Source organism: Ovis aries, chromosome 8 (genome assembly GCF_016772045.2).
Source record: "Ovis aries strain OAR_USU_Benz2616 breed Rambouillet chromosome 8, ARS-UI_Ramb_v3.0, whole genome shotgun sequence".
Taxonomy (NCBI): Eukaryota; Metazoa; Chordata; class Mammalia; order Artiodactyla; family Bovidae; genus Ovis; species Ovis aries.
Genome location: NC_056061.1, coordinates 37,697,725 through 37,841,903, shown reverse-complemented (window position 1 = coordinate 37,841,903; position 144,179 = coordinate 37,697,725). Strand labels below are relative to the sequence as shown.

General features: G+C 43.3%; 1 protein-coding gene across 5 annotated transcripts; it reads right to left on the bottom strand.

The window, feature by feature from the left end:
- Window positions 1-55,517: 55,517 nt before the first annotated feature.
- FAXC (failed axon connections homolog, metaxin like GST domain containing) lies at window positions 55,518-137,990 on the bottom strand. Of its 5 annotated transcripts, none has more exons than XM_060419223.1 (7): window positions 137,701-137,990; window positions 136,810-136,931; window positions 131,235-131,370; window positions 119,777-119,973; window positions 109,449-109,672; window positions 85,845-85,961; window positions 55,518-64,354 (listed from the first exon to the last, which is right to left on the bottom strand). In XM_060419223.1, the coding sequence occupies exons 2-7, from the start codon at window positions 136,914-136,916 to the stop codon at window positions 64,065-64,067; spliced, it is 1,071 nt and encodes a 356-aa protein (XP_060275206.1). In that variant the 5' UTR covers window positions 136,917-136,931; window positions 137,701-137,990; the 3' UTR covers window positions 55,518-64,064. The 5 variants fall into 5 exon arrangements, with proteins under 5 accessions (XP_060275206.1, XP_042109316.1, XP_027828234.1 ...); XM_042253382.1 differs by lacking the exon at window positions 137,701-137,990 and adding an exon at window positions 137,410-137,601; XM_027972433.3 differs by lacking the exon at window positions 137,701-137,990 and adding an exon at window positions 134,835-134,978 and having other exon boundaries at window positions 136,810-136,924.
- Window positions 137,991-144,179: the final 6,189 nt, after the last annotated feature.

The window sequence follows — 144,179 nt, the reverse complement described above, 5'->3', positions numbered from 1 at the left end:
CGAAGCCGGGTGACTACAACAGCAGTGAGCAGCCGAGAGACAGAGGCACCGACCTTCAGGGAACCAGAGCACATCCTTCAAGCTTCACAGCTGAACCAGCCCTTTGGTTCTTTCACCAAAGACTAGACCCAGAGTTCCCTCCCACCCTATATACCACTGTCAGGGACCCTGCAAAAGAGTCACGTCTTAAACTTCTGACTGATACAGTCAGCTCTCAGATCCCATATCTGGCCAAGCCTGTCTGCTCTAATCTCCTAAGATGAAGCCCTTCTCCAGGTGGACTATGGGCCGGGAGAAGGTTTTCCCACTGTCCAGGTTCTTTCCTCCTCTCTCGTTAACACCTTGTTGCCCGCAGCCATACTCCTACCAGCTCAGAAGTCCCCAGCAGGTCTTCAGCCCAGAGCCCAAGCTTTACCTGGTCCCCAGACCACATGATAACCACACCTGCCCAATGAATCCATCTACTTCCCTATCTCTGCAACAGAAACACCATTTCAGACTTTCTCTCCTCACCTGGAGGATCTCTGCAATTCAAACTAGCCACTCTTCAAATTCTAAGGCAAGTCCCATTTTCTCTAGCAATATTTCCCTATCCTTTTAGTTCCCAAGGATCTCGCCTTTCTTTGATTTCTATGGCGCTTATTACCTAAAGCATTCCCTTAAATTCTTAACCACTTATGGACTCATATTTTTTTTTCATAACTGAAGCCTATGTTGTCTCTATGGCTCAACCACCCAACTTGGCAAAGTTCAGCAGCGGAGGAAGGGGTGTGGGAAGGGATATGTCTTTTGCACAAGTTGCCCAATGACAAGAGCGCAGGAAGTGCTCCTTAATGCATTCACTGCACATCCGTTCCTTTCCTACTCCTTCATTCCCAGCTGCAGGCAGAGCTAAAGAGAAATGGAGCAGGCTGCAGACAGGGGCAATGGGCAATGCAAGGACCCTGGAAAGGATTCCCAACAGATGGAAGAGTGCTTATTCCAGAACACAGCTTAGGCCTCCCCCGTGAAGAAATTGATTTAAACACTGCCCTTAAGATTACATTGGCAATAGAAAATAGACTTGTGGTTGACAGAGAGGGATGAGGAATGGTTGGATGGGGAGTTTTGGATTAGCAGATGCAAACTATTATATATAGGATGGATAAACAACAAGGTCCTACTGTACAGCATAGGAAATCTATATTCAATATCTTGTGATAAACCATAACGGAAAAGAATATGAAAGCACATGTATGTATATATGTGTGTGTGTATGTGTGTGCATAACTGAATCACTCTGCAGTACAGCAGAATTTAACACATGTAAATCAACTATATTTCAATAAAATAAATTTTAAAAATAAAATAAAAAATGAAAAGACTTCATTGGTGAGACTTAATTGCCTAGACAATGTTAGTAGCACCTATGTGCACTTCAGGTCTGGGATGGGGAGAAAAGCAAGGTTTTAAAGAAAAGAATATGAATCTAGGACTTCTTTGGTGAAGCAGCTTAAGTGCAATTTACCAAATGATGGCCCCCAGCAGAGGTCACAGAAGAGTGGGATGTGTGTGTGTGTGTGTGTGTGTGTGTGTACACACGTGTATTCACGGCCAAGAGAGCAAATAACTGGCCCATCACATTTTACCAGAAACTGTTTAAACAATATGTGTTGAAACCAAAAAAGAAAAGCCTACCCACCATATCAGAAAAGTAGATGAGGGATACAGAAAATTTACACACAGAGAAGTTCAACAAGCATAGGGAAAGCACCCACTTTAATAGTAATCAGTCAAAAATCTCTCTTTCTCTCCTCCTTCCCTAAGGCCTAACAGTATCGTAAATGGGACTCTCAACAAGCAAATTCAACTTGTGTTTTCTTCCTATCTATTGTGTGTCAGACACTGGGTAGCAAGCAATTCAAAACCATCAACAAGTTCAAGCAAGAGAGGACATGCTCACCTCTACAAGCCCATCACTGTGGAGGATGCACTGGGGCTGGGGAGACAGCATAAGCTAATCCAAGTGCCCACATTAGGACCACGCAGTGCAGTGACAATATTTGCTTCCAAACGAGTCATTCTTTTCTTCAGGTCAGCTATTTTCTTTTTTCTAATTTAACTTCATTTTGACTACCAATATTACAAAAGTCCTCCCAGAGGGATTTAAAAAAAAAAAAAAAAGGGCTAAAATGTTTTCACAAAAACTGTATCTGGCTTTTACTTTTCACCAAAGTATTAAATTCTAAGGCACAGAGGTTGTGTACAAAAGTGCTCAAGTTTAGGAGTGAAAATGAGCCATGTGTTTTGGCTGCTTGAGTTAAGTGAACCAGAGCTCAGTAGACACTTCCCAGATGAAAAGTCAATTCACTTCAAAGAATTATCCCCCCTTTAATAAATCATAAACATGAGAGTAAGTCCCTTTGCACGAATGTGATACATAATAATAATAATGATGGTGGTGGTGGTCATCTGGTCAACAGCAAGTTGCTATTCCTCACACAAAGGAGGAGAAAGACATCCAGAACAGGAGTCTGACCTCAGGTTTTCAACTACAGAGCTATTCTATTTTAAATGTATTCTGTTTTACCTGGTTTTGCTTTCTCTGTCTCTCCTCATCAAGTAAAAAAAAAAAAAAAATGCTAGGTGTTATTTTATCAGAAGCCCTAGGTCCTCTCATAAGGAAATAAGGGGCAGAAGTTCAGCTCCTCGGAGCTCCTCCTCACCTTGCGCACTCCCTTTGGCTGGTGAAGAATGCGACTGGAATCCAAAAGCCAGACGGCTCTCAGTAGAGACGGGCTCCAGCTCCCCATGACTTCGGAGCATCATCAACCTCCAAGGTGAGACTCGGCTCTGAGAGAGCGCAGTGCTCCGTGAAAGAAGTACGTGCTTGCGCTTGGCTGTGACTCTGGGTCTGCTGCTTCTGCCTGGAAAGGGTACCTCGTTACATGGATTAATGCCACAGCCAATTAGCTCAGCTGGGAAATCTTCTCGAAAGGGGCTCAGGCCTCTGTTTCTCTTGTTCCCAAAGGCCAAATCCTTGTGCCCGACGGCACAGTGAGGCCAAACAGTACCAAAATGTTGGTGTTTGGAACAGAGAAAGGCTTACTGCAGGCCATGCAAGGAAAATGGGTGGCTCCCTGGTGCCTCAGAGGTTAAAGCGTAGGCCTCCAATGCAGGAGACCCGGGTTCAATCCTTGGGTCTGGAAGATCCCCTGAAGAAGGAAATGGTAACCCACTCCAGTATTCTCACCTGGAAAATCCCATGGACGGAGAATCCTAGTCCACGGGGTTGCAAAGAGTCGGACACGACAGAGCAACTGGACATGACTGAGCGACTTCGCTTTCTTTCTTTCACTTTCTTTCTTTCCCTCAAACCCCCAAATCTCCAGAAGGTTTCAGCAAAGTATTTTGAAAGGCATGGTGAGGGAGGCAAGCTACAGGATAAGCAATCCACTCGTGCACAGTTCTCTGATTGGCTGAAGTAACGTGAGCAACCCTTAGGCGTACGAAGGCCTGAGGGCTAAACGCTCCTGATGATCAAGTAGTTAATTTCTTCCATTTGGTGGTGGTTGTTAGCATCTGAAAAAACTCTGGAAATAAACATAAGATACTATTGTCTAGTTACTTCACAGAGGAGCTAAGGCAGAGGATATCGGGGTGGGGTCTGCCCTTGGACAGCCCCAAAGGGCAGTGGCCCCCAATCATTTTGGCACCAGGGACTGGTATTTGGAAGACAATTTTTCCATAGACTTACTCGCCTGCCACTCATCTCCTGCTGTGTGGCCCTGTTCCTAACAGACCCCAGACTAGTACCAGCCTAGAACCTTGGAGTTAGGGACCCCTACCATAGGGCCCTGCTCAGTTTCAGGTTTCCATGACTCTCTCCAAGTGAACAACACGCAACCCACCAATTCAGGGAAAGCCCAAATTAATTGATCCAATTGCTCGGCATCAAGGAGGCATAACCATGGTGTTCAAAAGTAGATACAGTCCAGAATCCTGAGTGGACCAAGACCTTGCCACAGTTGACTCATTTTCAGCAGCCTAAGCTGTGGAAGCTCCGTTATACTTTTCAAAATTGCTTTTGGAAACTCGCGTTCCAGGGAGCATTCACTCTGATTCCATTTTTACACCAGCTGTTGACTGAGCCCTGACCAGGTGTCTGACATTGTTCTGGGTACACTGGAGACAGTGATGGGGCAGGAACCCTGCCTCTACAGAGCACGGAACCAAGACAGGGCAGTTTTTTCTATTGGGGGCCACCTTTCAGTCTAGACATTTATCAATCATTCTTCTATCAGAGAGGAAGGAAAAAATCCTCAATCTCCCCTAGATCCTTTCTTTGGATGATCAATGAAAATATTGTATAATTGAGAGCATCAGATGAAGACTCCTTTTTAAAAACCCTTCTACCTCTAATACAGTGAGGAGGTAAAAGATATGGATAAGATAAGATTACCCAGGGAAAAGTTATTAGAAAATATGTTGAAGGACCATATGTTGACTGTTGATGACTTTGTCTGGCTGCAGGTACACAGTCTGGGGGCGGGGTAAGGGGGAGCGGCTTCTAGAACCTGCTGTGAAGTCTCAGGGTAGATGTCCTCTGCTCAAATAAGTCCAAGTTTTGTGCCTTTCTGAGACTTCAGAAGTGCACTACCAAATCTTCCTTTCTTTGGACCTTCATTCATGAAAATAAAATCATGAGAAAGAAAACTACTCTGCCAAGAGAACCAGGAGAAGGAAACCACACACAAAGGTCATAAATGTTCCATGCACACCGTGATCCCTGCACATCCTTCTCTGGCCTCCCAGAGCAACTACTGCCCTGCTTCTAGCACTGGCCACATCAGTTGCTTGGGACTATATATAGTCTTCACCCTCTAAAATGCGAGCTTCCCCTGAAGAGTTGTTGTTTACTAAGTCATGCCTAACTCTTGGCAACCTCTTGGACTGTAGCCCACCAGGCAAGAATATTAGAGCGTGCTGCCATTTCCTTCTCTAAGAGCTCTTCCCAACCCAGGGATCAAACCCACATCTCCTGCACTGGCAAGTGTGTTCTTCACCACTAAGCCACCAGGGAAGCCCCCACCTGCAGAGAGGCAATGCCACATTCACCTTTATGAATACCCCAGAACAGGGCCAAACAAGCTGGTGGGTGAGGGGGTTTGCCTGGCACTGTACCAGAAATGTCCAGAACCCATAGGAAGAGATGCCTCAGTCCCTCCCCCAGCAAGGATCTCCAGAAGGTGTGTGACCCCAAAGTCCTTGAGCAAGAGGGGAGTATAGCACAGAAGGAACAGGCTGCCCTTGAGACAACCCTCCCTGTCAGGAAGACCAGCTACATAATTTGCAGCATCTAAAGCAAAATGAAAAATGCAGTTCCCCCTACTAAAAAATTGTTAAGAATTTCAAGACTGGACAGCAGAAACCAAGTATGGGCCCCTGTGAAGCTACATAGGTCCCACATTCATGAAGCCATCTCAGCTTGGCACCTTCTCTGCTTCCTCTACCCTTCATATTTACTCCTGATGTAACACTGGGCTTCCATGGCGACTCAGAGGTAAAGAATCCACCTGTCAATGCAGGAGACCCAAGTTCCATCCCTGGATCAGGAAGATCCCCTGGAGAAGGGAATAGCACCTCACTCCAGTATTTTTGCCTGGAGAATCCCATGGACAGAGGAGCCTGGCGAGCTATAGTCCATGGGATCGCAAAGAGTCAGACATGACTTAGAAACTAAACAACAATAGTTACAACACTAGCCTCTCAACTGAACATTTTTCTGCTGTTTTCCCACTTAACAGGGAGTCCTTTGAGGATAAACATTGTATTTTATTGATTTGTTTTCTCAACTTTTAATACAATACCTGACTGATAATAGGTGCTCAATAAACATGAATTTAATTTAGTAAAATGGAATAAAACAATGGAATGGTACGCCTTTGATATATCTTCTGGTCTAGAGGTTTCAGAAGGTTTTGAGGTAAAAAGAGGTCTAAGGAACCATGACTTGAAAAAAAATTGTGATTCAGTGACTGTGACCCTCTTGCTGTTGAAAAGTAGGAATTTAATTTGTTTTCCTCTTTGGAAAGTAGATGCTTCTACATCTCTGCACCTTCTCTTCCTTTCTGAGCTGCAAGACAGGGCAGAAAGAACACTCTGGGAAGGAAGAAGATAGACCCATTACCTTTTCAAAATCTTTCAGTATTTTGACTGTAAATGTTCATTTTAATCCTGAAAACCCATAATTTTATAAACAACAAGAATCTATGTATAGCACAGGGAACTATAGCCAATTGGCAAATAGACTTCGCTGGAAGCTCAGTTGGTAAAGAATCCACCTGCAATGCAGGAGACCCCAGTTCAATCCCTGGGTTGGGAAGATCCCCTGGAGAAGGGATAGGCTATCCACTCCAGTATTCTTGGACTTCCCTAGTGGCTCAGATGGTAAAGAATCTGCCCGTAATGGAGGAGACCTGGGTTCAATCCCTGGGTTGGGAAGATCCCCTGGAGGAGGGTATGGCAACCCACTCTAGTATTCTTGCCTGCTAAATTCCATGGAGAGAGGAGCCTGGTGGGCTATAGTCCATGGGGTCACAAAGAGTTGGACACAACTGAGCAACTAAGCACAGCATATACATATACATATACATATACATATATATATATATTTCTGAATCACTTTGCATACACCTGAAACTAATACATCATTGTAAATCAACCACACTTCAATTAAAAATTATTTTAGGATGTTTTGCCTAATGGCTGCTTTTTAAGGGAGATTCCTTCCTGGAGCAACCCTGCGGTGTCTGCAGCATAGTGAGACTGGGATCAATATGATGCCCTGCTCTGCAGTCCCTGAGTTCTTTCCTCTCCCTAACTGACTCTCAGAATCAGAGCCATCCTGAGCACTCTGCAGCCAGGACTGATTTGCTCTCAGTAGCACATTGGTACGTTTTCATTTAAGCTTTAGTTAAATCGTGTCTGTTAAGGTGTCAGTGACCCATCTTGGCATCTAAAAGGCTAAGTTAATGTGAAAGTTAATTTCCTAAGGTCCTAAAGGACAAAACCCAGGCAATATGTAGGGGATATGCATATGAACTCATTTCAGAAGAAGTATGTTTGGATGGGACTATTCTAAGTGTGCTTGGATGGGATTAGAGTTTCTTTGATGGCTCAATGGGTAAAGAATCCACCTCCAATGCAGGAGACTCAAGAGACACAGGTTTGACCCCTAGATCAGGAAGAGCCCCTGAAATAGAAAATGGCAACCCATTCCAGTATTCTTGCCTGGAAAATCCCATGGACAGAGGAGCCTGGTGGGCTATACTCCACAAGGTTGCAAAGGGTCAGACAAGACTGAATACTTAGCACGTTCTGAGTGAACAGAATTGGAAAAAAAAAGACTACATTTGGCCAAATGAGAAAATGTTTATAAAATCAAAATAAGCTAATTCATTAGGTCTATTTGACTTTATGTTATGCTGTCACATTGTCTAGAAATAGAGGAGGCTAATGAGGAAATTATTCATATAGAAGAGCTCTCTAATAATGGAGGAGTTTTGATTAAGGAATTCCAGAACTGTTCCCACTCTGAGAGGTGTGTACTTATTAGTTCTCTACTGGGTAGCTTAAAACAACACAAATTTATTATCTTGCAGTGCTATAGGTCAGAAGTCTGACACAAGTCTCACTGGGTTAAAACCAAGATGTCTGCAAGGCTGTATTCCTTTTAGAGACTCTAAAGGATGAATCCATTTCCTTGCCTTTTCCAGCTTCCAAAGGCCACCTGCATTCCTTAGCATGTGGCCCCTTCCTTCATTTTTCAAAATGAACACTGTTGCCTCTCTCTGAACATTCTTCTGTAGTCACATTATTCTCTGCCCATCAGTTCAGTTTAGTCAGTTCAGTCACTCAGTCGTGTCCGACTCTTTGTGACCGCAGCACGCCAGGCCTCCCTGTCCATCACCAACTCCCAGAGTTCACCCAGACCCACATCCACCGAGTCAGTTATGCCATCCAGCCATCTCATCCTCTGATGTCCCCTCCTCCTCCTGCCCCCAATCCCACCCAGCATCAGAGTTTTTTCCAATGAGTCAACTCTTCGCACGAGGTGGCCAAAGTACTGGAGTTTCAGCTTCAGCATCATTCCCTCCAAAGAAATCCCAAGGCTGATCTCCTTGCAGTCCAAGGGACTCTCAAGAGTCTTCTCCAACACCACAGTTCAAAAGCATCAATTCTTCGGCACTCAGCCTTCTTCACAGTCCAACTCTCACATCCATACATGACCAGCCTATAAAAGTTCTCCACTCTTAAGAACCCATATGATTAGACTGGACTAATCTCACATGCTAGTAAAGTAATGCTCAAAATTCTCCAAGCCAGGCTTCAGCAATACATGAACTGTGAACTTTCAGATGTCCAAGCTGGTTTTAGAAAAGGCAGAGGAACCAGAGATCAAATTGCCAACATCCACTGGATCATCAAAAAAGCAAGAGAGTTCCAGAAAACATCTATTTCTGCTTTATTGACTATGCCAAAGCATTTGACTGTGTGGATCACAATAAACTGTGGAAGATTCTGAGAGAGATGGGAATACCAGACTACCTGACCTGCCTCTTGAGAAACCTATATGCAGGTCAAGAAGCAACAGTTAGAACTGGACATGGAACAACAGACTGGTTCCAAATAGGAAAAGGAGTACATCAAGGCTGTATATTGTCATCCTGCTTATTTAACTTATATGCAGAGTACATTATGAGAAACTCTGGGCTGGAAGAACCACAAGCTGGAATCAAGATTGCCAGGAGAAATATCAATAACCTCAGATATCCAGATGACACCACCTTTATAGCAGAAAGTGAAGAGGAACTCAAAAGCCTCTTGATGAAAGTGAAAGAGGAGAGTGAAAAAGTTGGCTTAAAGCTCAACATTCAGAAAACGAAGATCATGGCATCTGGTCCCATCACTTCATTGCAAATAGATGGGGAAACAGTGGAAACAGTGTCAGATTTTATTTTGGGGGGCTCCAAAATCACTGCAGATGGTGACTGCAGCCATGAAATTAAAAGACTCTTACTCTTTGGAAGGAAAGTTATGACCAACCTACACAGCAGAGACATTACTTTGCCAACAAAGGTCTATCTAGTCAAGACTATGGTTTTTCCAGTAGTCATGTATGGATGTGAGAGTTGGACTGTGAAGAAAGCTGAGCACCAAAGAATTGATGCTTTTGAACTGTGGTGTTGGCGAAGACTCTTGAGAGTTCCTTGGGCTGCAAGGAGATCCAACCAGTCCATTCTGAAGGAGATCAGCCCTGGGATTTCTTTGGAAGGAATGATGCTGAAGCTGAAACTCCAGTACTTTGGCCACCTCATGTGAAGAGTTGACTCACTGGAAAAGACCCTGATGCTGGGAGGGATTGGGGGCAGGAGGAAGAGGGGACAACAGAGGATGAGATGGCTGGATGGCATCACTGACTCGATGGATGTGAGTCTGAGTGAACTCTGGGAATTGGTGATGGACAGGGAGGCCTGGTGTGCTGCAATTCATGGGGTCACAAAGAGTCAGACACGACTGAGTGACTGAACTGAACTGAACCTGTCCCCGCTACACCTCCTCCTTCATGAGGTTGCATTGATCTTTGGTTCTGTACAGCAATGGAGACGTAAGCTTCCCTCATCTTGGTCTTACCTTCTAATGACCTTCATGGAAACATTACCCCTGCCCCTGCCCATCTGCACACCCACCCCAACCCCTCATGCCCTCCCTCCAAGGACAGTTGGAGCCCCTTCAGCAACCACAGGTACAGACATCCATCTTCAGGCAATTAGCTGTAAGCAGCCACTAAGTTCACATGTGTTAGACTGGAGGAAATGGGACAATTTTTTTTCTGGACACCTCACTTTCCTTTACGTAAGCATCTTGAGGTCATTGTTGTTTAGTTGCTAAGTCATGCCCAACTCTTTGCAACCCTATGGACTACAGCATGCAAGGCTTCTCTGTCCTTCACTTGAGTTCATTCCACTGTCCAAAAGCCAGAGAGTATTTGAAATGTCAACATAACTATTCTCATTGGAACTTGATGACTATGAAATACACAAACCTGGACTTCCCTAATGGCCTAGTGGTAAAGAATCCATCTGCCAACGCAAGGGACACAGGTTCAATCCCTGGTCCGGGAAGATCCCACATGCCAGCAGGCAAATAAGCCCACATGCCACAACTACTAAAGCCCTTGCCCCAGAGCCAGCGGTGTGCAACAAGAGAAGCCACCACAATGAGAAGCTCATGCACTGCACTAGAGAGTAGCCCCAGCGCAGAGCAGCCAGAGAAAAGTCTACTTGCAGCAACAGAGATCCAGCACAGCCAAAAGTGAATAAATAAGTAAAATTTTTAAAAATACACAAATCTAGCCCATATTGGATTAATAGAAGTGTTCCAAGATAGAGAGCTGTAACACTGTCTTTTGGAGAAGGCAATGGCACCCCACTCCAGTACTCTTTCCTGGAAAATTCCATGGATGGAGGAGCCTGGTAGGCTAATCCATGGAGTCGCTAAGAGTTGGACACGACTGAGCTACTTCACTTTCACTTTTCACTTTCATGCATTGGAGAAGGAAATGGCAACCCACTCCAGTGTTCTTGCCTGGAGAATCCCAGGGACGGGGGAGCCTGGTGGGCTGCCATCTATGGGGTCACAGAGAGTTGGACATGACTGAAGCAACTTAGCAGCAGCAGCAGCAGCAACACTATCTTTATACCAAAATGTATTTTACTCGGCATAACTGACAGAGGTCTGTAGAAACATGAAAAGTCTTCTGTTGCTCTGTTGAAATATGAATGCTTTAAACAGGATCTAAAGAAATTAACTAATTAATTAATAGAAAGTATAGCTGCCAATGTTAAAAACAAAACTGTAAGAGAAGAGAGTTCTCACTGATCTATAAGAAGAAATATTGAAAAACTTGTTTTCTGTCTGTAACAAAGCAGATTTGGCTGACAAATGTTCCCTTTCCCCACATTGTTCTCCATCTCCCAACAAAAACAGAAGTGTTAAAGTTATCTATGCAACATTTCTGTTTCTCAGTCATCAAATAGATATTTAAATTATAAGCTTTTTTAATACTGAAAATTATGAAGTCTTTAAGGTCTTTTCTAAGTTGTGTGGGATGCTCCCAGGGGATTTTGTCTCTCTCTCTCTCTCTCTCTCTCTCTCTCTCTCTCTCTCTCTCTCTCTCTCTCTAACTAAGTATGTCTCTCTGCTTCCTTTCAGGAGGTGGGAATGTACAAGACCATTTCCATCAACCAGATTGCTTCCAAATTCTTCCACTCTCAGAAGCTTCCTGCCTCCGGTGACCCAGATGTACCTGAGAGCATCAGCTTCCTGGGACATCTCTCAGGCAGAAGCTTGGGGTCTCAGGTCAGAATCAGCCCAGCCAAGGCATGGGGGTGGGAGGAGAGGTAGCACCCAAAGTGCTGGGCCTTGACTGGCCGGGAGAAGATTTAAATAAGGGGCACCCTGCCTGGGGCTTCTCTTGACAAGTGACTGGAACATATGTGTTCCTGCATGTGTCTCTGAATCATTCAAAAACTACAGTGGTCAATTGACAATTTGTTAGTGATGAGGATAAAACACTAGATGCTTCAAGAATACTTTCCAGTTTATTACTCTTTCAAGGTGTAATGAAAATGAGGAAGAAATAGGGAAAGGGGAAGAGAAAAGAGGAGCGCTCAAAAAGAAAGGACATGCACTTTGCGTACCTACTGTGGACCAGATACTTTACATGCCTGTCCGTCACCATCCTCCCAATGGTCCTAGGTCATCGTTATTGTTCCCAGTAACAGGGAAGGCAGCTTGGTCTGAGTGTGTTTATGTGACTTGCACACAGCCCCCTCCTTAAGAGCATCAGAGCTGGGTCTATCTTTTTCCTACCATCCCTCAATGATTTCAGCTCCCAGCGTCCACTCCTGGCAAGGGGTTACGTTGGGTGGTCAGTTAGTCCCTTGGTGAGACCTTGTCCTGATACACTAAGCAATTCCCTTGACACAGGAAGCAGGTGTCACCTCTCCTACCACCCCGAACCCTGGGTATCACTGCAGTCCACTGGCATGAAAAACTTCACCAGCTGAGAGTCTGAGTCAGAGCCTCTCTGTCTCCTCAACACTCCCACAACCCAAAGAATCGTCTGGGCTCCCCACCCCATGCACCGCAGTGGAGTCCTGCCAAGCCCCAGCCCCTCCAGGGGTTTCTTGAGGCCAAGATCAGGCCCTGGGGCACTCTCTGAGGGTTTTAAGGTTTCCCCTCAGTGGTTCAGAGTCGTCTGAGTTTTATAGGCTGCCGCTTGAGTTGGTTTCCTACTGTCCAGGGGCAGCTGACAGCTGTCAGGGAGGCAAGCCTCCCTCTCGCTGACGGCCAGTCCTGAGGCTCATTCAGAGATGGGGACAGAGCCCAGACTGACAGAACATTCTGGCTGTTTCTGTGAGGCCCCAGAAAACTGCCTTTAAAGTCAGCAGAACATGAAGCCTCTTGAATACCACTGGATCCTGCTACCATGAACTGAACATGGGGCTGGTAAAAGAATCTGGCCCCTCCTGAGGATCACTTTGTTTCAGTCAAATATGCTTTCTTTCACACCACCAACATCTTTGAGTTCTTCCCATGTGCAAAGAATGAGGAGGCAGAGGCCCTGGGGTGTGTTTTTGCCTCCACCTGCACTGAGAAAGCCCAAGCTGAGAAAGAGCTTTGTCATTCACTCTTTCATCCATCCATCATCACTCACTGACTCACTGATTCAATAGACAGCTATTGAATATCTATTCTGTGATACTGTGTACTGTGGTAGGCAATGTGAAAGATACAAGAAGAGCTCTCCAGAGTATCCTGCCGTCAAAAAGGTTAGTAGGGGAGATAAGTCATGGATATAATTTCTCTAAGATACGACAATATATGATTTTTGCAGTGAGATAAGAAGAGCGGCATGTGTCCAAGGAATGGAAAGACATTGCTGCCGTTTGGAGTGTTTGTGTTTGTTTTTGTTTGTTGGAGGTACGGACAGCACTGTATCATGTGGGATCTAAGTTGCCCAGCCAGGGATTCAAACCCATGCCCCTGCATTGGAAGCGCAGAACTTAACCATTGGAGCACCAGGGAAGTCCCATTATTGGCACTTGGAATATCAGGGAAGCTGTCTGGGAGTTTGCTTCCCCAAAACCAGATCCTGAAACAAAGATGTGAGTCCAAGTAGTGTATTTGTGGGGGAAGGGATCCCAGGAAGCACAGGGAGTAGAAGGCAGAAAAACAGAACAGGTACTCTAGTGAGTACGTTACCACCATAAGCATCTGGGCTCACCTCCCTGAGGAGCCCCTGGAAGAGCCATGAACACATCTCCGAATCACCACAGGAAGGGAGGGGGAAGCTGCAGTGTTTCTCTCGCAATTCCCATCTCTCAAGCTTGAAGGTAGCTCCTGTGACGGTCACTCTCTTTTCCTGGCAGCGCAAATCCCGGCCTGTGACAAGAGGATACTCTCCAGAATAAATTCCATTGTACCCAGGACCAGCCTGCAGGTCTTTCAGATGAGGCAAGAGGATGGGGGTGGGTCACCTAGCCTACACTCCTGAAGTCTTCACAGAGAATCAGTACTTGACCTTGGTCCATTTGGGCTGCTATAACAAAAATACCATAAACTGAGTGGCTTATAAACAACAAACATTTCTTCTCACAGATCTAGAGGCTGAGAAGTCCAAGATCAAGGCTGGTTCTCCACAGATTTGTTGTCTGGTGAGAGCTCACTTCCTGGTTCATAAATAGCCATCTTCTCACTGCAACCTCCATGCAAATGACTAGATCTCTTTTATAAAGGTACTAATTCCATCCACCCTTATGATCTAATCCCCTCCCAAAGGCCCCACCTCCTAATACCGTCATGTTGGGCATTAGGTTTCAACATACAAATTTTGGGGAGACACAAATATTCAGTCCATTTCAAGGTCTTAAAGGAAAGAGAGCATTTGACTTGTGGCGGGGGCAAGAGAATTTCAGGTGAAGAAACAGCCTCAACAAAGGCACAGGCGCAAATAACTACAGGCTGTACATAGGAATAGTGAATAATTTAGCAAATCGGGACCTCGGGATCCACAGAGTGGGACAGGGAGAAATGCGATAGAGCAGTATGAGAGAGCTGGGTTATACATCAGCACACTACAGGACCAATATGTAATATGGGTAATTTTAGATGATTTTAGAAATGCAGGTGACATTTAAATAATTCAATCCCTGCATAAAGAACCTGACTCTATCTCAGTGGCAAGCTGTTTGACTTGACCAAGAGGCAGGCTTGAATTGAATCTACTTTGCCTTTGTGGCTAAAGATGTGTCTATAAGTGGCCTCCTATATTGACTGTGAAATGCTCCTGCTGGTGAACTACAGTCGATCTTTATGATCCACAGAAGAGGCTGCAAATATGTCAGTGGTGTGACTCTCAGTAATGGTAAACAAATACTTCAGGGCAATGCAGACGAGATGAATCTCATCTCTAGGATATGTTAGGAATCATCTTCTCTGGGTATATCACCTTTACACTGAGATCATGCCTCTGCCCCAGGGCTGCTCTGGAATCAGAATTTCTCCCAACAGTCCAGCACCCACAGGAATAATCAGCTGTCTCAGAAAACTCCCATGCCAAGAGTGACCAGTGCTGGGAGGCCAAGGGACTCTAACATACCAGTACCTCCTGTCCAGGGGCTTTCTGTCCCCAGAACTGTTGCTTTACCACACATTCAAGGACAAGGATATGGATTTGGGATAGAGGCTTCAACAGGTGAGTTAGAGAAGGGCTTAGAATCTTAGCCTCAGGAATTCAGGCTTTAGGTCCATAGGAGAATTGGGAAGGTTCCTTTTCTTATCAGGGTCAAAGAGCATATATGCTCCAATACCTCAAGGAAAATCTAACTTTTTTAAAAAGATAGTTTGAATAAGAAAAAATAAGTATCTATGTTCCTTAGTTCACAAAACCAAACATGTCCCCAAAAGGGATGTAAAGATGAATTTCTCCAGCTTGAATCTTATTTTTAACTCAACACAGGAACTTTCTTTTTAAAGTTGTTTTTGCTATGTATAATAAGAAACCATTTGTTGTATGAATTTTAACTTCCCTCACATTCAAACCAGCATCATCTTCTGTATTTGTTTGGTAAATCTTGATGTGTTTGGGGTTTTCTTTGAGAGGAGCTGCTATGCTGTGCTTACTCACTAAGTCGTGTCTGAGTCTTTGCAACTCCCTGGACTGTAGCCCACCAGGCTCCTCACATTCAATTAAAAAATGTTGTTTATCAGGAAGCTTTTGAAGGTGAGGAGTATGAGTATTACCTTGATTGTGGTGATGTATCACAGGTGTATATATATGTTCAAACTATCAAACTGAATACTTTACATATATGCAGCTTCTTGTATATCAGTTATACTTCATCAGTTCAGTTCAGTTCAGTTCAGTCACTCAGCTGTGTCTGACTCTTTGCAACCCCATGAACCGCAGCACGCCAGGCCTTCCTGTCCATCACCAATTCCTGGAGTTCACCCAAATTCATATCCATTGAGTCAGTGATGCCATCCAACCATCTCATCCTCTGTCGTCCCCTTCTCCTCCTGCCCTCAATCCTTCTCAGCATCAAGGTCTTTTCAAATGAATTGGCTCTTCTCATCAGGTGGCCAAAGTATTGGAGTTTCAGCTTTAGCATCAGTCTTTCCAATGAACACCCGGGACTGATCTCCTTTAGGATGGACTGGTTGGATCTCCTTGCAGTCCAAGGGACTCTCAAGAGTCTTCTCCAACACCACAGTTCAAAAGCATCAATTCTTCGGTGCTCAGCTTTCTTTAAAGTCCAGCTCTCACATCCATACTTGACTACTGGAAAAACCATAGCCTTGACTATACGGACCTTTGTTGACAAAGTAATTATACTTCATAAAGCTGTAAAATAAAATAAAGTGCTGTTTCCTCATTCAGCTCAGCTCAACAGCTCTTTACTGAGAGCCCTCAAAGAAGAAGGCAGGAACCATTGTGTTAAAAGTCAGTGAGGCAGAGGTGAATGTGGCACATTTCGGTAGGTTTCAAGGAGTTCGCATCTTTATTTATTTTCACTGAATGCCATAGTGGGCATTATGTCATGACTATAGAAAAGCTGGAAATTTTTAATGCAGTGCTTAGAGGGTGACAGTGACATTAATTTTACAAACTAATAAAAAAATTGACCTCAATAACTCCTCTTAGATTATTTGCAAAGAGTTTAAAACCATAAGACTAGGTCCATACTCATTTCCTATCACTAAAACTGAAAATAAATATGTCAGATGAACAATGATCTTTACATTGTTATTGTCTCTCTCCACAGACACTCATAATTTTATTTCTTTGCAAGAATTTCTCACTGCATCTTGGATTTCTCTCCATGGGTCCAACTTCAGTGGCTTTTCAGACCACCCCCATTTTTATAATCATCTCAGATGATGATCATATCAGATCAAAATCCTTAAATTTCCCAAGAGAAGCCATTAGGAAAGAAAGTAGAAAAGTCCAATGGGAATATTTGCTCAAAATTGACATCAACAGAGATGCAGGCTGGCTTCCAGCCTAGCACAACAGGTCCGCTGGCTGGGACCACTGGTTCTCCATTTGCAAGCCCAGGAGCACTCCCAGGTCTAATCCTGAGCTGGGGCAAGAAGGTTAAGAAGGTCCCTTTGTGCGTTCCCTCTGTTTTGAATGCATTATACAATTTATCCCCACTTATTTAATTCTCCCAGCACTCTCTGCCAGCACTAGGTGGCATGAGCTCAAAGGTAAGACACCTGCGTTTTTACCAATAGTGAGTCAGTAGTGAATCCAGAATTAAATCCAGGTCTGTCTGGCCCTAAAGTCTATGCCCTTTTAGCCATACCACATGGCCAGTGCTGGACCGTACCCCTCTTATGCTGAGCATTCAGCATCTCTGAACCCTCAGCTGGTGCCTGGAGCCCTGCTACCCACTGACTCACAGGTATTCAGATCACTAATGAACTCCTTCTGCTGGGATCTGTTTCTCTTCTGCATGGATGGCTCTTCCAGGCTATGTCCCTACTCCTTGGAATCTCTCCTGCTCTGGCCAGACCAATCTTCTTCCCTCGGCCCTGCAGGCTGACCAAGGGTCATTCCTCGGTGTCCCTCAATCTGCCCCACCTGCCTGTGAACCACTGATCCAGGGCAGTGTGAAACCCTCCCAAAAAAGGACAGAAAATATCAGGACACCAGAGATGACAGGTAATAGATTCTGTGATGACACTATGCCCAAGAGACAGAGCAAAAGCTGACTTCCAAAAAAAAGAACAGGCTTTGCCCAGAACTTTCTAGATCTCTAGCCTCAGACCCAAAGTGAAAGTCACTCAGTCTTGTTCGACTCTTTGCAACCCCGTGGACTATGAAGTCCATGGAATTCTCCAGGCCAGAATACTGGGGTGGGTAGCCTTTCCCTTCTCCAGGGGATTTTCCCAACTCAGGAATCAAACCCAGGTCTCCCGTGTTGCAGGCGGATTCTTTACAAGCTGAGCCACAAGGGAAGCCCAGCCTCAGACCCAAGAAAGGTATTAAACTTTCTCCAAACTTTTTCTTAGAATTTCATTTACCACAGACAACTAGGGCCAGACTAGCAGAAAGGAGACCTTCAGAAAAAAAGCAATTTTCTTCAGGAGCAGATGTCAACCTTTCCAAAGAGAGGCCCCATCAGGCTGCACCCCCTGAGCTCAGATGGGCTCTGCCCAGGCTGGTTGAGCAGGTGCCCACTCATCTCAGGGGGTGGAAAAGTGTACTGACTCTCGATGAAAACCGCAGGCAGCAAAGTCCTGCCCTAATTTAGAAGAGCGTTTGTGTTCTGAGCTTGATCATTGCATCTCCAAAAGCACTCTGGCTTCTGATTATCTTAGCCATCCCACTCTTGGATTCAACCAGTGTCTCCTGCATTGGTAGATGGATTCTTTACTACTGAGCCACCTGGGAAGTCCTGTCTCAGCCATAGCTGTTGTAATAAAGTGATCTGCTGAGCTGAAGCAATTCTCTAAATACATCAGAACCCTGACCTGCCTCTTGAGAAACCTGTATCCAGGTCAGGAAGCAACAGTTAGAACTGGACATGGAACAACAGACTGGTTCCAAATAGGGAAAGGAGTACATCAAAGCTGTATATTGTCATCCTGTTTATTTAACTTATATGCAGAGTACATCATTAAAAATGCTGGGCTGGATGAAGCACAAGCTGAAGTCAAGATTGCTGGAAGAAATATCAATAACCTCAGATATGCCGATGACACCACCCTTATGGCAGAAAGTGAAGAGGAACTAAAGAACCTCTTGATGAAAGTGAAAGAGGAAAGTGAAAAAGTTGCCTTAAAGCTCAACATTCAGAAAACTAAGATCATGGCATCTGGTCCCATCATTTCATGGCAAATAGATGGGGAAACAATGGAAACAGTGTCAGACTTTATTTTTTGGGGCTCCAAAATCACTGCAGATGGTGGTTGCAGCCATGAAATTAAAAGATGCTTACTCCTTGGAAGGAAAGTTATGACCAACCTAGATAGCATATTCAAAAGCAGAGACATTACTTTGCCAACAAAGGTCCGTCTAGTTACGGCTATGGTTTTTCCAGTAGTCATGTATGGATGGGAGAGTTGGACTGTGAAGAAAGCTGAGCACCGAAGAATTGATGCTTTTGAACTGTGGTGCTGGAGAAGACTCTTGAGAGTCCCTTGGACTGCAAGGAGACCCAACCAATCCATCCTAAAGGAAACCAGTCCTGAATATTCACTGGGAGGACTGATGCTGAGGCTGAAACTCCAATACTCTGGCCACCTGATGCAAAGAACTGACTCATTGGAAAAGACCCTGACGCTGGGAAAGATTGAAGGCAGGAGGAGAAGGGGACGACAGAGGATGAGATGGTTGGATGACATCATCAACTCAATGGACATGAGTTTGAGTAAACTCTGGGAGTTAGTGATGGACAAGGAGGCCTGGCATGCTGCAGTCCATGAGGTTGCAAAGAGTCGGACATGACTGAGCAACTGAACTGAGCTGATGACACTAATTTTTCTTTTATAACACAATATTACTGCTTGAATGGTATTTGCTGTGAGCTATTTAAATTGTTTCTAATTTTCTATATTACAAATAACATCAATAGTAAAAGTTTTGTGCATAAAACTCTTTGTGCATCTCTATTACTTGTTCCTTATAAATTCCTTGAAGGAGACAAAGTTAGAAAGTGTGAGTGTCTTTAAGATTTATTTTTATATTAACAAGTTGCCCATCAAAAATTGTACCTATTTGTAGAATATGCTCTATGTCTTGTACCTTTACCAATAGAGGGCATTTCCAGTTTTTAGAAATTTAATAGGTGAAATTGAGAGCATGCTATTTTAATCAGCATTTCTTTGTTTACTCACGAGCTTAAACATTTTAGCATATGCTTTTTGGACATTTGCTTAAATATTTATAATTTTTATCCATTGTTTGTATTATGGTATTTATCTTTTTCCTATTTATTTTTAAGAGCTCTTTATGCATCAAAAATATCCATCTTTTGTCTACTGTTATTTGTTTCCAGGATTTTCGATGGCCTAACATTTGCTTTATAATATCACTTATTTACATTTGTTACAATTTATATGCCATTTTGAAAGTGTTCCAAGTAAGAGATAAGAAACTTTCTGCATATAGACCCTAACTAACATCGACCAGAGCGAGCAAGGCAGCACATCACACAAGTTCAGGGGCTCCAGTCATGCTGGGAGTGATTTCAACAGCACACACCTGCCACCCCTCACAGTGGGCCTAGATTCCAAACACTTTGTCCATAAAGACTGTCCAAAAACGAAGCAGCTGAGACAGTCTGAACTCCTACCTGACCAAGGTGATTTCTGACCAATGAGACAAGACAGGGTGCAATGCAGTTTTCCTGTAAAGAGCCAGACCAATACTTCAGGCTTTGCGAGCCATACAGTCTGCCACCACTGCTCACCCCTGTCACTGCATCTTGACAGCAGCCACAGACAATACACAAATGAATGGCTTCATCTAAGTAAAACTTCATTTACAAAAATGCTACGATCTTAATTTCATGTAAGGTTCACATCTCACAAAATATTATGTTTCTTTTGACTTTTTTCAATCTTTTAAACACCTAAACATCATTCTTAGTTCACAAGCCACACAAAAACAAGCAGTGGGCCAGATCCAGCTCATGAACATCAATCAGTGTGCCAACCCCTAATGCAGGATGGATGTCTTGTTCATGTGTGTGTGTTCGTGCATGCTAAGTCACTTTAGTCATGTCTGACTCATTGGGACTGTATGGACTGTAGCCCAGCAGGCTCCTCTGTCCATGCCATTCTCCAGGCAAGAATACAAAGTGAGTTACCATGCCCTCCTCCAGGGGATCTTCCCAACCTAGGGATTGAACCTGCATCTCTTATGTTTCCTGCACTGGCAGGCAGGTTCTTTACCACTAGCACCACCTGGGAAGTCCTGTCTTTTTCAAACAGATCTATTAATACTTAGAGAAACTTGAGGAAAAGGACATGTTTTAATTAGTGAGCAAATGAGATGCACACCACTTCCAGGTAAGATCTTTAGAAGCCATCACATGGCTGTACCATATTATGTCTTGTCTTATTTCCAGCAATGTCCCTGCTTGTCAGCCTGAATTCCAGAGTGAGGATATATGGAACAGGACCACAGTGTATCTGCAATGAACATGAAATCTGATTGAGAAATATTAATAACCTTTGTTGATACAAGCCACCAAGATTTGGGGATCATTTTGTTACTGTCCATATTTTATGCTGACTGATACATACCTGAACAGATTGCTCTGTATTTATATTTGCTTAGCTCCTATGGGCATTTGAATTTAAAAGTCTTGCTTTGAATCATGTCAGCTTTTGTTTCGTAAGCTATAAATCTGCAATACTGTGTGTATTTACAAGGTTATTATGAGGATAAAAATGAGACAAGTGAAAATGCTTCATAAATTATAAAGCACTATAGAAAGCCTTTTATTATGTTTATCATCAAAAAACCATAAAATAAGACAGATTTTACAGAGTTTTAAGTTCGACATTCTAGGAATCAGTGAACTAAAATGGACTAAAATGGAATGGGTGAATTTAACTCAGATGACCATCATATTTACTACTGCAGGCAGGAATCCCTTAGAAGAAATGGAGTAGTCATCATGGTCAACAAAAGCGTCCGAAATCCGAAATGCAGTACTTGGATGCAATCTCAAAAATGACAGAATGATCTCTGTTCGTTTCCAAGGCAAACCATTCAATATCACAGTAATCCAAGTCTATGTTCCAACCAGTAATGCTGAAGAAGCTGAAGTTGAATGGTTCGATGAAGACCTACAAGACCTTTTAGAACTAATACCCAAAAAAAGATGCCCTTTTCATTATAGAGGACAGGAATGTAAAGGTAGGAAGTCAAGAAACACCTGGAGTAACAGGCAAATTTGGCCTTGGAATACGGAATGAAGCAGGGAAAAGGCTCATAGAGTTTTGCCAAGAGAACACACTGGTCATAGCAAACACCCTCTTCCAACAACACAAGAGAAGACTCTACACATGGACATCACCAGATGGTCAACACTGAAATCAGATTGATTATATTCTTTGCAGCCAAAGATGGAGAAGCTCTGTACAGTCAGCAAAACCAAGACTGGGAGCTGACTGTGGCTCAGATCATGAACTCCTTATTGCCAAGTTCAGACTTACATTGAAAAACGTAGGGAAAACCACTAGACTATTCAGGTATGACCTAAATCAAATCCCTTATGATTATACAGTGGAAGTGAGAAATAGATTTACGGGACTAGGTCTCATAGATATAGTGCCTGATGAACTATGGACTGAGGTTCGTCACATTGTACAGGAGACAGGGATCAAGACCATCCCCATGGAAAAGAATTGCAAAAAAGCAAAATGGCTGTCTGGAGAGGCCTTACAACTAGCTGTGGAAAGAAGAGAAGCCAAAAGCAAAGGAGAAAAGGAAAGATATAAGCATCTGAATGCAGAGTTCTAAAGAATAGCAAGAAGAGATAAGAAAGCCTTCCTCAGTGATCAAAGCAAAGAAATAGAGGAAAACAACAGAATGGGAAAGACTAGAGATCTCTTCAAGAAAATTAGAGAGACCAAGAGAATATTTCATGCAAAGATGGGCTTGATAAAGGACAGAAATGGTATGGACCTAACAGAAGCAGAAGATATTAAGAAGAAGTGGCAAGAATACACGGAAGAACTATACAAAAAAGAGCTTCACGACCCATATAATGGTGTGATCACTCACCTAGAGTCAGACATCCTGGAATGTGAAGTCAAGTGGGCCTTAGGAAGCATCACTACGAACAAAGCTAGTGAAGGTGATGAAATTCCAGTTGAGCTATTTCAAATCCTGAAAGATGATGTTGTGAAAGTGCTGCACTCAATATGCCAGCAGATTTGGAAAATTCAGCAGTGGCCACAGGACTCAAAAATGTCAGTTTTCATTCCAATCCCAAAGAAAGGCAATGCCAAAGAATGCTCAAGTTAGTTCAGTCGCTCAGTCGTGTCCAACTCTTTGCGACCCCATAAATTGCCAACTACCACACAATTGCACTCATCTCACATGCTAGTAAACTGATGCTCAAAATTCTCCAAGCCAGGCTTCAGCAATACGTAAACTGTGAACTTCCAGATATTCAAGGTGGTTTTAGAAAAGGCAGAGGAACCAGAGATCAAATTGCCAACATCCACTGGATCATCAAAAAAGCAAGAGAGTTCCAGAAAACATCTATTTCTGCTTTATTGACTATGCCAAAGCATTTGACTGTGTGGATCACAATAAACTGTGGAAAATTCTGAGAGAGATGGGAATACCAGACTACCTGACCTGCCTCTTGAGAAATCTATATGCAGGTCAAGAAGCAACAGTTAGAACTGGACATGGAACAACAGACTGGTTCCAAATAGGAAAAGGAGTACGTCAAGGCTATATTTTGTCACCCTGCTTATTAAACTTCTGTGCAGAGTATATCATGAGAAACTCTGGACTGGAGGAAGCACAAGCTGGAGTCAAGATTGCCGGGAGAAATATCAATAACCTCAGATATCCAGATGGCACCATCTTTATGGCAGAAAGTGAAGAGGAGCTAAAAGCCTCTTGATGAAAGTGAAAGAGGAGAGTGAAAAAGTTGGCTTAAAGCTCAACATTCAGAAAACTAGGATTATGGCATCTGGTCCCACCACTTCATGGGAAATAGATGGAGAACAGTGGAAACAGTGTCAGACTTTATTGTTTTGGGCTCCAAAATCATTGCAGATGGTGCTTGTAGCCATGAAATTAAAAGACGTTTACTCCTTGGAAGAAAAGTTATGACCAACCTAGACAGCATATTCAAAAGCAGAGACATTACTTTGCCAACAAACGCTAGTCAAGGCTAGTCAAGGCTAGCCAAGGCTATGGTTTATCCAATAGTCATGTATGGATGTGAGAGTTGGACTGTGAAGAAATTGATGCTTTTGAACTGTGGTGTTGGAGAAGACTCTTGAGAGTCCCTTGGACTACAAGGAGATCCAACCAGTCTATTCCAAAGGAGCTCATTCCTGGGTGTTCTTTGGAAAGAATGATGCTGAAGCTGAAACTCCAGTACTTTGGCCACCTCATGCGAAGAGTTGACTCATTGGAAAAGACTCTGATGCTGGGAGGGATTGGGGGCAGGAGGAGAAGGGGATGACAGAGGATGAGATGGCTGGATGGCATCACCGACTCAGTGGATGTTAGTTTGAGTGAACTCCGGGAGTTGGTGATGGACAGGGAGGCCTGGTGTGCTGCAATTTATGGGGTTGCAAAGAGCTGGACAGGACTGAGCAACTGAACTGAACTGAACTGAAGTTCTCCTAAAGAAGTAGGGGGTACTATGATCAGGGAGGAACTCAAGATAATTCAGATAACAGAATTTATTCAAGAGAAGGTGGTATTTGAACTAGATGCTGAAATACTGGCAGGCTTCTAACAGAAGCATGGACACATGCAATGGGGATGGTCCAGCCATGGCACAGTCTTGAATTCTCTCTGTCTCTGCACTGGTTGGAATTCCTAAGACCAAATCTGTTCGGTCTGTTAAGCTTTGAGAAAGAAAAAAGAAATTCTATCACAGGTAAACTGTGTAACCGAAGAGGGCTCTGAAATGTTCATTCTGAAAGCTGATGTTCTATTTCAAATTATTTCATTTTAGCTCAAAGTGAAGGCAACACAGAGGAGTTAGCTACATAGTTGCTCTTTTAACAGTCCTGACCACCCTTAGCACATTTAATTATTTTATAATTTCTCCTACTTACAGCCCAATATGGAAATTATATGCAGATTATCAATCTTTATGATGAACACAAAAGAAAAGCAGTCATCACTCTCTGTCCCCAAAAGTTCTCCTCCCCTTACCATGAGAACAAATAGGCCTCTCTGGGCAGTGAAGAAAGCTGAGGAAAGGTGGAGACCAGAGGACCATGCGTGTAAGCTTGGATACTTCGCCAAGGGCATAGCACACAAAATGCTTACACATTTCCAGAGAGAGTTCACCTTTGGTTTATCTCACCCACAAAAAAACAAATGCTCCCTAAGACACCCAAGTGTTCAATTAGAAAAAGTCCTGCAAAACTCACCAAGTTTTGTGAAAGTCAAAAACACTTCAGCATAATTTTTTTTTCCTTTCAATCCCCCATCTTAGCTCACTATTACATCAAAAAATAAGCTCGAGCTCAATTTAATGAACCATCCGTGACTGGATACCAGGTCGGTGCTGGCATCGCTAGACTTCAGCCCTACATCTTCAGTCGGACATCAGGCCTTTCCTGAATCATTGCTTTGCACTTAAGGGGAGGCAATTAGTGGGAACTCATGACAGTTGATGGGACAATGACTCAAATAACACTGACGTACCCCAGGTTAATGCCTCCTGAGTCTGTGGTCACCCAAGTCATGCCAGAAAGAAAGGGAAAGCCCAGTTCAGAGTGGCCTGCTGCTTGTAACCAGTGACTCTGTGTTCCTGTAAGAACATAAACTCTCTGCAATGCTTCAATCTTACCATGGCTTTTATGGAATAATTTCAGGAAAACAGAATTTGAGTAAGGCCCGTATTGCATGAGTGTCTGCTTATGTTCTGTCTTAAATCTCAGACCTCACCTATTCCAAGAGATACCAGGAGCATCCCAATTGCCAAAGAAGAGAACCACTTACCTCTTTTGTGGTTCTTTGAAGAGCCAGTAAGTATAAAACAAAGCACTTACCCCTTATCCTCCAGTATTTCTGACTGAGGGGCCATTATGTTCATTCAAAGCCTCTTCCCTCCTGAAGTTTATAACCTAGTTTGGGAACAAGACAGAGAAATGAGTCATCAAGAAACAGCATCAAGCTTGAGCAGCCACACAAAGCAATTTCAAGGCTGTCCAGGTTTACCCAACTGAGGAGCAGTTCTCCAATAATTCAGAGGAAGAGAGAAATCTTGACGGTCTGGATTGGCCGCAAGGATGTCTGCGTAGAAGTTAGGACCTGATGGAATTGTGTGGATGGAATTTTTTTTTTTCTTTATGAAAAGATGGGCAGACAACATTCACAACATGCCAAGCAGACCCAGGGTCTCAGAGGAGGAATGTGCCTGGTGACTTCAGGGACAGTAGGACCACATCTGAGTTGTATCCAAGGATGAGTTGTGCAAAATAAGACTGAAAAGGCAAGTTGGGGACAAACTGTGAAGGGCCTAGAAGGCCAGACTTTGGGGGTTCAGAAGCTAACCTAACTGTGAGCAGCTAGCGCTACCCTTTACTTGAATCTGCAAGAGAGATTAGTGGTTAAGAGCCAGCCTCAGTTTCTCAGCCTTTAAATGGGGATAGAACAATAACCACCTCCTCACAGTAACATATATATATATATATATATATATGGAACTGTTTTATATATGTGTGTATGAAAATAAATATATACATTTATATAGCTTATATATTTAAGCTGATAAATTACATATTAGTATATACGTACATATACTGCTTATTGGGCTCCCCAAGTGGCTCAGTGGGTAAAGAATCCACCTGCAATGCAAGAGACCCAGGTTCAGTCCCTGGGTCAGGAAGATAACTTGGAGGAGGTTAGGACAGTCCACTCCAGTATTCTTGCCTGGAGAATTCCATGCCAGAGGAGCCTGGCAGGCCATAGTCCATGAGGTAGCAAAGAGTCAGACAAGACTGAAATTACTGAGCACACACAGCACAGACTGCTTATACCTAACGCATAGCATGATACACATAAATAATATAATAACATATAGCTTAGAACAGGGGGCCTGGCAAGTAATAAGTTTTCAGTATAAGTTATTATCTCCTTATTACTTGTGACATTCATCCACCCTCCCGAAGAGTTTCACGCCCTTTGGACATGACTAAACAGGAATATTTAATTCATTCTTTGGATTTTATAGACTAAAAATAAGAATGCGTCTCTTAGCCCATGACAGATGGAGACCTGTTTCCTAGCTGCACCCCAAAGAGAAAGAAGGCATGGGGTGGAATAAAAGTCCAGAATCCGAGCCTGGGCAAGCATGCCCTGCAGTGCGGAGTCTCGTGTCTTTCCCGGCCCTTCCCCTGGCAGCGGGGAACTGAGAAGCCTGCCCATTAGAGCGCTCGAAACAGTGATTAAGATGGACATCCTCTGAAACAAATCGGAAACTTTTTCCAAAGGGGGGAAAAGGCTGAACTTCCACAGTATAAATATTACTAGATGGCCTCGGGCTCAGATGCCATTCACAAACTCCTCAAGCTGCGCTCTTTCAATTTATGACATTTCACAGAGCCCCTGGAGAGAGCGTCAGTCCTGCCTTCGCTCCCGAGTCAAATATTAGCCTCCTCGTGTTAATGAGGCCGAGTCAGGGAAAAGGAAGACAGGAGAGCATTTGAGTGATTTTGCTAGTTAACTTTCAGCCTCTTCTCTGCCCCTACCCGACCCTTTCTCCTCTTCCCCCGCTCCAGAGAGAAGCTGGGCGCTCTCTGCATGAAGCCTCCAGTGCGCCCCCTTCAGCCGGCTCCGGGGCTGGACCCTAGGTGGCTCACCACCACCCAAGGTGTCACAGGCTGCTCTGTCCCCAAACGCCAGAGCACACAGTGGAGGGAGGACGGAAAGACACACAGGGAGGAGCCTGGCACGATGGATCCCAGCAGGGCCATCGGCCTCCGCCAGGGCTCTGCCTTCGCGAGCCTGCCTCTCTCCAGCACCGAAAGCTGTGTAGCTCTACTGAAAACAAACTTTTAGGCTTCCAGCAAGGGAAGACCTGAACTTTTACACTATACAGTCTGACCACGGTCCACATCTGGACAAGAGGCTTTTCATCTGAATCAGGAACACACCCTGCTCCTACATTCCAGCCCTGACCCTCTCTAGGGCATGCAAATTATGCTCTATATGCTTAGGATTGTCAGAGTCGGCAAAACTGAATAATTTTAATGTAAGTTTTCCCATGCAATATTTTTTATATACTTATACTAAAAATTTTGTCTTTGTTCATTTGAAATTCAAATTTGATTGGGCCTCATGCTATTCATCTGGCAACCTGATGAGGAAACCTCAGTTTCCTTATCTCTAGATGGAATATTAAAACTAGATCAGTGATTTTCAGATTTTTTGAAGGATGAAGTTCTCTTATCAAAAAAAAAAATAAAATTCTTGGAGACTTCCCTGGCAGTCCGGTGGTTAAGACTCCATACTTGCCCTGCAGGGGGCACGAGTTTGAGTCATGGTCAGGGAACTGAGGTCCCATCTGCTCCATGGTATAAGCAAAAAACAAAAAAAATCTTAACCAGATGCACAATATATGGAATAGGCAGAACAAAGCAGCTATGGCAGAGGTAAAGGAGGGCCACCAGAGCCCTCCCCCCATCTTCTGCTGAACCCAATCTGCACTGAGTTCTGTTTAAAAACCAAGGGAGCGCACCATCTATCCCACCCTTTTCATCCCTGTGATCTCCACCAGCCGTCCTGTGGCCTTAACAAATTAAGATCCTACAAAAATTCAGGTTATTCATGTCTGTTTCTCTAACGCAGGAATTTCATATGTGCACTGTCCTGGAGGTAAGGGGCTCATCTTCAGATTCTGTAGGTCCTGATTCCAACCTCCAAACCCATGAGATGTGGGCTAAGCACCCCTTAGACTCACGCCATGAAGATGAAGCATCTCAGAGACTATGCTTAGGGCAGGAGTTGCCCTAGCCAGGCTGCGGTTGGCAATGGAGAATGCCTGGCCTCCAAGACCAAGGACTACCACTGTTCAACTGGGTGAACTTGGGACTTAGCCTTTCTGAATATCAGTTCCTTAGATAAAGGGTTATTTTTTAAATGATCAGATAAGGCATATAAAAGAGTTTCATGAGTAAAAGATGCCAGAGCTTTCCCCTCAAAAGAGCACAATATTATATGATTTCATTTATATGAAACTCTAACAAATCCAAATTAATCTACAGTAAGCAAAGATCAGTGTTTGCCTAGGGATGGGTGGCATTGGGAGATATTTTGGGGTAATGGTTATGTTTACTATCTTGATTGCGATGATGGTGTCTTATGTCAAAACATATCAAATTGTAGTCTTTAAATATGTGCAGTTTACTGAATGTCATTTATCTCTTAATAAAGCTATTTAGAAGAAAATAAATGACTAAAATATTAAAAAATATTATCATTCTTATGCTTATTTTTATCCTGGCTTTGAGAATTCCTCCTGGGATTTAAAGATTGTCCTTTTCTCCCAAGAGCCAAGTGTGCTTCTTTAAAAAAAAAAAATCAAATTGTTGTGACCTCGGCCCCAGCTCACCAAATATCACCTCAGAGGTGCAAAACACTCTAAACGGCCCTTTAGCAGAGGCATTCTTTTCTCCTCCCTCTCCCCTGCATCCAAATCCTATTAATTCTGTCTCCTGCTGTCTCCAATACCTCTTCTCCTTCCTCTACCTTCACCATACTGGTCTAGACACTACTCTGCCTTGCCTGGATCTCTAGTAGCTCCTGGTGGCTCCAGGCTCCCCAGTCTTGCTCATCTCCATTAGCCACACTTCAGCTAGAGTGATCTTTTAAAATGCAAATATAACCATGTCCTTCTGCTGCTTACAGTTATCCTTTAGAAAAAGACCCAAAAGCTCCACCACAGCCTCTAAGACCCCCATGGTCTGGCCCTTACTCACCTGTCCAGTCACAGCCTGTACCACTCTTGTTTTCTGTGTCCCAGCCAATTTGGGCTTCTTTAAATGGACCACTCTCTTTCTCAACCCCAGCCCTTTCTATGTTCCCCATAAGCTAGTCCCTCTGCCTGAAAGATTCTCTGCCATCATTCATATAGCCAACGCATCCTTTGGGTTTCAGTAGAAATATCACTTTCCTGGAGAAGCTTAATTAATTCTCTAGACAAAGGCTGCCCCCACCTAATTTAAGTCTCCAATATATCTCCAGTGGGTTAGCTCCCCATTGTACCAGTTCCCATCCTGATAGCTGTTCCACCGTGCTGATCACCAATGCAAGTCCTGCAAGGGCAGTTGGTATTCAAATGCCAACTCTTTGGTGCAGACACACACTCGTATAGAAAGCAACTTCATAATACAGATCATGAGCTTACTCTTGTACTTTCCTATGACAAGGAAAGAATATGTTGATTAGTGTTCATTTTGATAATTACCTTTTTCATTTTAAATGAATAACCTCCCTCTCTAATTTTACTGTTCATGCTCTCTAACTCACTGTCTTAACTGAGGAAACACATCCTAAGGAAAGATCTAAGTTGTGAAACAAAAATTTATAGAGAAAAGTGTTTATTTAAAACAAAAAAAATTAAGATGGCCAAAGTATGATGATGGTGAAATAAATTATGGTGTATCCATAGACTCGAATGTGCTTTCCAGGTAGCTAAGTGGTAAAGAATCTGCCTGCAATGCAGGAGACTTCAATCCCTGGGTCAGGAAGATCCCCTGGAGAAGGAAATGGTAACCCACTCCATTATTCTCGCCCGGGAAATCCCATGGACAGGGGAACCTGGCAGGCTACAGTCCATGGGGTCACAAAAGAGTCAGACATGCTTAGGCAACTAAACAACAACAACAAATAAATTAGAATATTAAACAATAATTTTGAAAAGCAGTTGCATATTTATGGGTTTTAATTATAGGAAAAAATACTTTTGATGAAGTGAAAAGGTAGGTTTATTTTACCTATTCCATTTTATTATATCTAATATATCTTAGAAATGTCCCATTAAAACCGTCTCTAATTTGGGAGAGAAACTGACACAAGATAGCCAAAAATTAGATCTGCGGAAGAGAACTACGGTGGCAGATCATTATTATTATTTAGTTGAAATAATATTCGTACATACAATATACATCGCTGAGCACATTTTCAGTCATATCAAATATCCCTCACATGCTAGCTTCTAGAATCCCTGTGAATTGCTTACACAAAATCTTCGAACAAGTAGCCCCAGAATGATGCCCTTGAGGCAAACAAAGGAGCAAGATGACAAGAATGTATGTCGAATTCCGTGAAGCTGCCCCACAGGCAATTCTGGTTCCTCCAGACCTGTTACCCGAAGTCTGGCACACTACAGCCCCAACATAACTAAATGAGGATATTTCATCCGTAAAATGAATATTCAGCGTGTCCCCTGGGACTCCCTCATAACCAGAGGGGAATATTTCTGTCCCTGCCTTCTGCCTTCTGCATTGGGGACTAACAAACAACTCACCACCTTACTGCTTCCCTGCCAGGAACTACATGTTTCACCAGGTGATCTCACCTTTATTTCAGCTCCTGATAAACAGATTAAAGATGCTATTAATATAGATTTAGGAAGTTTCTATTATTTGAGTTACTGTAAAAAAAATATCCAAGAACTATACTTAGAAGAGAAGAACACTATGTTTTAGATTAACAGAGGCCAGGATTCAAATTCTGGCTGAGTGTCTTCTGAGATACTTAATCTGGCCAAGCCTCAATTTCCTTATAAAATAGTGCTCAAGAACCACTTTCCCAGTGGTGAATTTAAGCCTTGTCCGGTGCCTAGTATATTGTGGCAACATAATAAATTATTTGCAAATGAATGGCCTTCAAATACTTAGCAGAGTGCCCTTCTGTGTCCATCAGTGCGACCCAAATATTAAAGTGCGTAAGGAAGCATCCTCAGATCCTGACAAAATATAGATGAGATTCACTAAGTCTGAGGAGAGATTTCTAACAAGCTCTCCAGTGACACCAGTGCTGTGGGTATACAGACCAAACTTTGAGTAGCAAGGTTTTACATCACTGGTTCTCAAACCTGGCTACACCTTGTCAAGAAAGTTTTAAAAATACTGATGACTGGGTCCTACTTTTAGTTGATCTGGAGGTGTGACCTGAGCTTTGAGATTTTTAAGGGCTCCCTAAGTGATCCTAGGTACACCCTAGAATAGGAATACTCATGTTTGAAAACCACTACTTCTTAAAGGAAGTGCTTAATAAGTAAGGCCTATCATAATTATAAATTTGATGAGGGCCCAGATGATTATAACCACATTTAATAACATACTATAATACTATTCTATAATAAATAATATGAACCATGCTGTAATAAAGAGCAGAGAGAACCAAATAACTCGGCAGGTAGGTCTCAATTTGCCGAAGATGCAAGAGAAAATGAACCAATCAGAGTTTGGTTGGTTTGGTTGGAATTTAGAGTTTGCTAAACTTTTAACTACTTTAAGTGAATTCTGTGCATTGCTTTAAAAAAAAAAAAAAAAAAGCGCCTTCTTAGCGCAGTGGGCAGCGCGTCAGTCTCATAAAAAAAAAAAAAAGAGTGTTTTTTTTAAGGTGTTCTCATCAGATGTACTCAAGTGCATGGTATACATCAGCAGGTTTTCATCCTATCTTGTTAACTGAAATGTTTGGGCTTCTTTAACTGTGCATTCTCATTTCCAACAGAGAGTGGGAGCGCGAGGCACATGATACAATAGGGAAAATGTCGAGGCAGCATTTTCAAACGTGATCATCCAAATGTGAAGGGACATGCAGCTCAGAAGGAATGGAGTAAGACGATACAGCAATGAGGGAAGGGAGCAGGTGACGCAATCTGATGCGACGCTGACACGCCAGATCAAAGACAGACGGGCGAGCAACATTTCATTTGGGAATCAAGTGAATTGTTATAAAGTTAAGAGTGAGGAGGACTGTGGAAATAATAGGACTGGCTTTCAGCCATCACATCTAAGGACTTTGCCCAGAGGTAGTATTCAAGTGCTCGTTCAGAACACACGGCCTGGAAGTGTAAATGAAAGTGTCCAGGATTCCAGTGGGCTCTGCTTGTCTTTAAATATCTCCACCCAACCCTGGAGCCTCTGACCTTCCTGAGAATGTCACTCAGATTCCAACAGTCTTCCTCCAAAAGGACCAATCTCCTCTCCCTGGGATATTTAAGTATTCTACCCACTCACTGAGTTTAGTGCTTAATTTGCATTTAGCACCTGCTTTTGGACTCACTTATGATCTATGCGACTAACTTTTAAGCTAAAAAGTATTTTCCTGCACCATATTTTCAAACTATTAAATGTCTTTTCATATTCCCTTAAACCTAATAATTTTATAATGTCCTCTTAATTTTTTGACTCATTTCTACCACTTTACTGTTTTGCAGAACAAATCTGTCACTTCAAAGGAAACAGCTTTAAACAATTCATTTGCAAAGCTGACTCCATTGAGGAATCTGAAAAAAGCATGGGATGGCTTTCTCCCTAGCCTTTTCTCTCTCTGAGGTTGCCTGAGTTGTACAAGATATTTATTCTTTTTCACCTTGTTTTTTCTGTGTTTTCCATTAGTGTATTAAAAATGAGAGATTTTAACAAAACGATGCAAAATTTCTCAAAAGGAGACATCAAAATTTATCCTGATAAAAGTAGCAGCAGAATTAATATGAACAAATTGTGCAACTTACAAAGAAGGTGACCATATCTGAAACACTAGAATTATATTTACTCTGACCAGACCCTGAGTCTTAATAAATAAAGTTCAAGGAATACTATGGAGTTAATAGTAATTGGATTAAAAATGTGAAACTATGTATTTTCATAACGGTAATCAGAATCATAAAAAAAGAATAAAAACTGATTTGAAATCTCTGTCATATGAGGGCAAATGAGAATTTCAGTAAAGCACAACTGGACAGAGTAGCTGGAAGGGTCTGATAACAAGGAAGATGACCACACCTGGATCCACTCAGTGGAGTCAAATGAGAGATCTAGTCATAAGCACTGGGAGGAAACACAGCCTGACAGGTGCAATATCATCTCTAAAGGGTATAGTCAGAGAACACGATGGCTGACACACAGTAGGTACACCTGGATGGATAGATGGATAGATGGATGGATGGGTGGGTGGCTGAATGGGTAGATGGGTTGGTGAGCGAATAGATGAGTTCATGAAAGGGTGGACAGTAGGGTGGATGGGTGGATGAATGGGCATTCAGACTCAGAGTCCAAAAAGAGATAGCATGCTACCTAAAAAGGCAGTTCATCAGGGAATATAAGGGACCCAGGAGAACCCCAGCAGCCTTGACAGGCAGGCAGCATCAGAGAGATCCTTCTACAGATAGAAGGTATTCAGGGAGAGAGAATGGAGAGGAATCTAATAAGGGCAGACTCTCCCTCCTGGAGAAAGCAAAATATATGGAAGACCATTGTCATTTGTAACAGGCAAATAATACAAAAACTGAACTCTCCAGTGGAAGCAAGAACAATCGGGTCCTGAGAGCTAGACAGAGCTCAGTTCTCAGAAGTAAGGCACAGGGTGAGATGATGTCTCAGGCACAGGCATGAGATGAAGGCTGTACCAGTACCAAAAGCCACTTGATGCTCAAATCTGAAACTCCTTAAATCCTTCTTGCCTGCAAGTGAAATTAGTCCTCGAGCCCAGGGCTGAGACTACAAATGTGTTTAAGAAGATCCAGCCTTGGGGAGAGGAGACAGTGGGTGGAAATCAGACAGCCTAGGAAGCAAACAGAACCCTAACAAACAAAAAAAAAAAAAGGAAAGAACTGAGATGGAGCTCCAGAAAAAAACACAAACATCAAATCCCAGGGGCCTTTCCAACAGTCATCTGAAAGCACATCCACCCTGCAGACAAACAGCACTGTGGCTGAGAGCTTGAAAGCTCAGGCAGTCCCACTTTTACATGCCCCCGTTACACTAGTAACCTGGTAATACCAGCACCACCAGCCACCAACATTCCCTGCCTTCCTTTCTGTGCAAAGAGCCCTGTCCCAGGTTCCCACCAGGAAATGGAATTCCTTCGATTTAGAATAAACTGATGACAGGAATGGTAAGACTGAGCAGTGATGATGTGAAAAATAGTCAAGGATTTTCTCTTTCAAAATCAAAAAGAAGACCATTCATTCAAGTAGCAGGGACTTCTGCCACTTAATAAAACGGATGGGAAATGGTCCATTTGGACTCATAGGAATGCCACTTGCTGCAATCAAACAGCCAAAGTGCGCAGAAGGCACTTCACATTCCAGCCCAGGTCCAGTCCTGTGATGCCCTCATCCAGGTCGGCCTCAGTGGCTGAGCCTCTCTCCAGCCAGAAGGACAAAGCAGAGGAGCTGAGGTCATGGACCCAGTGCCCTAGGATACAGCCGTTTGCTCATGCGGAGAGAAGCCCCTTCTCCCACTCCCTCCGCCTGCGGTTCCGAGGTGCCTTCTCCACATCTGTATTCTGAAGGGGTCCTCTGATGAAGTGGCATTGAGACTGAACAGTTGTTTGGGTCTGAGTCCATTCCGTATACTTAGCCCCCAGCATTGCCTCCAGCCATGCGCACTTGCTTAAGAGGATCATTTGCTACTGATGTTTGCTGGGAGCGTCAGCAAGATGTGATTGTGCTGCCTTTGCTTAGCAAATGACCCCGGTTTCAAAGAAGAGAGACAAGCTGCCCTGTAAACCAGAGCCACAATGGAGGATTCCACTGTGGAGACTCGGCTTTCGAGAACCAGGGTCTGGGGGACCTCATCCCACAGCTCTGTGAAGCACCATGTGGCAGCATCCTCACCCCTGGGGGCCATGTGGCTCTAACAGAGGAAAGGAAGTACTTCTGCAAAAAGTCTGGCTTCCAGTGCTGAGAAAAGTGGGAAAAAAAAAAAAAATCTGAAATCTGAATGTTAAGAAGAAGACAGCCACCAGGCTGATTTTAAAGAACAGGAGAGCACCCCTCACACTAATGAAAGACTCCTGGATCTTCACACCACAGCCTCCTTAGTGCCAGCAATGATTCGAGGAGATCTCACCCCCAAGACCCACTCCTCCACGCAGACCCTCCATGATATTTCATAGAATTTGGCTGGACCGCTCTTGTCTTCTTCCCATGAGGGGGAAAAGTGCTCATGTGTGTCGGAGCCTAGAGACTCAAAACAGAGCGGCTTTACTCCATTCACCTCCACTTCCCTTTGAGAGCTTGTCCTAGCTTGAACCACTAATACGGTCCTCCTTTCCTTGTCCTTCCTGAATTCCCTAAAGGGTAAAGCAGGGTTGGGGAGGCAGGACTCTTCCGTGTCATCCTGGCAGAAAGTTGAAAATCTCTCTTCCCCAAACTGTGGTTTCCTCCACAGGGAAAAGGGGATGACAATACCTACCTCACAGGACTGCTGAGACAATTAGATGATACAATGAATGCGCAGAGCCCAGCATGCAGCAGGCATACAATACATGTCGGCAGGTATCACACTGTTCTCTCCCCTGACAAGCCATGCACACTAGCAACCTGCATACCATTGCTTTGTTCTCTCCCCTGACAAGCCAGGCACACCAGCAACCTGCACACCGTCGTTACCTCCTCTGTCACTGGCTACAAGTACCACACACAGCTCAACCTCACCAGACAAGGCAGTTGCAGCATCGCTCCAATCTGGCTGCCATCAGCTCGCACCCCCGGAGAGCAGGCAAACCGTTCTCATCAAAGTGAGGTGAGCCCCAGAGGACAAGCTTTGCCACTGGAGAGGACTGAACTTTAAGCTAAACTGGAAATAAAACAGAAGTTCTCTTCAGAGTGCAAAACATCTGGTTACCTCTCTTTTCCCGTTCATAACACTGCCCATTATTGCAGTTACAGGCTGGCTTCAGACAGCCATGCTGTAGTCCTCAGGGCAGACTGCATCCATTTTTGATCCACCTGAAACCACATAAGTGTCCGAGAAAATCCCAAGCCCTGTTAAGATTTACAGACCAATTTTCTAAACTGAAATGGTTTGCATAGGCTTTGGATAAGAATCTGAAACACGTTTCCTTCTCTAAATTGGACCACTTGAAAAAAAGAAAATACAATAGCAGCTTTCTAGGGAGTGGTTTGCAGTAGCAGAAGACCAAAGGAAACAATTATCTGGAAAATGAGTGTTACAAATCAACAGTTCTTCTACAGGAAAGACATGAGCCTGCATCTCATAGAACTTGGGAGTATACACCTGAAATCGCCACTCTGATGCAAAAAATCACCAACTGAACTCTAGTGTTATCATTTACTTGGTCCCTGACCGCTATCTTCCAAGTTATGATAGAAGGGATGTCATATGACAGAAGGGATAACAGGAGATATTGTCTATCCAAATAGTCACTGGGAGGTGGTTGGGAATCATAAATCTGCAGTAGTGTCCACTTCTCATTACAGTTTAAAACAGCTCTCACCATGGAAGGAATGGGGGTTCTGGACTTGTCTGTCTCGGAGGGAATAGAGACACTGAACCCCATGAAGCTACAGTAGAAGCCAGTGCTTTCCTGGGTACAATCTCCCCTTTAATCAGTCAGTACTCTTAGGATGAACAGGACTTTATTGGGAGCCTAGAAGCATATTCTTAAAAGTAGAAGTAACCCCACATGACTTAAAACGTTTACCATATTGAACTGGCAAAATGAGTCTCACTGGGTAAGAAAAATGAAAATAAATAATATCCTTAAATGGCAAATGGTCTTTAGATATGTTTTTCAACTATTTCTCATCTTTGTTGACCATCTGAGGTCTTCAAACATCATTTTCATCTTCAAATGAATTTGGGGCTCTCATGGCATCTGTCCACAATATCAAAGCAGTTTCAAAATTAGCAAATTCCCTATTTCCCCAGAAAGGAATCTCTGAAACCATTTTACAGGAAATGCTAGAAAAATGGAATCCCAGTACACCTGGGGGGATGGTGGGCAGTGTGAAGCGAGAAATGTTTAAGAAAATATCTGAACTCAACTTGCTGAAATTGTACAAAATAAATAGACAAAAAACCCGAGACATTGCCTCCATTCCTTCCCACACACTTGCCTTCTGGAAGGTCACTGTCTTTACTAGTCCTGCTAGAGAAATATTCCTGGGGTAAGAGCTGTCCAGACAAAAGGACTCCTTTAGCAGTGCCCTTCGGCATCACCTCCAAGCTTTACCTACTTTTGTTCATCCTGAAAACTTTTCTCATTTTTCTCCTTTCCACTTGATCTTCCTTAGACAGACATCAGCACTACCTGGGCTGTTGTTAAGAACACAGACTCTCAGAGTCCATCCAGCCTACTATTAAGAATTTGCCTCTTATCAAGACTTCCCTCCACGTGATTTCCTCACACATAAACGTCTGAAAATCCTGTCCTGCATTACATTCTTTCCATTCCTCAACCCACTTGGACCTTCTGAGTCCTCTCTCTTTTGACTGTCATCGCTAAGGCTTTTCTCCTGATTTCAGCCGCGAGTCTCTCCCTTATTGTTCTCTGCCCCATCCCTCACCAAATACGAGGCTGAAGGCAGGAAGACAGTCCTTTTATTTTGTCTCCCGTGCTTCCATTGTCTGACCTGGCCTAGGTGAGCCCAGTCCCCTTTATTACATCTGCAGCTCAACTGAAACAAGTCTATCGTTTGCGTGCCCCGTGCCAGGCACTAGAGCTACGAACGGAGCCGAGACACCGGCCTGTCCTCCAGGAGAGACAGTCCACACGGGAAGAGCTCGACTCGCTCCCGGCATTCAGCTCCACCTCGAGCTCTTCAAAGGCACCAAGGACTGGCCGAGAGAGGAGCAAACGTAACGACAAACTTTCCTCCAGAGTCCAGAGAGGAGGACCAATCAGACGCCAGCAGATGAAGCCACCCAATCCGCGACCCAATCGGCTGAAAACCAGAAAGTTCTACAGGAAGCACGCAATGTCCCAGCATCTATCTCACACAAGTGGGGATAATTTAACGGAATTATCAGCTGTAAAATAGTACCCAAAGCAGGGTTAACCAAGCCCTGGGAAAAGACATATAAAAACTTACATTGAGATATGATCCACTAAAATTAGAGGTGTAATTAAAGTAATTAGGGTTTATTTATATGAAACTCACTGTCCCCATTAAAAATTATGTCTTGGAAGAGACAGCCCTTGCAGTCCAGTGGTCAGGACTCTGAGCTTCCACTACTTGGGGCACCAGTTCGCTCCCTAGTCAGGGAGCTAGGATCCCACTTGCTATGCAGTGTGGCCAAAATGAGAGAAATTATGTCTAGGAAGAAGACTGATGATGTGGTAAATGCTTACAGTGCTTCCTACCCGAGCAACCTTGGACACCGTCCTGAAGATTTCTGTGCCTCTGTTTCCTCAACCATAAGTGAAAATACACTTAAAAAAACACAATCCATTAATTTTAAGATGCATGTTTTCTCACATTTTAACACCTCTGAAAAAAACGATCCGTCATTTATGGTGACTTACAATGAACTGGTGGTGTTTTTCTTTATTTCTTAGTGCACATACGATGATGATGCCATCTTGGAACCCTCTTAGACCTGATGAAAAGGTGGTACTTCCTGAACAGGCTTTCGTGAGAATTAAAAGAGTTAATAAAGGTAAAAATTTTTAAACTGCTTCAAAAGGAACAAGTACTGAAAGCAATGTTAGTTATCACAGCTGTTATTAGCCAGGAGCTCCTTTTAGACACAGGTACCCATCTTTGCAGGAACACAGACAGGCAATCTCAACAAAAACAAATATATTCTGTTCTTCATTTTGGTCCCTGGTCTTTATATCACCCATCCTTTCCCCTCTACAAGACGAGGGCTTCTCAAATCTGGTTGCACAGGGAAATCACCTGGGGGAGACTTTTTAAGTGCTGGCACTACACCCTCTCCCAGACACACACACACACACACACACACACACACACGCACGCACGCACGCACACACAGCTTTAACTCACCTGGGGGAGACTTTTTAAGTGCTGGCACTACACCCTCTCCCAGACACACACACACACACACACACACACACACACACACACACACACACACACACACACACACACACACACACACAGAGCTTTAACTGGCCTGGGATAAGACCCTGGCTTTGAGATTTTTAAAAGTTCCCTGAGTGATTTCTGATGTAGACCCAAGTCTATAAAACCACAGCAATAAATTGTAAGGTCTTTGAGTGTGCAGGTCTTTCTAAGAAGAAAACCAATGTAACAGTGTACTTAGGGTCCTGGAGTCAGCCAAGCCTGGATTCAAATTTCTGTTCCTCCCCTTGACCAGCTAAGTGACAAACTGCTTCACTTCTCCAAGCCTCAATTTCTTTATCTGCAAACTGGGAATAATACTTGCCTCCTAGGGTTTTTTAGGACATTCATGAAGTGAGCTGAGCATACATACTTAATAAACACGTTGTTATTATTAGTGCCATTTGATAGCCATTTCAGCATCTACTCAGTGACTCAGCGGTAGAGGTGCTTAATAAATATTTGTTGACTTGAATTTGGAGAGTATAAAAAGCTCCTCCCATGAGAGAAGGACATAGAGAAGGAGCTAATCAAATGATGCCAGGTTAGGGCCACTTTCATGAGTCAGCCTAGGCCTGGTCTGCACCTCACAGACACAGAGGTGGGAACACAAGAATGATCACACTTCACGACCCACAAAGCAGCGCCCCTCTCCGTGACCAGTGAGGCAAAGATCTCTGCCCTCCAGACATCGCCTCTGCCTTCAGTCTCCTGTGCAGGTAAATTGGCGACTGAGCAGCATCTAATAACTTGGTCCACAAATTATCCAAATCTGAGGGATCTTTCAGAAGAAGGGAAGTTGAAACAAGACAATGTATAAATACTCTACTAAATGCAGGGCTGTGATGTTCCTTTCCCCGGGGATAAACCCTGACCTCGAGAGCTGAGCGGGGAGAAGGCCCCATCCCACAGGCTTCCCATCCTGCATGCCTGGGCCGGGGGACCGCCAGCCACAACTTGCCACACTCCAGCGATAAGCTGCACTAACAAGGATACCCGGGAAAATGTGCAAAAGCTGCGAAGGGAAATGAGCCCCAGGTCCCATTCCTCTCATCAACATCAAATTTTTATTTCTTGACTAAATAGCAGCTCTGTGGGAAAGAAACAAATCTAGAACAGAAATCATTTGCTGCCCTCTTGTGGCTGACTTGGTATCCTGTCCCTCTGGTTTTCAAGATGAGACACAAGCAAAAGGAGGAACATAGAGTTGGTGTCCAAAAGATCTGCTGCCTTCTGCAAAGGACCTGGACACATTGCACCTCTGCTTGTTCCTGACCATCCCATGCATGTCTGGAAATCGGTCTAGTTCTGGCCAAGGCTCAGTGTACTTAAGGGAAGTCTGAGTATGTCTTTAGCCTTGGAGGAAAAGGGCAAGGAAGACAAAGAATAAAAGGTCTGGCTTATAATTTTTATCATTTTCCTGTGCTACAGTCTGGATCAGGGCTCTTGGCTTAATCCTGGCCAGCAGGGTGATGGGAGGTGGGGAAGAACCAAGAAGGTGAGCGATTCTAGGACTGGTCTCTAGAGCAGATGAGGTCAGCAGTTGAGGCCCATTACAAAATCCTGGACTAAATCAACAGTGAAACCAAACCTGGCTCCAGGGAGCTGGAAGCAAGGTCAATCCACACCAAAGGCAGCCTGGTTGGGGATCAAGTAAGTGTTGTACCCACCACAGCCCCCTAGTCCCAGCCCCACTGAGCCAAAGGCGGCCTTAGCCCATCAGAAGCTTAAAAAATTATTTGTGTTCTTAGAATTGTTGAAAGATATCCTCCCTAATTTGGAATACATCCAAAATATGTGTTGAAGTTGTTGTCTCTCCGGGGAGTACCCTGTGCTAAGGAAAGACTAACGATGTCCCTGTTAGCCAACTCATCATCTGTAGCTTAACTAGCGACAGATAAAAGAACCAGAATGGATTTTTTTAAATTATTGCATTCTTAATACATACATGAAAGTTCAGAAACCTTATAGAAATGCAGCAGCACTGCCTAATAATCTAAGGAAAGAGGAGAGACTTAATAAAACAATATTTTGTTTGCTATTATCTCTTTATTGGTGTCTCACAATACAAAGGCTACTGATAGCACTCCTGGAGCTGTGGTTTTAAAGCAGCATGCATTCTGATCCCAGGAGAATTCATGTTAGAAAAGCCTGTTTCATGAGCATTCTCCATCCCAGGATAGCTGTTTTTTTCATTCTGAGGCTGGTCTGTGCAAAAATTGATCAATGAATTTATTTTTTCCTACTTGATTGACTCTCGTAGTATTACATAGATTCAGCTTCATAGTCACGATCCTTCAAAAGGAGTAATCACTAGACATACATTTGGCTGCACTACTCACTTATCTGGCATCTCTGAAGCCCACACATACTGTACAGTTGAACTGCTCAATATGGTAGCTACTGACCACATGTGTCTGTTTACATTTACATTTACATTTTAATGCATTAAAATTAAATACCTCCATTATATCAACCACATTTCAAGTGTTCAGTAGCCACATGTGGCTACCCGACTGGACAATAGAAATGTCAAACATTTCCAAGACCACAAAAGGGGCCCTTGAACAGTACTTTTCCATAGGATATTGTTGAAAATCTTTTGCAAAGAAAATAAAGCCCTTTACAACCTGGTCCCATCCACCTTCTTACCATTTTCTCTGGCCTCTCCTCCAAATATACCATTATTTGGCCCTCTAACCCACCACTTCTGCTGATCTCCCTGGAATGTCTTCCCTGTACGTTCCACCCCCACTACCTGTGAATTGCTTCTAATTCTTCAAATCCAGGTTAAATATCACCTCCTCCCTGCAGTTCTCCAAGATATACTTTCCCCTATCCCACAACTAGGAGGTTCATTGGCCTCTGATAAGTAATTCCATAGATGTTTATTTATTTATTAAATATGTGTGATATTAGTTATGCTTAATAATATATTTTTACTAAGATGTAATATTTTATTATTTAGTAATAGTCATTATTATTACAGAATAATCATTGTATCTTTGGAAATTTTATGAAATAATTATTTTAAAAAATAAATGAGAGCTCTGATCCCACCCTAGTTGGAAACACAGTTCTCAAAAAAAAAAAAAAAAACAGCTTCTCTATATTCAGGGTTAGGATGATCTGGAGAAAAAAGAATTGAACTGGGAAACAGGAAACTCAGAGTCAAATCCTTGGTTCCATCCTCACTAGCTGTGTGATCTTAGGCAAGGGTCTAAAACTCTCTGCTTTCTCATTTATCAAATGAAGCTCTGGCTCTGGTTATTCCAAAGAACTGAGTTCATCCAGGCCTACATCTAAGCAGGTAGCCAATGGGAAATGGTAGAAATACAGGGTGGTGAAACTGGGAGATCAGAATGCCCCCTTCTTCATTATGAAGCTTCTGGAAACTAAATCTAACTAAACCTCTCCTTATTCTCCCTTCATTCACACCAAGCTGGATAACTCCAAGGACTATTACCTCAGTCAAGTCACCAGATTCTTATAGACAAGTCAGGAGTCAGTCTACGTAGGGCTGGGATTTTGGTCTTGTGTTTGTAATTAACTTTCAAATACTAGAATTATTCAGGATAGCTTAAAGTGCTAAAAAAAAACAAAAACAAAACAAAAAAAACTCAAAACAACACAAAGCAAGTCAGATATGGTTAGCTCTCCCAAATCAACATGCACAGTCTCCTGAGATGTTCAGGGCTCAGCTCAAGCATCAGCTTAGAAAGCCTTTCCCTGACTGTGTACCTGGCCCACCCCTGACATTCTCCTTCACACTACGCCCTTCTCTGTTCTTTATAACACTTATCATTTTCTGAAGTTATCTTTCTTGTTTATTTGTTTCCTTATTGATTGTGTGCCCAAATATTCACTAAAATATAAGCCCCATCAGGGGAAGACTATCCAGCTTATTTATTGTGGTTTTTAAGCCCCTATGGGGAGAAGGCAATAGCAGCCCACTCCAGTACTCTTGCCTGGAGAATCCCAGGGATGGCGGAGCCTGGTGGGCTGTGTCTGTGGGGTCGCACAGAGTCGGACACGACTGAAGCGACTTAGCAGCAAGCCCCTATGATGATGGCTTGCATGTGGTGAGCATCTAATAAGTATTTGAGGACTATCTGACGAGCAAATGAGGTCAGCAAAACTATGGCAGAATCACTCCCTACAGTATAGCTACATTTTGCAGTGTCTTTAAACCCCTCACTGTCTCTGTGGTTGCTCTTCAGCATTGTGCAGCTATTTAAGAAGATCTCTTTACTGTCTTGACCTTGCTATCTTATAGTAATAAGGCTACATTCTCCTGTCCCAGTAAGCACACCCTCTTCCTCTGGCACTGTCTTTATACTTTGCTATGCCTCTAGCAGGCATCACTGGGAGAATAACATAATATTCCCCCTTCACTAGGAAGTCAGGACACAGGAGTTGGCTCGTGCTGGCTCTGTATATATGTAACAAGACTTTGTACCTCTGACTTCATGACACAGAGCAGAATGAGACAATGGGGCTGGGGGAGGGGGTTAGAAACCAAGGCTGTTCCAGGGACCTCAGTGGCACCCCAGCTGGACCAATCAGATTTTTTTCACCATGAATTTTGAAAGGTAGCATGGAAGACCCAGAGACTGAGAGTCACCCCTTCTGGAAAACATCCTGAACACTTACTGCAGAACTGCCTATTCTGAGGTTGAGCTGTCCCATTCTTCCTTTAGCTTTGTGAGATACAAGGGTTCTTCCAATCGATTTCTATTGCTTGTAATCAAATGAACTTTAACCAATACAAGCCAAGGTGTCCTCCACTCCATCCTGTAACAGAACTCTGTCACTTAATGTTCTGTCTGGCAGGTATCACTATAACCTATGGACATTTTATTCAGGTATAGTTAAAGTGAATTTACACATTGGTCAAAGTTGTTCACACTTGGAAGCTGTCAGTGCACTGTAGGGTGCAAGAATATGAGTGAAAGCTACCAACCTAGAAAGAGTCTGTACTAGAAAATGGTACAAAACCAAAATGACCGAATTGTATAGGAATAGAAATTAAGACCTAAAGTCACATTATACTCATCTACATAATCAGAAAAGAGGAGCTGGAAAGATCTGATTTCTCATCAGTGTAAATGAAAGAGACCTGAGGGTTTCAGCTGCATCTTATCTCAGACTTACCTAAGACTACATGAGCCCAGCAGGATGAGCACTAATAAAGTTCCCAGATCATGATAATAATGATTGTTATTACTACATGTAATAATGACTCTGTAGTCTGAGACATGGATTAAATACTAGCTGAAGTACTGTGTCTAAATCTGTTGTCATCCTAGCAGGATGGTCAAGGAGAGGGCTCTAAAATGACAAGAAATGTGTAAGCCATGTGACACCAGGAACCGTGAACAGAATTGGGGATGTTTGGTTTTGGGAAGGACAGGATTAAGAAAGTCCAATTGCTTCATCATATATCTGAAGATCAAACACATGAAAGAAAGCCTCCATTGTAATTCTAGTAGACAGAAGTAGGAATAGGAAAAGAAAATTAAAGAGAGGCAGACCATCAGTGACTACCCATTGCTTGTTGGATATAGTCTAAGTTCCCCATGTGGCACATACAATTTGGCATTTGTTGATTTTCCAGCTTTATTTCCTGCCTCTCCCGCACACCTATATCCTCAGTCATAGCAAGATACCTACCAGTTCGTGAAACTATGGTATTTCATGCTTCTATGTCGTTTTCATCTTCCTTTGCCTAGACTTTCTTCACTTCATCTTGCTGGTAAACAGTTCTCCCTTGCTGAACTTCTACTTACTGGATAAAACTTGCTAAAATACAATAAATTCCTCTGCGAGTCTTTATTTCTCTCCCTTCTGAGTTTCTTCTGTCCCTTTTATTTTATTAAATCACTTATTGAATTGGATTGAAGTTGCTTTTAAAAGTGGGTTATTTCTTTCCTTTTAAACTTGATCTCCCTGAGGAAAGAGCCTGTGTTTTAATAATCATTGTTCTCTTAACCTTTAGTACATCCTTTGTCACACTGGCTACTGAAATTAAGCTGTGCTATCTTTAAAGGTAGTGTATACAAGGGAAAAACTTTACCTAAAATAAAAATTTACTTTTCAAAAAAAATAAATAAAGAGAGGCAGAATTTAATCTAAAACAAAGGCTTTCTATCAGAATTTCCCAACATTATAATAAGGTACCTAACAAGAAGCAAGCTACTCTTCCTGGAAATATTCGCAAACCGGCTAAATATGTCCACACATTTCAGAAAATGCTTCTGCACTGGATAGAAAGATGGCATAGATGACACTCCAGTCCCTTTCAGCACTCAGATGTGGTATCTCTTGTGCAGACCCTATCACTCACTATCCAGGTGCCTTGAGCAAGTAACTTCACTTCCCTTGAGCTCTTCAGTCTCACCTGTAAGAAGAGAAAACTAAATTAGACGGTCTCAAGGTCCCTCTCATTGCAAACCTCTATCATTTACAACAGAGGGGCAACAGGTCATCTGAGGTAGAGGGAGGGTGGACTTCCAGAGAGTAGGAAAGAAGTGGGAGCGGGGAAAGGGCCCTGCAGTTAGGGAAAAGAGGAGAGGCTGATGAAAGAGGAAGAGAAATAAAAACTTTCAGGAGGGGAGGGAAAGCATGGAGAGTCAAGTAACAGGAGAGAAAAGAAAAAACCATAAAAGAGGAAAGAGAAAGACGAAATGACAATGGAGAGTTTCTGCCTTACCCAGCCCCTCCCAGCTCTATTTAATAGTCCCATCTCCACCTTCTTTATTGTTCAGCTATCTTGATAAATTTCAACTGGCATTAACATAAACCATGTGGTTAATACTATAGTTTTAACACCCAATTCAATTTTATTACTAAAGGCGTCTTTTTTTCCCAAACAAGGATCTCTCTGAGACCCAATGCATTTTCCTTTTATATTCATCACATATTAAAGGTTTCCAGGAGCCCCTAAATTTCCAATTTATGCTGAGACTCCCATTTGGTATGCTGAAGGTACTTCATCACCATTTGTTATGAATGAGCTACATCCGTATTGCAACAGCACTCAGCAAACAGCTCCTGACTTTCAGGTGTCGTTACATGCAAGTTAAACTAAATGGATGAATTTTTAGCAGGAATAATGTAGTTCATGTTGACATTATTCAGAGCTTTCCCAAGAAGACAGGTATTAATCAGACAACACTCCTGTAGGTCTCCGTATATAAATATTTGGGTGTCTGGCTAAACAGTGCCCTAACCTTTAAAAGGCATATAGACCCTTATGCTTTAAATAGGATCATCAGTATAAAGGGCAATTTAGGACAAACAAAAGGAAGAATTTCTTTGCACAGGAGTATGGATGTATATGGAACATATGATAATAGGTTCCAAGAGTTTGAACAGCACACAAATAAAAATAAGTTCCCACGAAAGATTTAGATAAGTCAGTCATCACAAGATTCTGTGAATTCTTCTTTCAAAATCATTCATGTTTCTGTCTCTTCCTCTCTATTTCCACTATCCTCATATTGGACAACATACATTTACTGAAATCTCAAAGGAATTCTTACAAAACACAGGAACTCAGGTGTCATTTCTGAAAGTTTATAATCTAGAAAGGGGGATATGGTATACAGCAAGAGGCATCTAGGAGAGCATGTAAGCACATGGTAGGTGATCAGTGAGCAGATGAACAAGGATTGCTTCAGAAATTAAGAAGGAAGGGCCATTTCTGAAGGCAGGAAGACTTGCAGAGAAGGATGGATGTGACATGGGCATTATGCATGGAATCATGGCATGGATAAGCAAACAAGAAAATCCCGAGAGCCAAGGCATGGAAGTGGCCAAGGGTTTGACACAATTTTGAATGAATCATCTGTCTGGGTAAAGGATGGAGTTCATGGGAGGAACGTCACATGGAAGAGGAAAATGAAGCTGTTAGGAACAAAATACAGGTATCGCCCACTTTTTGAAAGTTTGCTTTGTGTGATTTCACTTTTAAGAAAGACCTACATTAGTACCTGTTTCCACTAACCAAAAGAAATCCAAAAAGGGTTTTCACTTTTACAAAAAAAAAGGGAGAAGAGAAAAGGAAAGAAAAGTGGTTGTTTCTCAGTAAGCTGTTAGAGAGGCAGGGAGCCTGGTTCCCCCAGGTTCCTCTCTGGGAACCACACTCATTATCACAGCCTCAAGCCAACATCACTTTGAACTGTGTCTGTGAGTATCTGGGCTTTATCTCAGTTTACTTTGTGCATCCACTATCAAGATGTGTCCTAGAGTAATTGCTTCTTCACTTTACATCATTTCAGCTCATGAGAGTTTTCATACTTTCTGATAGCCAGGGACATCTGTGTTGGAAGTGCTTGGCAAGCAGGCTAAAAGTTGAGACTCTTCTGCAAAAGGGGAGAGTCACCAGAGATGTTTGAGCAAGAGCAGAAAAGACTTCAGTTGAGAACAAGAATGTGAACAGAAAGGAAGGAACACACGTACAGGATGCCCTGCTCCTCCCTTCTAGAGCCCGCTGCTGCTGGATCCATCTTCTGTATCATCTTATGAGCCTTCCATTCAGAAGTCCTCGCTGCATCCCACTCAAAGTCCAAGGTCCACTTCTTGGCACCTGCCATGTGTTACGGAGTTTTACAGATCTATCATTTGCTGCTTACTGAAAACAGAGCCTTTCCACTTTTAACCAGTCTGCTTACTATTTCCAACGTGCACACTGTTCATTATTAGCAAACATTTATGGTTACACATGCTGTGCCCAGTTCTACGCTAGATGTGACAGTGAAAGGGTCATAAAATAGAGCACTGCTTTGGAAGACCCACAGTCTAATGGAACGCCCCTCCCACTGTTTTGTGCCTGAATCCTACCTATTCATCCAGAAGAAGCTCAAGTCCACATTTTCCTCACAGCCATCAATGATCACTTTTGCCCAGGCTGACTTCACTTACTAGGAATTCATCTGTGCTTATAACATTTTCCATTCATTCTATTATTATAATTCATCATTTATAATTTTAACATGTCAAAAAAGTTTTCACTTAAAAAAAATCAGCACATAAGATGGGTTTTTATTCTTGATTACTTACTACACCTGCAACTTGCACACGCTGACACCAGGGGGCAATAGTGTACTGAGGGGGACAACAGCACCTAACACCTGGACTTGAATTTCTATTTTTCATACTCTTAGAGTAACCCTAAATCTTATACATATGCATAACAAAAACAAAAATCATTATAACTTCCCTGAATCATTATTTGGGAATAATCCCCTACATAACCAATTTACCCTTCAGTTTTGGCTTTAGATGAGAAACAATTATTAACTAATCTTTCCCGCAAAAGTCCACTTGCTTTCCATAAGGCCAAGGCTCTTATGAGTCCGTCTCCAGGCCCCTTGACAGTCCGCTTACCCACTTGCCAGATGACTTTTCACAGTCATACAATTTTATATTCCCATATTTAAAATCAGTCTTATTTAGTCCCTCCAAATCACCAGCAGAAAACAGAGCACAGATGAGCAATGAATATAGATCAATTATATGATTGATTTTTCATATGTGTGTGTCAGCTTCATTCTAGGTTACTAAAAAAGGTGTGTGTGGGGAGTGGGGAGTACATTTGGAAATATCCCTACATACCAAGGGGACAACTTCAGAGTTTCTCAGAATCTCACTTCAGAGACAAAATGAAGGGGGAGATAGCCAGTTTAGTGGAACTAAGGGAGCATTTTTCATTCTCCTGTTTTGCAATGATAAAGGAAGAAGGAGTAGCCCAGCAGAAGGAACAGAAAAGCTGAGGATGCTTGGAGCAAAGTCCTTGTAATAAGGGCCTCCCATAACCAACCTGAGAAACTCACTCATCAAACTCACCTTAAAATATCCTTTGGTTCCCAAGCACAGGTATATGCTACATTTTATGGAATTGCTTCCTCACCTTCCACTGAGGCCCCGAGACAGTTGGCATCAACTAAACCCACTCTGTAGTGGGGTCTTAGACACAAAAGGAGAAGTGAGAGGTAAGGGAAATTTCCAGTTGCCTCAGGCTTAGTGAGCCAGCAGGGCTTGGTGGAGAGCTGGACGTTTTGCTGGAGAGGTCTACATTTTAGCACAAAGAAAAACACAGATAACATACCATCTAAAAGAGCCTTTGCTGGGTCTTCCCTGGCAGACCCAAGTTCGATCCCTGAACAGGGAACTAGATTCCCCCATGCTGCAACTAGAGAAGATCCCCAAGTGCTGCAACCAAGACTCAGCACAGCCAAATAAATAAATATTTTTTAAAATAAATAAATAAGAAAATTTGCTTGCGAGGACTTTTGGAAGAGTGCTAGAAGTCCAATCAGGGGACAACAGAATCATAAGGGATCAGCCAAAGAAGCGTTCAGCTGTATCCTGGGAACTTCCAGGTAGAAGATTTCCTGGTACTAGGGAGGTCTCCAAATGGCCCGGGAAAGTGCGCACGAGAATCATCTTCAAACATCTGCAAATATCTGCAACCATTTCGGCAGCAGCTAAGTTAGACACGTCCCCCTAAACTCCTCCGCCTTTCTCTGATTCATCCCCAGTAGCCTCAGAAGCTGAGGCTAGCCAATACATGTGGAGTGGGAAAGAAGGAGGCAGGGAGAGGATAATATCAGAACCATAATTGGACAGAAAACTGGACAAGCAGGACAGAAGAGCCTAGTGTGCTGCAGTCTATGGGGTTTCAAAGAGTCAGACACGACTGAGCAACTGAACAACTGGTTTTTGTTTGCTTGTGGTTTTTCACTTTTATTTTTTACTTCCTGTTTTATATGGGAGTAAAGATGACCAACAAAGTTGTATTAGTTTCAGATGTACAACAAAGTGATTCTGTTATACATGTATCCATTCTTTTTCAAATTCTTTACCCAATTAGGTTGTTACAAAATGTTGAGCCGTTGGTCATCCCTTTTAAATATAGCAGTGTGTACCTGTCAATCCCAAACTCCCTAACTATCCCTCCCCCAACCCTTCCCCCTGGTAACCATAATTTCCGCACTGCAACTGTTTTGAGGGACTAAAGGGATCCCTATCTTTCAATCATCTAAGAGTGAGCAGATAAATGGTGAGACATGCCTAAAATTTCATCCAACATTAGGGAGAAAACTAGCCCTACAGAGCAGCTTTGCAGGGGAAGTTATAATAAAAAAACAAAAAGGTAATTTATGACTGTACCTGACATGTCTACTTTCAAGTTACTAGTTGCGTATTCACAAGATGATATAGGAAATAGGGCTAAGAACAATTCCATATTACTACGAATTCAAATTCCTAATACAGAGAAAGAGTTAGAGCATGAGGAGAAAAAAAGAGGAAGACGTCTCCTCCCTACTAGGAACTTCTCGCTCTATCTTTAGGCACAGAGTTCAGGCTGAATCCAAAGAAAGCATCTCTAACTGCACTCTAGTTCCTATAGGATGCAAAACCAGAGCTAAAAGGAATAAACTTCCAAAACCCCCAAATAAAGCCATGCTACTGCTAAGCTGCTAAGTCGCTTCAGTCGTGTCTGACTCTGTGCAACCCCAGAGATGGCAGCCCACCAGGCTCCCCGATCCTTGGGATTCTCCAGGCAAGAACACTGGAGTGGGTTGCCATTTCCTTCTCCCATACACAGAGTTTTAATGTATGCAGTCTGCTTAATTAATTAAATATCCTATAATACATAGAAACAGTACGGGACAAGTAGTAGGCGAATGTACCTAACACCAGAGGCTCTAACAAGAGAATTTATTGGGCAACATAAGAGTGCAAGGGTGGAGATGAAGACAGTGCCAACCAAGGGCAGGATTTGGGATTCAGATGTGTGGGGGGTGTGTGTGTCAATGAAATGGGAGCTGTTTGAATTACAGGGCTATAATTCCACCAAGGGGTCCTGAGGACTGCATAAGCCACTTGAGCCTCCAGAAATGACTACCCTGTATTTCAGTCATGTGCGGTTTGTTCTGTGAGTAATTTATGGGCTGCCTTGGCACGGTCTGCCTTGTCAAATCTTAAACTTTGGATATTTCTTTGCAATTTGATTTGTCTTTTACCTGAGAATCTGTCCATTCCTGTAACCAACCTTTATTGATCATTTACCGCATGCAGCGCACCATGCGGAGAGCTGCCTTGTGCCTCTCCCCTGGGGACCTCCAGGTGCTGCAGGCTTTAAACCCTTAAAGTTATCCAACACCGGAAACCAGACATCCCATGGCCAAGACCCCTGCCTGGGGAGCCAACAGCAATGAAAAAGTAACACAAGTGTTTAAGGAAGATACAACCACAAGCTTTTTAGGGGTGGGGTTCCCTGAGTACTCCATCCTTGGGCTCTGTCTAAGCAGTTTCCCAGGCTTTGCTTACAGGGAAAAGCTCCTTTTAGGGAAAAGGCGGTTTATTTTCCTGATGCTAAGACATAGGTGCAAACACCCAATCAGCCCCCACCACCTGGCTCCAAGCAGCTGGCATGACGCCTCTGAGCAACACAAATACACTTGTTCCATTTTAGCCTATCTACAATACCTCTTCCTCCTTTATCTCTTCAGTGGTATAAAAGTAGTGGTAGACAGTAGTGTAAAAGCTGAAGTCTCAGACTCACTGAATTTAAAATGCAGCTCTGCTGATCATCTGACAGAGATTGGAGTAAGTTACTTAACTTCTCTCTGTTTCCTGATCTGTAAACCAATGATGCTGATGGCAAGGATCAAGCTGTGGTGATGAGGGTGATTATGAGGAATGATAAAACCTCACAGGGCTATGGTGAGGATTAAATGATAAACAGGAGGTTGCTAAGAACACAGTGCTTGGCACAGAGTAATATGGTGTGTATGTTCTCAGTCATGTCTGACTCTTTGCAGCCCCATGGACTGTAGCCCACCAGGCTCCTCCATCCATGGAATTTTCCAGGCAAGAATACTGGAGTGGGTTGCCATTGCCTTCTTCAGGGGATCTTCCCGACCCAGGGATCAAACCCATGTCTCTTGTGTCTCCTGCATTACAGGTGGACTCTTTACCACTAGTGCCACCTGGGAAGTCCAATTAATATGGTACAAATAATTAATTAGCTATCAGTAATATTAAAATATCATGTATAACACAATAATTGTGTATAATACTTCATTATTATATCACTATGGTTAATATTAATTTATTAGCTATTACTAGTTGATTTGGTCAATTAACTCCTCCTTTCAGCACTGTAAGAATCAGCAGAGCAGGAGGTGGTGTTGCCAGAGTGGCTTTCAGCCTCAGGGAAGGACAAAAGGAAGTTTGAGCCAGAAGCTATCTTAAAGATCAACCTGTAAGAAGCCTCATTTTGTAAATGAAGACACTAAGTGATGTGGTCTCAGTGTTACTGACTCTTAACAGTACCTTAAAGACGTAGATTATGCAAATACAAGGTGCCAATAAATTTTTATTATCTCTCCAGCCCCTTTGCTTCAGCAGTCCCTTCAGGGAGGTGGCTCCACTTCTACCCCTTCCCAAGCTCCAGTCCAGTAGAGACTGGCTCCTCAAATTCAGAGCAGCTAAAACCAAGCACTGCTCTTGCCCCAAATCAGTTCCCCCTCCTCCCCTTTCTCTGCACTGGCAGCAGCAGTCCACGGTCTCCAGCATCACCTTGCCACCTTCACCATCTCCGCACGCCCCACCCCAGCCCCACCCCCTCCCGGGCTCCCCACTTCCTGGAGTCTCAGGTTCTCCTTGTGCACAGCGGCTGCTCTCCTTTCTCCTCATGTCCCATCCCTGTCCTCATCTTCGACCTCTGACTTCACTCCAAGCCACTGAGATCAGATCTGGCCGCTCTCTGACTAGTGCTACATACAGGCTGTCATCAGTGAATCTTGTTTAAATACTCATTCCTCACCTTAGTCCCCAGCTCAGAAACTCTCCTCACCTGCAAAGGGATGACTTTCCCAACAGTTAGCCCCAGGGTCCTTTCTCCCCATTTACCCTCCTTCCCATTTTGGTGCCACTAGCAAATCAAGACTATTGACACCCCTGAGTAGTCTTTGGAATTTCTGCTATTTTCCTTGAAATGCACCAGCTAAGGCTGGAGGAGGCTTTTGAGCGTGGAAAAGCAGCACCAGGCTTCCCCACAATAAACCCTTGGCACAGTAGGGTAGGGAAGAGACCTGGAGCTGCTCCCTCCCACACTCAGCCCTTCCTTCAAGTCCCCTCCCTTCCAAGGCTGCCTGGGATGCTGTTTTAATCAGGGTTTTCTGATCTGTGTGGAGCACAAGTGACCCAGCAGGCTCACCCCAGACCAAACAGTCCAGGGAGGGGAACTCCAATCCTGCCCATCCCTCACCTGGAGATGACCCCCAAGTCTTCACCACAAGAACACTGTCAGGCAAACAGACCAGGTACCACTAGGCACACAGGGCAGCAACGCAGACATTACCATGATGAAGGAAGTGAGTTCTCTTTCCTCTTTGTTTTCCAAAGTTCCCTTTCATCCAAAGGACAAGCTACTTTAACCTTGCCTGTGCCTATGCACGCTCAGTCACTCAGTCGTGTCCAACACATTGCGACCCCATGGACTGTAGCCCGCCAGGCTTCTCTGTCCATGGAATTTCCCAGGTAAGAATATTAGAGTGGGTTGCCATGCCCTCCTCCAGGAGATCTTCCTGACTCAGGGATCAATCGAACACACATCTCCTGCATTGGCAGGAAAATTCTTTGCCACTAAAAGGAAATCCTGCTGCCAGTGAGCACCAACCTGGCTGGGCAGTGTTTAAAAGGTGCTGACAGCGGCACCATCTGCAAACCACACAGGCAGCCCCTGAGAGAACAAGGAGACCGACTGTGCCATCTCCCCCATGAAGGAAAAAGACAAAAATGTGAAAAATGGCATCATGGACTACTCGGTACAACTGGTTGCAAAATATTTCTCTGAACACTTCTGGGAGCAGTGTTTTGGAAAGGCAAACCACCCTCTTCATTCTAAAAAGCAAGGAGCACAAAGCTTCCCTGAAGGGACAGACACCAAACCTGAGTCCAGGACCCCCACACAGGTTCTAGAAGGGTTTGAACCCACTTAAGTTGAAATAGTTGTAGATTTGCCCCAGAGCATTTCCAGTAAATAAAAAGGCTGAATAGTCAGTCTTTACAGGTTACCAGAGAAAGGGGATCTAAATGATAAAAAGCAAATTATTATCTCTGAATGTGGAAAGGGGGGGTTCTCTCGTTAGTGCCCTAATAGCTAGTCCCACAGTTTGAAGAATTTGGGATTTTGTGGGGTTTGGGTTTTTTCCTGTTTTGTTTGGTGTGGGGCGCGGGTGATTTTAGCCATGCTGCATGACTTTGGGATCTCAGTTCCCTGAGCATTGTTGAACTGGGGCCACAGCAATGAAAGCCCCAAATCCTAACCACCTGACCACCAGGGAACTCCCAAGTTTGAGATTTTGAATGCTACCTTGTCGTAACTCGCTCTAACAGGTAAAAAGCTAACATTTGAATAATAGTTGCTCAAATTTGTAGAACAGATTTTAAACATTCTGAATGCCTCCACCCATTCTGAAATGCCCACAGGCCCACCTCTCCTTCGCGGTTCCTTGCCAGGCATGTGTGTGAAACACTTAGTAAGATTCATGTTTCCAAAACCTCACTGTGAATCTCTGACCCCAATATATGACTTGAGCATCTCTTAGCCACATTACCCTAATCTACCACCTCAAGCCTCTTCTCTCGTCTATAAAATGGGAATCAGAATTACTTCCCTGAACAGCTGGGAAAACTAACTGAGGCATATTTACTTATACAGAGGGGACTTGGTCTACCCACCAGGCCCAGCAGCCACAGGGATGGTCTTTACATGTGTTCCACTCTCTGCATCTCCTTTTCTCCTCTCTGCCAGTGGACATCAGTCCTGACAGAGCTCTGACGGGCACACTGGGCATGAAACAAGGGCAAGAGAGGAAAGACTGCATAATCCAGAGACCTGTTTTTCTACTTAAAAAACATTCATTTAAAATTCTATCAGAAAGTCATACGCCTAAAAAATTCATTACCTCCCTTCTAATTATATATGAGCCTTAAAACTAAAATATTCTCCCAATCATCTAAGAGACCACCACTTAACAGTATATTAGATGCAGAAAAGATCTCAGATTTTCCCCATGGGTGTAAAGTTTAAACATTCAGATTTGCAAAAGAGAAGCAAACTGGAATAAAGACATTCACAGCCAGCTATTTCATATCCATTAGTTATCATTTACACATCAAATACATACAGCAATGAGACCAAATATACAGAATCTCCACATTTATATACAGTAATCAACATAGTGCACAATTCAAATCTATCTTACAATCAAGTGTACAAGTTTAAATATGGCTTTATAAACTACTAACAATAACTGTGCTAAAGGAACTCATAGGTCCAGAAGTAAACACTGGAATGCCGCCTCCATATCGAGGCCGTCGTTCAGCAAGATGCTATCCATTGTGTCTGCGGAACAGAGGGTGCAATTGATTGTTTCCGGGCAGTGTCCACCCATCAGCCCCCAAGCAGCTGAAATGTAGGTTCAAATTATACCAACATTGGTCCCTCCTATCTCAAATATCTGAAAATAAATCTGTACATCTTCCACACATTTGGAGACACGGGGTAACAAACAAATAGAAGAAAAACAAATAATCAGTGAGATGATGATTACCAGGAATTATCAAAACGTGCTTTTCAGACTCAGAAATTCTCAGGCATTAGAGTCAGCATTTGCATTATCGAGGATTTTCCCTCCCTCCTTTCTTTGCTTGTTTTGCTTAAATCAGGGTACTGAGAACACATTCAGGAATTTAAGAGATGTACTATATCAAGTGGTCCCCAAAATAGAATTTAAAAGAGTTCTTATAAAGATAATATCTAATTATTCACTCTTTTCTTCTAGCCAAAAATGGCTCTTAAGAATGAACGAATGAATAACCTTGATCTAAAATCATGCTTCCATGCCTATTTTACATCTACTTGCCCACCAACAACTGCTAACCAACTGCTGCCTTCTAGGTGCTCTCCTTAAGTCCTTCTTACCCTATACTCTAAACTCTATCGAGTAGACTATTCCCTGTAAATTTCTATGTTTGCTATGGTTTTTAATGTACATAACAAATCATTGGAGCAGTGTGTGTGTGTGTGTGTTTAAATAAATACCTTTCGGGGCATGCTTAGAAAGTCTTACTGATGAGGTCAATGAGCGCAGAGGTTTGGAGACCACTGCCTACAGAGAGATGAGGTGGGTGTCTCCAAACATTTTGGGGTCTTTATAAAACAAATATATAAATATACTCTGTACATTTTTTATATTAGAAAATGGAAACTATATGTCACAAACACTTTTGAGAGGCGAGAAGGAAGTTCCAGAATCAAAGGAGTGAACACACCAGGGCCACTCCTCCAGTTCCCAGGCTCAGACTCAGGCGGGACAAACCGGGAGAACAAGCCAGAAACTAGGACAAAGATCAGGGTTCCTCCAGGGCTTGCTGCACTGGCCACTAGAATAACCACAACAGTCCTTCCCTACAGATTGCATTTGTCTTTCACTTACACCCGTAGTCCTTCGGATTGCTTTAGTAAGATACCACCACTCAGAACACTCTCAACGTGCCTGACACTTCTCTAACACAGCCACACCACACGATTGCTTGATCTGTTCCTCTTTCCTTCTCTCCTGCCACTCAGTGAAATTCAACCACCACCAGAGGAAGGACTCGGATCCTCATCTTTTTAACTACCACCACTGGGGGAACGTCACCCTCCTCCAGGGTGGAGTTGTCAGTCACTCAGCAGGATACAGATCACTGGGAAAAACACATGTTTCTGATAAGCATGATCCCATAAGACTGCTTACTTGAGGTAAAGTCATTTTGACAGGAGTCACACAAACATGCTGCTCCTACTGAAGCAGAGTTTCCCTCCAAAATTTGAACATTATCTCTAGTCTTATTGCTGCAAAAAAAAAAAAAAAATCAGATATAATTTGTTAAAGAGAAAAATACAATCATCTGGACATGTCTGATGTTTTAATAAGCCAAACATGATCTCTTATTGGGGTATAAAAACAAGTATGAGAGAAGACTTCCAATTCTGAACAACTATTAAGGAGAACAGTCTATAGACTGTTGTATTTTTTAAGGGAAGTGTAGTGAAGCAAAGTCGCTCAGTGGTGTTCGACTCTTTGTGACTCCATGGACTGTAGCCTACCAGGCTCCTCCCTTCATGGGATTCTCCAGCCAAGAGTACTGGAGTGGGTTGCCATTTCCTTCTCCAGGGGATCTTCCCAATTCAGGGATCAAACCTGGGTTTCCCACATTCCAGGCAGATGCTTTAACCTCTGAGCCACCAGGGAAGTCCCCTTTTTTAAGGGAGGGAGGTAGTAAATACCCAAAGCATTACTTCTTTCTAGCCTCAAATTACATCACATGCCCTCTGCTATCTGTTTAGCCACTGCTGATTAACTTGACAATTTAGGATCTAAATCCTACTGTTTTCAAACCCATGGGGTAACTTTTTTTTAATACTAAAGAAGGTCTAAATTATACTAATAAATCAAAGTTACTCTATTCTACAGCTAAAAGTAAAAAATAAAAAAGGGAGGGGAAAGATGCTTGCCAATGGGGGATGGGAGGTGAATTAGTCACTTTTAGTAATACTACTTTTCATAAAATGAAATAGCATCATAAATATGTATCACTCTATAGCTAGTGAATTGTTTCAAAATATTTAAAGCTGTAATTAGGGACAACAGCAGCTGAAAAATATATAAGAAGAACATTATAACACTAATCAAGTTAATTGCTGAAATTATTTGTGTATGGAACACCTAAGTACTGTACCAATGTTTGGCTCTAGATAACTTGTTTCCCCATGGAAATGGTCAAGAGTGTTTGTGCTGGCTGGACCATATTCATAAGCTGTTTTATTATTGCAATGGTCCCCTTTATTTGTCTACAAATTTGATAATTAGGGGCAATAATCCGCTTGACATTTGAGCATCCAAATAGTCTAGCCAGCAGCAGAAGTTTCAGAGAGCTTTGGTCTGGGGACAAAGTCCCTGTTTGGCCAGAGACAGAATGGTTAAGGAGGTCATACCGTCAGCCCCCAAACAGTGAGTTGCTTCCCTTTACTGTTTTCAGTATTCTCTGTAACCTTCTTTAAGGGGCAAGGCCAATGTGTTGCTGGTTCCAGTCATCTTAAAGATTAAGGTGCCTTAATTACCTTTAAGATATTCTTTAAAGTCAAGGACTAAAAACCTAAAAAAATGAAGAAAATCCCACATCCATTTGCATTTACTCCTGGCACTAGCAAGGGTTCTGCCATCCAGAGGAGCCTCCTGCTCACACACCAAGGGGTCCTTTTGAACTTTGAAAATTGCATCCAGACCATTAAAAGTAAATGAATAAAGGTCAAGCATGCCACAGTCACAGGCAATCGATCCTGGACCTGTTAGAAATGGATTGCCAGAGTTCCACATCTAGACTCAAGAAATATTTGCCATTGAATGTGCTTCCATCAGTCCTTGTTCTTCTTAAACAGCACTGCATAGACAGGAGAACAAAGGATCCTGGATAATAGCCAGGAGCAATGAAAACAGTCTCACCCCATTAAAAAAAAAAAAAAAACAGGAAGAGGAAGAGGAGGAGAGGAAAGAGGGAGTGGAGAGGGGAGATGAAGAAGAAGAGAAAGAAAAAGAAGAGGAGGAAGAGCCTGAGTTGTTTCCTATCAACAAAAGGCACCATCCTTTTATTGAAAATACACTCAACAATTGTTCAATTAATTAACTAATTAATGCAGAAAAACCTGATTGTGCAGAACTTATTCCTGTAAGGAAAAATCCAGCTTCTTCTCTCCCACCTTAAGCCACAGACCAGTCAGTCAGCTTATCCATGCAGAAGTGGTGCTTTTCAGGGCTGAAGTGAAGCCCCTGTCCCTGAACGGATTTTGCAAAATCAACATTTTGGGTGGTCAGAGGTAGATGCATGATGATGACAACAAAATCCTTTCACTTTCAAAATGCCAAACTTGTCAAAAGAAGGATATTTTCTCAATCAGTGTGAGGCGCCTCTTCTTCCTTCCCTGTCACAGAGCACTCTCCATGTGGATGATGATACGGATTACTTGTGCTTGCACCTCCCATTCTAATTTGTCTCCTGTCTGGCTGGGATAAAAGCAAGCAAGAATGAACACTAAGAGCAGTAACTTTTAAAGACTGTTTTTCAAACAAGGTTTCTTCACCTGTGGTCCATGAACCCCCTAAGGAATTCACAGGTAATTTCAAGACATTTCTAGATCTCCTGAAGTTACATGCAAAATTTCACGTATCTCCATATTTTTCTGGGACTAGGGCATAGGACTTGCATTAGATTATCCATGGTGACACAAAAGTTAAAAACCACTGTGTGTGTGCTCAGTCACGTCCAACTCTGCAAACTCATAGACTCTAGCCCGCCAGGTTCCTCTGTCCATGGGACTTTCCCATAAGAATACTGGAGTGCGCTGCCATTTCCTCCTCCGGGGGATTTTCCCAAGCCAGGGATTGAATCCACCTTTCCTGAGTCTCCTGCATTGCAGGCAGACTCTTTACTGCTGAGCCACCAAGGAAGCACAATAACTTTCTAGGGTATGACCCTCTTTCTGGTAATCCCTTCCCCCATGCAGCCTTCAGGGAAGGAAGTGATGGGAGCTGTGTTTCTAGAGGAAGCGAGGGTTACGATAAGCTGAGACCTCTTCCTGCAGAACTGACAAGCTTGGGCCATGTGAGATGTGTGAGCCAAAGGAGAGGAAGGGCGGGCATTTCAGGAGAGGGGCTGGCGTGAACGGACACACAGAGCAGAGCACGTGAGGTATGTCTAGGCAACAGCAAATGGATCAGCCTGGATGCACTGGATGGCTTGCATGGAGAAGCCCTGGCAAACAAGATAAATAAAAATGTGAGGACACCAGGCCCAAAGGAATACCTCATCCTAGAGCAATACAGTGCCCTATGGGAGTTTTGAGAAATATTAATCTAAGGTGATGGGTAGAACGGATTAGGGAAGTGGCGAAACATGTAAAAGAGATTATCACAGAAGCTTAGGCAAAAGAGAATACCTAAAACCGGGGCGCCGCATCTGTTCAGCACTCTATATCCAGTGTGGATTCCAGGGCCAGGCTTAAGGTAAGGGGCTATCAACTCATCAGTGAGTAACTACATACCCAGTGAGAGATCATATGGGGACGGATTCCTTAAAAGATCTAATCCAAGAACAAAGGTCTTGGGAACTTAAATGCCCGTCTTGGTGACATTCACAGAGCACAAGCAGCACTTTGTACAGAGTAGATACCGAACAAAGATCCCTTGACCCGGGTGAAGAGATACAGGGGACAAGACTGAAAGATTTCAAGCACTCTCTGAGAGGCTGGGATGCGCTGGTTCTACAAACATGGAGTGAATTCTCGGGGAGGTGGTTTTAAAAATAATCCAAGTCAAGCTGATGTAATGGCAAGAACTCTATAAGGCAAGGTGAAAGACCTCAGTTCTGGGCCTGCCCTTCAAATAAATATGGCTTTCCAGAGCAAATCCACCACCCAGGTATCCGTGTCTATGGGTCTGAACTTTCTCTCAAGTAATCTGGGCAAGACTCCCACAGCTATAATCCTTAACACCTCCTTTCCTTGAACCCTAGTTGTTTCACAAACACATATCCTCATACCTCAGTACATACAAGTAGGGCTCATGTGAGGACGAGACTCAAGTTCTGGTTCGAGTCCATTTGTCTAACTCTGTGATCAGTCAGCTGGGCAGCCCATCACCTTGACAGCATTAACATTCACAAATCATGATGTTATAAAAGAAAGGGGAGCCTCTGGCAATACGGTTTACCTCTGCATAAATTTAAATCATCCTTGTATCTACTCTGACATATGCAAGGCAAAGTATAATTCGGCTGCTCCTTCATCCAGACAAGTGGAGATGAGGGTGGGGTGGGCAAAGGGAAGTGGAGAAAAAGATAGAATTTAATTATACAATGAGAGGTAAAAAAGAACAGGTAGCCCACAGGTCTTCTGGCCATCCAAAAGCATCTCTTGGCATTAAAGATCACACTTCCTTAAGTTATCTTCCAATAAAAAAGAAATACAGAACTTGAACAAGAGAGTCAGATAACCAAAACATCCCCTAATTTCTTGTTATTTTTCTTATAAGTAGCACCTGTTCATCAAATAGGAGAACAGTTCAATCTGGTCAACCTAAGAATGAAACATATAAAATTAAAGCCCACCTAATCAAGACTGCATAAGTCGCCCACACCACTGTGGGTTTTCTCTTAGTCATTATTTTTCCATAACCCACTTTGGGAAAGTAAAACCTGGGTATATTCTAGGGTTCCTAATCAAGTCATACCTACAAAATGCTGAGTACCCAAACATGAGCTGTTGGGCAGTACCCAGGACTCAGCCCCCGTGGGAGGCACCTGGAGAAAATGAATGAAGGTTTCACATATTTAATGTTGGTTCTCCATGGATGTGCCCTCCAAGTAATACACAATAAAAAATATCTGTGACCCCACATACTCATAACTTAAACCTTCTTGGCATGAAGATACAGTATACTTTGTGCTATACAGGAAGAATAAATTATAGACAAAATTTCAAACACAACTCTTTCCCGCTGAAGGCGGGGAAAGGGCAACTCAGTCTTAGCAGAGCTAGGCCCACAGTCTGTCGACTCCATTCACATTTTCAGGCCAGGACTTTCCCTGTCACATAGAACTACCACCAGTTGGTCTTGGAATGCATTTGCTAGAGAGATAAGAGGTGGGTAATCCTGGAAATGATACTGGAAACAAAATAGGCTTATCCATTCATATATCTTCCAACACATTCTCGTTAGGCATCAAACAGTCCCTTCAAAGATGAAGGGTTTGATAAGATACTAACAATTGAGTTTTATGTGGAATAAAAATCTCTAGCTTAGAGTGTTTCAGCACTTTTTCCCAGTTATACATTGCTTAAATGGTAAATCACCTCAAAAACTCTCTCTCATTACATCTTTGTGAATCCACAGCATTCTAGGACTGTTTTGTCAAAACTATATTCAGAGTCTGTTTCAAATAGAGTATATGAACTTCTCAGAAGTTGCTGTCTTTTAAGAAACTCCTTTTTAACTCCATTAGGAATAGCCCTTCCCCAGGCAGTTGTGGTCAGAAGACCAAATCCACAGCCATCACCCCAGGATCTACACCCCATATTTCACTGGAAAATATTCTAACTCAACCAAAACTATGTCTTCAGAGATAGAGTGCCTTAGTCAACACTGTAACCCCAAGAGTTCAGGTGCTCTATGGGGAGCAAAAGAGAGGACAGGAAGGGGAGGGGAAATCTTTAAGAAACATTAAGATTCTCCTCAGCATCGCCTTCCCCTCACTGGACAAGGGCTGAGAAGACCAGAAAAGCTGCATTAATAAAAACTGCATAGAGTCTACACAGCACAAAGTGCTTTGCTACCATTTACAACGATCCTCTATCTGCTTCATCTTTTCAGTACATCTTGCAAAGTTTGTTTTCAAAAAAGACATTACAAGTTGGCAAGCTTCTGCTTTTAAAAAAAATCAATCAAATCCTTTCCCTTTCACCTCTATTAAATAGATCTTATTCCTGAGCTTTATACCCTCCAAGTAAATCAAATGTAGGCAACTTAACACTCCGCATCAACGAAGGACAGCTCTCCAGTTTGAGTTCAGGCAACAAAAGAGACTTCTCTGCAAATATACAGTAGAGGTGAAGACCGTTTGCAGCTGTTGATGATCTGTAAAAATATTTCCAAGGTTCTTTCAGCGAAAGGTTTCAATTCAAGCAAGATCACAAAGAGGATGATGAGCGCGTTCTAACTGTGCCTTGGTGGGTATTCCATCGGCTCGGCTTGGGCGAGTGACCGTGGCTGCTGTTGCCTGAATGTGGAATTCTTCCGCCCGCCGATCTTCACACGCACGAAGCACATTAAAGAATAAAATGTGTTTATGTCACACCTCTTCCTAGAGGTTTAAAGCGCCAGATGTTACCACATGAATCCTCACAACACCCCTGTGAGGTAGGTAGGTGGAGACTATTGTCACCCCCACTTTACAGGTGGGGGAAATGAGGCACACAAGAATTAAGGGACTTGCCCAGAACCACACAGCTAGTCACTGGCAGGGCTTAGGGTAAAACCAATACTGGCTAGCACCTAGCACAGTGCTTTGCACATAGTAGGTGTTCACTGAATATCTATGGATTTTATTTGACTTATATTTCAACATACAATACACACACAGAAAATACAAGTGGCCACCAAAGAACATTTATCTCCTGCATTCCTTCTGAAGACATCACTCATGACTTTGAATCCTACTGGATGAAGGATGTTCAAGGATCCAACTCACACCTAAGCCCTCAGGTTGCAGGGGATCAACGTATAAGCAGTCTGTGGACAACCCGCTCTTGCACTGCTCTACCATACAATGTTAGTTTTCTAATGAAAACAAAAATGGATTTCAGGAACCATGCTGACTTTTTAATTTTTTTGCCTCTTTGCTTTAAATGGAGCCATAGGAATGGTTCTGAGTCTTGTTTGTACAAAAAAGAAATAAGGCTGCTCTACTCCAGTTAGCTTGTGAGAACTGTGCCAAGCACGAAGATCTCCTCCCAGCTCGATGGATTTCTGCCTGGGAAACTGGACTGGCCCCAGGGAGTGGCAGCTCCAACAGGAGGGTCAGCGAGGCTGGCCATCACTTGCACTGTTCATGGTCTGTGTAGTCATCCATGTCCACATCAGAGTCAAAGAGCGAGTGTCCGGTGAAATCTGTGTCTGGGGTTCTGGAAAAACTGTTCTCTGCTCCCTCGTCTTCAAAGGTCTCTGTCCTTGAGTAAAAGCTGAAGTCCAGCAGGGGCGTATGTGTTTTGCTGCCGTCACTGCTCTCCTCGGACTCATAGACGGTGTTGTCATCATCATGGTGCCACTCAGGCCAGAATTTTCTCCTTATCCTCTCACAGTACATAGCAAGATTGATCAGCTCACCTGCGGGGGGAGAAGGAAAGCAAGGGTTAGTTCTCAAAAGCAACCATCTACCAGCCACTTGGCTTTCTGGGCAACTCAGAAGAACAGTGTAGGGTAGGCATGAACAATGCTTTTCCACAGAGGCACTGTTCAAATGTTCAGATTTTATACACAGAAGAAGAAAGGTGAGTAGGGAAAGTTGAATTCAGTGAGTGGGCTGGATGAAATTCAGGAGTGAGTCCTAGGATGGTGAGGAGTGAGCAGGGTAGCTGATTCAAAATGGCAGCTAAACTACCCATTGTTTGGCTTTGTGAAGCATTTTATTATTTTATGTTCACATGTCAAGAAAACTAGTGCTTCAGCTGGTTCACCTCTAATTTATAGTCCATGAAAACACACCAACTGTTAGTTGGATTAAGTCAGCCAGAAGTGATCATTCATTCCACAAATATTTGTAGCGTTGTTACAGGCTGCTATGCCAAGTAGTTGAAAAAAAAATAGGTTAGGAAGGAAATTTTGCCCTGAATCATCCATAAAATAGATAACTCAGAACTGTCTTTATGGATGAACATGCCTGCAAACACATTTAGTAAAACAGAGATTGTTTAATTTTTTAAGTAAAATTCAACACTACACCCATGATCGGGTTCTTGGCTTCGTCACCAGGTTACTTCTGTTTCCTGTGAATCAAAGGAACACTTTCATTAACTTGCTAGAATTGTCCAGGCATTCGTCTGAAACATGACACAGTATTTGGCTTTCATCTCCTAATTCCAAATGCAAACTGCAGAAAGAGGGTGAGTTTTTGCTTTTGAGCCGCCAGATGGCAACACTGCTCAAGAAGCATATCATTTGTCACCAACTCTTACAGGATTTTATTGCTCTAAGAATAGTCTCTGGATGTTTATTTTTTTTTATTATATAAACACTCACTTACTGTGTAGGTAATCAATGTTTTATTGCAGAAAATTAGAAAATATAGGTAAGCAAAAAATAAAAGAATTACCAATAATCCCATTTGTCATAACATTTTCATTTATGCTGTTCCTGAAATTTATGCTTATTTATATATACATTTGGGCTTCCCTTGTGGCTTAGCTGGTAAAGAATTTGCCTGCAGTTCAGGAGACCTGGGTTGGGAAGATCCCCTGGAGAAGGGAAAGGTACCCACTCCAGTATTCTGGCCTGGAGAATTCTATGGACTCTATAGTCCATGGGGTCGCAAAAAGTCAGACATGAGTCAATGACTTTCACTTTCACTTTTCACATATATACATTTACATATATTTACATTTGCAATGTAGCATTTGCAAACGTAATATATTGTACATTTGCAATGTAGTATATTGTTTCCTATGTTACTTTTTTAAAATTTTTATTTATTTATTTTTGGCTATGCTGGGTCTTCCCTGGGGCTTCCCTGATGGCTCAGAGGTTAACTGCCCATGAGCTTTTCCTAGTTTCCCATGCTACTTTTTTCACTTAACAACATTTAATGAAAACCTTTTAATTTTACTCTATGACCACCTTGATAATTGTATTGCACTTTATTATACAGATGTACCACAGTTTCATTTTATTTCAGCTCCCTATTATAGCCATTTAGGCTATTTCTACATTAATAGCTTTATTGGTTACAGTCTGTAACTACTCTATCTCATTTTCTATCAAAGAAAATAGTATATATTCATTTTGGAAAATCTTAAGTCTGTATATAGGAATGGTATAAATATATATAATACATATATATACACACACACACATATATAAAGAAGAAAACAAAAGCACCAATAATCACACCAATCCAAGGTAACGACAATTAACATTTTGGTGTGTTTCTTTCACTATTTTTTCAATTTATGTATTGTCGTTATTATCATTAGTTGTCACTTCCAGTAACATTGTAAACATTTTCCCACTAAAGTTGTTCAAAACTTGATTGCTGTTCTGCTTAAATAAACCCATCCCCTACAAAACATAAGGCAAATCCTCCTGCCTCATGGATCCTGTAAACTATTGGATTTGTACATGGTTCACCATGTTCAGTCTTCTCAGATCAAAATAGTTCAACTCACGCTTCTGTGAGTCCATTCTGATTGCCCCCAACTTGAAGATCTATGAGCTCAGGAGCCAGAAGCTGAGAAGCCCACATCACTGCTCCTTTTGGGAAGACACATGCAAATTTTTCACCTATTTTCTCCCCCAGGGAAGCAGTTATGAAAATGCTTTAGCCGGTATTGCTGGTGACCAAAAATTAGATAAAGATCCAGAAGTGGCAGCAAAGGGCCACTGGGGTAGAGGATATCGAAGATGAACTGGGGGTCACTTCACAGCTGGGGACCACCCTCTTTGCCTCAGTCAAGTCCACTCCCAGAAAGCCAGAACCTAGGTACAAAGTGCACGGGATCTACATGATAAATGACTGTCTGCACGCCTTCTGTGGCTGTCCTCTCTACAGCCGTTTTCTTTACCTTTCATCCAAGAGAGTTGCCCCCCTTCATGACTATGTGTCATTAGAACTTTTCAATCAGGAACAATAAAAATTAATAATAACAATAGCAAACATGTATATAGGCCTTACTGTGTACCGGGCACTACTTGAAGTGCTTTATTTATTATTGAATTCATATGAACGCCCATCCCTAGTCCTGGCACCAATCCCATGAGACAGGAGCTATTACTATCTGCATTTATGATAGGAAAACTGAATCAACAGAGAAGTTAATTAACTTGCCTAAAGTCACACAGCTAGACAGTGGCAGAGCCAGGATTCAAACAAAAGCAGTCCCCAGACTCCATGCCCTTCACCAAGACTTGACCTTGCCTTTCTCCTGATGAGCTGATAGCATGATCTGGGAATTCATAGCTTCCAGCTACCTGTCACAGAATATTTTTCAGTAATTCTTTCTAGAGTCTCAGGAATTATGAGAGGACAGGTGTTATCATTCAAAGACAATGGGCTGTCATGAAGAAGAGATCATTCTTAAGAAACGGTCTGCTTTGATAAGCAAGGACTGGGAGCTCACATGCCCATCCTCATATCCTGGCCCTGATAAAAAGAGTGAAGCAAAGAGTGAAAATTTACACTTCAATTCTCCCTTTATCTGGATTTGCCAGTCCCTTCTTATGCATAGATCCTCCACCAGCAGATCCACTCAACATGCTACCAGCCAAAAAGAATGAAAAAAGTCAGCAGTAGAAACAGGTTATATGTGTACTGTGTGTGTGATATGCTCATGTTAACATAAATGCCTATATTGAAGATGTAAACTTTGTGAAATAATTTTTTAAAACAGGAGGTTTTTTTCTCAAAGGGTACTCAACAAACAGATAATATCACCTATCAGGCTGGTAAGAACTGAAGCCTGATACCATCCAGTGTGGACAGTCAGACATTGTACAACATGGTTGGTGAAAGTATAAATTGTTAAAAGCTTTTTAGGAAAGTAATTTGATGTTACCTATTGAAATTTTAAATGCACTTATATGTTGGCTCAGGACTCTACTTTTAGTACTCTATTCTACTAAAATAAAAGCATCGGAATGTAAAGATAGATGCACATGGATGTTGAATGTAGTATTATGTCAATGAAAAAAAGAGAAAGAAAACAAAGATGGAAACAGCCTGAATATCCAATAAGGATTGACTGATATTTGTTATATCAACCCTATAGAATAGTGTGCAGCTATTAAAAAAATATTCTATTTGGCAAAAAAAAAATTATAAAGTCATGTATATAATGTAATCCCATTTGGTTTTAAAATAATACAAAAACAGCTATATATATGTATATAAATTTGTATATGAAAAATAAAAGCATAGAAGGGTTCACTTCAAATTGCTAATCTTGATTTTCTATGAGAGTGATTTTGGACATCTGTGCCTTTATTTTTCATATACAAATTTACATACATGTATATAACTGTCTTTTTTGTTTTATTATTTTAAAAATAAACAGTAGGATTGCACTATACACATTATAATTTTTTCACTAAATAGAATATTATATCTTTTTAATAGCTGCACAATATTCTATAGGAAGGTGGCACTAATGGTTGAGAATCTGCCTGCCAATGCAGGAGCCTAAGAGACATGGGTTCAATCCCTGGGTGGAGAAAATCCCCTGAAGGAGGGCATGGGCTACAGTCCATGGGGTCACACAGAGTCAGACATGACTGAAGCAATCTTAGCACACACACATAATATAGGTGAGGAGATGATAAATCTTTTAAAACACACCTGCCTAATTCAACTTATTGTGACAATTATGTATTACTTCTTAATTTAAAAGTCCAATAAAATAAATTAGTAAAATGACTAATGAGCAATTATTAATATTTTCAGACAACTGGAGAGGTTATTATCAGAAAACCAAATGGCCCTTAACCCCGAGGACACTCCCAGACAGAATAAAGAACTTTTCTCTTGAAGTTTCGCTAATGGAAATATTCCCCACTCTTTGGAAAAAGTGACTCATTTCATTTTCCTGTATCACTCCAGCTCCTCCCAGCACTGCTGCAGCCTTGGACCCTTAACCAGCCAATATCTAGAAAATGGGGCCACACACACTGTTTTCAAGGTGTTCACTCAGCACCGCCCTGCTCCATGCTTGTGCTGGGTGCCAGCTATGCCCGTGGTTGCTTCCTTTAACCCTGTGTCATACAAGCAGCAAGGACGCTGAACATTTCCTCTTTAGAAGAGTTCTTATCAAACTTGAATGTGGCAATGAGGACACCCCGCCCCCTTTCCCAGTCTCCCTGAAGCTAATTCACAGATCTAAAAATACAAACACCAGCAAAGGTCACTCAAGCCAACCCTTTCCCAAGACCCAGATTCCCCCATGACCTCTTCCTAAACACCTCCAAATAGAAAACAGTAAGATATGGGGTGAATATATACATGCATGTTTTTCAAGGATTCCAGCATTCTTTCTATCTTATAATCTATCAAAAAATAAACAAAGAATACATCCAAGTACAATAAATAATTATTGATAGAAAATCTGCTGAACAGGGTTTTTCTTAAAACACAAAGGTCCATCTAGTCAAAGCTATGATTTTTCCAGTAGTCATGTATGGATGTGAGAGCTGGACAATAAAAAAGGCTGAGCACAGAAGAACTGATGCCTTCAAACTGTGGTGTTGGAGAAGATTCTTGAGAGCCCCACCTTGGACAGCAAGGAAATCAAACCAGTCAATTCCTAAAGGAAATCAGTCCTGACTATTCACTGGAAGGACTGATGGTGAAGCTGAAGTTCTAACACTTTGACCACCTGATTCAAAGAACTGACTCATTGGAAAAGACCCTGATGCTGGGCGAGACTGAAGGGAGGAGGAGAAGGGAACGACAGAGATGAGACGGTTGGATGGCATCACCAACTCAATGAACATGAGTTTGAGCAAACTCCAGGAGATGGTAAGGGACAGGGAGGCCTGGCCAAATAACAAAAACAATGGAGGGTTGTGCTTCTTACAAATTCAGAAAAATAGCATTAGGTTCTTTGATTTTGATCTGGCTCCCCAGGGCGAGCAGCGGAGTGCCAAAACCCTTTCCCTTTTGCTGTTTTACTTTCCAGGCTCTCCGTGTTCCATGCCTGTGTTAAAGAGGGCCAAATCTACATGCAATTCTCTAGTAAGGATACTCTGATCAAAATATCAAATGTGACTCCATATTAAAAGAGTTGCTGAAAAAGACAAGAAATAACAAGTATAGGTGAGCATGCGGAGAAAAAGGAACCCTCATTCACTGTTGTTGGGAATGTAAATCAGTGCCGCCACTATGAAAAACAACGTGGAGGTTACTCAAAAATTAAAAATAAAACTACCATATGATACAGCAATTCCATTCCATCTGAGGTACTTCCAGACACTGCTGATGAGAATATAAATTGAAACAGTCCTTCTAGAAAGCAATTTAGCTGTGTAGACCAAGAGTTTGCACCCTTTGAGACAGTGATTCCCCAACTAGAAATTTAGCTAGAAATTTATATGTATATATATATATATATATAATAAATACACAATATTCACTATAAAATGTTAGTAAAAATTATTTAAAATCACCAGCAAGAGACATTCCCAGTAGTCCAGTGGTAAAGAATCCACTTGCCCATGCAGGGGACATGGGTTCAGTCCCTGGCACAGGAAAATTCCACATGCCCTGGGGCACCTAAGCCTGTGTGCCGCAGCTACTGAGACTGTGCTCTGGAGCCCTTGAGCCACAACTAATAAAGCCTGCACACTCTAGAGTCTGTGCTCTGCAACAGGAGAAACCACCGCAATGAGAAGCCTGACCACTGAAAGCAGAGAAGCTGGCATGTAGCAATGAAGACTTAGTGCAGCCAAAACTAAAGAAAAGTAAAACAAACCACCCACAAGTCCAGAAAAAGATTAATCACATAAATTACAGTGCAGCTGTAGGATAGGATATCTTGCAACTACTAACTACACTGTTTTGAAGAATATTTAATGACAAAGGAAATGGCCATAATACAGTTAATCAAAAACTGCAAACTGCAGGGTATAACTATTTCAACATAATGATCTCAATTTTGAAACATATATGCACACACATACTTGATAAAAGATGAAGAAACATACTACAATATTAACAGAAGCTCTCCGTGGGTGTTAGGGTCACAAGTTATTAATAATCTTTTTTAAAAATTCTTTATCTTTTCTAAATTTTTCCAGTCAGGAAATATTTCATATCATACACAAACATATTATATATATTTTAAGAACAGTCAAATGTTCAAAGTCTGTCCTCCTACTCACCGAAATTAAGGAAAATTTCTCACTATTCTGGATGTTTCCTGGAGTAGTTTGTGTAACTAGATATTGTAAATAATATCTAGGATCAAAAAGCTAATTTTTCTAAACTTTTTGACTGCACCATGAGGTATGCAAAATCTTAATTCCCTGGCTAGGGATCCAACCCTTGCCCCCTGAAATGGAAGCATGGAGTCTTAACCACTGGACTGCCAGGGAACTCCCAAAAAGCTAATATTTATACACACGGCCTCACACAGGGGGCAAGGACAGTGTCACCCTGGCTGTCCCAAAGCTACAGCAGAAAATCGCCAGATGCAAGCCACTTGCACCCCTGGGTGTGAGCCAGTTCTCCGTTATCCAGGCTCCTGGTGGTTTGTTTCCACTTCTCCTTCCTCTTGTTACTTCTTGGGAAAGTCTCCACCACAGAAAAAGCAAAGGCAGAAAAAGAAGCTGAGACTAGATTAGTAGCTGGCCTGCACTAGCAGCTCTGATCAAAGGAGCGGCCTGGAATAATGACTGAAATGAGTTTTAAAGAGTCACTGTGAACTTGAATGACTTGTGCTCCTCCAGTCCCCAAGGAGAGCTGGAAGCTACTAACTTGTTTTTAAGAATCAAAGTGCCTGCAACTATGTGCCAACTATGCTCTGCAGATGATGGCATCAGATTCTCCCAGTGTGTGCATCTCCAAGTGAGACTCAAAATCAATTCTCCAAAAGCACCAATCATTTCTTTAAAAAGAATACTAAATGCCTCAAGTCCCTCCAGGAAGTAACAGAGGAAACCACCAAGTCATAAATAAAACAGTAAAAGATGCCTCATTTCTTTAAGAAGGGATTCTGTACAATCTAAGGGTTCTACTGATATTGGATGCTTAAATACTTCTAAAATAACAGATGACCTCATACACTTGACCCTTGAACAAACTGGGGGTTAATTCACATAGAACTTACAGTCAGTCCTCTGTATCCAAGATTCCTCCACATTCGTGGATTCAACCAACCATAGATTGTGTAGCACCATAGTCATCACTATTGAAAAATACCCATATATAAGTGACCTGTGCAATTCAAACTTGTGTTGTTCAGGCGCCAAATGTAGTGCCTGTGTGCATAGGGCATGTGACTGTATGTGTACAGGGTATGTGTACGCACTTGCGTAAAAGTATAAGTGTGTGAATAAGTCAGTATGTATACAACTATGTGAGTAAATGCCAGGAGCCAGCACGAGGAGTCCCGCCCGTGGCAAAGGTCATGAGGTTAAGGGGCCCGACAGGCAAAGGCGAGTCGAGCCTTAAGGGAGCCTCGCTGAATCTGCTCGTGCATCTGCCCCAAAAACCAGAGTTAGCCTGCCTTGCTGCATTATGACTTTCACCTACACTTCTGACATTACAGGGGGCTATCCCCCACCACCTCTCTCTGTAATGGAGTTAACTTAGGACCCCAGTTAATAAATCTCCTGGGAGTGTTTCAGTCCAAAAACTCCTCTGATGGCTCTCTAGCCTGCCTGACAGGATAATCTGGCCACATGTGATTGTTTACAGCCTCCCAACCGTGAGAGGCACGAGATGCTTTAAACTTTCTAAAAACAGATTCTCTTGAGAAGTTAGAAAATTATTAGTATAGTATTAGCGAGTTAGTTAGAAATTATGTTGGTGAGGGGTTTCATTGCTGAGTTAATGATTGCCGCCAGGCCTCCATATCCTCAGGCACCAGGGAGTATGATAATCAATGTAATTGGAATGTAGAAAAAGAAATATAGTAGTTTTGATGTTGGCAATACTAGACTTTTTGAGTTAATGAATTTTCTCTTTTGTTATAGATCACTGCACTCCTCTTTCTTTGTTATAAATCATTGTGTCCCTGCTATGTAAAAATGTAACTTTATCACTATCTTAAGAAAATGCACTGGTCATAGCAAACACCCTCTTACAACAACACAAGAGAAGACTTTACACATGGACATCACCAGATGGTCAACACCGAAATCAGATTGATTATATTCTTTGCAGCCAAAGATGGAGAAGCTCTATACAGTCAACAAAAACAAGACCAGGAGCTGACTGTGGCTCAGATCATGAACTCCTTATTACCAAATTCAGACTCAAATTGAAGAAAGTAGGGAAAACCACTAGACCATTCAGGTATGACCTAAATCAAATCCCTTATGACTATACAGTGGAAGTGAGAAATATATTTAAGGGCCTAGATCTGATAGATAGAGTGCCTGATGGACTATGGAATGACGTTCGTGACATTGTACAGGAGACAGGGATCAAGACCATCCCCATGGAAAAGAAATGCAAAAAAGCAAAATGGCTGTCTGGGGAGGTCTTACAAATAGCTGTAAAAGGAAGAGAGGTGAAAAGCAAAGGAGAAAAGGCAAGATACAAGCATCTGAATGCAGAGTTTCAAAGAATAGCAAGAAGAGATAAGAAAGCCTTCTTCAGCGATCAGTGCAAAGAAATAGAGGAAAACAACAGAATGGGAAAGACTAGAGATCTACTCAGGAAAATTAGAGATACCAAGGGAAAATTTCATGCAAAGATGGGCTTGATAAAGGACAGAAATGGTATGGATCTCACAGAAGCAGAAGATATTAAGAAGAGGTGGCAAGAATACACAGAAGAACTGTACAAAAAAGATCTTCATGACCCAGATAATCATGATGATGTGATCACTAATCTAGAGCCAGACATCTTGGAATGTGAAGTCAAATGGGCCTTAGAAAGCATCACTACAAACAAAGCTAATGGAGGTGATGGAATTCCAGTTGAGCTGTTTCAAATCCTGAAAGATGATGCTGTGAAAGTGCTGCACTCAATATGCCAGCAAATTTGGAAAACTCAGCAGTGGCCACAGGACTGGAAAAGGTCAGTTTTCATTCCTATTCCAAAGAAAGGCAATGCCAAAGAATGCTCAAACTACTGCACAATTGCACTCATCTCACATGCTAGTAAAGTAATGCTCAAAATTCTCCAAGCCAGGCTTCAGCAATACGTGAACCGCACACCCCCTGATGTTCAAGCTGGTTTTCGAAAAGGCAGAGGAACCAGAGATCAAATTGCCAACATCCGCTGGATCATTGAAAAAGCAAGAGAGTTCCAGAAAAACATCTATTTCTGCTTTATTGACTATGCCAAAGCCTTTGACTGTGTGGATCACAATCAACTGTGGAAGATTCTGAGAGAGATGGGAATACGAGACCACCTAACCTGCCTCTTGAGAAATCTGTATGCTCATCAAGAAGCAACAGTTAGAACTGGACATGGAACAACAGACTGGTTCCAAATAGGAAAAGGAGTACATCCAGGCTGTATATTGTCACCCTGCTTATTTAACTTATATGCAGAGTACATCATGAGAAACGCTGGACTAGAAGAAACACAGGCTGGAATCAAGATTGCCGGGAGAAATATCAATAACCTCAGATATGCAGATGACACCACCCTTATGGCAGAAAGTGAAGAGGAACTCAAAAGCCTCTTGATGAAAGTGAAAGAGGAGAGTGAAAAAGTTGGCTTAAAGCTCAACATTCAGAAAACAAAGATCATGGCATCTGGTCCCATCACTACATGGGAAATAGATTGGGAAACAGTGGAAACAGTGTCAGACTTTATTTTGGGGGGCTCCAAAATCACTGCAGATGGTGACTGCAGCCATGAAATTAAAAGACGTTTACTTCTTGGAAGAAAAGTTATGACCAACCTAGATAGTATATTCAAAAGCAGAGACATTACTTTGCCGACTAAGGTCCATCTAGTCAAGGCTATGGTTTTTCTAGCAGTCATGTATGGATGTGAGAGTTGGACTGTGAAGAAAGCTCAGTGCCAAAGAATTGATGCTTTTGAACTGTGGTGTTAGAGAAGACTCTTGAGAGTCCCTGGGATTGCAAGGAGATCCAACCAGTCCATTCTGAAGGAGATCAACCCTGGGATTTCTTTGGAAGGAATGATGCTAAAGCTGAAGCTCCAGTACTTTGGCCACCTCATGCAAAGTGTTGACTCATTGGAAAAGACTCTGATGCTGGGAGGGATTGGGGACAGGAGGAGAAGGGGACGACCGAGGATGAGATGGCTGCATGGCATCACGGACTCAATGGACGTGAGTCTGAGTGAACTCCAGGAGACGGTGATGGACAGGGAGGCCTGGCGTGCTGTGATTCATGGGGTTGCAAAGAGTCGGACACGACTGAGCGACTGAACTGAACTGAACTGAAGACTAAATAGATCTTAAGGGGAAACAAGTTTTCTGATCGATTAACCTTTATCAATAGAAAGAAAGGTGGGGCCATAAAATGTTAATCAGTCTCCAGACCAGAAGATATTGTAAAACAAATGTGAGCCCCTTGTAAGAACAAAGATATGCTGAGAACACATTCATCTCTACGTACAACTGAAAGTATAAACGTGGACCTGGAAAATAAAGAAACGGACCAGTTCCTGGAAAGACTGGTCTCCCCCGTGTGGTCTTTTCTCGTTCTCTTCTTTTCTGGCTGAATTCCCACCTGGAGCGTGGAGGCTCACCATGTCTACTTACTTGCCCTGGCTTCTAAGACCCACACAAGAGGGAGCCCAAGGCGGGGCACCCTCCGCTATTCAAGCAGGCACCAGTGGCCTACGTAGGTGGTGCAAACTCCTTGTCTTGGAGTTTTATTGGTTTTCCAAGTAAACCAAGTTATTCAGCCTCTTTCCCCACTAATTTTCCTACTACACTATTTCTTTCTAATCTCCCTCCATATCTTTAATTAAGCAATTAATCCTCAGACGCCAACGCTGTCTTCACTTTGAATTCCCTGGATCCACTGGGGCTGGACCCCAGCAAGTAAATATATGTTTGTATTCACAGGTGTGTAGGGAAATGGAAGGACAGAGTAGGAACTAACAGGAAGAGAGAGTATATACAAAACACACTCCTAAATGAATTAAAAGTAATCAGTATCTTTTAGACCACCATGGAAAATGTGATTACATTAAAGGGAAACTATTTTAAGTGCTACAAGCATCACCAATCTGATAGTCGACTTATGAATTGAATATTCAATTCAGATAATTCCCAACATATCACAAGACAAGGAATATCTTCATGCTGATTATCTAGGAAATTAAATATAAGCCCATACTATCCTCACCTCCACTTAGTGGTAGTTTTAGAAGACCTTCAACACATGCCTGATTCCCTCCAACTAAGCCTGGTAATGTGTTATCTGAAGTCCTATCCCCACCAGTCTGGAGCGTATTCCTGCTGCCATTAGCCTGGTCTGAACCTCTGGGCATACACGTGAGTATACACACACACACACACACACACACACACACACACACACACAGAGTTACAGCCTTCACCATCCTCCCTACCCACCCACCCATGACTACCACACATGACTGCTCACCTGCCTCAGTTTCTTGTATGATTTTGCCTTGCTTGCTTGGTCCCATCTATCCATCCAACATTAATTATGAGTATTATAATGTTATTCACTGGTGATCTCATGTACACCCCCAGTCTCTCAGCCAGGGTATGTAAAGTGAAAAGCCTTAGTTTCTCAGTCATGTCCAACTCTTTGCAGCCCCACGGACTGTTGCCCATCAGGCTCCTCTGCCCATGGGACTGAAAGAGGTAAAGCTTAGGCAGGCAGTCCAAGGCCCTATAAGGAGGAGGTGAACATTCTCTGCTCCTGCTTTCCTTGAGCCTTGTGCAACAATGTATCTTACCTGAAAACTGGCCTTTCTTTAGGTCCCAACTAATGATCACAGCACAGTGTCTTCCTCGTGGAAATGCTTTTCTTAGACTCTGTGTTAATGATTATAATTATAACAAATCTTGCCTGGAAACCTGTTTCTCAAGACTTGTACCTCTGATGACACAGCAATAGAATATCTCACCCAGAGACATTGCCGGAACCATTCTCTCTGGCTAATCTTGTGCCAAAGTTATCTCAGGATGTATGCCTTGAGAAAGGGTCTGGTGGAACTCTTACAACCTTGAGGTATTCTTTTTATCTATTCTCAGCGGCTAGCTGAGAAGTATATAGGACCCTGCTTAAGCTGGTGAGGCAGGTACTCTCCTACTCCCTTCCAATGCCTCTTGCTGGAAGCTTTCTCTATCCCCATTACCTTAACAAAATCTACACAAAGCTCTGAGTGACTGAAACTGTCTTTGGTCCCAGACTTAAATCTTCTCCTTCGGAGACCATGAGTCCGGCAACGCCGTTCGCTGTAAGCTATCATCCGGGGGTCTCGTCCGGGATCTTCAAGACAAGGTAAGAACGTTCAGAGCTGGGACTCTTTTGCTCTTTTAATGTAAAGTCTCTACTTTGCTAACTCAGTGTGCCTGTCTGTGTGAATGTGCAAGAAGCAAGAGCTGTGTCCTGCTCCACGGTTCCATGGTGATCCTCATATGGCAGTATGCCTGTCGGGGGGTTATAATGACCTGCCAGTGTCAAGAGGCACCCAATGTCCTCATGAGGGGAACGGCCAAAAGTGGATGAAGAGTATGGACCGAACTTCTTTTCCCTGGCAAGCCTTTCCTGGTCTCTCTGACTGCTTTCATAACTGCTTGAGGAATTCAAGGTACTAACCTAGTGTGCCAGACTGTAGACTGTCAGGAGACTTACAACCTATGCTGTTATTGAGTTTTTCTAGCCAGACCACCATTCCAAGTTTTATAGGACACTGCAGGCAGGAACACACTAGGGAGCTAAGTGGAGCTCTAGCTCCAGGGACATCTCTCAGACTGAAAATCACCCTCCTGACCCCAGAGACCCAGAGGTGAGTTCTTGTTATGGCCATGCCTCCGGACTGCATGGATGGATGCATTACTGGTGAACATGAGATTCCTGAGGACTCAGATTAGGGAACCCCAGATTTGGGCAGATTGGAAATGCAACGGGCTTCTTCCCTTAGTAATGCAAGCTCTTAGTGGACCAAAGAAAGCCCTCCAGTGAGTCTTGTCTCAACTCTTTAGATATTCTTTTTGTACAATCTGCTGGACAGCAATAGAAAGGTTGACCTTAACACTCCATGAACATGAAAGATTATTCTTTTCCTAGCAGGCCAGCCCTCCATCACCTCCTTTTTTATCACATAGGCTGATATGGAAGCCCTCAGAAGGGGCATCTTGGCTTTTCTGTTCAGCCCTTTATAACTTACTGCTTCTACTGTGGTCAGGAATATGCTCAGGAGTGTACACAGGCACACGGAAGACGGGTGTTTCCCCTAGCGGTCCTAGCTTGGCAGTCACTCTGGAAGGCCACTCTGCTCTACCCCGGTGGCCTCAGAGGAGGAGCAGAAATCAGGCAGAGGTTTTAATGGCGGGGAACTCGACATCAATCTGGGATGCCATCAGGTCTACCCCTCCTCGGTGGTAGAAGCGGGAGGGACGACAGTGGGACACCTGCGCTGGTAAGGACAGGTTAACTCCAGCCAGGGAAGGAAGCTTAGGTGAAAGACATGTCTCCACTCCCATCTAGAGCAGGGAGGGATGCCTCTGGTAGGAAAAAGCCACGACACTGGGTGCCGCTTTTTTCTCTCTTACAGATGGGAGCTAACAGTTCCAGAACCACCCCTCTGAATTGTATCTTGAAAAACTGGGATAAGTTTGATCCCCAGAGCCTAAAAAGCCCCTTCTAAACAGGCTTTCTTTAAGAAAAGCCCTCACCTGCCCGGAGAGACAATCCCTGCTGGGACAACGCCTTATCAGTCAGGCTAGCCCTGTCATTAGACCCAATTTGAACACTCTCTGGTTTAAATTTTAGCTATGGAACTATGACTACAGGAAAGAGAGATGACATTTTTGATACTGAATGGCCACGATATTCTTTAGATTCTGGAGGAAACTGGTTAAAATGAAATCTTTTTGAAATTGCAAAACCGGTTCTTTTTGTTTGTGCAATTAGGAAAAAGCTGGTTTATTAAAATTCTTTTTTTTTTTTTTTTTTTTGAGCTCCAACCCTGCCTGAGAAATAAAAACATGCCTGGGAAAAAACTCTGAAGTTATCTCTTATCATGTCCTTGAGAAACACAGCCCATTCTTTCTGGGACTCCAGCCATGAGCAAACTGGTAGAATTTCAGGCCAAAGGAAAAAAAGGCAAACAGACATTTTAAGTTTCAAGCAGAAAACTGTGAGGTTTCTGTGTGTCCCAGTGTGTGTCTCCGTCCTCGGACAACATTGCTAAAGGCTAATTGGTCAATGAGCTCTATTTAATTGGCCTAAAGAGAAGTAAGTGCTTACAAATCAATCAATTCTAAATTCAAAAAAATTAAACTAAAACGAATTTCAGGCTTGTGTGAACTGGTAAATATTCACTATTGAATTGATACCTGGTATTGATGTTTGTTTATTGATCTAATTAACACAGACATTGTGAAGATACTTTTGCAAATGATATAGCTTTGGGTGATTTATATTTACTATGCTACAAAATAATGATATAAAGTACAGGTCATGGTTGCTGAAAGAAAGTAGGATGTGGGTTTTCAATAAAAAGGCATAAGGAAGGGAATTACATTCTATCAAGGGAAAGGAAGTAAATCTAAACTTACAGGTGGCTGTTTTCTGAATGGGCAAATAAAATAACACAGAAGTATAAAAAAGGTTTGTGGCAAGGGGAAGAGAGTTTTGTGCATGATACAAGCTTCTTAAGACATTAAACTGTCTTTGAAACCTTTTATTGTTACTTTGACTAAGTGAATAACTATTGTTTCACAGTGAATAAAAGCTGGTACCAATCTGGAATTTGGTTTTCTCTTCCTGTTAAAAGAACAAAGTTTTCTTTAAATGTGGCTTTTGATGACAGACTACGGCACACATAGACAAAGCTCATTCTGCTTCTACAAAAATTAACCCCTCATCAGGGAACTTATGGAGAAGGAAATGGCAACCCACTCCAGTGTTCTTGCCTGGAGAATCCCAGGAACGGGGGAGCCTGGTGGGCTGCCGTCTATGAGGTCGCACAGAGTCGGACACGACTGAAGCGACTTAGCAGCAGCAGCGGGGAACTTAAAACAGATAAACAATGGCTATAAACTAAATAGTTGGGGTTATGGGAAATCCAAGACAGCCACTTGGCTTTTCTTAGCTCCCCGATAAACTTCACTTTTATTTGATAAGATAAAGCCTTTCCTGGCTTCAGGGTTAGTATCTCACAATGGAGAAAAAAATGTCTAAAATATGTTTTCTACGATCTCCAGTGACTGGGGCACCCACTTTGCTGGACAGGTAGTACAGACATTGGCAAGAAACTTCACAAGCTTCTTGGAGACTATCGTTTTCACTGATGTCCTCGGTCGTAGGGCAAGGATGACAGAACAAAGGCTAGGTTACGTGAGATTGAATAGACTGCTAAATATGCCTACAATTTTCATGACTTTCTGTCTGACATATTACTGGCTTCTAATCTTTGTTTTCAGATATAAAGAAGCTCTCTCCTTAAGTTACTGATGTTTTAAAACAATTTAGTGATTTACATCTGTGGGTAAAATTAAAACATTTTTCTTTTTTCTCTGCCTCGTCCCTTGAGAAACTGGAGACATTTGGGTTCTGAACAGCCTCATCAAGGTAAAAAAGACTGTTTCTGGATATATACAAAAACCTCAAAGTATACCGGGGAGCTCTAAAAGAAAAATCCACCAAACTGATGTCAGGTCTACAGCATCTATTATGTTTCCCTAAATATTAAGTTCTAGGTTTGTTAATTAAGGTCTATATTTACTAAAAGTCACTTCTGACATAGTTCCTTGCAGTTATGTTACACTGCCAAGAGGTTTAATTAAGTTATTAAAAAGGACACTCTGAGCTGTCTCTAAAGCTTATCTCAGTAACCAGTCTTTGAATAAAGATCAAATGCTCCAGGATATGCAACCAGGAGATTAACAACAGGCTGTAGTCATTTAACAAACTAGGTCAGATGACCTGGAGATGTCACTGGGCTATACCTGATGGAAGTTCTTGACTTAAGTTATGATTTTACTATTACTGCTAACTATATTGCTTTCTATGTTGCCTGTTTCAAGAAGTATTGTCCCTTACATTATCAAGTGTGTGACCGAGTCACAGTTCCATATGAAACCCATAGTTATAATGGTGTGACTCTGTATATGAGAAGAAGCAACAAGAAGGAATGTTTTCCTGGACCAAGAGACTAGTGAGACAGGTGAGGTCTAGAGACTTTTGCTACTCACAGGGCCTAGTCCAAGAACAGCACGTTGAGTGGCCCATCGGTGAAATCTTTGACAGATCTGGGAAGGAGCCTTCCCAGCACTGTGGGACAAGGTGGTCATGAAATGCCCCCCAAACTATGGTCAAACTCATGGCCATAAAGGGGTCCTGAAACTGGAAACTGGCACTTGCCATCGGCATCTACAAAGATTAACTCATGAACACATAGCTGTTGACCATCAACATCTCCTGAATGGAATTCAGGGTGGAAATCAGAAATTAGGCACTCACTCTGTGCTCTGGAAAAATGGACAAAACAGGCCTTCAGACAGTTAGATATTTTCAGGTAAAGATTTTCTTGAACCTAAATTCTTGCATCGTCTCATACCTAAAAAAATGCTAAAATTGTCAGTGGTGACAACTACTTTGGCTTATATGTTAATACCACAATAAGAGGCTAAAGCCTACTTGGACAAACTTAGACAACTGGCTACCTGGCTATGCTGCTGCTAAGTCGCTTCAGTCGTGTCCGACTCTGTGCGACTCCATAGACGGCAGCCCACCAGGCTCCCCCATCCCTGGGATTCTCCAGGCAAGAACACTGGAGTGGGTTGCCATTTCCTTCTCCAATGCATGAAAGTGAAAAGTGAAAGTGAAGTCACTCAGCCATGTCCGACTCAGCGACCCCATGGACTGCAGCCTACCAGGCTCCTCCGTCCATGTTATTTTCCAGGCAAGAGTACTGGAGCGGGGTGCCATTGCCTTCTCCGCTACCTGGCTATAAGTCTCCCTAAAATAGCTGTCTACATTGGGGTTCAGACTCATTCTTCTAAAAAGAAATGGTAATATTTATTTTGTCTGTTAAGATTCAGGTTGTCATTCTTTCAACTACTTCTAACTGGGTCTGTGTTACCTACATTGAAAATGTATATGAACATGCCAAATGGCTCCATTCTTATAAATAGGGAAGCCCAAGTGCTGACTCTATCTGGACCAGGATCAAAGTTACTACCAAATGTAACCTGATTCTTTGACTCTTCCTTGGACTGCTGATTACAATAATTCTTTTACTGATATTTACTCTCAGCTTTTTAATCTACTTATCTAGTTTGTTCTTTCTAAAGGATACAATGGCTTCCCAGACAAAGTAACCGTGATGCAGAGATTCTGGTCACTCTTCAAAATGGACTCTCCTGATGTTCCACTCTTCTCACAGATACAATCTTGATTTAGAAGCTCTCCTTAGTGGTAAACTATCTTGACTGTAATAATCGTAATCATCTTATTCTTGCTGTTCGCTCTTTATATCTGTAACTGTATAATTAACTTTGTATCTAAGCAGCTTGAGACATTTAAGTTACTAATGATTGTTCATGCTTCCTATAGTTTTTACTGCCTCCTCTAGCTATTACTCAGGGCCCCTGGATCAGAGACCCTCAATATGAGGGTAAGGAGAGTATGTTGCCTCAACAATTTAGAGTCTGTGCCCCTTACCAGCAGGAAGAAGTTACGGAACGATTTCTCCACCCCTTCCCTGGCAACCATATTCTCCTACAAGAAAAAGGGAGGAATGAAAGAATTAAAGCTTGGGCAGGCAGTCCAAAGCCCTTTAAGGAAGATGGGAATAACAGACCACCTGACTTGCCTCTTGAGAAATCTATATGCAGGTCAGGAAACAACAGTTAGAACTGGACATGGAACAACAGACTGGTTCCAAATAAGAAAAGGAGTACATCAAGGCTGTATATTGTCACCCTGCTTATTTAACTTATATGCAGAGTACATCATGAGAAATGCTGGGCTGGAAGAAGCACAAGCTGGAATCAAGATTGCCGGGAGAAATATCAATAACCTCAGATATGCAGATGACACCACCCTTATGGCAGAAAGTGAAGAGGAACTCAAAAGCCTCTTGATGCAACTGAAAGAGGAGAGTGAAAAAGTTGGCTTAAAGCTCAACATTCAGAAAACTAAGATCATGGTATCTGGTCCCATCACTTCAGAAACAGTGTCAGACTTTATTTTTGGGGGGTCCAAAATCACTGCAAATGGTGATTGCAGCCATGAAATTAAAAGATGCTTACTCCTTGGAAGGAAAGTTATGACCAACCTAGATAGCATTTTAAAAAGCAGAGACATTACTTTGCCAACTAAGGTCCATCTAGTCAAGGCTATGGTTTTTCCAGTGGTCATGTATGGATGTGAAAGTTGGACTGGAAAGCTGAGGGCAGAAGAATTGATGCTTTTGAACTGTGGTGTTGGAGAAGACTCTTGAGAGTCCCTTGGACTGCAAGGAGATCGAACCAGTCCATTTTAAAGGAGATCAGTCCTGGGTGTTCATTGGAAGGACTGACGCTGAAGCTGAAACTCCAATACTTTGGTCACCTCATGCGAAGAGTTGACTCACTGGGAAAGACTCTGATGCTGGGAGGGATTGGGGGCAGGAGGAGAAGGGGATGACAGAGGATGAGATGGCTGGATGGCATCACCGACTCGATGGACATGAGTTTGGGTGAATTCCGGGAGTTGGTGATGGACAGGGAGGCCTGGCATGCTGCAATTCATGGGGTCACAAAGAGTCGGACAGGACTGAGTGACTGAGAGACTGAACTGAACTGAACTGAACTGAACATTCTCTGCTCATGCTTTCCTTGAGCCTTATGCAACAATGTATCTTATTTGAGAACTGGCCTTTCTTTAGGTCCAGGAACTAATGATCACACAGAACATCTTACTCAGGGAAATGCTTTTCTTAAACTCTATGTTAATAATTATAATTGTAACATATCTTGGCTGGGAATCTGTTTCTCAAGACTTGTATCCCTGATTAACAGCAACAGTATATCTCACCCAGAGACATTGCTGGAACCATTCTCCTTGGCTAATCTTGTGCCAAAGTTATCTCAGGAGGTATGCCCTGGGAAAGTGTCTGGTGGAACTTACAATCTTGAGGTATCCTTTTTATCTATTTTTAGCAGCTAGTTGAGAAGTATATAAGGCCTCACTTAAATCTGTGAGGCAGGTACTCTCCTGCCCTCTTCCAGTGCCTCTTGTTGGAAGCTTTCTCTATCCCCATTACTTTAATAAAACCTACACAAAACTTTTTGAGTAACTGAGATTGTCTTTGGTTCCAGAGTTAAATCTTCTCCTTTGGAGACCACGAATCTGGCAGCACCATTCACTATAAGCTATCAGAATCTCCAGGCAAGAACACTGAAGTGGGTTACCATTCTCTTCTGCAAGGGATCTTCCCAACCCAGGGATTGAACCCAGGTCTCCTGCATTGCAGGCAGATTCTTTACTGTCTGAACCACCAGGGAAGCCCAAATATTGAAGAGTAACCACCCAACATGGGGCTTGACCGCATGACGGTGGAATTGAGTCCCATGCTCCACTGATTGAGCTAGCAAAGCCCTGATTAACTTCTGTCATTCCCCTTCCCCAAACCAAAATATAGAACCTTGATCCCCACATTCCCAGCACCTGGTACTTTCTTAGGTACTGTTTCAAACCAGAGATGACTCAGAGTGGTTTCCATTCATCCAAGGAGAAGAAGCCTTTCTCAGAGGCCCCAGCAGCCATTCATATTCCAACACTCCACTCCAACACACACACACACACACACACACACACACACACACACACACACAAACGAACACACATGAAGATCTGGTCCCTTAACATCAACCCAGGTTAAGTTGACTTTCCCCTGCCCCACTGCCAACAAGAACTTGACCTCTGGCAACCATCCCCATCACTACCCACATACACATGTTCATCCTCTAGCTCTGGCCCCATTCAGCCCACTTTCACTCCACCAGTTTAGAATTAAAATTCTCACAGGCCTACATCAAGATCACACAACAAAGATAAAAGATTGTATTTCTTTGGTCAAAACGTACATATAATATCAATAATAATACCTCACACAGCACCAAACTTACAAAGAATTTGTTGACATTTTTTTCTCATTTTCCCACAAAGTTCTTGAATTTTCCAGCTCTACTACTCTCCAGGTATGATCTACAGACACCTGACTGGAATAGAAGGGAATGTTTTGAACTTGTGACACAGAATCCTATGTACCTATATCCACATCTGAGACCAGTCTGTACTCAAAAGAAGCATGCAAGATAGGCAGTGAATCCATCACAACCACCCAACCTCAGGTGCCACAGCGCTGGATAAACCAGAAACTGGAAAGCCCCCACCATCCAAAGGAAATTAAGGCAGGCTGACAAAACAAGGACACTAGGGGAATTTAAGTCCTATTTCGGTGACAAGCATTAAATCCACTAGGTAGGCTGCTGGAAGAAAAGCCCTTGTGTAGAACATGGCAGGATGTGTGTCAGCTTTACTAGGAACATGGTTTGTGCAGGGTGACAGGTGAGAAGCCCCATCTCGCCTCTTCTGCCTCTACCGATCCTGACACAGAAAACCAACCTTGGCCCTGGACACCACAGCCTGGTGTCTCCACAAAGCACAGCCAAGCTCACAGGCTTGGGCCCAGAATTCTCCACTGTGCTGCCCCCACCCCCGGCCCCCAGCAATTCCCCAAACCTGAGAGCTTCACAGGGCTTGCCTTTAATCAGCCGTTCAGGTCTCGTCCCAGGTAAGGTCCACATCGCCTGGGCCAAGTGTCCAAAGACAGTAGCATCAAGGGTGGAGAGCTTGGGCCCCATGATGTACTTCTTGTCACCTGCAGCAGAGAGAGAGAGAGAGGTCACTTCTCTGGCCCTTGCTGTCCCGCTAAGTCACAATGGCATTCAGCATCTTCCATCATCCATCTGCTTAACAGAGCATCAAAAGCTTTGCAAAACCAAATGCATGCACCTTCTTTTACCAAAAACTAGAAACAAAAGTAAAACAAAGAATTCTGTGATGTATCAACTGATATGATAGCACAGCAAGGAAATAACTGGGAACATACCAAGGTAAGCAGATGAGGGAGGGGGTTCATGGAGAAAAGGGAGAACTTATCACCCCCAGAACCCCAGAGGCACCTCCTTGTCTCCAGCTCTAGTTGTTAAAGCTTGAGATGCTTAAGAACATTTGGACATTTGCTTAAACCATCTCAAGTCAAGCACAGCCAGCCTCGGCACTTACTTTATTAAATTAATACATTTCCTCAGGGAGAACCAGAACCCTAAGCTACTTAGGAAGTTTGAGGAGGCAAGGCTCTGTATGATATCTCCATGGTCTTGGCAAGGTTCTCACCACTATGCACCAACAGGAAACAAACAAAGAGAAGCTTTAAAACTGTGGCCCAGGAGGAACTGGATCCATCCTCCTTCATATCCTGGTCCCACTGTTATTCACTATGAAAGCCTGCTCATTAATCAGCCTCTCCAAGCCTCGGTTCTCCCATCTGGAAAAGATGATATTAAAGGTATTTCCTAGGACCACTGTGGGGATTACATTTCATAACACATGTGAAGCACTTAGCACCAGATCTGGGTAACTCATCAAATACCAGCACTCATGATAAGAGCCCTTCTGTTTTTCCAGTCTATTCCATTTCTCACCCAAAGCTAAATTTCTAGGACATTCTTTTCACAGTGGCACTGCCTTTCGCAACAACTTTTAATGATTTGTGAAATGGGCTATGAAATAGTCCAAACTCATCCTGCAGTCCAAGACTCATCACATTCTGCTCCCACCCACATGCCGGCTTTGCCCCTCACCCTTCTTTAACCCGGCAGGCCTGGGACAGCCCCATTCACCAGCCCACGTCATGCTTCCCACAGCTACACTTCTGCTTATGCTGCACCCACACATCTCCCTGCCCTCCCAGAACCCGTATGTGCCCCCTACTTCTCTCCATCTCATAAATTATATTCATCTTTCCAGCACAAGCCTTCTTTCAAAGCCATCTCATGGCAATGGAAGCTGTCAGTTCAGACAGCCCTCTTTCAAATTTCACTTTTACACATACGACCCAGATTCAAAGGGAAGAAAACGGGTTAAAGGAGAGCTACAATGGCTTCCTGACCCCCCAGAAACGTTGATTTCCTTAAACTGCTAAAAGGAAAGAGTCTAAGGGAAATGCTAGAGTACAATGTGAAGTCTGTTGTAGACTCCAAATATTTGGGGGATCAAGAGGAAAAAATGTACATGAGTTTTATAAAAACTTAGGAAACCTAAAAATAGAGCACATAAAACCTTGATTAAAAAAAAGAAAAATAATAACGATAAATATAATCATTTGAATCTGTACATCAACTAATACATATAGCGTTCAGCACAAATTTACTTTTTGGCTCAGAAACTTAAAGCTAGAAGGACCCTGAGTTATTAATAATAACAGAAACAGACTAAAAATGCCAGCACCCAGTCTCTCGACTCCCAGCCTGTTACTCTCTGCTCTGTTCAAGCTGCCACAGAGAGCTTCATCTATGAGATAAAGACCCCAAGGAACAGCAGGAGGGTTAAGTTGTGAATGTTTACAAAAGGATGCTTTTGATCAGGAGGGAATACAGAATATAGAAGGAGAAAGGAACAAAAGTCTAAGGGTTTTTAAAGGTACTTACCCCCTCCCTCAAAAAACGGACAGAATTTAGCATTCATGGTAGACACACAATTATACATGTATACACACACTACAGTTATAAATTTAAAGATTATAAAAATACTCTCTGTTATTAAGAAGTCCTCAGAGTACCCAATGGCAGGAGACTTTTTTTAAAACTTCCTAATTAATTTTTTAGTTAATTTTAGACTTCTAGAAAAGTTACAAAAATAGCAGTTTCTGTATACCCTTCAACCAGCTTCTGCTAATATGAACAGCTTAGGTAACCATTGAAAAAGCAAGAGAGTTTCAGAAAAACATCTACTTCTGCTTTATTGACTATGCCAACACCTTTGACTGTGTGGATCATAATAAACTGTGGAAAATTCTGAAAGAGATGGGCACCTGCCTCTTGAGAAATCTGTATGCAGGTCAGGAAGCAACAGTTAGAACTGGACATGAAACAACAAACTGGTGCCAAATAGGAAAAGGAATATGTCAAGGCTGTATACTGTCACCCTGCTTATTTAACTTATATACAGAGTACATCATGAGAAACCCTGGACTGGAGGAAGCACAAGCTGGAATCAAGATTGCAGGGAGAAATATCAATAACCTCAGATATGCAGATGGCACCACCCTTATGGCAGAAAGCGAAGAAGAACTAAAGAGCCTCTTGATGAAAGTGAAAGAGGAGAGTGAAAAAGTTGGCTTAAAGCTCAACGTTCAGAAAACGAAGATCATGGCATCTGGCCCCATCACTTCATGGCAAATAGATGGGGAAACAGGGGCTGACTTCATTTTTAGGGGCTCGAAAATCACTGCAGATGGTGGCTGCAGCCATGAAATTTTAAAAGATGCTTATTCCTTAGAAGGAAAGTTATGACCAAGCTAGATAGCATATTAAAAAGTAGAGACATTACTTTGCCAACAAAGGTCCGTCTTGTCAAGGCTATGGTTTTTCCAGTAATCATGTATGGATATGACAGTTGGACTTTAAAGAAAGCTGAGCACTGAAGAATTGATGCTTTTGAACTGTGGTGTTGGAGAAGACTCTTGAGAGTCCCTGGGACAGTGAGGAGATCCAACCAGCCCATCCGAAAGGAGATCAGTCCTGAGTGTTCATTGGAAGGACTGATGCTGAAGCTGAAACTCCAATACTTTGGCCACCTGATACAAAGAACTGGAAAAGACCCTGATGCTGGGGAAGATTGACAGCAGGAGGAGAAGGGGATAACAGAGGATGAGATGGTTGGATGGCATCACCAACTCAATGGAGATGAGCCTGAGTAAACTCCAGGAGTTGGTGATGGACAGGGAGGCCTGGTATGCTGTGGTCCATGGGGTCGCGAAGAGTCGAACACGACTGAGTGACTGATCTGAACTGAGCTGGGTAACCACAGTACATTTACTGTTGCTGTCATTGTTTAGTCACCCAGTCATGTTGGACCCTTTTGCAATCCCGTGGATTGGGATTCTCCAGGCAAGAATACTGGAGTGAGTTGCCATTTCCTTTCTCCAGGGAATCTTCCCAACCCAGGGATCAAATCCATGTCTCTTGCCTGCATCTCCAGCCTTGCTGGCAGATTTTTTACCACTAAGCCACCAGGGAAATCCCTCAGTACATTTACCAAAACTAAGAAATTAACATCAATATGATTCAATTAACTGTGCTGTACTCTTCATTAAAATTTTAGTAGTTTTTCAACTACTGTTCTTTTCTGCTTCAGGATCCCGCATTGCATGTAGCTGTCAGGTCACCTTAGTTCCTCAGTCTGTCCTTGTCACACACCCCCACCTCCCCCCACCCACACAGCCATGCCCTACAAGAGCTTAGTTCCCTGACCAGGGATTGAATCCCATACAGTGAGCACAGAGGCTTAACCACTGGACCACCAGGGAAGTCCCTCCTTGTCTTTTATAACCTCAACATTTTTAGAGAATACTGATCAGCTATTTTGCAAAATGTTCATCAACTTGGGTTTGTCCAAGGTGGTTAATCATTAGAGTAGTAATCCATATTTACAAATGCTCTTGTGATGCTTATTTCATATGTCAACCTGACTACTGCATGGGGGACTAAGTGATGTGGTCAAACATTATTCTGGGATTTTCTATCAGGGTGTTGTGGGCAAGATTAACATTTAAGTGATAGGCTGAGTAAAGCAGAACACTCTCCCTAGTGTGGGTGGGCTTCCTCCAGTTAGTTGAAGGTCTTCATATGACAAAAGGGCTGACTCTCCCCAGAGGAAGGGGAAATTCCTACTGCCTGATTGCCTCTGAACTAGGACAGAGGCCTTTGCTGACTTCAGACTTAAATGGAAACATTGGCTCTTCCAGGGTCTTGAGCCAGTTCTGACTGGAACTACACCATCAGCCTTCCTGGGTCCCCAGCTTGCCAACCCCCTCTGCAGATCTTGGTATCTGTAAGCCTCCAAATTGTATGAGTCCGTATAAATTTATTATATAAGAGAAACAGACATGGATAGATCCAGATATCTAGATCTACATCTCCTACTGGTTTATTTCTTTGGAGACCCCTGACACCCTTTCTCAGAGCTTCATATCAGGAGGTCCACAATGTCCATATGTCTTATCACTGGGGATATTAACCCTGACTACGTGGTAATGGTAGTATCCGTAAGGTTTCTTCCCTGTAATGTTACTAGTTTTCCTTTTGCAGTTAATAACCTTGGGGGAGAAACTTTGAGACTGTATCACTATCTTGTTTCTCCTCAAACTTTGGCCCACTAATTTTAGCATCCATCAGTAGACGTCAACTGAAACAACTAAATACTGTGGAGTTTGCCTAATCAGGATTTTCTATTTCTCTATTACTTCTACATGTATTGATTCAAATACTACTGTTCCCTTCATCCCCCTTTTACTGACATATTCAATTATTTATTTATGTAAACATGCACTTGTCGATATTTCTTTTACTGTATGGCCTGTAATCCAGTACTCTCATTATTCCTTATGTTGCTCAAATTGTTCCATATTTGGTCTTTTGAGCTTAGCAGGAAGTATTTTTAAGAAAAAGACTGAACTTAGATTAGATTCTGCTTAGAGATGAAAAGGCCAAGTCAAAGTCTCAAGTCTGTAGCATCCCCAGGCGTCCCCAAGTGGGCCCAGTTCTCACTACTGGAGGGTTTTAACAAAAAATAGAACATTAAGGGCATTTCTGAAGCACTGAGGGAGAAGGTTTGGGTGATGAGACAACTCAAGCTTCATTTTCATGTGTAGAGATGCACAGAAGCAGCTGGTGGTACTCTTATTACCATCTCCCATCCCATCCCTCCTCCAATAACCTCCACTGGTTTAACTCAACACTTCCCTTAAGGCTCAGATCACATGCTCCCTCCTCTACTCCCGAAAGGTTACCTGCACTGTCCAGTCCTCGACCGCTTCTCCTCTGCCAACCCTCAGAGGCACACCTGCTTAGAGCAGGGCTGCTCAAAGAGCAGTTTGGGACCAGCAGCATCAGCATTGCAAATGCTACCTATTTAATCAAAATGACTGAGAGTGAGACTGGGAGAGAATCTGTGTTTTAACAAGCTTTCAGGTCAGTGATTCTTAAAGAGCCAGCAATTCTTGGACCACACTTTGAATAGTGCTATTCCAGATGGCCCTCACATACACTGAAGTTTGGTAAGTGCTGGTCTAGACTAGAGTATATCACTGTTCTTAAACTCGAGCATGCATCATAATCCCCTGGAGGACTTTTAAAAAATACTGATTTATCTCCCACAAATCCCCAGGTTTCAGATTCAGTAGGTATGGGTGGGACTCAAGACTCTGCCTTTCTAACAAGAGCTCAGGTAGTGCTAAGGCTGCTGGTCCAGGAACCACACTTTGGGAAACACTCATCTAAATCAATCATTAGGTAATTCACACATGTCATCTCATAGTCTTATTTATGTGTGTGTCCTATCTCCTCAAGTAGTGTTTAATCTCCTTGAGGGCAGGTAACCCTCTTTTACTTTTCTGTCCATCTGATATCTATCATAGTAGAAATCAGCAAATAAGGTGTTGATAGCCTTAAGTATTAACCACCTTTATCCCTAGTGGCTTAGTGGTGAAGAATCCACCTGCCAACGCCTGCCAATAGGTTAGATCCCTGGGTCTGGAAGATCTCCATTGGAGGTAGAAATGACAACTCACTTCAACATTCTTGCCTGGGTAATCCCATGAGGACAGAGGAGCCTGGTGGGCTACAGTCCATGGGGTCGCAAAAGAGTTGGACACAACTGAATAACTAAACAAGAACAACAGCAACTAGATTTAAGTATGTTTGATCTCTGTCCTTTCTTAGAATAGAGAACTCCTGTAAGGATTTTAAAGTGTAAAAATGTGAAAGCATTTTGCAAACTAGAAGGTGCTATTCTAACATATGCAATTATTTTACACTCATCACCAATAATAGAACAAGTACTATTTGTAGGCAGAACAGTCCAACTTTCCTCCCAATATAGAAATCCCTTCACCCACTTTCTGACCAGACAGTTCCCAAACCCAAGCCCTCCAGGAACTTATCCATCATTTCCTGGGCAAGGCAGGCAATTCTATGGATAGTCAGTTCCTTATACTGAGACAAAATATGTCTCCGTGGGACATCTACTGTTGATTCCAGATCTTTCCTCTGGAAGCACACAAAGTATTTATGGTCATATTTACTCTACATGGCAGGGATTCTCTGGTGGCTCAGTAGTAAAGAATCCATCTGCCAATGCTGGAGATGCAAGAAGATGCGTATTTGATCCCTGGGTCGGGAAGATCCCCTGGAGAAGGAAATGGCAAGCCATTCCAGTGTTATTGTCTGGGAAATACCAAGGACAGAAGATTCTGGCAGGCTACAGTCCACGGAGTTGCAAAGAGTCAGACATGACTTAGACACTAAACAACAACTCTGCACAGCACCCTTTCCTAGGAAAATTAAGTCTCCACTAACATGCTTCTAGGTAAAAACTGATGACTTGTTTTCACACATATCACTATGGGTAGTGAGCAGAGTGTTTGGGAAGCAGCTACAGAAATGAACACAGAATTTCATCTACTTACTCCTTTACTAATTCTGTTCCCAGCTTTTACTGGCCACTATCAGCTCCATTTCTGCCATTTAGCTAAATTTCCAAGTGCTGTAAGTGGAGAAAAGACTGGCTGTGCTGGAAAATATTGTTCTAGAGAGAAATTAAAGATTAATAGTCAAAAGACTTTCAAGCACTCATTTTTCTATTAGTCTAAGAATAAATGATAATTACATGTTTCACCTACTTAGTGTCCCCTATACTTGAGCATCAATATGATTTATAAGCAGATAATTCCAGTGAAGTCAATGTCAATATCATTCCTTTTCTAATTGTCCCTCTCTCAATTAACTGAGACTTTAAGGACTATTGAGAAAGAAAGATTTTGAGTACCTTCCCCAAGGATGGCAAGATCCCAGTAACCTTCCAACCTTCAGAGAACACACACTTGAAGTTCTTTTTCTGCATGAGACTCTCCCAGACGGAAAGCTGCAGGAAATCTATGTTCTAGTCTCTTACACTCCTGGTCAGACTTGTCTTTGTCAGAAACAATAGGACAGGCCACTTCTTAAAGAGCTCTTGCTCATATTCCCAGCACACTCTAAAATTACTGAATGTATGATTCTTTCAACTATAGGAGGTGCTATCTTATATAAGAGATTATTAACTGTCCTTATGGGTAAATATCAGAATTAAAAGCATTAACTTTTACAACATTCTGACATTCACTAGTTGCACCAATTGGCTTCCACTCTGGGAAAAAAATTAAGGTGGGGGTGGGCACCAGAAGAAGCCCCTAAATTTAATCGCTCCTCAGACTGCATTCTGGAAGGCAACTAGATACTCCTATAATCTACAAAATTCTCTAGAGGAACATACAAGAAAATTTTTTTCAGTGTACATTCATTATCTTGATCCCTTCCCTAATTGCCATCTCACCTCTTCCTCCCAATTTTCTCTTTGTTAATGCCCCTGCTCTTAAAATTCCCTGTGGATCCAACAAGGATGCACATACATTCTCTACTATAAGGACAGAATTGCACTTGCTCTTCTGATCTTCAGTCCTCCTATTAATGTGTCTGAACACCTTCTGAACTCCACACTCAAAGCATTCATGCACTACATTGTAATTTTAAGGAAGTGGGATAAAGGACTTGCAGCAGTTGTAGAAAAAGTTCATATATGGGAGATCTAGAGTAGGAAAATATTTCCCAGGAGGAGGCAAATACCTGATTAGCTTCACTTATTATTATAATTTGGTATCATTAGACAGCAGCTTCTGGAAGTCTTCAAGAACCATAGCTGACATCTCTAACAATGACGCAGCATTACTGACTCACTGACGATGGGCCTTCTTATTCATCTCTTTTCTTGAAGTTGCTGCAATATTGCTGGTTTTGGGTCTGACTAGACATTTAACTGAAATAGTAAGATTTGAGGAGTATAAAAGCTATATGTATCTCCCCAGTTTCACTTTCCCAACTACACCTTCTAAGGGTAAAGAATATAGAGCACCCCGAGTCAAATCACTTCCCAAGAGGCTTTCTCCTTAATTTCATTTCTGTCCTGGCTGTTCCGTATTTGGGCAACAGAGGAGGCAGCTGTTCTCTTTATTCAATAAAGACTATCTGGTTGCCTTCAAATATGATTTAGTTAATAAAATAACACATCAGACTGAATTCAATGTCATGTTGAAGTTTAAAATCAAATTCTGTTGTAAGGAACTTATCCTTCTTTTAAGAAAGTTGAACAGAAGCAGATTCTAATGGCAGGTTTTGTTTGGCCATCAGGGTCCTGCAAGCAGACTCCACATTCCTGGAGGACTTTTCTTCACGTTATGGATCTCAGGTTTCACCTTAGCTGGAATCCAGGATCTTCAACCATTCTCAAACATTTGTTTAGTTGCTAAGTCGTGTCTGACTCTTTGCAACTCCATGGTCTATAGCCAGCCAGGCTCTTCTATTCAAGGGATTTCCCAGGTAAGAATACTGGAATGCATTGCCATTTCCTTCTCTACTCAAACATCTGAGCGATTACCAAAAATTGGTGAAAATCTTCAACCACCAGAACTGTTTAGCATCTGGCCAGAGTGGTAGACCTGACTCACACAAAAGGCACAAGTCCCTTGGGATGAAACCAAACTGCTATCGACCTCATCTTTCTGAGGAATTCCCCCGCAGTCCAATATTAGGACTCAGTGTTTTCACTGCTGGGGTCTGAGTTTGAGCCCTGGTCTGGGAATGGCAAAAAAAAAAAAAAAAAAAGGAATCTGATTGCTTCTCAGATGATATACCCATGAGTACACTGGGTATGACATCAGAATTCTGTGCGCTGCGTCTTTTCAAGCACAGGACTAGGTCTTTAGCTCCTACCCTGTGGGAGATCTATCACTCCCCTACTGAACCCTCTTGTCCATGTATCCTGACCATTAGATGGTTAAGAATGTCCCACACAACTGTCTCCCCAGTGCACACCATTTTCTCAAAGATCACTGAATCCAGAGACGGAAACCTCCTGTGAGTCAAGCTCTATCGTCTCGAAAGAAATCCAGGTTTCTTCCCAGCCAAGACAAGCACACTGCTAAAACCAGAATGAGAAGTAGTGTCTCTGAAGAGACTGAAAGATAAGATTCCATTTCCAAAAGATGTAAAATCTTTTATCCACATAACTTAAGGCAACAGAGATTTGATGCCTGTTGCCCATCACAGCAGGATAAGCACTCTTTCCTTTTGATAACCCAGCTGTACCCTTCACGGTTCAGCAGTGCTCAAAGAGGCTCCTACTAGGATTAATGGGATTGGGGCTATGTAGGTGTGTTTGTTATTGATGGCTACATAACAAATGTCCTCAAAAATTTAGCAGCTTAAAAGGCCAAATATTTATTACCTCACCGTTTCTGTGAGTCAAGAATCCAGGCAGCTTTCGCTGAGTGCCTCTGCCTCTGGGGTCTTTAACAGGCTGCAGTGAAGATGTCAGCCAGGGATGCAACTAGAATTATCCTACTAGGTGGAGCAAGTCAGAAAGAGAAAGACAGAGACCATACAATATCACTTACATGTGGAATCTAAAATACGTCACAAATGAACTCATCCACAGGGCCTTCCCTGGTGGCTCAGACAGTAAAGAAAAACCTGCCTGCAATGCGGGAGACCTGGGCTCGATCCCTGGGTCAGGAAGATCCCCTGGAGAAGGGAATGGCAACCCTCTCCAGTTTTCTTGCCTGGAGAATCCCATAGACAGAGACGACTGGCAAGCTACAGTCAGTAGGGTCACAGAGTCGGACACGACTGAGCAACTAACACACACACACGAAACAGAAACAGACTCACAGATACAGCAAAGAGACCTGTGGTTGTCAAGGGGGAGGAGAGGTGGGGAAGGGATGGACTGCGATTTTGAGGTTAGTAGATGGAAACTATTACAAATAGAATGCATAAGCACCAAGATCCTACTGTATAGCACAGGCAAGTATATTCAATATCCTGGGATACATTATAATGGAAAGGAATATAAAAAGGAATGTGTATATATGTATAACTGAGTTATACAGAAGAAATTAACACAACATTGTAAATCAACTGTACTTCAATAAAAAAATAAATTAAAAAAAATACCAAATATTGGGGGGAAAAAAAAAGATGTCAGGCAGTCTGCAGTTATCTCAAGGCTTGACTGGGGGAAGACGCCTCCCAGCTCACTCATAAGGTTGTTAACAGGACTGCAGAGCACTGCTGGATCACGGCCATGAGTTCCCTGCCACATGGGCCTCCCCACCACACTGCTCACAACGGTGTAGGCTTCCACCAGAGCAAGTGGAAGAGCAAGGGCAGGAAAAGTAAGATGTGCAAGACAGAAGCTGCCATTTTTTTTAAAACCTAATCTTAGGAGGGACATCCCATTGCTTCTGCCATATTCTGTTTGTCAGAAGCAAAGCAGTAAGTCCAGTCTGTGCTCAAGGGAAGGGGATTACCCAAGAGGATGAATCCTGGGAGGCAAGGATCACTGGGTCATCTTGAAGGCTGACGACCACAGGAGAAAAATATCAGCACAGCATTTAAAATCACAGGTTAAATGTCATGATATCTGTAACTTTAAAACACTTCCACATCAAGGAAAAAATAGTTGAGGTAAGTATGACAAAACATTAACTATTAAATAGAGGTGATGGTTATAGAGCTATTATTTGGACTATTAAATACTATTCTACTTCTCTGTGTGTTTTACATATTATACATCATATGTATAATATATTATGTTTTATTATGTTGTATATTATATAATTAATGTATATACACATGTGGGGCTTCCCTTGTGACTCAGTTGGTAAAGAATCCGCCTTCAATGGGAGAGATCCTAGTTCAATCCCTGGGTTGGGAAGATCCTCTGGAGAAGGGGAAGGCTACCCGCTCCAGTATTCTGGACTGGAGAATTCTATGGACTGTATAGTCAGTCCATGGAGTCACAAAGAGCTGTACACAACTGAGAAACTTTTACTTTCTTTCAAATACACATGTATATTATTAAAGTATATATATTACCATATGAGGGTAAGGACTATGTATTGTATTACTATTTGCCTAAGCACACTGGAAATGTTCCATAAATGTCAGCTCTTGAAATTATTTTGATTCTATGCAAGACACAGCTCTGGGTACTTCGGATTGTGTGACTAACAGAACAGACAAGGTCACTGCTCTCATGGAGTCTACATCCCATGGAGAGAGGATAAACAAATCAACCAATAAATAAGAAAGCATCAGCCAGTGATATGTGCAATGCAGAGAATTAAAGGAAGGTGATGCGATAGAGGGTGACTGACAGTTATGTTAGACTGGTGGTCAAGGAAGGCCTCTCTGTGGAGGTGATAGTTACCCAGAGACATGAATGTCAAGAAGGATCTAGTGGTACACAAATCCCGAGAAGGGAATTCTAGTCAGGGAAAACAGCTAAGAGAAGTATCACAAGGTCAGGGTAAGCATGGTGTATTTGTGAAGTAGAGAAGACAAGTGTTGTTTTCACAGAGTGGGCAAGGTTTAAGAAATGAAGTTGGAGAATAGACTTATGGACATGGGGAAAGGGGAGGAGAGGGTGAGATGTATGGAAAGAGTAACATGGAAACTTACATTCAGTTCAGTTCAGTTCAGTCGCTCAGTCGTGTCCGACTCTTTGAGACCTCATGAATCGCAGCACACCAGGCCTCCCTGTCCAGCACCAACTCCCAGAGTTCACTCAAACACACGTCCATCAGTCAGTGATGCCATCCAGCCATCTCATCCTCTGTCCTCCCCTTCTCCTCCTGCCCCCAATCCCTCCCAGCATCAGAGTCTTTTCCAATGAGTCAACTCTTTGCATGAGGTGGCCAAAGTACTGGAATTTCAGGTTTAGTATCATTCCTTCCAAAGAACACCCAGGGCTGACTCCTTTAGAATGGACTGGTTGGATCTCCTTGCAATCCCAGGGACTCTCAAGAGTCTTCTCTAACACCACAGTTGAAAAGCATCAATTCTTTGGCACTGAGCTTTCTTCACAGTCCAACTCTCACATCCATACATGACTACTGGAAAAACCATAGCCTTGACTAGACAGACCTTTGTTGGCAAAGTAATGTTTCTGCTTTTCAATATGCTATCTAGGTTGGCCATAACTTTCCTTCCAAGGAGTATAAGCATCTTTTAATTTCATGGCTGCAGTCACCATCTGCAGTGATTTTGGAGCCCCAAAAAATAAAGTCTGACACTGTTTCTACTGTTTCCCCATCTATTTCCCATGAAGTGATGGGACCAGATGCCATGATCTTTGTTTTCTGAATGTTGAGCTTTAAGCCAACTTTTTCACTCTCCTCTTTCACTTTCATCAAGAGGCTTTTGAGTTCCTCTTCACTTTCTGCCATAAGGGTGGTGTCATCTGCATATTACCATATGTAAAATAGATAGCCAATGGAAATTAGCTGTGTGGCTCATGAAACTCAAACAGGGGCTCTGTATCAATCTAGAGCAGTGGGATGGGGAAGGAGATGGGAGGGAGGTTCAGAAAGGAGGGGATACATGTATATCTATGGCTGTTTCATGTTGAGGTTTGATAGAAAACAACAAAATTCTGTAAAGTGATTATCCTTCAATAAAAAAATTTAAAAAAAAGAATTGAAATCGGAAAGAAGGCACGACCCCAGCAGGTGTACAGCAAAGTATTAAATATATATATATATATATATATTATTTGTGTGTGTGTGTGTTTATATATTATATATTCTTTTCCCTATTAGGCTTATGAAAGTGAAAGTGAAATCGCTCAGTCGTTTCCAACTCTTTGTGACTCCATGGACTGTAGCCTACCAGGCTCCTCTGTCCATGGGATTTTCCAGGCAACAGTCCTGGAGTGGATTGCCATTTCCCTCTCCAGGGGATCTTCCCAACCCAGGGATCTAACCCAGGTCTCCCGTATTGTAGACAGACGTTTTACTGTCTGAGCCACCAGGGAAAGGTTATTATAAAATATTCAGTATGGAGTGGGATTTAAAGATCTACTGTCTGCATGGCATTATCTTGTGAACATTTTTTTCTTTTAATCATTCAGGAACTGGAACCCAAAACATTTAAATACATGGGCCTGCCATGTGGCGCTAGTGGTAAAGAATCTGCCTGCCAATGCAGGAGACACAAGAAACACACGTTCAATCCCTGGGTCAGGAAGATCCCCTGGAATAGGAAATGGCAACCCGCTCCAGTATTCTTGCCTGGAAAATTCCATGGACAGAGGAGCCTGGCAGGCTACAGTCCACGGGGCCGCAGAAAGTTGGATATGCACACACACTACATTTAAACACAAAGTGACTTTTCTCAGGGAAGAAACAATTAGAAGACCCCCAGGATGAAGCAAAAACCAGACTGCTTCTGTCAGAATGACATCAACCAATTTGTGCCACTAAATAAGCCATAAAGATTCTAAGAATTCAGCACTGATTAGCATTTCATTTTAATCTGCTAAGTAACTTTTTTGTTTCCTTAATAATCAACACACTTTTACCAACTGAGATAGCAACGATGAAACTAGAAAAGAAATCAGCCACAACTCAAGGCCACAACTGTCTATCCCATATGGATATAAAGATTTTAACAAGAGCAGGGCCTGGTCCCACCAATCAATCCCTGGCTATTGAAAGTGGCCAGGCCCCCCAGGCCTCCATTACTCCCGCCTTCTGGAAGCTTGGAATGGATGTGATGCCTGAAGAGAAGAGCTGCTGCTCTCTGAGGATTGGAGCTAATGGCCCTCTCCATTAGAAGCTGCAGCAATTTAGTTACTCAACAATATGTAAAGATCTTTCAGAGCACATGGATCACTTCACTTCAGTCAGATCAGATTCCGGTAGGAATCTGTACAAAGGTTAAGTTTTCACAGGAACCCCATCAATCCAGGTAAAAATAAAATTTATGGATTCCAAGTCGAATTATTACCATTCTTGCAGGTGACTTGAACAAGCCACCTATGCACACGTACAGAAGTTGTCCTGAGGCAGAAGAAATACACTGTCGTTTGCCAGCTGCACAGCCCGAGGCTGGCTCCCTAGCCTCTCTGACTCCCATTGGGCTTTCTCATCTGTGAAACAACCAACTCCCACGGGTGCTGTAAGACTACAGCATCTTCAGGACACTGTTAAAAATACTGTCTAAAATTTATTCACACACAAAAACACCCTTGCAGTCTGCGTAGTAGGTCTGTGACATGGAGAGAAGGAAGGAGTGGGCCAAGGCCCATGCAGACAGACCCAACCAGGGTCACCCTAACCAAGACACAGTTCCCTCATGTGGCCCCTACCCAGAACACACACCCGCCCTTCTCTCTGCCCTATAGTAAATGACAAACATATTTGAATCACCTCCTGGATTTTAAAAATACCTTTCCCAGCCCTGATTCTAATAAGCAATGAGGGCTGAGAACCACTGTCCTAGACAGGGCCCTGTAATTTGCAAAGGGCTTAGAACCTACATTAAGAAACATTGCTTTGAGTTCCAGAACATACCTTATAGTGTCTATCATATTCTTCTTTATCTGTGGGTTTTCTCTTTCGAGCTAGATTGACAGGCATAATTACTCCTGTCTTTGTTCTCCTCCTCTGCCCTCTGTTCAGTTACTCAACATATGCTAAATATGCTAATACGTACATAGATATAACTAATGTTTCTCATCCTTTTCTGCTGCCAGCTGTGAAGACTCTGCCCTGCCACTTTCACTGGGAGGCATGGCGTGTGGCTGCTGTGTGCCAGGTAGGCTCCCAGCCTCGGCAGGAACGCCTCATGAAAAGGCAGTGCAGCTTACATGATGCAATGAAACAGGGTAGGATGAGCAGCTATTAAAACAGCCTATTCCCAAGCTCTCTTAAAAAAACAATTTTGCTACTGTCCAAAAGCCTTGGAGTAAAAATCACTTCAAAAGAAGTAGAAGGTTAGAAGAGAGGTTTATTGGAAATCAACCTTGTTCAAAAAGTAGATTTAAAAACAAGGGGCACGGAGTAAACACAGATCATTTAAAGCACCCTGCCTTTGAAAGTCATGAGTGGCAGCCCAAACATAAATCTCAACCCAAGAGATGAACCAGAACACGAGTGAATAAATCTGCCTCGTCTTATAACATGGAAACTCGCCTCTGCTCTTTTCTCTAGAGAATGAATACAAAATTATCAAACCATCAGAACCGAAAGGATCCCCACGACAATTTCTAGTTAAGCATGATATTGCCTGTGAAAGACTCCCCGGCTATCTGGATGGTGGTCCTCACCCTCATGGAGCAAATGAAAAACAGCGGCTCCGACCACATGACAAGATGTGTGTGTGCATGCGTGCTGGGTCGCGTCAGTCATGTCCGACTCTTTGCAACCCTATGGACTGTAGCCCACCAGGCCTCTCTGTCACAAGCCCGTCTAACTTTAGATGGGTCTGTTCTACAGTGCTGTCAACCCTGAGCTGCCATCGGTTGTCCTTTCCCCTCATACACACCCCAGTCCCCCTCTGCCCTCCTTTCCTCTGCCCAAACATGCTTATCACCTGCAGCAACACCTAAGGCACCCTCTTTCAATACCTGAAAAAAAACTAGTTTATGACCCTTATATCTGCACTTCTCCAGACTATCTATGCCCACTGTCTTCCTCACAGGAAATTATCTTGAGACTAACCACCTTCCTAATCACCCTTCTCTGGATGCACCCAGGTTTGGCCACGTTCTTTTTAAAAGATGGACCTCAGAACTGAGTATCGCATTCTTTGTTCAACAAACACTTGCTGAAAGCCTCATATGTGCCAGGGGCTTGTTCGGGCTCTAGAGACAGAAACTTATCCACCAGGCCTGGCACCCAGTCCAGCTGAGGATACAATCATGCCTACCATTCAGAGATAGTACAGGAAGTGCTCTGGGGGAAAAAGTACCAGGGGCCTGGGAGCAGGGAACAGGTTCTCCTGACACAGTCTGGGAGAAAGTTCCAGAAAGGCTTCCTTGAGGAAACAACTTAATCCAAGACATTATGCTTTGTTTAAACAGGCTACATTTTTATTAGCTTCTTTGGGAGTCCATGATGCTGGTGACATATTGAGATTGAAGTCAACTAAAATCCTCATATCATTTTTCATACATCTCTCCCCACTCTGTATTAGTGCAATTCAATTTGAGGTCCTAAGTATAGAATTTGACATTTATCCCTACTGGCTTTCTTCTTGTTATGGTTGACAGCTTTGATTCCTGATTTTTCCATCCAATTTTCAGCTATCGTTCCACCTCGAGTCATTTAAAAACCATTAAACTTGTCTTTGAAGTTGTCAATAGATCTCTGAGAAAAGACAAGGGCAGCGTCCCTGGAGATTCGGGGGATACCAGTCCATTAATGGGTACTGTGAGGACACAGATACTCAGCCAAGCACACATCCACCACCAGTTAATCCAGGGGTTTCCAACTTTTTTCTTTGGTAGGGGAAGTTCTCTATCAAACAAAATGAAACAGATTCCCAATACACAGAGAAGTAACAGAAGAGCTGATCTAAATGAAGAAAGGGTAGAAAAAGTTCAGCCATCAAGGGATCCCTCTCCCCCACAACAAACCACTCAAGAAACCTTGGTGGTACCATAGGCATCCATGAAGCCACCTTTGGAAATGAGCCATCTTCCACAAGCATATCATAAGAGATGGTCTCCAATGGTTTGAAGAAATCAAGAGATTGTCTATCCAATCAGTAGGCCCAGCAAGTCAAGAAAATAAACAGCTGATCCTGAACAACATGAATTTTAACTGCTGCAGGTCCACTAGTATGCAGATTTTTTTTTCAATAAATAAACTGTTCACATATATGATCCGAGGTTGGTTGAATTTGCTGATGTGAAACCCACAGAAACAAAGACCCAACAATGGGGCTTGAGCATCCGCGGATTTTGGTATTAACAGCAGGTCCCGGAACAAGTTCTCAGTGGACACAGAGGGACAACTGCAATCATTTTTTGATATGACATTCGCAATGAACCAGTAACAGTCCTTCAAGAAAACCAGTCATCTATTCAATAATTCATTCTAGTGTTTTATTTCATTATGAGAATCTAGTTTCTCTCTCCCCCTTTTGGAAACAAGGATGATTTCCTATCTCCATCTTCTGACATTTTTCCTAGCCTCCTCATTTCTGAAAGATTACAATCATAATTCTAAGATCACATGGGGCAATTTTTCACATCCTAGGATATTGTCAGCCTAGAAACATGAGCTCCAATATACTATAAGCTTCCTGAAAGTGGACACCATTATACCATTATTATTCATCTTTGTTTCCCAAGAGCCTAGCATAGCAGCCAGTGCATAATTGATACAAAAATAATGTTCAGGTAGTTTTCCTGTTAGTCTTTAGTTGTTTAAAAATCTTGAAATGCTCTCTTTTGACCTTCTCACTTAATTTAGATTTCAATTCAACTTTTTATGTAGAAGCAAATTATGAGTTGAGTGTTGATTTTATTCTTGCTGTCACTTAAGTTTGCATCCTTGGAAAAAAAAAAAAACATTTAAATGTTCTGAGCTCTCTTGCAAACCACAATCCTCAATCTCCTGACATTACAGCTCTCTGCTTAGCTCTTTAGAGCACCCTTTGCAGTAATAACAATTTTGTTGGGTATGCTTGTGATCAAAAAGAACTGAGGAAATGCATCATTCTTTCCGGAGAAAAATGCAAATTACTTACAAACGATCCATAAGTAGCCACCTAAGGATAAACCAATTTATACGTGTTCTGTCATGGTTAAACCTTCAGCTGCCCTAAGAGAAGGGAAAGTTGACCTTCAGCTGCCCTAAGAGAAGGGAAAGCTGACAATATAAGGGGGCAGATAAGGATGAAGAAAAAGAGAGTGGTGAGTGCCTAGTAACTTAAGCTTCCCGTTACCATATCAAACAAAAACCAAGCACTCTGGACAGAAAAAAATCCATACTGTTAATAATCATAATCAGTGTTTCAGCATTATAATTCTCTTTATAGATAAAAATTATCATAATTTTTTTTTTAGGAAAAACCCTAAAAGGCTTAATTATCTAGTAATTACAGTCATCCCTTAGGATATCAGTTCCAGGATTCCCACATATACCAAAATCTGCAGATACTCAAGTAAGTCCCTTAGTCAGCCCTCCATATCCACAGGTTCCACATCCACAGATTCAGCCAATCACATATCCTAAACACAGTACTACAGGATCCAGGCTTGGTTGAACTGCAGATGCGGAAATCAGGCGGATCCGGTTTCCCTGGGGGCTCAGCAGTTAAGAATCCTCCTGCCAGTGAAGAAAGATTCCACACGCTGAGGAGCAGCTAAGCTTCTGCACCACAATTATGGAAGACCCTGTACCCTAGAGCCTGTGCCCCACAAGAGAAGCCACTGCTGTGAGATGCCCGTGCATTGTAATGAAGAGTAGCTCCCACTTGCCACAACTAGAGAAAGCCCATGCACAGCAAGGAAGACCCAGCGCAGTCGAAAATTAATCAATAAATATCCCCAACTCATTCACAGTCCCTTACAAAGAGCCAAAGGCAGCTACGCTCCTACAGTCAGACTCATACAGTCCTGAGTCAAAGGCATTACCCTTTTGTCTGTATTCTAATCATTCCAAGTACACTCTCCCACCTAAGGTCTCCAGCCATGGCTAAAAAGAACATTCTTTCATAGGATTTTTCAGTTTCTACCTAGAGAGCCCAGGCTTATTTCTGATCCTGCCTCTTAAAAGCATTCACAAATTTCAAATTTTGCTCAGAAAGCACCCTCAGATCCACAGATCCTGGAGTGCCTCATTGGCTGGCTGCTAAACGTCTCCAGACATTCATTCAATTTTTTCCTTCATTCATCCAGCAGATATCTATTGCCCACCAACAGTGCCCAGCTGAGTCTCATAACTGAAATTGTATTCTTATTATTCTATCCCCTATATGATTATGTCTCCCAAACCAACTCTTTTGCCAATTATTCATTTGCTTTTCCCATAAGTGCTGTGCCACTATGCAGGGTCTATGAAGGTCCAATCAAAAGTAAAGAAACACTAGAGTTCAGTCATCCGTGCTGCTTCATTATGATCAGATAGATGCATGGCTCCCTGAAGACCCCTTCATAACAGTATGAACTACCACCTGCACCCCCATCCTACAGACTGTTTCCCCAGCCTGAACTTGAGGGGCAGTCAGAGACATGAGAAGAAACTTGGTCCAGCTTCATCCACCCCAACGCCCACACACAAGGAGCTAACGCTTCACCTTTCCTTAGTTCCGGTCCACCTGACAAAAGCTGCTTTCCAAAGGCTTCATATTGCAATCAGGCACTTGAGAACCACAAGACAAGGACTATAAAACTGCAGTCTGGCAACAACCTAAGGCACATTCCCCAAAGAGGGAAGTTCTTGTACTGCAGCTACAAGATTCCCACCCCAATCTATTTCTTACCCAGCCCAGCTTCCTGCTCTGCAGTCCCAACACTCTAAGACCAGTTTTCTTATAATAAAATCCACATGTGACAAACACATTGCTAGCATCACACACAACAGTGAAAAGCTGAAAACATTTCCCCTAAGATCAGGAAAAAGGCAAGGATGACCACTCTTACCATTTTTACTCAACAGAGTATTGGAAGTCCTAGCCATAGCAATCAAAGAAGAAAAAGAAATAAAAGGAATCCAAACTGGAAGGGAAGAAGTAAAACTGTCACTGTTTGCAGATGACATGGTAGTATGTGGAAAATCCTAGAGATGCCACCAGAAAACTGCTAGAGCTCATCAATAAATTCGGTGAAGTTGCAGGATACAAAATTAATATACTAAATCACCACTTCTGCTCCATAGCAAGCCTTTTCAGTCTGGACAGATGGGACCCCAAAGGTATTTCAGGTTAAAAATGAGTTAGAGATTTTTCTATTACTAGTCACAAAGCCTATATATTATTAATCTTCTGCATATTATTTATGGGCTTCCCTGATAGCTCAGTTGGTAAAGAATTCACCTGCAATGCAGGAGACCCCGGTTCGATTCCTGGGATGGGAAGATCTGCCAGAGAAGGGATAGGCTACCTACTCCAGTATTCTTGGGCTTCCCTTGTGGCTCAGCGGGTAAAGAATCCACCTTCAATGCGGGAGACTTGGGTTTGATCCCTGGACTGGGAAGATCCCCTGGAGAAGGGAAAGGCTACCCACTCCAGTATTCTGGCCTGAAGAATTCCACAGACTACAGTCCACAGGGTAGCAAAGAGTTGGACACGACTGAGCAACTTTCACATATTATTTATCTAAGAACTAAGTGATCAGTTGAATATCTATATATTTGAAAAACAAAGTTATTTACAAATTGAAAAATAAACAAATTTTAAATGATTTTATTTTTTAGTTCAACAGCAAAATACAATCATTCTGAAAAACTATACCACACTGTAACTCTACATGCTGGTAAGAGTGACATGAAGCATACACATGACAAGTGACTCATTTTGCTTCCTTTGAAAGAAGAACTACTTTACATCCCATTACTCTTTATTAAATAGCCAAGATTACACACTGATGTTTATTAAAATAACCAATAGATCTGACATTTTGACATGTGCCAACCCAATGGCAACAAGGACTCTGAAAAATAAAGATGCCCCGAGCCATTTTCATGAATCAATAAAGCCTTGGACCAGGAGGGAAACACGCATTTCACTTTCACTTTAGTCTAGTATAGTTGGCTGGAAACCAGCTTGTTTTTCTCACTTTCATTTACAAATTCCATTTTATTATTTGGCTTTTTCCATTGTTGTTGTTATTGTTTAGTCACTAAGTCCTGTCTGACTCTTTCACAATGCCATGGACTGTAGTCAGCCAGGCTCCTCTGTCCATGGGATTTCCCAGGCAAAAATGACTGGAGTGGCTAGCCATTTCCTTCTCCAGGGGATTTTTCTGAACCAGGGATCAAACTCGCAGCTTCTGCATTGGCAGACACATTCTTTACTACTGAGCCAGCAGGGAAGCAGGGCTCTTTCAATAGCAGCTCCTAAAAAAGAAAAAGACCTTTTCTCCTCAAGTACTTGTGCACTTCAGCTTGGAGTTTTAACACATCACCTTGTTGGAAGCCAGCCTCCTAAGGACGAGTATGACTTCAACTCACAAAGCCCAGGAAACTGACTTCAATGATAAGACTCCATAGTCCATGCTGCCCTCAGCCTCCAAGAGCAACATCATGAAACAGCTGGATATTATAAGTAAGCTATATCCTGGGTGAAGGGAAAAATAGATGCTTTCTGCCTCATTTAGTAAGAAAATAATGATGCTCAGTCAGAGAGCCTCTTCTTCCCTAGACACAGAAAATGTGCTTCTCTTACGATAGAATTCAAAACCAGACTGCTCCCTGGACCCGCATTCAGAATAGAACTCTAGCAAACTTTAGCTTTTCAAATAACCCACTCAGTCTCTCATCCTAGAAACTCATCTGGACTCAGAATGCCATTGTGATACTTGCCAGGGACCCAGCCTAGCAATCAGTGATGCAACTGCCTCCCATCTCACCAGTAGTGGGAAGAAATCAAACATGGGAGAGACACTAGTGTTATCCTCACTGTGACTATCACCCTGATTCCAAGTTCCCCAGCCAAAAATGTTCTAGAAGGGAGATGATCACCCCACTCTGGTTAAGGAACCAGCACTGTTAAACCATTAGAGATGAGCTATCTTCACTTTGAAAGCTCAACTCCTGGCTTTGTGGGGCTCCGTACAGTGAAAACTGGGAAAGAAGCCAGGAGCAGATGGAGCCGCTGCTGAGAAGAAATGGTCCTCTCTGCACTGGCTTTTGTGTGGCCCAGAGTCCAGCACTAAGTTTCCAAAGGAACAAGACAAACTGGAGGCAAATTCCACTCATACCTACATCGGGCAGGCCCACCTAGGGCCACAGAGACAAAGCACCAGCAGGTCCAGACAGCATCAACCTCCAAGCCAGGCGGGGCTTCGGAGTGTCTGTTTAGAGCAGGAACCCAGCACATCAAGGCCAACCCACCCTTGCTGTTGCCCCCACCACAAAGCTGGCCAAGAGCTGGGTGTGCTGCTGGGATCTCCCTCTGCAGGTTCCAGGGAGGACTCCAGATCCAGTAAGCATCTGCAGCAAGGAGCAGGAAGGAGCTAGTCAGAGTGGGTCACTCTGATGGGTGACAGAACAGCCCCCAGTTCCTGGGTTCCTGGTAGGTTTGAACAAAACAAATCCGAAACTCTACTTCCTGGAGGAGGTACTTAATGTGCTCCAGAACAGAGATGAGGGCACCAAGAGAGGACCAAGGACAACCACAGTCGCTGGACAAAATCAGCAGCTCTGAAGGACTAGGTCCTATGACCTTGGTTCCGTATACACAAGCTGTTCCCAGGAGAGGACATTATTTCACACATCGAAGCTGAATTCAAATGATCCGTTTATGAACTGTCAGAGCTAAGGCTCAAGCTTCACTCAGAACAATGTCACATTAGCCCAGCCACCAGCCAACCAGGTGAGCAAAGGCGGGGGGGGGGGGGGGGGGGGGGGGGGGTGTCACTCGACTGAGCATCGTCATGTATCCATGGAGACAGGCCCCTCGGTGCTTCTCTTTGAGCGGCTTCCCAAATGCAGTTAAACCCAGTGGGTTCAGTAAATACAAAATCAGAAGAGCTCAAACATGCTAGCTAGAAGAGGACTCAGATTACAAAGAGAAATGAAAGACGTAAGAAAATGTCAAATTTTCTCCTTCTCTCGGTCTGGGTCGGCATCTCTCTTAGCTGGAGGTCAACAGTACCCAGTCGAATCTTCTGAGCAGACTTGTCTATAAATAGCCTTTTACCCTGACCCATTTATAAATAGAAGCGCTCATATTCCTCCTTGGCTCACAACACATTCAGAAATACCATCACTTACAGCCAGTTAGTAACGCTAGGCCACGTTCTATGTTCTCTTCACCCGGGAGCGTCACCACACTAGAAACACTCACCCTCTAGTGATTCAGAGGCGCATGCTCCTGAAAATTAGGGGACTCGGTTAAAAGGTGGGGCTGCAACCTACATGTAGAAGCAAAGAAATCAACCAAAATAAAGCTTTCAAGCAGTAAACTAGCAGTGCTTTACTACTCATGCAAAACGTAAGGACAGAAAATACAGAATAGAAGGTGTGGTACGTTACCCAGAAGCCCTGCTAAAGACCGCATGTCCTTCTCCATCAGCATGTAAATCTCCTCCTCGGAGAAGCGGCCAATGCCGTGGCCGTGCATCTCGCGCTTCACGATTCCTTTCGTTATGTGGCACACGACCCACCTCAGCAGGTTACTGAAGGGACCGCCACCACTAAGAGAGAGCATCTTCCGGGTCTCATTGAGATTGTCCACCCACTGGCAATAAGCTAAGGTCCTGGAATTGCGTGGAAAGAAGTTACTACTGTGCGTTAGATACATAGCAGGTCCACAGAGTCAATTTCCAGTGAGGGGTTGGGAATTCAGCACATGCTAGAGGACTGAATCACTGCAGCTTCTACAAAGAGATGTCTGAATGGCAGATATTACAATAGGCTCAAGTCCATGCCTGGACGTAGGGTCAGATAGCTTGCCACGCTACCATCCACCAAGCCTCCTCTGAACCTGCCCAGAGACCCTCCACCCCCCAAGGCCGTGCTTCTGCTCTCTCTCAGGCAGCCCCACAGAAAACAAGTAGAAACCCACTTTAAAAGGGTTTTAGGCAGGACAGTGAGTACCTGTGTGGGTGGGTTGGAGGGGGATGTCAATGGGAAGGAGGTGGCAGTGACTGGGGTGCTGGTTTCATTCTTTTTCGATCAAAGTGATGGTCATACAAGCCTGTGTTCTGTGTCTTTAATTTTTATTGAAATGTAGTTGATTTACAATATCGGGCTAGTTTCAGGTGTACAGCGAAGTGACTCAGACACACACACATTTATAGTCTTTTTTACATTCTCTTCCATTATAGGTAATTATAAGACACTGAATATAATTCCCTGTGCTATACAGTAGGTCCTTGTTGATTATCTATTTTACATATAGTAGTATATATATTTTTATCCCAAACTCCCAATTTGTCCCCCTCCCTGACTATGGTAATCATAAGTTTGTTTTCTATGTTTGTGAGTCCATTTCTGCTTTGTAAATAAATTCATTTGTATCATTATTTTAGGTTTCACATATAAACAATATCATATGATACTTGTCTTTGTCTGGCTTACTTTACTTAGTATAATAATCTCTAGGTCCATCCATGTTCCTGCAAATGGCATTATTTCATTCCTTTTTATGCTCTATGTTGATTATTTAAGCTGAACATTTTTTTGTTTTATACACTTTGTATATACATTTTATGCTTCCTGATATAAAAGGGGTTTTTTTCCAAAAAGAAATTTTTTGCCTTTTTGACAGAATCTCTGGTGGCTCAGATGGTAAACAATCTGCCTGAGATGCAGGAGACCCAGGTTCAATTCTGGGCTGGGAAGATCCCCTGGAGAAGGGAATGGCTACCCACTCCAGTATTCTTGCCTGGAGAATTCTTTGGACACAGGAGGCTGGTGGGCTATAGTCCGTGGGGTTGCAAAAAGAAGTCAGACACAACTGAGCAACTAACAATTTCACTTTCACGGAATAGTTGTAGCTGTCCATGTTTACTATGAACTATATAAATTATAAATAGTATACAAATGATTCATTCTCCAGAAAGGCAGCTCTCTGCTTCAGTTTGTTCTCCAGGACCCTAGAGTGAATAGAAATACCAAAGGAACTTGGTTGGATCATTCTTCCCAACTAGGTGATGGTTGTGGCAAAAAGTCCAGAAGCTCCTGTGTGATCTGTGTGGACAGCTAAGTGGTTAACAGCTGCTCGTGTGGTGTGCTGGCTGCAATACTCAGGCCTTTGCTGATTTTGTTCTCTGAAGCTGGAGTGATCGCCAGACTGTTTTTATGGTTCATAGTGTTGGTAGATAGAAATTAAAAGGTTTTCTACTGGAGGCTAAGAAAAACATAGCTGTGGGCGTAGAGATAGAAGATATTTTAGCTCTTCCTCACAGTGAGCAATAAAAGCTGTACTGGAGTCATCTCCTGCTGCTGGTTGATACAGCAGTAATGGTCACTTGGAGCGAAAATGGTCGCATCAGAGGAGTGAAAATACTTTTTACAGAGAGAACACAAGGGATGATAGCTAACTGTAGCTACTTTCTATCTCAAGAAAAAGAAACAAAAGCAGAAAATAAGATCCTGATATTTTGACTATTTTATACAGTTCTATTCTTTAAAGTATAAAAATAAGGGGGAAAAAACAGATTTCTCTAATTTTTAAAGTCTTCCTGATTTTCACTGAAAAGTCTCATAACCAATTTCAACATACTGTATTCCACAACTATAACTCTTTTTTAATAGCTTTTTAAAAGGTGCTTACAAATCTCGTTAGAAAGATTTGTGCACCTCTTTTAGTAAGGATCTCAAAATAAAGTATTGAGGAGGCAGGAAATTTTGACTGAAAAGAGGAAAAAGTACACTGCAATGGTAACTAATTAATATGTAGAGAGTCAATAAAACTTCTGATATAAAAGATTTCATTTATTCTCACATGTTTTTTTATAAATGTGCAAATAAAATGCTTTTCTAGTTGTTCTTCTTTTTTATACCTGCAATAATTAGGGTGTCACTTTTCATATTCCACTAATAGCACTTTGATTCTAGTAATAACTATGCTAGACCTAAATTCACAGTAAAAAGGTCAATTCCATCCTTGATTATTCTGGAAGTCAGTGATCTGAAAATAAAACTAAATTACCCTAAGTTAAGCATGACCAGGTAATAATAGCATCCAGGAAGCATCTAAAGTGTAAAAATGAGGATTGGGATGGGTCTAAACAGATAGATCGGTATGAAAAAGAATTCATTCTTTGTAGGCAAATCACATGAGTTTGATCACAAGCACAACTGATCTAGAAGAATGAGCAGCAGTTCACCAGGTAGAGCAGAGGCAGAGGCGTGTGCATGAAGAGCCCCAGCTGCTCCACGAATGGCAAGAACTTCAGGATGGGCAGGTGGGGCCTGAGATGCCTGACGGAGCCTGGAAGCGCCGAAGCCAGAAGGATGGGCAAGGACTGGGTCAAGATGCGCCTGCTACAAAGGGACTAGAACTTACTGTGAAAGCCAAGTTTAACCACCAAAAGGTTTTAAGCAGATGAGACACATAATCAGATGTGTGGCAAGGTGAGGAAAGGACCGGAAATAGAGAAATGATAGAGGACGCGATCTCCCAGGCTGATGGTTGCAGTGGACGGTAACCAGTCCCCGCACACACGAAGTGGACAGATTTAGGTGATGAAAGATGAGTTAACCTGTTGCATTTGAAAGTTCCATAAAACCTGCAAGGGAGGATCCCGAAGGTTTAGGTGGCAGTGGCGGTGGCAGTTTCAAAGATGCAAGAGGAACTGAGGTTGCCTAAGAAAGTTTCTAGGATACGGAGTGGTTTGGGGGAAGCCTAGTTCAAAGGCAAGTGAGAAGACTAGAGGGCCAGGCTGGAAGGGCCAGCATGGAGAGAAGCAGGGACACCACTCTCTGTGAGATGGAGAAGTAAGGGGCTGCAAGGAGATTCCAAGCTTCCGCCCCATGAACTCGGTCTCCTCTGAGAGCAGGAAGTGAGGTCGTGTGCAGAAGATGAGGGTGCAGCAGTGGGAAGAGAGCCTGAGAAGACGAATGTGTTAGAGGAGCCGTGGGGACAGACGAGGCGGCTGCTGTCTGGGCCACACAGCTGAGCAGGGAAGAGAAACGCACACCATCCCCAGCCCCAGGCTATGGTGTAAGGCTCTCCACCTGCATTAGCAGGTTGGATTCAGGGCACAGGAGAAACACTGGGTTGATTCAGAATGTGGCAGCTGAAAGTAACCTCAAACATTGGCTTTCTTTCCTTCTCTTCCCCACCCTGCTCTCATTTTCCTTCCTCTCTTTCACTCCCTGTGCCCAAAACCGTAGACCAGTACCGGGGAAGAGAAGCAAATGAGGGCCAGGCAGGCTCTTCTATGGCCAAGTCCTGTGAAGTGGGTATAAAATGCAATGTCAATGAAAATGCGCACTTCAAGGGTCCCTAAGTCAATTTCTACAGATCAAAGACATCCCTCACACATGCTGCCATATCCTGACAACCACAAGTCCACACTCTCCCACATGAAAGCTTCCTAAACATCTCCACGTGAAAGGGACTTCCGTACCCACCACTCCACCAAAACCACTCTCGTCCAAGTCAACAGTCCCTTCTTGTTGCAAAGTTCAAATACATTTTCTTTTCATCTTTATCTTCCTTGAACTCTTTGCAGCATCCAACACTATCAGTCTCTTTCTTAGAATTCTCTCTTGGCTTACGTCTCTACCACTTTCCTCTCGCTTCGTACATGTTGCCAAGACTTTTATCTTTATCCCTTCTACCTTCTTACACCTCATTCGTGGGGTGACCTATGTTTCACATTCATGATTTCAAAGTGAGGACTCCCAACTCCATATCACGGCCCACGAGACCTCTGTCCTGAGATCCGCAGATACACTGAGGGAGCCTCAGGCACTCAAACCAACATTTCCAAAGCTGGATTCATTCTATTTCTTCCTCGCAAATCTGCCACTCTGCACCGAAACCAGAAAGAATCCTGGGAGGTCCTCTTCACCGCTCCCCACCTCTCCCTCCTGACCGCCGGTCACCGTGCGGCTTTGTCACCAATTCGACCGACACTATCATTCAGGCTGCATCACTGCCCAACCCTGAGGACGGTGGCCTCCTCAAAGGTCTCCCAATGGAGAGACCTTAAGGACTCCTACAAATCCCTTTTCCTCTAGTCAGCCACAAAAAGCTTCCTAAAACACAAATCCCATGGTATCACACTGCTTCTTGGAGTCATGCATTTGCTCCCCATAGCTGCTTCACCTGGCACCTCAGCCTCCCCCATCCTAACCCCCCCCACCAGCCTGACCCCAAAATGGCACTGCTTCCCCACAGAATTATACATGCCTCCCCAACTGCCTCCTTCTTGCCTCTAAACTTTTGCAGACTGTTGCCCGCTCCGCCTGACATCCTCATCTTACCCTCTCAGCCAATCCCTTCCCCCACCACTTTGACTGGCCCTAGATCCTGTTTGACATCATCTCCTCTGGAAGCCGGAGAAGGCAATGGCACCCCACTCCAGTACTCTTGCCTGGAAACTCCCATGGACGGGGGAGCCTGGTGGGCTGCCATCTATGGGGTCGCACAGAGTCGGACACGACTGAGCGCTTTCACTTTCACTTTTCACTTTCATGCACTGGAGAAGGAAATGGCAACCCACTCCAGTGTTCTTGCCTGGAGAATCCCAGGGACGGGGGAGCCTGGTAGGCTGCCGTCTCTGGGGTTGCACAGAGTCGGACACGACTGAGGCGACTTAGCAGCCTCCAGAAGCCTGCGTCGCATTGCTCCAGCATGTGCTCTTCAGACTCTCCCCCAGCGCTGCCTGGCTATGCAGGCTGGATGGCATCCCCGCTTTGAGCCAGGTGAGGACAGGCACCTTGTCTTCCCTGACATCCAGCCTCTAGGGTCATTCATCCTGGAACTCTGCTGAAAGGATGAACTGCTGACTGAATGAAAAGTTCTGAGCCAGCTGCTGCTGGTGTTTCTAAAGGCTGACAATATTTACGCAGGAAAATGGAAAGAGAGAGGCCTGTGGAGACTGAGGGAGAAGGGCTGCCCCCGTCCTCCTTCTGGGATCTGCCTCTTCACTCTCTGCTGGGAAGAGGCCACTACTCAGGGAACTGTGAATTATAAACCAGAGAGGATGGGGCGGGCCAATTTGGAAACTGGACCAGGCTGAGCAATTAAAATAATTTCTCATTCTGAGAGCCTCTGTCAGGAAGTTGATACTCATTTTGTTTTATATATCACAACGGATATATCTGGTCTTTCCTACAAAATGACATCAGAGAGGTTTTCCCCCCCACTATCGATGATCTTAGAACTGAAGAGTAAACCCTGCTGAAACATTTTTAAAGGAGCTAGGAAGGAAAGAAAAGTAGATCTCTGATGCTTTAATAAAGATATCTCTCATTATAAGCTCCCATGAAGCCTGGGCTGTGGCCGAAATGACTATTAGCACATATGGAAGAAACTGCAAACCTACTGTTTGCTGAATGAATCTTAGCATGTGGCCTTTCCTGCCATAAGAACGCCCTTTTCCTGGTCACACTACTACCTCCTTGCCACCTTTCACCTGTACTCTAGATGCTCTAGGGTGTAGGAGCATATGATACGCTTCTGCAATTTCACCACCTTTCACAGTATTAGAAATGCCTCTCTGAACGGGGCCCTCACTGCATCAAAAACTGGGGGGAGGGATACGAAAAAGAAAGGCGAGGGGACTGCTTGAATCGGGTTGTAATCAAGGAGAGAGAGTCTCCTGGCTTTTAGAGGAAATCTCGGGTAAGTCCTCTTATTAAAGCATCCCATCTCTCCCACTCACCAAAAGCCAAACTCAAAATTTTTAAAAATGGGACTTCCTTGGCGGTCCAGTGGTTAAAACTTGACCTTCCAATTCAGGGGGTGCAGGTTTGATCACTGGTCAGGGAACTAAGACACCACATGCCTCGAGAGAGGGATGAAAACAAAACAGAAACAATATTGCAAAAAAATCAATAAAGACTTTAAAAAATAGTCCACATCAAAATAAATTAATTATAGCCAACCTAGAAGTGATTTGAATCTTTTGTAAATCCATATTTTTATGGGTGACACTGTTATAACTATAGGGAGTTTGACAATGGTACCCAACACCATTGAGATTAGAAGAGCTTAAGACACTCCTGGTGGTTCAGAAGGTAAAGAATCTGCCCGCAATATGGGAGACCCAGGTTCATTGCCTGGGTTGGGAAGATCCCCTGGAGAAGGAAATGGCAACCCACTCCAGTACTCTTGACTGGAGAATTCCATGAACAGAGGAGCATGGCGGCTACAGTCCATGGGGTCGCAAAGAGTCGGACACAACTGAGCTGCTAACACACACACACACACACACACAAACACACACGACACCCAGTAGTGTCCACAAGGGGACAGTATGTCACCTAGAAGCCACTATAGCATCTGTTATCAAAACAATTTCATTCCAGTAATTTGACCTCAAGTCTCTCAGACTTTGCTTTATTCTGGCTTCCCTGCATTTAACTTTAGCATCCAGTGAAATAAAGGGGATAAAAAACCTGTCTTCAACAATAGCATTTATAATGCAAGTGGGATATAATTGTATGGATTTCAAGTACAAGAAAAAACCACTTTATAGCTGAGTGTGCTTTTTGTACAGGCCTAATTCAGAGCTTCAGAATTATATGTTAGATAATGTTTTCATTATATAAAGACAGGAGTCTTTGTTTTTCAGAAAATCATATCTCAAGTGGAGTATTTTAAAGTTTCAGACCAAGACAGACATATCTGAAAACTCCAGATAACTGAATCAATTGAGTCAAATAATTAATTCTCCCTCTTACACTTCTGTAAGTATAAACACAACCTTAGAGCTCATCAATGGTCAAAATTCAACAAGCTCTCATGGAAAGCTCATACTTGTAATATTTTCCTACATACTGTGGTCAGTTCCCTATGCCGGCCCTCGGTTTCCACAGGCGTGCACTTTCTTACCATGGATTGCACCGGGTAAAGGGGGTGGGTGTTGGGATTTAGAGCTCTCAAGAAAGGCCGTTCAGGATCTCCCCAAAGCAAGAAGTTAGCTAAAGGTTTGGAAACTTAAAGAAACAGAGAAAGTTTGTTTTTCCTTCTGCTACAGAAGACTAAAAGAAATTGGAGGAACTAGGATTTTTTTATTTTTTGAAAGGTCACTGGATATTTGTGTCTCAATCAAGACTTGACCTCCCACCTTCACTATTCATTTCTCAAATAAACGCTTGAGGAGACACAAATGAGAAACAGTAGCTAACCCCCAAAAGTAAGCTATTTGTATTTTAATTTAAAACTACTAATTAAGAGCTTTCCTGGTGGCTCAGTGGCAAAGAGTCCACCTGCCAGTGCAGGAGACACAGGTTTGAGTCTTGATCTGGGAAGATTCCACATGCCACAGAGCAATGAAGCCCACGTGCCACATCTATGGAGCCTGTGCTCTGGAGCCTGGGAGCTGCAACTACTGAGCCCTCATGCTGCAACTACTGAGCCCTTGCAACCTAGAGCCCATGTGCCGCAACAAGAGATGCCACCACAATGAGAAGCCCACACACTGTACCTAGAGTAGCCCCCGCTCACAACTAGAGAAAACCCCACACAGCAACGAAGACCCAGCACAGTTACAAAAATTAAAAAAAAATTTAAAGTACTAATTTAAAATTACTATTTTTTAATTAAAAAAGAGAAGAATCTACATATAACCTTTGCAACTTCCCAAGCACTTGGGGGTTTGTGATCTGTAAAATTAAGACTCTCACCCAGTGGAGTACCACCTCCTAAGGCTCCCTCCCAGCCCTCCCCACCACACCCTGCCCCCTCACCACATCAGCAGGAAAAGAAGAGAAGGGAAGAACAGAAGATGAACTTCTATCAGGAAGTAAACATATATAACACATCACTAACACCCAGAGCAAGAAGCAGTGACAGCTGGTACTTGGAAATCTTGCTGGATCAAAGTCTTTCTAAGGCAAATATAAATTTCCTGCATGCACACATAGCACACACAGAAATCAAAGAGTGTTGCAAAAGTACCAACTTAACTGTAAGGCTTTCAGCTTTTCAGGCAGCTGAAAAAGTGCTACCTCTCCATATTAATGGCCCATCCATCAAATGAAGTAGCACTCGTGGGGGCCGGTGGTGGCTCAGCAGGGGAAAGTACAGAGAGCCTGGGTGGCCCTACACTGGTTCTTCATTTTCCTGATCACTGTGAAGCAGGACCTGCAACCCCGGGCGAGCAAGTGAGACGACTCTGTCCCCCAAGGGCTTTTCCCTGAGGCTAAGCGTGTCACCTGCACTCATGCATTTTGTTCCACCCTGCAACCCCTGCACTCTTTGAGAGGGAAGGGCCAGCAGTTCTCCATAAGTATTATAAGGAACAGACCACACTGAGCCTGTGATCTATCCCACACTGATCTGCAGCCCTGCCTTCACTCTGCCTGACTCCCTCCTTCCTCCCAACACCTTCACCTCTGCAGTGAGAAAGAGAAGAAAGTGATGCTTCAGGTCAGTCCTGGAATAAAGTGGGCAAGAACTGAAAGCGGAAAAAGAAAAAGAAAAAAAGGAGAAGGTCACAAAATTCAAGAGACAAGTTTTCCATTTAGAAAGAGCTGAATGTATGAAATAGGAATGTGAAGGCAAAGAACTTTCTACAGTCAACCCCACACTGAGTGTAACTCTCAGTGGAAGAGGTGAAAGCTATTCAGTGAGCAATGACCTAGTAGTAATAATTAATGCCCAAAAAAGTGGACTCAGCAATTCTTTATTAAATCTTTAGAACAAGATGAAGTGCAGAAATCAGGGAAAAAATATTTATTACCTATTGGAGTGTACAGAAAGGCTAAAACTCTAGAAGATAAATGGAAAAAAACACAAACCCACATTTCAATGAAATTGTAAAGCAAGAAGAACCAAGTCTGCCTAACTCACGCAATGTCACAGGAGCATACCACCTGCAAAACAGGGGCACCTAACCCACACGGGGTCTGCAATGCTTCAAACTCAGGAAATAGGAAGTCAGCCAATCAGGGCAAAGTACAAGCTAGGAGTCAGCCAATCAGGGCAAAGTACAAGCTAGGAGTCAGCCAATTAGGACAAAGTACAAGCCAGGAGTAAGCCAATCAAGGCAAAGGTACTCAGAAAACAGTAGTAAGCTTTACTTCTGGATCATTGAGAAGTTCTTGTCATACAGGGAAAACTGACAATACTCTGCCAAAGCTTGCATAATTTATTTCACCTGAGACTTCTATCTGCCTTAGTGTTCTGTTCCCTCCTCTGAGTATCTGATGAAACATTAACTCAGCAGTTTGTATTTGTAAAAAGCCCATTCTATCGCCCTCATTTCAGTGACCTAGATTGCGGGTAAGGAGCTATATAGCCCATGGGCTAAGAAGTTTTCATATTTGTAAATGGTTGAGGGGGACAAAAATCAAAAGAACAGTATTTTATATTAAATGAAATTAAATGTCAGTGCTTTTGTTGTTTTATTTAAACACAGTGATGCTTATTCATGTGTGTATCATCTATGGCTGCTTTTGCGCTAAAACCGCAGAATTAAGTAGTTGCCACAGACAAATGTAGTTCAAATAGCCTAACATATGTACTAGCTGGGCCTCAGCAGAAAATGTCAATTCTGCTCTAGATACCTAGAGACTTAACAGTCACAGTTTTGACCCCTAAGTCGGTCAGAACGCAGAACACTTTGGGAAAGGCGCAGCAGTGGGGGAGGGGGAGCTGAAACGTGAAACAATTGGCTTGCTTCACATGATGGGGACGTGCCCTGGACACCCACCCAGGCCCCTGGGGCACTCACCAGTAGAAATGCTCCTCCACCATCTTAGTCACTGCCCTGGAGATGGCTCTTTCATGAGGACCAAGGTTTTTGTTTAAATTCACTCCAAGTTTCTCTTCCAGAAAGTCAATTATGAATTCTGTCCCGGAAACTTTTTCATGATTATATTCAATCCAAGGCATTTTCCCTTGAGCAGAGAGTTTTCCACCAAAATAATTCTAAGCAGAGTAAATCGTAAAGAGAAAAGCAAAGTTTTATTTAAACCTCACTGTATGGTTAACAGAAACAAACATTCCAACAGTATATTTGATAGTGACTGCACTATTCAAGTGAATGAAATCAGCATAAAAACTCTTAAGGGGATAGACAGTTAATCTGGGGAAAAAAAGGTTTATCTCACATGAAAATATTACTTTACTCCGGTACATTTTATCATGGGTTCTGGCTTGTGTGTGCTTAGTCGTTCAGTTGTGTCCAACTCTTTGCGACCCTATGGACTGTAGCCTGCCGGGTCCTCTGTCCCTGGTGATTCTCCAGGCCAGAATACTGAAGTGGGTTGCCATGCCCTTCTTCAGGAGATCTTCCCAACCCAGGGATTGAGCCCAGGTCTCCCACATTGCGGGCAGATTCTTTACCATCTGAGCCACCAGGGAAGCCCTTACTGTTCTGGCTTACTGGTTTGTTTGTTGTTTTTTTGTTTTGTTTTTTTTTAAAAAAAAAGAGCAGAAAGGAAGGTGAGAGCTGAAATGATCTTCATCCTGGTCAGAGTCAGTCTAATTATAATGTATGAACAATCCAAAAACACAGAAACTGAAAATAAACCATAAGGAGGCATATACTGATTGGGCTACTGATCAGAAACCTCACTTGAAACAGTACCGTACACTTGAAAATGCTTATCGTAATACCACTATATTGCAAACAAGTGGTCCCAGAAATTACAACAGTGGGATATAACAAAGTGTGCCCAACAGACTCAATTCCAGTGCCTATGAAAATGCAGATTCCTAGGCCCACACCCAGATCACTGAGTTAGAATCCTGGGAAAGGTGGCCAGAAATCTGTACATTTGACAACCTCCCTTTGATTCATACTCACACTAGAAGTCTGTGGTGTCTCAGGGGAGATTCTGATCCCAAAACGGGGTTGGTGGGAGGTGGGGGTGGAGTCACAGACTTTATAAGCATTGAGAATGACAGGGTAACATCTTCCAATCCCTGTATAAAAAGATCTTAACTACACTGATGGAGCGGATTCTGTGATAATGATTGTATTTATTCAATTGCTTTTCTCAATAAATTTGGACTGTGTGAATCTCAAAGTTGATTTTTAAATCTGAATCCAGTTTTGCGTGGTCTACACAGCTTAATCAGAGTATTACAAACTTCTCATACTACATACAAGTCAATAGTTTGGATACTATAGACTAGCAGCCAAATGTTAGTTCCTGCGCAGGAAACTGAACTCTCAGACATTGCTGATGGGAATGTAAAATAGCACAACCATTTTGAAACCATTTGTTAATTTCTTAAAAGGTTAAGTACACACCTGTCACTCAATCCAATCATTTCACTCCTAGGTGTTTACCTAAGAGAAAAGAAAGCATATGTCCATGCAAAGACTTGTACATATGCTTTCTCATGGCGGGGTGTGTGTGTGTGTGTGTGTGCGTGTGCATGCGCGTTCACTTGCTCAGTCTGTGTCTGACTCTTTGTGACCACATGGACTGCAGCCCACCAGGCTTCTCTGTCCATGGAATTTTCCAGCAAGAATACTGAATCGCGTTGCCACTTCCTACTCCAGGAAACAGGAGACAACATTTTAGAGATACTATGAAAATATCTAAAGATTAGATGAATTCAAAAAATATTTTTAAAAAGAAACACAAAAGTAACCAGCAAAACTAAGTGTGAGATGACAGTAATCTTTTTTCCATGAATTTCAATTTTTCTGAATGTTTTATTTCTTTTAAAATAAATCTATATAATTTTTAAATAATACTTAATATTCTTTAACTTCCTTAAACATATTAAAGAACACCTGGTCTAATTTTATTTAGGCAATTGGAGTCTAAGAATTGATGCTTTTGATCTGTGGTGTTGGAGAAGACTCTTGAGAGTCCCTTGGACTGCAAGGAGATCCAACCAGTCCATCCTAAAGGAGACCAGTCCTGGGTGTTCACTGGAAGGACTGATGCTGAAGCTGAAACTCCAATACTTTGGCCACCTCATGCGAAGAGTTGACTCATTGGAAAAGACTCTGATGCTGGGAGGGATTGGGGGAAGGAGGAGAAGGGGACAACAGAGGATGAGATGGCTGGATGGCATCGCCAATTCGATAGACGTGAGTCTGAGTGAACTCTGGGAGTTGGTGATGGACAGGGAGGCCTGGTGTACTGCAATTCATGGGGTTGCAAAGAGTCAGACGCGACTGAGTGATTGAACTGAACTGGAGTCTGACTGGCCCACCAACAATAGTTTCTGAAAGCAATTTTCAGAAGAATGATGAAGAGGTAAATCCTCTTTATCTTTGCAAAGCTGATGTTTCCCCCTGCAAGTCTGCCCTAGATGAGATTAATGCATCTACACTTATGCTACATTATTAGCACAGCAGTGAAAGGCATAGGCTTTGGGTTTAAAACTCTGGTGCCCTCATTCAGTCCTCATTTGTGTGACCTTGGACCTCCCTGGTCTCCCTTAATCCCCTTGGATTCATCTATATATAATTGGGATAATATGCTATGCCACGCTAAATCACTTCAGTAGTGTCCGACTCTTTGCGACCCTATGGACTGTAGCTCACCAGGCTCCTCTGTCCATGGGATTCTCCAGGCAAGAACACTAGAGTGGGTTGCCATGCCCTCCTCCAGGGGATCTTCCCAACCCAGGAATCGATCCATGTCTCTTATGTCTCCTGCATTAGTAGGCAGGTTCTTTAACACTAGTGCCACCTGGGAAGCCCATTAGGATAATAGCAGTAGCTAAAATTAAATGAGAAAATGCACACAATGTGTTTGACAGAGTGCCTTTATCAGAAGTATTAACATCACCATCCCCATTTCAAAATGGATAACTTGCAACCTTCAGAGAAATCCCAACCTTGGAACTTTGACGTGCTGCACTGGCCACAGTGCCCCCAACTTTTCAGTTAAATTTATATCCATTACATTCACAGCACCTCTGGAACCATCTTGAAAGGTCCCCCACTGGGTAAATTTGAGCTAAATTTGAGCACCTTTTGTGGATTACATAACACGTTGAAAAAAAATTCATGCATCCATTATTGTGAATAAGAAATAAATGCATTAGTCTCTGCCCTTGGTTCCCAGCACAGAGCTCCTAAAATCCTTATAAATTCCTAAGTGTTCAGAGCATGAGGAAAACCTTTTGTTCTGAGGAGGTGACTCTGAGTGGGCTCCTGGATAAACTGGTCACCAGAAAGACCAAGTCACAGTTAGAAGCTTAGCATTTTCAACCTCCTCCCCCATCCTCCAGAGAGCAGAGAGGGGTTGGACATGGAGTTATACTTCCCAGGTGGCACTAGTGATAAAGAACCCACCTGCCAATGCAGGAGATGTTAAGAGATGCAGGTTCAATCCTGGGTCAGAAAGATCCCCTGGCGGAGGGCATGGCAACCCACTCCAGTATTCTTGCCTGGAGAATCCCATGGACAGAGGAGCCTGGTGGGCTACGGGCCACAGGGTCATAGGGTCATACGGGCCACAGGGTCACAGAGTCAGACATGACTGAAATGACTTAGCACACATGCACACACTACTTGAGGAAGCCTCCACAAAATCCCCTAAGTATGGGGCTTGAAGAGCCTCCAGGCCAGTGAACACATCCACACTGGGAAGGTGAAACTCCCAAATACGCAAGAACAGATGTTCCTACTCAGGACCCTCCCACACGTCCCTCTTCATTTAGCATTCATCTGTATCCTTTATCAAATACTTCAGTAAGCTGGTAAACGTAAGTGCTTCCCTGAGTCCTGTGGGCTGCTCTAGCCTAGTAATCAAACCTAAGGAGGGGTCATTAGAACCTGTGATCTACAGTCGGTTGGTCAGAAGCACAGGCGACAATCTGGGCTTGCGACTTGCATCTAAAGCAGGGGCAGTCTTGTGGGACTTCACCCAGGGAATCTGATGCTGCCTCTGGGTAGCATCAGGACTGAACCAAAGTGTAGGTTGTCCAGCTGAAGGCAGGGTCGACAGAGGATGAGACAGTTGGATGGCATCACCAACTCAATGGGCATGAGTTTGAGCAAGCTCCAGAAGATGGTGATGGACAGGGAAGCGTCGCATGTTGCAGTCCATGGGGTCGCAAAGTTGCAAAGAGTCAGACACGACTGAGTGACTGAATAACAACGTCCAGCTGGTGTCAGAGAGGACTGACTGCTGTGGGCCTCATGTTTGACCAGAAGTGTCAGAAATGAAGTGTTTCATGTGAGTCGCAAAGGAGACTCATGGGGAGAAACACACAGTAGGGAGGGACTGGTTTCCCCTACACAGAAAGGAAAAATCTGAGTACTTCCCTTTATAACTACACACTATAGTTTTGTAGAAGAATGTCCTTCTGTTTTGAAGAGGTACCCTAAAGTTTGGAGGGGTGAAGTGTTGAGATTCTTACAGCTTATGTTCAAATGTTGCATTAAAAATTTTTTTCATAAAGGTATACATAAAAAGAAGTAAAGGAAAGAAGGCAACATGGTAACAATTGGTGAGTCTAGGGGAAGGGCATATGGATATTCACATACTATTCTTTTAACTTGTCTGTAGCTCCGAAAATTTCCAAAACAAAAAGATAGTGGGGTGGTATAGGGCAGGAGGGTGGTGTACAAACAAAAACAGCAAATAGAACATCAGAAGTTAGGGCTAAGAACCAGAGCAGAGAGTTTCAAAAAGAGCCATTTCCTTCTCTTTTCTTTGTCAGATTTAAAAAGAATGATTGTGTGAAATACATGCTTCTTATACAATCAGTTACGGCAAATGATGCAGGTATCTTTATGTGAAAGTCACTCAGTCGTGTCCAACTCTTTGTGACCCCGTGGACTGTAGCCCACCAGGCTCTTCTGTCCATGGGATTCTCCAGCCAGAATACTAAAGTGGGCAATGATTCCCTTCTCCAGGGGCTCTTCCCGACCCAGAGATCAAACTCAGGTCTCCCTCATTGCAGGCAGACTCTTTACCATCTGAGCCACTAGGGAAGCCCTTTATGTGCTGCTGCTAAGTCACTTCAGTCGTGTCCGACTCTGTGCGACCCCACAGATGGCAGCCCACCAGGCTCCCCTGTCCCTGGGATTCTCCAGGCAAGAACACTGGAGTGGGTTGCCATTTCCTTCTCCAATGCATGAAAGTGAAAAGTGAAAGTGAAGTCGCTCAGTCGTGTCCGACTCTTAGTAACCCCATGGACTGCAGGCCTACCAGGCTCCTCCGTCCATGGGATTTTTCCAGGCAAGAGTACTGGATTGGGGTGCCTTCACCTTCTCCAGCCCTTTATGTATGTATGTCTAAAAACAAGTATGGAAAGATGCTCAGAAGTATTTGTGATGACAATCTCCAGCTAGTAAGATATCATCGATTTTCATTTTCCACTGACACTTTGTTGAAATTGTTAAAATTCCTATAAGGGCCATATCCTCCAAATGTAATCAGAAAAACAAATGGTAAACTGTTTTCATTTTGGGAAAAAAAAAAAACCATATCTGCAGGAGCAACTTCATTTTCACTTTTCACTTTCATGCATTGGAGAAGGAAATGGCAACCCACTCCAGTGTTCTTGCCTGGAGAATCCCAAGGACGGGGGAGCCTGGTAGGCTACCGTCTATGGGGTTGCACAGAGTTGGACATAACTGAGGCGACTTAGCAGCAGCAGCAGCAGGACCTCCTTACATCTTTTTGGTAACTTCCTATGAATCTATAATTATAACAAAATGAAGTTTTAAAAGTTCATCTGCCAATATTTATATTCTTATTTTAAAAAGCTAACAACTGCAACTAATACATCAGGCTTTTTAAGAAAACCCTTGTGAGTTCCTACTAATGGTCATCAAATATTTATCCCTGTCTCATTTTGATTAAAAAATAAAAAAAGCTTTAAATATAAAGTCATGCTCTTAGGAACATGACATTTTAATCTTTTTTTAAAAGGCACAGGGCAAAGAAGGGGCAGAGGGTAGTGCTCCCTGGGTTGATGACAAAATACCTCTCTACTGATCCTCCAAGCAGAGAGCCCAAATAGTACTTCCCAGGCATCACCAGCAACAACACAAACCCTCATTGAGGACGCACAAGGTCTCAAAGGATCCCCACCCTCACCCCTGAGACGGGATCAGAGCATCCCTTTCTAAATCATAAAACCATCTTCCTGTTACCTACCCCAATGAACACCCACTTCATTTATTTTCCATAGGGACCTCACAGAAGAAACACTCCAATATCACTCCTTTCATAAAAAACATAACTTCACAGGAAATAATAATTTTAGAAGGGGTAAGCAGTCCCCCTCTTGAAGGTTTCTCTAGGCTTCAGAGCGAGTCGTGTGTCCAGCTGCTCCAGCTATACTAACGAAAAGCAGAAGCCTGAAACACGACGAGAGGGGTTAGGCTGCTGCTAGAGCACTTAGACAGAGAAGGCAATGGCACCCCACTCCAGTACTCTCGCCTGGAAAATCCCAGGGACGGGGGAGCCTGGTGGGCTACAGTCCATGGGGTCGCACAGAGTCGGACACGACTGAGCAACTTCACTTTCACTTTCATGCACTGGAGAAGGAAATGGCAACCCATCCAGTGTTCTTGCCTGGAGAATTCCAAGGATGGGGGAGCCTGGTGGGCTGCCATCTATGGGGTCACACAGAGTCGGACACAACTGAAGCGACTTAGCAGCAGCACCAGCAGCAGAGAACTTAGAGCTTGACGGCTTGAAGGCAAGTAAGGAAAGGGCAGGGCTTCCCTGGTGGTCCAGTGGTTAAGAATCTTCCTGCCAATGCAAGGGACACAGATTTGATCCAGGAAGATCCCACATGCCATGAAGCAACGAAGCCCACGCCCCACAGCTCCTGAGCCTGCTCCCTAGAGCCCAGGAGCCACAACAAGAGAAAACCCATGTACAGCAGTGAAGACCCAGTGCATGCAAAAATAATTTTTTTTTAGATGGTATCATCTACATTCTTTCTTTTAAAAGAAAAGTATTAGTGTCCAACACTTTGTGATCCCATAGACTGTAGCCCACCACGTTCTTCTGTCCATGGGATTCTCCAGGGAAGAATACTGGAGTGGGTTGCCATTCCCTTCTCCAAGAGATCTTCCTGACCCAGGGATCAAACCCAGGTCTCCTGCATCGCAGGCAGATTCTTTACTGTCTGAGCCACTGGGGAAGGAAAAGGTAACACAGCATGGCAGCTGCCACACCACTGCCCACAGGATGACTTCATCAAGGATGGGGGGCACAGGAAATCTAGAAAGCCAGGAGAGGCCACAGAACAGAAAACTCAGGTTCAGACCCTCATGCCAGAAGCGGTCACAGCTAAATGCAGTGATGTGGTGGGGAGTGATGAGGGACCAGTGGCAAGCGGTCACAGCTAAATGCAGTGATGTGGTGGGGAGTGATGAGGGACCAGTGGCAAGCGGTCACAGCTAAACACAGTGATGTGGTGGGGAGTGATGAGGGACCAGTGGCAAGCGGTCACAGCTAAACACAGTGATGTGGTGGGGAGTGATGAGGGACCAGTGGCAAGCAGTCACAGCTAAACGGCCGCTGGGGAGCAGTCTCTCCCTCCAATGTGAGTCCCTCAGTGACACACACCTTCAAGCACTGACTGTCCACACCGAGCTGAACAGGGTCTTTCAAATCCAATTGAACAATGATTCAAGCCTTGTGGAGTCTTTTGCTATTTTCTCCTCCATTGCTGGCTTCCAAAATCCTGAATAATCTCCCTGCCTCTCTGTCCAGACTCACCCCTTGCATTCCAGTTCCACTCACAAAGACCCTCTGTGAGTCTAAGACCTGGATCACCTTCAGTTCAGTTGCTCAGTTGTGTCCGACTCTGTGACCCCATGGACTGCAGCATGCCAGGCTTCCCTGTCCATCATCAACTCCCAGAGCTTGCTCAAACTCATCGACTTGGTAATGCCATCCAACCATCTCATCCTCTGTCGTCCCCTTCTCCTCCTGCCTTCAATCTTTTCCAGCATCTTCTGCTCTCCCAGATCTCCCAGCCTGAAATCCAGGTTCAGTGTCATATTCCCAGAGGACCAGTGACCAAACTGAGCATGTCATTCAACTCTCCCAGCCCTGCCTTAGGAAGATCAGTGCCACACCCTGCCACCCCACATGCCTTCTCTGTAGAGAAACCAGCTCAGAAAGCACAGGCCACTGGGAGGTAGGACTTGGAGGGATAATATCATTAGCAGGGCAACCAAAAGCTTGGCTAGGTGAGGGACTTCCCTCTCTAACCTCCCAGCTGCTCTGCTTCCTGCTAAGAAGACCACCCCTCCCAATGCTGCTACTATGTAAGAGCTTAAAGTTGAACCTTGATCATCTGAGGAAATGCAGCAAACTGGAGGAATCACAGTGGTGTGGGGATGCCTGGGGCTCACCTCCCTACTTTACTTAAATTCCTTCAGAGGCACACAGCCTGCATCTTAAGCTTTAGACCTTTCCCAGTACAAAGTCCTGGGCAGGGAAGCTAACATCCCTGGAAAGAGGAGATCTCAAACCAAATTAACTGGACATCTAAGGGCACAGTAACTAAGAGAAGGGTAGCACACTGAATATACACAATGTAAGGCAGAATGACTGGGAAATACCAATTTAATCTAATTAATGAGCATAAGAAATATCCTCCAAGGGATGAAGGAAGGGATTGTAATACAAACCAAGGGCAAATAGTAAGAAGAAAAATGCAAAGTTGAACACAATGGATGAGATAAATAGTAGGATGGCTACAAGAAGAGAACAAAGGGATGCAATGGAAGCTCAGAGAAGTGAATTCTCCAAGGAGGAAGAGGAAAAGAATAAAGGATAAAGGATAGGTTCAGAGAAACAGAAAATAAAAGCTGAGATTCCAGGATCCAGATTCCAAAATAATCAGGAACAGGAAAGAAGAAGGGGAAACAAACAAACAAAAAAGAAAAAGAAATATGTGAAGAACATAGATAGTTTCTCAGAATTAAAAAGAGATTAAAGACTTCAGATGAAAAGCGTTTATAAAGGACCAAAAAAATACATAAAAATCCATACCAAGTCAGAGTATGATGATAGTTAAGAATGTTGAGATTAAGGATTTCCCTGATGGTCCAGTGGCTAAGACTCCATGTTCCCAACACAGGTGGTTGGGATTCAACCACTGGTCAGGGAACTAGATCCCACATGCCTCAACTAAAAGATCTCGTCTGCCACAATTAAGACATGGTGCAGCCAAATAAATAGATACTAAAAAAAAAAAAAGAGTCGAGCATAAATGCGAATTCTAAAAACTTCCAAAGAGAAAGAAAAAGAACCAGATGAACATCAGACTTATCAGCAGCAACATTACTGCAAAAAGACAACGGAGTAATATTTTTAAGGCACCGAAGGAAAAACACTTTGGACAAAGACGTATCAAAGTGCAGCATAATAAAGATGTTCTGGGGCATGCAAATCCACTGAAGGTTTGCCCCATAAAGGCTCACTCAAAATATTCATCAAAGTACTTGTAGAAAAACATAAATAAATCTTGTAGGATAAGACATATGGGAAATAAGGCTAGTCAACTAACTTGGTAAGTTTTCTTAGCCAAAAAAAGGACTATAAAAAGAGAAAGGATTTCCAGAATTCCATAATTAACACATGAGGTAATAGCAACACACCTGGAATGAGGCTGAAAAGAAAGAGACGCAAGACTAACATGAACCTACTAACAGACTTGTATCATTAGAGGGCAAACACAGATTCTGACATGTATAAGAAGTGAGTAGGGATAAATAAACACGAATTTGGATCTTAAGAGCAATTGCTATAAGAACAAAAATAGGATTTATTTTAAATGACAAGAAAAAAATTTATCTATTAGACAGCAGGAAATGAAAAAAAAAGTAGAGGGAGGAGAAAAATATTAAATAAGATGTTAGATATATGTCCTAATAAAATAATCATTACAAGTAAAAATGGATTAAACTCACCAATTAAGGACTCTCCAATTGATTATAACTAATACATTGCCTACAAGAGACAAATACAAAAAAAAAAAAAAATAGAGAAAGAGGATGAAGAAAGATATTCCAGGCAAATAAGCTGGAGATTCAATCTGAATATCTGATAATACATAATTCAAGGTTAAAAAATTCATAAGGCACAGAGATGGGTGCTATATACCAGAAAAAGAAATAAAACAGTAAAAGATGTAATCTTTCATATCATATGGCCCTAAACAATATAACCTTGAATATATACATACTCTTATCTAAAGGCGGAATAGACAGAATGACAAGAAAGAGACAAATCAAAACATATACTTGAATCTTTTAACTCAGTCCTTCCAGAAACTGCTAGAGGAGGCAGACAAAAAATAAACAGATATAACAGTTCTAAATGATATACTAAACACGCTCAGAGAAGTATATAAAAAGAGCTCTACTCTCAGAGAATGTCTTTATTCTCAACATTTATAACAAGTAGCCATATACTAAGCTAAAGTGTCAGTTAATTCCAAGGAATTAATATCACAAAGACTACCTGCTTTGACCATAAAATTAAAAAACATAACAAAATCAAAGCTTGTTTTTTTTAAATGCCTATGGCTAGAAATTAAGTGAAAAAGAAAAACATAAGGGAAACTTTTAAAAAAATATGACTGAACAACAATGAAAACACAACCTGTCAAATTTGTGAGACAGTTCCAGCCTTACTCAGAAAAAAATGTATATTTTCAATGCATTCATTCTTCAGCTCCCTCTCTAAGGCTGAAATGAGCAAGTGTTTCGCTGACAGTCACCCAAACAGAATGCGAAAAGTTCTGGGGGGAAATCTCACAAAATCTACAAATATTTCCTTGGTGGCCTGCTGGATCCTCTGCCCCCAAGATTCATGAGAAATAAATACAATTTTTCCAATAAATAGAAACCTAAAGGAAAGAACCATGTCAGGCTCACCTTTATTTATAGCTGCCCAGAAGGCCTATCCACACTATTAACCAAAGAATACTCTTTTGTCAGGAGAAAAATAACATGGTCCCTGCCTGAAACCTATGAAAAATCCAGACTCTTCTTGATTTAATGAGATCACTCATTAAACTGGATATAAAAATCAAAAGACTGGAACTAAGGTTCCTGAGCATCTACTAAGAACTGGGCACCGCTGCTTTCATACCCCTTCCTCTGGCACCAAGAGGGAACCCTTCCCCCACTGTGAGAGTAAGTACTTCCCCTCCCCCCATCACCCACCACCTTGCCTTGCCAGCCAATACTGCTGCCACGAGGATAAAACATATTTGCACACAAGTACCTGATAGGGTAAGTCAGCCATCCTTAAATAAGTTTCCATTTTCAAACAGAAAGGAGATAAACTGGGGACACCATTGTTAGGTCTTGCAAACTGATGCAAAATAATAGCATCTTTGGAGTCAATCTCTTGCTGTTTCCTGTCAAAACCAAAACAGAAAAAAAGAACAATCCGTGTGTTATACATGCGGTTCCCTTAGTTCCTCAGAGGTCCCTGCTAGGCTGCAGCTCTTCCAGGAATAAATACATGTGTTTGTCACAGGGCCTTACCTCACTCAGAAGCACTTTGAGGGGGAAAGCTTGGTCAAAACACAAGAGAACCTCACAAAGTCTGCTGTTACCATGATGGCACAGGCTCACGGCACGGGCTCAGGGGAGTAACTATATGTCACTCTCTCTCTAGCACCTGTAACCTATGGTCAGGAGGTGCACTTTCTGGGATAGGTCCACCTCTTCTCCACTGGGCTGCATCTACCTGCCAGGGACAAGCTGGATGGATTAAAAAAGGTATTCTGTGCTTACTGTGCATCAGGCATCGTTCTAAGGGCCTCTCAGGGATTATCTCATCTAATCTTCACAATAACCTTATGAGGTCGGTACTATTATTATCTATGTTTTGTAGATGTGGAAACTGAGGCACAGGAGATAAACCTACCCAAAGTCCCATTGCTAGTAAATTGCAGACCCTGGATTAAACCGTGTAGTCAGAACCTACGTTCTCGACTATGAGTCTGTTCCTTGAAGCAGTCTCTTCACCCACAGGACCTCAGAGGAACAGTGCAGATCTGCTCTGCCACGACTCAAGTCTGCAGGGAACCTGAGACTCGACTCTGCTGATCCCTCTTCCAAACCATTAGTGCCCTCCCCTGGCCTTTCGCCCGCGGCGCCCAGGAACCCACCCTCTGGTTGCTCTCTCCTCCTCTCTCCCTTCAAGGCTCCACACTTTCACCACACAGCATATACCCCCGAACCTCTGCCTTTTCCCTTTCTTCTTTCTCAGCCACACACCTCTTTTCCTTTGGCTACTTCTCTGGGTGATGAGGACCTCCTCAGCACAGCTTTTCAACAGCCGCCATGTAGCAGAAGGAGTGCTGAACTCTACTTCTGGACACGTGGGGTCAAGTGCGAGCCCTGCTTCCTGCCAGCTAGCTATGTCGCCTGAGATCTCGTCTACACTCTCAGATGCAAAATGAGGACCATACCCATTCTGCCTCCTTTATCGCGAGGACTAAATAAGACAATATCTGTAAACCTTTGGTGGCTACCAAACACTCTGAACCAGCCGTGGACTTCATTCTCATTCAAAGAGGTATGGTCTTATCCCCTTAAGGAACAAAATCTCATTCCACACAGCGCAGCTCATATACCATATTCGGGAACTTCTGCAACCTCCCAGTTTCACTCTACCCAACCATTTCTGAGTCAGATAAACCTCACTCTTCCCCCTTAGCATTCCCTGAGCCTCTGGTTCTCTCACATTGTTCCCAGTTTAATCCCACACATCCTTCTCCCGAAGCAAGCAAGGGCAGGTTCTTCATATCAGCTTCACAAGGATGCCCATTTCCTGCAGAATCTCCAGGAAAACAAACTCTCTTGGAGAAGTTTACCATGTGAGTGTCATTCCTGCTTAAAGAGTTAAAAACGACTCATTTTGAAAATACTGGTCAAAAGAATAAAAATATTTGCTGCCTCTTGACAATACTTGCTATAAAACAAACTTTTTCATTTAGATGAGATGTTTGGGAGGTCAGATATTAAAGTTAAGAAGCCATTTAGACTATGTTTCTAGAAAATGCAAACTGTAGATTTGACCATTAACTGATCTTGTCCAGTCAAGTAATTCAAGTCAGAGTAAGTTCATGTAAATTCAGCCAGGCAAAAATTAAAGAACTGAAAGAAGAAAAGATAAACATAAAATCCCCTGCTCCATTGGCCAGAACAACCTAATTCTGATGGTTAACTTGGGCCCTATCATAATAAAAATGGATGTGACTAGCATATGCCAATGACTTTGTGTATATTATATATATTATTTCATTCTGACAGTAACACCATAGAGTGAATATCATTATACCTTAAATTTAGTATTTAGAAAAAATTTATTTTGGCCAAGCCACACAGCACATGGGATTTTAGTTCCCTGACAAAGGTCTGAACCCAAGCCCCCTTCATTAGAAGCACCGGACCAGTGCTAACCAGTCCTAACCACTGGACCACCAGGGAAGTCCCTAAATTTTGTATATTATACCATACTTATATTTTATAGTAGACAAGGAAACGGAAGTTCAGAGAGATTAAGTAATTTGCCCAAGGAGTATCAATTTAAGATCAAATTGTTAATAATTCTAGTTCCCAAACTCCCAAGCAGTTCGACTATACCAAAATGGGCAATTTCCCAGTTAACTTTATTAAAGTAGCCAGTTTGACTCAGACCACTCAAGCCTGGAACTTTCTGATGAAAGCCTACAATAACTAATGATGGCCAACTTTTAGTGAATGCTCACTATAAGGCCGAACTCCATAGATTTGACAATTAACTGATTCTGCTAAGGATGTCACATGTTAACTCATGTCATCACCTCTGTGAGGAAGGCTAATATTATTATTCCCATTTCACAGATTATTTCCATTTCACACTTGGTAACCAAGTTTACTCTTGGATCCAAGGTTACATGGTTGGTTTAAGGCAGAGTGAATTTGAACTCAGTCTGGCTCCAGAGCCCTTCCTCAACATTAGGAAACTCTCTAACTTGGGATCAAAGGAGCAGGATATCTAGACATAAAGTGGCCTTATGATAAGGAGTGTACAAGAGAACACCTTTCGAGCAGCAAGACTAGCCCTACTCCCATGGTGAAAGGTATCACAGATGACCATGCCTCTGTGTACTGTCAATGGGCTGTTAGTTTACAGAGATCACATGACCCATGGGCTGCTCTGATTCTCTCAATTTTCTAGGGCAGGCTGAGCCCCTGTGCCTACAGCGCAGACAAGCTGTGTGGGTAACAAGGTCATTTCAATATCATACAATTTACAAACAACACAGTTCCAAACGCTGGACTGAATTCAGGAGAGCTGCAAGTCTCTTTCCACTAGGAGAGAATAAAGTAAAGGACTGGGACTATATTTCTTTAAAAATACCGTGATGGGAAAAATATGAGAAAAATCCAAAGTACCTGCTTTAGTTATTATACGGTACTCATTAAGTAAACATCCAAAATAATTCTCACCTGTCAACTTTACTATCCACTCTGGAGACGTACCCATAGATTATGATTAAGTCAACACAGCAGGAAATCCAAGTACAGTGGTGAAGACTATGATTGCCAATAAACTCAGACAGTGTAGCCATTGCAAGATGGGTTTTCCATCCCACGTATTTCAGACTATTCTGAGTTTTTGCGTAAACTACACTGACAACTGAAACTCGTATTTCACATCAAGGGACGGTCTCTATCCTGTAACCTCTGAATCTCAGTGCTCCGCTTTCCTGGGTCTTCTTTCCCTATTCCTTCCATGCCCTTAGCAGTTGTCAAAAACTCAGGTCGCTGCCACAGGCTTGTCTTCCCTGGGAACTGCCCCAATTCTTTCTTTCTCAAAACTTACTCCAGAATTGGTGCTTCTTAGCAGAAAGTAGTACCAGTGTGGGCGCCGAAGACACACATTCTCAGACTTGAATCCAGATCCCACTACTCTTACTGCGTGGTCTCGGACAAACTGCTTAACCTCCCTCAGCTGGAATGTCCTCATCTACGAAGTGGAGATCAAGCAGTCAATGGTAGTGGCAGAGGAGGAGGCTAAACACCATCAAGAAGGTAAAGCACTTCTAAGCAGAGCCCGCTACTAAGGGCTCAAAAATGGGCAATTGTTTATTATTTGCATTACAACAGGGTTTCCCTACTCAATATAAACATCTGTCAAGAAACAAAAGTGAATAAACCAAAGATCAAGAACACTTTCTAAAATAAGTATCCAAGTGGGCAGAGGGCTCTTGAGAGTTGCGACCACACCTACCAGGGTATGGCCCGCTCCCAGGGTCAACTCTGAGCTCTCCCACCCACCTCCCCATTTCTGCAAGGTCATTTAAGCAAGTTTTAGACTCAGTCCCCTGAAGCTGTGCCTTTCTCCCTCCTCAGAGTGGAAGACTAGTGAGAAGCCACATGGTTCAGGATCCTCAAAAGGCTTTGGACAGATATCTAATTTCAGAACAAGTGGGTGACATTTTAGTTACTTGCACAGATGTTTTCGGTTTTCATATAGCTTGAAACCTAACTTGAAATTGAGTCCCAAAACTGGCAAATATATAAAATAATCTAGGGAAACGATTCGTGTAATGTTTAAAAAATTTGGTTCAACAATATTCAAGACACTGTGCTAAGTCAGAGAATTCAATGATAAGCTTAAAGTAAAACTTCTCAATTATGGCTAAATATGCAAGCCAATACACTGCCCCAGACCTAAATGATTTCCTCTCTCGGAGACTAGAAATTTTCCAAATACCTGTTAGGCTGTCACAGTGTCCTCCTTGCATGTCTGCAGGCCCCTTAAAGGTCACCTATCGCTGTCTTTGTTTATAAACCTATTGTGTAGGATTCCCCAGGGGAAAAAGGCATGCAGACACATTTTCTCACTCTTTAGAAAATACTGGCCAAGAGGGACATTTTGAGCTACTGAAAACTGCTCTTCCTGGTCCTCTCCCAGAGACAGAGGTTTAAAACGCATGGAAATTTTAACCATAAATTGTACCAATTAGCCACACCCCTAGTCCCAGGAGCCTATGGTATTATTCTACTCAAAGATCTGGCGTCCGGCTGAATGTACCAAAAGCCGGGGCCTCCATTTTCTGATATTTCCGTGTCAATCCTGTAAACATTCTGCGGCAGGAAGCAGACGCAAGTGTTTACGGCACTGGGCAACTCCCGTGCACGCTCATGTGCTGTTCAGTCCTCAGATCCCCTACTGTTCGCACAACAATGGCATTTAAACCTGAAGATGGTGCTTAGCTTTAAATACCAGGTTAGCAGATAACCGGGTTAAGGCTGCATCAAAATCGCACACTCCGCCGTGCATCCCTCACAGAGACCCAGAGCTCTCTGGAGCTTGTGCAATTTTAGCCTTTTTATGATGGTGACACTTGGGAAGGGACGATGAAAAACTAACCTTTAAGTAAAAGCTAAGGTGAGTGGTTAATATTCCAGCATGACCATCTATAAACAAATAGGGCGTTTCATAAAAATGTAACTCAGTATTTCTACAGGGCCTACTTCTACTGTCGCAAACACACTGCACTTAGGATCTTCATAACGTACTCCGTAACAACCCAGGGGATTTTTGCTTTAGCACCAAACGATAGGGATTCGAGTGTTTTCCCCTCCCGGTACCAGTTTAATTATCCTGTCAACTCGAAACTGCCCCTCATGGCCGGGCGACCACGGACTGTCTTCTGACGAAAGGGTAGGACAGGACTCGGGCATTTGGGCAGCGTGACCGAGGGGCTGGCACGGGTCCCCCCTCATGCCGGCCCGGCCCTAGCCAGGTGCCCCTCTCTGCGCCCCTGCGCGGGGCCCTCTCTCCGGCTCACCTAATGACCAGGAGTTCGTGGAGCAGATACGCAGCTGCGGCCAGCAAAGCTCCCCCGGTCAAGTAAAGGGTTTTCTTCCACCAGGGATCGGAGCCCAGCCCTGCCATGATCCCACCGTAATCCTGCAAAGGGAAAGCGATGATGTCCCCATAAAAGGAGAAGGGCTCCTCGGACCCGGCCCACCAGCCGAAGAAGGAGACGCTCTGGTTCCAGCTCAGATCCACCACGCACGGCCTGGACGAGGCAAAGCCAACCCCCCAGTGCATGCTGCGCGGCTGGCTGTGGGCGCCCCTCCCAGGGCCCGCGCCGCCCGCATGGGAAGGGGCCGGCGCGGCCGGGCGCGGGCTCAGCGGCGCGCTGGGGGCGCGGGCGGCGCGGGCAGCGGTGACCGAGGCAGCGGCGGCGGCACAGGAGGAAGGGCGCGGGCCGCGGGCGGCGGGCCTGGCCGGCGGGGCCCGGGGGCCCTGGGCGGCAGCGGCGGCCGCCGGCTCCCCCCGCAGCGGCCTCTCCGCGCCGCTCTTTGTGTCGGCGCCGGGAGAAGGCCGCGTGATGTCATTGCTCCCCGGGGCAGGGAAACAGAGGCGGGATAAAGTCACCTACCCCGCGCCCTGCCCCCGCCCCGCATCTCCGCGGTCCGGCGGCCTCCGCCCCGGCCGGAGCTGCAGGGCTGGGCGCGCCGGGCGGGCTCCGCGCCTCCAGGCGGCACGGCCGCGAACGGCTCGGCGCGCGAGGGCAGGGCTGCGGAGGTGGCTGGAAATGCGGCGCCGCTCGGAGGAAGCTGCAGTCGGGCCCGGATCTCCGTCGCCCCCCCTCCCGCACCCCGCGGCCCGTCCTCCGCCTCCGCTCCAGCCCCTCCCGCGGGCGCGAGAGCGGGGCGCGCGCAGGACTCACCTGGGGCCGCGCGGAGCTCCAGCCGAGACACCGCCCCGCGCGAGCCGGGGACCAGGGCCCGGGCCAGGTCGCGAATTACATTGTTCTGGCCGTCGGGAAAGCGCTATGTCTTTGCAGAGCTTACAAAAACGCTCTTATCACATTACACGGTTACCTGGGTCTTGGCCCTGTGCCCCCGGAGAGATGTCTGGTTTAACAAATAACAAAAGTGTACCCTAGAGTGACTTACCCTCTGAGAGACACAGCCCAAGTCCTAGTCTTTCCCCTTGGAAATCATTATCAGGGAACTTAGGGATGGAGCAGGGTGGCGGGGGGAGTGTTGTTTTTCCTTTTCGGTGCAGAAAATCTGTCAAACGTGTGTGTGTGTGCGCGCGTGTGTTCAATTGTTTCTGCCTTTAACTTTATTTTTAAAAGTTCATTCGTGCTAAGAACAGGGTCGTGCTTCATAGAAGTGTAGGATGTACACACAAATTTTAGCAAGAGCATGGATAGTTTAAAATTGTTAAAGGAACTGAAAAAAATTCAAGTAGTGGGGGTTATCACTCTTAAGGTGAAAGGATGGATATAGGAATCTAAGCTTTTGTGTGAGGGAGGGGAGATTGGAGTGAGGGGGGACTCCTCCTTTCTGTTAATACTTCCCACCCCACGCCAGCCACTTAGAATAGGCAGTGAGTGCTGCCATATAGCTAATAAAATCCGGGCGTGTTGTCAGTCCCAACCAGAAAAGGGGAGGGGCTGGCCAGGCTGCGGCCCAAGCACTCTTGCGCAGGAAGGACTGGAACAGACCGCCGCGGTAGCCATTTAGGTGACCTCTCAGAAAGAAGCAGAGTGTGTGGTTGGAGGTGGGATCTTTCATGAACAGGTTGCAAGGAGTGGAACTCAAGGGCCTGCTGGAGGGATAGAAGTTGTCATCAGACCGCATTCTAGGAGAGGACCAGGAGGCTGCCTAGGAAACAGAGTGGGTAGGAGTGGGATCAGGGCAGAAAAGCCCTGGTGCAGAGATGGGACAAGGAGTGCTGGCATCAGGGATTCTCCACGGTTCTTCTGCATCCTTCCCGCGTGGCACTCAGCCTTTGCTCTCTTTACATGTTGGGCCAATATTTAATATCCCCTAATTATTCGCCTGAGTGTCTGGGTCCAGCCACAAGGATGGGGTGGGGATAAATTACCTTGAAGGGAGGAATATGGAAGGCAAAAGAGAGAATCAACACTGGCAAACCCTGTGCCCAGAAAGCAAGTTAGAAACTAGATGAAATTTAATGTTGAGATCCACAGAATGCATTGCACTCTCACAGCTGCTCTTGTCAGCAGACCTACACGCCCACTCATGGAGGCCACTGGCCACTGCTGCAGTCCTGGGAGTACCAGATAATTATTGAGCATTATCTAGCCTTTGGTTCAAGTACGGTTTAAATTTTCAGAGCTACTCTGAAGTAAATGTTTTTTTTTTTTTTTTTGGCCAAGTCACATAGCTTGTGGGATCTTAGTTCTCCAACCAGAGGTTGAACTTGAGCCCTCAGCAGTAAAAGTGTGGCTTCCTAAGCACTGGACCACCAGGGAATTCCCTGAAGTCAATGTCTTTAAAAGCAGGTGTGAAAGTGAAAATTAGTCACTCAGTTGTGTCCGACTCTTTGTGACCCCATGGACTGTAACTCTCCAGGCTCCTCTGTCCATGAAATTCTCCAGGCAAGGATTGGGTTTCCACTTCCTTGTCCCGGGGAATCTTCCTGACCCAGGGATCAAACCCAGGTCTCCTACATTGCAGGCAGACTCTTTACCGACTGAGCCACTAGGGAAGCCACTAAAAGCAAGTGTAGGTAAAATAAAATCCTGTAAGAGAAGTTAAAATATAATCTTAAATGATCTGATGCAGACTAAAATTAGCTTTTAGATTCATGGCATAGAAGAGAGAAGAGTATTGGAATTCAGGCTCATATAAAGGCAAAAGAAGGTAGAGTAGGATCTAAGAAGTCAACAGACCTAAGTTGAGCAAAAGTTTGGCATGAGTATGTAGAACAAAGCTCGGAGAAACAAGAAAACCAGCTAAAGTCTCAGCAGCAACACAAGCCTTAGCCAACACTTTGTACAAAATCAGACGGGGCTGTAGATGGAAAGGCTGCACCACAAAGGGGTGCAATCCAATCAGAGAGAAGGGAGACTGTGTCTCAGGGGCAATGCCTCAGCCCCCAGGGTGGTAGTGTAATTAACACCCAGAGGGGGAGTGAACCCAGCTAGGTTAACTGAGGAGACTGACTCCCAAATAGGGGCTCCTCAGAGGCCCCTGTGTGAAGCCGGATCCCAGGCTCAAGCCCAAGTGCCTGTGCAGCCTCCCACCCCCTGCCCTGCCGGGTGAAGATATAGAGAGTTGATCTGAGCACATCTGCCTTCCAGCTCCCCTACCAGAGCTCCTTCAACTAATGAGGCAGTATGAAGACCTTGGCAGCGAGAGTGGGCACACTCTTTACTCCACACCCCCACCACCAACACCAATTCTGACAGCCTTAGCATCATAACTATGGACATTAACTCCAGGCTATAGGCATCTTCTTTATTTTTGCTTTTTCAAAGACCTTATTTTACTAACTGCTAAGTTATTACAAGACAAAAAAGAAAAAAAAATAAGAGGAAGGGGCTAGCACTTATTGAACACTTATTTGTCTAATGATACATTTTTCAGTAACTTGCCAAAACTATGTATTAAATGAGTACTGGCATCCCTGTTTTACAAATGAGAAAACTGACGCTCAGAGAGGTAAAATAACAATTTCAATTCCCAGACCCTAGTAATGATAGAGTGAGACAAACCCAGTATGTCTCACACCAGCTGCCTTTTGTTTGGGCTTTCCACCACCTACAAAGGCGCTCATCCCAAGGACCAGGAGTCGAGCTCTGTCCATGGTATTTCTTCTTTAAGACATTAGTCTGTGTCTCAGTCTTCTGCTGCTGCTGCTAAGCGACTAAGTCGCTTCAGTCGTGTCCGACTCTATGTGACCCCATAGATGGCAGCCCACCAGGCTCCCCCGTCCCTGGGATTCTCCAGGCAAGAACACTGGAGTGGGTTGCCATTTCCTTCTCCAATGCAAGAAAGTGAAAAGTGAAAGTGAAGTCGCTCAGTCGTGTCTGACTCTTAGCGACCCCATGGACTGCAGCCTACCAGGCTCCTCCATCCATGAGATTTTCTGGCAAGAGTGCTGGAGTGGGATGGCATTGCCTTCTCCGCTCAGTCTTCTGAACCATGTCTAAATCTGATGGCTACAAAGCCTCAAGCATGCCTTCCTGTTACGCTATCACCTTTTGAGAAAGGTAGACTTAGCTCCTTACACAGCCAGTGCTGTGCCTCTGTCATGTGACTCTGCAGCGTGGTCATAACAACGTGACAAGGGACAACTCAATCAGTGCTTCCCAAACCTTGTAGACTCATCATCTGGGAATCTGCCACAGTGATCAAAAGGGGCAATTAGTTCAGTATTTCTCAAACATCACCATGTATATGAATCACTGGGGATCTTGTTAACATGCAAATTCTGACTCGAGTTCTGGGGAGAGGTCTGAGATTCTGCATTTCTAACAAGCTTCCAGGTGAAGCCAGACCACACTATATCAATCATCTGGAACAGTAGCTTACAAGCAGCATCAAAAACTCTGCCCCAAAGAGACAGAACCCCGTACTGACTGGTTCCTAACCAACCCCGTTAAGTCACCATTCTTGATGAGTTTGGACACCAGACACACAGATAAAAGGGTTGGTGGAGTAGTAGAATCAGAAATGGAAAGAAAATGAATCAAGACTCAAGAAAAGCATTTAGAACAGTGAGAAATGCATGTTCCTTGTGAGAAGATAATCTGATGGAAGCCACGTGGAAGGAGAGGTGGGGGTGAGGTGTTAGGAGGAGAAGAGGGAGAAACTAGGGTGTCCTGGAGAGACTAGTGGTATCACAGCGCCTTCTTACAGGAACCAACACAAAGAGCATAAACAAATGAGTAAAATATTTTATAATTTTTTTTTGTCCCAGAAAACATTTTCACAAGAATTTTATACTTCACGCTTCAAAATATAGCTTAAGAGATTTAAGATCCTGCTGTTGAGTAGGATGTGATGTTAGCATTATTGCTGAGTTTACATAATGAAATTTAGTATGCTATTTTTTTAACTATCTCTATATTATTTTAAAAAATAAACAGTTTACTGGATAACGTTACCCTGTATTTTATTGTAAAGCTGTTACCGAAAGGTATGCATGGGGGGTCCGGCTACTCGCCACTCAAAAGCCAGTGAACAGGCCAGGTTGGTGGAAAAGAAAGTTTGCTCTATTTCAGATGCTGGCAACTGTGTGGGGGGAGGGTGGCGGACATCCGTCCAAAGGCCGACTCCCCTCTCCCCCATAAGCAGGGGGTGAGAGCATTTATAGGCAGAGTTGGTGGGGGAGGGGTGGGAGAGGGCAACATGCAGAAACAGCACAGTCATCTCTAACAGTCATCTTCAAATTGGTCATCAGTGGTCTGACTAGCATCATCTTGGTTGTTCAGCTCAGTTCAGTTCAGTCGCTCAGTCACGTCCGACTCTTTGCGACCCCATGAATCGCAGCATGCCAGGCCTCCCTGTCCATCACCAATTTCCGGAGTTCAGTCAGACTCACGTCCTTCGAGTCAGTGATGCCATCAAGCCATCTCATCCTCTGTCGTCCCCTTCTCCTCCTGCCCCCAATCCTTCCCAGCATCAGAGTCTTTTCCAATGGTACAGTTAATCTTCAGTTGCGGAGAAGGCAGTGGCACCCCACTCCAGTACTCTTGCCTGGAAAATCCCATGGACAGCAGAGCCTGATAGGCTGCAGTCCGTGGGGTCGCTAAGAGTCGGACACAACTGAGCAACTTCACTTTCACTTTTCACTTTCATGCATTGGAGAAGGAAATGGCAACCCACTCCAGTGTTCTTGCCTGGAGAATCCCAGGGATGGGGGAGCCTGGTGGGCCTCCGTCTATGGGGTCACACAGAGTTGGACACGACTGAAGTGACGCTAAGGCAGCAGCAATCTTCAGTTGCAGGGTGCACTTGTTCCCATTTGTCTGCGGTCAGTTCTCGGAATTGTGGCAGCTCAAGTCCTGGGTACTAGTCTGGTTATCATGTAGTTAACATCACCTGGTGCTATGTTATCTATAATAAGATAGCTCATAGGATATGGTTCAGAATATTATCTACAGCCCTTGAGAAAGAACTAAAAGTCCTTGACTATACTTAATGACTACATTATTATTATCTGACTTCTCTGATTAAACTTATTTTTTGACTAAAGTTTTCTGCTGGCAGCAGACAGGCAGAGGACACGGTAGGGGACTGGGGCAAGGACCATATGGTCCTGCTCCGTTTCAGTCCCCCCTTTTCTTTGATACTCCTCAATCTTGAGGAGGGATAGGTACAGAACAAGAAAGCTTCTGCTTTCTTGGCTCGACCTGTTGAGAAGAGGTCTAATACTCCCCTACCCAGGTATCCAACATTATAGCTGGAAGCCACCTGTCACCACAGCTGACTTTACCTGTCTACTTTCTGATCCACTGGACTTGAGCATTTTATTACTCAGTATGTAACTCTCAGAAAACATTTCCTGCAAGATTGACTTGATACTGAGAAACGATATGCAAATAACAACCAGGCTCAGATAAGTGAGGGGCAATTGAGAAGATGGGTTGTGAAAGGATTTGGAAGGTTTTTAGCTTGGGTGGTGCATTAGTGTGCTGGGGGTACTATAACAAAGCACCACAGACTGGGTGGCTTAAACAACAGAAATTTATTTCCCCACAGTATTTGGAGGCTGGATGTCTGAGATCGAGTTGTTGGGAGGGTTGATTTCTTCTGAGGCCTCTCTCCCTAGCTTATTAATGGCCAGCTTCTCCCTGTGTCTTTACACGGTCTTTCCAAAATCTCTTCTCATCAGGGCATTAGATTGCAACCACTCTAGCGACCTCTTTTTACCCTTTGCAAGCACTGCCTCCAAATACAGTCACATTTTTACCCACTAGACGTTAGGACTTCAACTCATATGGATTTTAGAGGGACACAATGCGAACTCTAACAGATGGCCTCAGTTCAGTTCAGTCGCTCAGTCATGTCTGACTCTTTGCAACCCCATGGACTGTAGCACACCAGGCCTCCCTATCCCTCACCAATTCCCGGAGTCCACTCAAACTCATGTCCACTGAGTCAGATGGCCTACTGAATGTCTAAGTGGAGATGACCAATGGTGACTGAATGTGTGAGTTTAGAAATGAGCTTTGGGCCCGGGATTGAGATGGGTGGGGATCACTAAAGGTGTTGAAAGGGGTAGACATGAGAAGATGAGGGTGAATGCTAAGTGAGAGGAGAGATGGGGCCAAGGACAGAGCCTTGGGAACACCACAGTGAGAGGATGGCCAGAGGAGGAGGGGCCCTTCCAGGAAACCGAGAAGGAAAGTGGGGCCAGTGGGGGTGGGGGGGTGGCCAGACC

What these genes read in the sequence shown, in the direction of transcription:
- FAXC (XM_027972432.3), bottom strand. Translation starts at nt 137,075, where the DNA reads ATGCACTGGGGGGTTGGCTTTGCCTCGTCCAGGCCGTGCGTGGTGGAT. An exon ending in GTGGAGGAGCATTTCTACTG is followed by an intron (nt 109,673 to 119,776) that starts GTGAGTGCCCCA and finishes ACGCAATTCCAG; the next exon opens with GACCTTAGCTTATTGCCAGT. An exon ending in GTCTTTAGCAGGGCTTCTGG is followed by an intron (nt 85,962 to 109,448) that starts GTAACGTACCAC and finishes TCTCTGCTGCAG; the next exon opens with GTGACAAGAAGTACATCATG.